This window comes from Pecten maximus, chromosome 10 (genome assembly GCF_902652985.1).
Source record: "Pecten maximus chromosome 10, xPecMax1.1, whole genome shotgun sequence".
Taxonomy (NCBI): Eukaryota; Metazoa; Mollusca; class Bivalvia; order Pectinida; family Pectinidae; genus Pecten; species Pecten maximus.
Window position 1 is genome coordinate 18,291,650 of NC_047024.1, and position 125,195 is coordinate 18,416,844.

General features: G+C 34.6%; 4 protein-coding genes, 2 long non-coding RNA genes and 15 other non-coding genes across 22 annotated transcripts; 15 read left to right on the plus strand and 6 right to left on the minus strand.

The window, feature by feature from the left end:
* Positions 1 to 4,581: 4,581 nt before the first annotated feature.
* On the minus strand, positions 4,582 to 9,840 carry LOC117336431. Its single transcript, XR_004534619.1, has 5 exons — positions 8,912 to 9,840; positions 6,119 to 8,761; positions 5,765 to 5,912; positions 5,366 to 5,655; positions 4,582 to 4,911 (listed from the first exon to the last, which is right to left on the minus strand). It is a non-coding gene; the product is annotated as an uncharacterized LOC117336431 (long non-coding RNA).
* A 3,838-nt stretch (positions 9,841 to 13,678) lies between these two features.
* LOC117336559 lies at positions 13,679 to 14,697 on the minus strand. Its single transcript, XM_033897169.1, has 2 exons — positions 14,555 to 14,697; positions 13,679 to 13,968 (listed from the first exon to the last, which is right to left on the minus strand). Exons 1-2 carry the CDS (start codon positions 14,649 to 14,651, stop codon positions 13,679 to 13,681), a joined length of 387 nt encoding a protein of 128 aa, XP_033753060.1. The 5' UTR covers positions 14,652 to 14,697.
* Positions 14,698 to 22,732: 8,035 nt separating this feature from the next.
* LOC117336432 lies at positions 22,733 to 24,156 on the minus strand. The gene is made up of 2 exons (XR_004534620.1): positions 23,188 to 24,156; positions 22,733 to 22,885 (listed from the first exon to the last, which is right to left on the minus strand). It is a non-coding gene; the product is annotated as an uncharacterized LOC117336432 (long non-coding RNA).
* A 10,257-nt stretch (positions 24,157 to 34,413) lies between these two features.
* On the minus strand, positions 34,414 to 45,558 carry LOC117336433 (NXPE family member 3-like). Of its 2 annotated transcripts, none has more exons than XM_033896946.1 (5): positions 45,302 to 45,558; positions 44,908 to 45,052; positions 40,865 to 41,653; positions 37,731 to 37,777; positions 34,414 to 35,946 (listed from the first exon to the last, which is right to left on the minus strand). In XM_033896946.1, the coding sequence occupies exons 2-5, from the start codon at positions 44,931 to 44,933 to the stop codon at positions 35,156 to 35,158; spliced, it is 1,653 nt and encodes a 550-aa protein (XP_033752837.1). In that variant the 5' UTR covers positions 44,934 to 45,052; positions 45,302 to 45,558; the 3' UTR covers positions 34,414 to 35,155. The 2 variants fall into 2 exon arrangements, with proteins under 2 accessions (XP_033752837.1, XP_033752836.1); XM_033896945.1 differs by having other exon boundaries at positions 44,904 to 45,052; positions 45,302 to 45,557.
* Positions 45,559 to 54,850: 9,292 nt separating this feature from the next.
* Positions 54,851 to 75,611, minus strand: LOC117336434. The gene is made up of 9 exons (XM_033896947.1): positions 75,283 to 75,611; positions 67,713 to 70,493; positions 66,775 to 66,969; positions 64,992 to 65,192; positions 64,298 to 64,462; positions 62,819 to 63,165; positions 62,138 to 62,234; positions 58,425 to 58,504; positions 54,851 to 57,762 (listed from the first exon to the last, which is right to left on the minus strand). Exons 1-9 carry the CDS (start codon positions 75,479 to 75,481, stop codon positions 57,685 to 57,687), a joined length of 4,143 nt encoding a protein of 1,380 aa, XP_033752838.1. The 5' UTR covers positions 75,482 to 75,611; the 3' UTR covers positions 54,851 to 57,684.
* Positions 75,612 to 80,093: 4,482 nt separating this feature from the next.
* Trnav-aac lies at positions 80,094 to 80,166 on the plus strand. The gene has a single exon. It is a non-coding gene; the product is annotated as a tRNA-Val (tRNA).
* Positions 80,167 to 80,534: 368 nt separating this feature from the next.
* Positions 80,535 to 80,607, plus strand: Trnav-cac. Its single transcript has one exon. It is a non-coding gene; the product is annotated as a tRNA-Val (tRNA).
* A 5,255-nt stretch (positions 80,608 to 85,862) lies between these two features.
* Positions 85,863 to 85,935, plus strand: Trnav-uac. Its single transcript has one exon. It is a non-coding gene; the product is annotated as a tRNA-Val (tRNA).
* Positions 85,936 to 86,844: 909 nt separating this feature from the next.
* Positions 86,845 to 86,917, plus strand: Trnav-cac. The gene has a single exon. It is a non-coding gene; the product is annotated as a tRNA-Val (tRNA).
* A 1,988-nt stretch (positions 86,918 to 88,905) lies between these two features.
* On the plus strand, positions 88,906 to 88,978 carry Trnav-uac. The gene has a single exon. It is a non-coding gene; the product is annotated as a tRNA-Val (tRNA).
* Positions 88,979 to 89,489: 511 nt separating this feature from the next.
* On the plus strand, positions 89,490 to 89,562 carry Trnav-aac. The gene has a single exon. It is a non-coding gene; the product is annotated as a tRNA-Val (tRNA).
* A 2,840-nt stretch (positions 89,563 to 92,402) lies between these two features.
* Trnav-cac lies at positions 92,403 to 92,475 on the plus strand. The gene has a single exon. It is a non-coding gene; the product is annotated as a tRNA-Val (tRNA).
* A 286-nt stretch (positions 92,476 to 92,761) lies between these two features.
* Positions 92,762 to 92,834, plus strand: Trnav-cac. The gene has a single exon. It is a non-coding gene; the product is annotated as a tRNA-Val (tRNA).
* A 754-nt stretch (positions 92,835 to 93,588) lies between these two features.
* On the plus strand, positions 93,589 to 93,661 carry Trnav-uac. The gene has a single exon. It is a non-coding gene; the product is annotated as a tRNA-Val (tRNA).
* A 476-nt stretch (positions 93,662 to 94,137) lies between these two features.
* Positions 94,138 to 94,210, plus strand: Trnav-cac. The gene has a single exon. It is a non-coding gene; the product is annotated as a tRNA-Val (tRNA).
* A 286-nt stretch (positions 94,211 to 94,496) lies between these two features.
* Trnav-cac lies at positions 94,497 to 94,569 on the plus strand. Its single transcript has one exon. It is a non-coding gene; the product is annotated as a tRNA-Val (tRNA).
* A 755-nt stretch (positions 94,570 to 95,324) lies between these two features.
* Positions 95,325 to 95,397, plus strand: Trnav-uac. Its single transcript has one exon. It is a non-coding gene; the product is annotated as a tRNA-Val (tRNA).
* A 476-nt stretch (positions 95,398 to 95,873) lies between these two features.
* Positions 95,874 to 95,946, plus strand: Trnav-aac. The gene has a single exon. It is a non-coding gene; the product is annotated as a tRNA-Val (tRNA).
* Positions 95,947 to 96,982: 1,036 nt separating this feature from the next.
* On the plus strand, positions 96,983 to 97,055 carry Trnav-cac. The gene has a single exon. It is a non-coding gene; the product is annotated as a tRNA-Val (tRNA).
* A 981-nt stretch (positions 97,056 to 98,036) lies between these two features.
* On the plus strand, positions 98,037 to 98,109 carry Trnav-uac. Its single transcript has one exon. It is a non-coding gene; the product is annotated as a tRNA-Val (tRNA).
* Positions 98,110 to 100,356: 2,247 nt separating this feature from the next.
* On the minus strand, positions 100,357 to 121,577 carry LOC117336867 (excitatory amino acid transporter 1-like). The gene is made up of 11 exons (XM_033897595.1): positions 121,230 to 121,577; positions 118,387 to 118,461; positions 111,464 to 111,586; positions 110,063 to 110,147; positions 109,206 to 109,248; positions 108,661 to 108,787; positions 108,405 to 108,531; positions 107,416 to 107,649; positions 106,438 to 106,632; positions 104,078 to 104,212; positions 100,357 to 100,828 (listed from the first exon to the last, which is right to left on the minus strand). The coding sequence occupies exons 1-11, from the start codon at positions 121,369 to 121,371 to the stop codon at positions 100,582 to 100,584; spliced, it is 1,533 nt and encodes a 510-aa protein (XP_033753486.1). The 5' UTR covers positions 121,372 to 121,577; the 3' UTR covers positions 100,357 to 100,581.
* Positions 121,578 to 125,195: the final 3,618 nt, after the last annotated feature.

The following is a 125,195-nucleotide window of genomic DNA, read 5'->3' on the forward strand; positions in this document are numbered from 1 at the left end:
CTCTTTATTCCTTTAAATATTATTTAAGATAGGCAAGATGTAATCAACATTTCTTCAGATACAATTGATGGATGATCGGCTGACCATTTCGCCAAGATCTATTTTAACAGTGTTGTGAATGAAAATCGACAGACGAGTCCTTGAATAAAAAAAAGTGTTCAAGAATACACTCAACGGTAGACAAAAGCAGCCACAAGACTGCTCACCAACGTCTCGTTCGCCTGAATTATCTGATGCGTGATGTTGATTTCATGTGAAATGGACATCGCCTTTACGTGTACACAAATACAGTTCGCCTGCTTGACTCGATGTAGCAGGAGATCGTTCTTATTATTGTGACAGCAGGCTTGTCAGCGTCTGGGGTTCGGAGGGATACAACATGTTCCGTGATGTTATCGCTAGCCTTCGATCAGTAGCGATTTGTAGCAATGTCATACTTCCTCCATCTCTACCATGCATTCATCAATGTACATGTATTACTTCAGCAAAGCGGCCTCTCGATTCTTCTCGAAACAGAAAGAAACTCAAGGGGATTTAAATAACGCTTGACATGGATTTCAACTAGTTGGAGCACAGTACATGTTTACGTATGACGTCATTCTTCGGAGTATACAGCAATTTCCTTACTGCACATGAGTTATATTATCCAAATGACAAACTGTGCATTGTCTAAAATCGCCTTAACATAAAAAAAATAATTTTTTACATGTAAACGTTGTCGGTTATACATGATAGACTTACGATTTCAAAGCAATAGACAAGTCTTTCAGGCTTAAACTTTCAAATAATATCACGTAAAATATTGAAAAGGCAAAAATTTAATACCCCTCTTTGTCACAGGCCAAGCTCTTTATTTATGTTTATTAGACTGTACTTTCGTTACATAGACTCTACTCTGAGCACGTGATCTCAAATATAAAATAAATGCATTGACTAACATATTAATGCTTGAACACCTCGTCCAGAACCTGAACTCCATATACATTGACCTTCTTATTTCCATGCACAGGAATATGTGTCAGCGAATCATAGATACATAGATTTTATTTTGACACAAGAAGGAAATAATATTCCTTTGGCAGTCAGCTCTGTAATAAATACTATATTTAAACTGAAACATTCACAGTTCGATTTTTTTTCTTTAAAACAATATTTCTGTGGTTGATTTTTCCAATGTTCGTCAAACTTACATTCAAATGCCTCGATAGTGTTTGCATTTACTACATTCGACGGGAGAATGTTCCATACATCAACAGTTCTCTGTGTAAACGAGTATTTTTCTAACATTTAATCTTGGAAGTTTTTTTATAGATCTTGAGGCCATGCCCCCGTGTTGAAGAACCACCCTGGTTTTAAAAATATCTTACACTTTACAATCATATTTCCCAGATAGTACTTTGTAGACCTCTATCATGTCGCCACGTGATCTCCTATATATGCTAGTGTTGGTAGATTCGGTTTTTGTAATCTTGTGAAATATGGTAAGTCCTTCAGCTCAGGTACTTGATTTTTTGCGCGACGTTGGACATTTTCTATTCTTTTGATGTGTTTTTTCGAGATGAGGGTTCCGAACTTGACTCGCATACTCGATAGGTGATCTAACCAAAGATGTGTACAACAACTTAAAACCATCAAGACTCATTATTCTGTTGTTCTCCGTAGAATTCCCATTATCGAGTTAGCTTTATTAACATTTTCACATATATGTTTATCAAATGATAATTTATTGTTTATTGTGACGCCGATATCTTTTTCGAAGTTCACAAATTCTAGTACTCCTGCATCTCCCAAAAGGGTGTAATTTATTTGATTTATATTTGAATTCCCCAACGCGCATCAATTTGCACTTTTCTGGATGAAAACTGAGTTGGCAGACTTCGGACACTTTTGTAGAGCAAATATGTGTTGTGGATACGTGGATAACTATTGTATCATACTGCTCAAATCAAAGTAATGATAAAAAAAAAACGGGCTAGGTAGCGTACCTCCGCGCACCTATTTCATTCTCAATTCGTGAAATAACGGTGACAATATGTTTAGCAATCGTCAACACTGGCATTTGTCTTGCAGTTTGAACGACGAAGCAATCATTTCTCCGACACCAATGAATGTAACGTCTACCTGTGATTATTTAATCTGAGAAATAAAGGACATTGTGTCTGTATTTATGTCTGGAGCCGGTCAAATGGCTTTTTCTAAAAGTGATACTTTTTTTTCCAAAACACATTTCAATGGTGAGAAAAGAAGGCCAGATATCGACAATGATCCTTTGCATTTTGGACAAAGACGGTTTAGGTTTATTTTGTTTTGGTTTTATTTTGTTTCACGTCCTATTAACAGCCAGGGTCATTTAAGGACGTGCCGGGTTTTGGAGGTGGAGGAAAGCCGGAGTACCCGGAGAAAAACCACCGGCTTACGGTCAGTACCTGGCAACTGCCCCACGTAGGTTTCGAACTCGCAACCCAGCGGTGGAGGGCTAGTGATAAAGTGTCTGGACACCTTGACCACTCGGCCAGCGCGGGCTTATATGGACAAAGACGGTATGATAACGAAAGCATATATACATATATATGTAACAGCAAGTATTCGTCATACTCATTTTTAAAATGTCAGATTGCATAAATAAAGGAGCCAAGAAAAGTGTGTTTGTTATACTTTATTGGAACTTGAAGTAACATGAATGCTAAAGATCCAATATGTCTATTTATAGATCTGTTTTATAGTTTTTAAGAATAATCTAATTTCATCTAATTTCATGATTTAGTTAATTTTAAGTCAGTTTCCTTTTAATCTGCATCATACTTCATATTATACATTACGTTAAACTTGTTCAGAATCAAAGAAAATGTAGTATTTTGATTAAATTCATCAAAGCAGTTCAACCGACATTGTGGATTATTGTTCAGTAACATGTGTTCCAAGGGAGAAAACTCTCGCAAAAATATTTCCTGCTCATTTCAGTTGACAAGGGAAAGCACTATAAACGCAGAATAACGTTTTCATTAAAAACAATTTCGTAGATTGATGTTTCATCTCCAAGAAACAGTAATTATGGCCGATTGAAAATAGTAATAGGCTGTTACATATTTTATACACCAAAAGTTACTAACTGTAACGCTAATGTTACCCTCCAAAAGTTAGATTTTTGAAGTCTGAAGTTGCTATCTTTCAAATTTAAATTGTCGTACTCATTAATAACATCCGGAAGAATTTCTCTTGTTCACCGCCTCCATATTTGGTAAGTAAGTTTTTGTATGATAGTTATTGGTGTTGATACACAGTGTTTGACAATTTATGCATTTTGAGATAAGCAGTTTATGCGCTGTTGGTGGTGAAGCATATTTGAATTTTGAGAAAAAGTACTGTTTTCGGCATAGCCGTATGATATTCTTTTGGCCCCGGATAAGACCCGACAGGTGGCGTTACTGGTCAAGATGAAGTATGTGATTGGTCAATTTAGTGGTAAATGCAAAATGCAGATATGCAGTTAAAAACGAAACAAAGTTAAGATTGAATGCAAGCTGAATAAGTGGATGTATCTTTTCAAATGACTCATTAATGAAATTATATTCCTGATTCAAATGTAGTCTTATTATTACCAAAAATGATTCAAACTGATACAATTAAGTTATCCGGGCTAAAACGCATTAGTTCGTTAATTTATTTCACCAGAAGTTTTACATTATAACCACCAGCATTAAATCTAGGCCGTTTATCTTTTTTTAAAGATTTTCTTGTTTTAATTTTCTCAGAAAAAATATGGCTTTTCAAATTTCATTGTGTATATTCTTCAATTTTGTTGACTCAAAATATATTATTATAATATACCAATACGTAATATGTTTAATCAATATAAAAACAAAACAAAAATAAAGTTTGGTACTAAGTATCAATCGAATGTAAAAAGATGGGAGCTCATCATCGACACTTTAAGGTGTACACCTTAGTTTCACAATGTGCTCCATCTACAATCATTTCATCGCTGTCTGGTAATTTTATGGGACATTTATCTACAAATTGACCAGGAATATATGGTCCCATATATACGTCCTATTTACAGTGTGTATTTCGTATTACGTTACTTTACACTGTTTTTTGTTGTTGTTGTTTTGTATGGTATATGGTACACACCAAACGGAACACTTCAGATGTACATGTAACCGAAACACTTGCTTACGGCTGCCAATCGCGAGCCAATGTACGTAGTTACGTACAAAATGAAGAGGAGTTCCGATGGGTATGTTTATATATAGTTTTGTTTTTATCGTGGACACCTTCGAGGAGTTCATAATGGACGTGGCATTTTGATGTAAACCCGGCCACATGGCATTCTAATACTTGTCACGTGACCAGATCACGTTTGTGACATTCGGACACACATTGGACATGCAACAAATTGTTGGTGTAGGTGATCATGTTCTCTTTCAAAATTAATGAATGGCAGATATCTGTGTAATCTGAATATTTCTGTTTTATCAACCGTTTATAAATGTTATATGGGCAAAATTACATTAAAAAAAAATCTGTGGATAAATTAAAACCGATATAGACGTATACAAAAATATAACTGAAACAGTCGAGTCAGGTTAGGACATTTTATTATACCACGTGTAAATGGTTACCATAGAAACGTTACAGAACATATATACATAGTAGCTGACCAATATAGAACAGTTTTAGTCCGCTGGTCATCAGCGTACAATGTTCCTCTCTGCAAAGTACCAATTTTACAATGTAAAACTGACCAAAGTTATGCAACAACATAGATATCACAAGGTCAAGAAAAGCATCAACTACAAGCAAAATCGCGGTTGCGACAATAAGGGCGTTATCACACAAATCGATGACGTCACCTCGACCACCACTGTTCCATCATCGACATTCTTCTCATCGTCAAATACTGCAAGGAATCTGCAAGAAAATGGTTTACAATTTGAAATAATGGATTGAACGCAATACTATTCTCAATTATTAATTAAGATTTGAGTAAACTTTTAATTACCTACCAAATGATGAGCACGGTATGATTTTGCGAGTAACAGATTAGTTAGTCGGTTGATGGGGATCGTAAGGGTTACTCCCTATCGGAGGAGGGATTTTGTGTGCTTGTTTGTTTTTGTTTAACGTCCTATTAACAGCCAGGATCATTTAAGGACGTGCCTGGTTTTTGAGGTGGAGGAAAGCCTGAGTACCCGGAGAAAAACCACCGGCCTACGGTCAGTACCTGGCAACTGCCCCACGTAGGATTTCGAACTCACAACCCAGAGGTTGAGCGCTAGTGATAAAGTGTCGAGACAACTTAACCACCCGGCCACCACGGCCCTATTCGGATGAGGGACAAAGGGTTGGTTGACAGGGTACATACCTAGTGAGGCAATGGGTACCAGTCATTGATTTGACGCTGGATGCACAGCGGGAATAGAACCATGTGGTCCTCCTCGAACTGATCGCAGTATTTCCTAGCCCAGTACAGCTCATCCCGGGGAAGTTCTTTTGTCAGGTCGACGGACAGCTCCAGTCCGAGGCTGAACAACTTCATTGCATTGGATCGCTCCTCGAAATTGGTCACATTCTTGATACGGGGACTGAAGCGCTTCCATGATGTTCGCTTGGCCTGACATGGAGAAGTTCCACAGAAACGGCAGAGGGAACGGCCTGTAGAAACAGATAATGTGTGTTATAACACGCCGAATGAATCTGACCGTTATTGTACTATGAACGAAAATAACCAGGTGAAGTGGCGAGGAATATCAATATCACTTACGAGTTCTCCATGCTTGGAACATGGAAACCATGGCTGCCTATCTGTCCTTGGCGCGGTTTCCAATCGACGGTGCATACACATACGTGTAAACCAACATCAGTGTTATGATCCCACACAGAAGGGTACAGAATACCTCATTTCCGATTCTCTAAAACAAATAAGGATATAATCAAACTCGATGATTCTACAAAGCTTGTCGATGTTACTGGTAGTAGGAATACTTAAAACTTCGATAAGGAAATATGTCTATAAATGTCATACGAAACACTTTAGCGCAATTTCAAGCCATATATTTATTTCAAGTTAAAATGCGTTTAAAATTACATCTTTATCTAAATTGAACGCAATACTTACCCACATCAAGTCGACTTGCGTTGGGACATGCTTTCTCAACTTCTCTTGCGGTGATATAATACAACAATCTTTTGGTATGTCCTGGCTCGGGCTCCACGCTACACAAATAAAGTGACAAAGGTGAAATGTTGTGACACCACTAAGGGTGCCATAAATGCATCTAGGCACCGTGATGTACATGTATAATCAATGAGGAAACAAAAATCACAGAAAATGTCCAAACTTACCACGTAAGGTCCTGATAAGCAGCAGGGCTTTGCTGCATGGCGTTCAGAATCACCACAAATATCAAGAAAATCTTGATATCCATTTGTGATAATCCAAAACTTAAGAAAAGAAGTAGAGGAGAGGAGTTGGGGAGAGACTAATCATCTCCGCCTTTGCCTATATTTCTAAGCAGCTTAGCAACAGGAACGTGACGTCACAAATGACCTTTCGTCATCACTCTCATGACGTCATACGATTGTCTCCGTGCAGAGTCGAGAAGAGCCTCTATGCTAGCCTACGGATGCGTGTATAATTCTGATTCAGTCGTTGTGTTAATTAATCAAAGACATAATCAATTTCCTTTTCATTGAGTAGAGAGTAAAAGCTAGGCCACCTTACTAGCTGGGGTTAGCCGGAGTTTCGTTTTAGCCTAATGACTCCTAGACACTGAGAGGTCGCTAGTTCGATCCCCAGCGCGGGCAGGATTCTAAATCTTTATTTTTATATGTCACTTCAGTTACAACATCCATACATACGGCATGTAACAATAGTTATTATGGGTTTGATTTAGATAGCAAAGTAAATATATTTACGAGATTAACTACGTTACTGTCAGCATACACATTCAGTCGACGTTTGTCTAGATGTCCCCTGAAAATGATGACGTAACGCACCAAGTTTAAATGGAATTTCCCTGCAGGTACATTAAACAAACACATGAAGTCTGATTCAAATTATAATGTCGGTGTCACAAGGGCTGGACACAAGCTCCGACCCTCTTCCACATGTATATATACTGTATGTGTTAGATGAATCTGACAAAAATTATAAAAGCAGTGACACAGGTATTAATCCTCTTCCACATATATACTTGTTTAATGAAGTCTGATGCACATTATGATCTCGATGACACATGGTCCGGACGAACGCATAGATCCCTTGTCACATGTATATACAAGTTTGATTAAGTCTAATACAAATTATAATGTCGATGATACAGGGGCTGGAAACAGGTATATATCCCTGTTCACGCATATATGTATTTACGTGATGAAGTTTGATACAAAATATGACGTCGGGGCACAGGGACTGGACACAGCTATCGATCCTCTTCAACCCATATATACTCGTTAATGAAGTCCGATATACTGTCACGGCACAGGGGCTGGACATCCACAATGATTCTCTCAAAAGTGTTTACAAGTACTCTATTCGGGAGAAAAATCGATGTGTGTTTCCCGGTCCTGTGCCCCCGACATAATGCTATCAGACTTCATTAAACAAGTATATATACATTTGGGAGAGGATCGAATCAAGAGTCCAGCCCGTGTTCTCGACATCATATTTTGTATCAGGCTTCATCATACAAATATATACATGTATATGTGGGAGAGGATCGATGCGCATGTCCAGCCCCTGTGTCAACGACATCATATTTTGTAAACATATAAATGAGTTCGTGTCTCTGCCCTATATACGAATAGCTGCCATGCTTTCTGAAATTGTCTTTCGACTCTAAACTTTCTAGTGGTTTCACTTTCGTTTTGTATGATCTACATAACTTCAAAGGTCAAAGGTCAGATGGATTCATTTCACTTTCTTGTCTGGTATGTACTTCTAAAACTCTCTAGTGGTTTCACTTTCGTTTTGTATGATCACCTAACTTCAAAGATCAAAGGTCAGAGGGATTCGTTTCCCTGCCCTGTCTGGTATCATGTAAATCTAAAACTCTAGTGGTTTCACTTTCGTTTTGTATGATCTACCTAATTTTTAAGGTCAAAGTTCAAAGGGATTCATTTCCTGTTCGTGTCTGGTATGCACTTTTAAAATTATCTAGTGATTTCACTTTCGTTTTGTATGATCTACCTAACTTTAAAGGTCAAAAGTCAGAGGAGTTAATTTCCCTTTCGTGTCTGGTATCATGTAAATCTAATGATAGGAGAGTTCATAGTCAATCTCAGGTGCATGTGGATCAGAGAAGATACAGCTGCCGAATGTTACCGTAAGTAGGATCTGTAGTCTTCACATCTGACGTCATCAAATAAAACGAGGAACACATTTGACATTTAAGAGATTTTATTTATCAATATATGTATATATTGTTTCCTGTATTATTTTATTCTTTGTTTTGTATGTCACAATTACATCAAATAAAAGTTCACTGTTAAAACAATCGTTAACCTGACATTAACCATCACTAATTTCAAGTGAGAAACATTGAAATAAAACAGTACACACTACTTCTGCCACAATCCCAGTTGTCGGGTACTGTTGTTCAGGTTTCGTCGATAACACACACGCGCGGCGGAGGAAACTTGATATCCAAATATTGTAACAAAAGCATTTTTCTATATTTCTTTTCTGGTAAATCGACAGGGCTTGGTAGTCGGTGCTATGGACATAAGTTGACGTTTTACTCGGTGTTCATATCTTCACCTAAAACAAACACATAAGATGATATGAATAGGTAATTATGTATGATACGGTGTAACAGAGGATACAAAATATTTGTTAGAGTTGTTAGATTAAATTAACTTCATTTCAAATTAAACATATTGTTTGGTCGTCCAATAAGACAAAACATACGTATTTGTTCCTGAATTCCTTTCTGTGATCTTCTCTTTTTGGGGCTCCCTGACTTACGCGAGGTGCTCGCGCGAATCTTTGGATTTGTATCGTTGGTATTCATCTCCTTCCATAACGACCCTCCTTCATCACCACGCACCTTAACAGACAACCTCGTTTTCACAACTTCTTTCTTTAACAGCACTCGCACCTTCTTCATCAGCAGGGATTTTTGTACACTTTCCTAGTTTTTCCAGCATCTTGAACACCCACAACCTCCTATTGTTGTGTGTGTACCAGACTCCTCTTACTTTGAAGACCTTGATGGTCGGTATATCTTCGATTTCGCACTGCCCTCGCAATAAATCGTCCAAGGTTTCTCCGATTGGCTTACCATGATGCTTAGATCTCCTGTTAAAAACATTACTGATGGTTTCCTGGGTATATCGTATACTACTCGGCAGTAGATGCATATTTTACTGATTGGGATGAGCAAAATACAAATATATAATATCTACATATCTATTTTTATCGTTCCAGTAAACACACGTATTTGATTTGCCAAGTAGAATAACGTCATTACTGATAAATAACAATATAAATGGTTTAGTTATCTTATGACTGTTCTAAATTAACATTTTATCTTTTGAGCGATAGCCTGGGTAATTTGTGATAGGTTTCCCATGCAAATCTTTCTTTTGTCTAAATGTTGTCATTGTTAGGTTTCTTGTAATGTTGAAAGGACTTTTAACAAATAAAACCTAACCAAATCACACATACATCCGCCATGCTTACTGCAGTTACCTATATATGCAGAAAATCTCTGTAGGTTTCACTTTCGTTTTCTTATGTCGGAGGCTAGAGAGGAGCATTTCGAGGTAACGGCTTATCGCTTCTCTTCCGTGCCAGGTATCATAATCAATCTATCTATAGAAGAGTTCAAAGTCAATATCATGCACAATGTATATCTGGGTCAGAGTTGATTTAAGTTATCTATATATGTATAAATATATAATTAAAAGCCAATAGTGTCCTTAAACTTTGATGGATATACATAAAATTAAATAAAAACACAAGCCAGAAAATCACAGGCGCTTTCCCTTACTTTCACTGCATATAACATAGTAACACAAATGACGAAGGAAAACAACTATATGACTCGTGCCCTGATATATAAAATTATATATAGATATATATAAGAATACGAAATCTGTCTTACATGTATGTGAAGGTTAATGTACAAAAAATAACAGAAAAACAAGAATTTGCGCTAGGCTTTTTCAGTCCGTCTGAAGAAGCCTCAGCGGACAGAAAACCCAATCGGTAAAGCCTTATATATATATATATATAAGAAGAGTCTCATTTATATATATTATATATATATATATCTGAAGAGTCACCTAGACGTGACGAAAGCGCTAGCTGCTGTGTCGTGTTTTTATTCTTTTTAAATATATAATACATGTAGAATAAAGTTGAAATGTCCATGTGACGGTAAATAATAATAAAATAAAAAGCCAAACACAGATCTGCTGTCTCCCTAGTACATATATATATATATAAATAACGACGGTATAATCAAATATAGGTCCTGGATCCTAACAAACAGATGTTTGTTGAATGCGTATTACTAGAAATAAATATATGTCAAGTAGTAATAACGACAGTACAGACAAGTAAATTGTCGAATTTTCGAGGCAATCTGCCCCTTTATCAAGACACAGGTAAATTACATACGATCACATATAGACATAGATCATGGAACAGTTACACAAATATTTGGGTATAAACAACAATAAATATCGTTATGTTGTAAAAACGATCCCCTCGGCCGATAATTAATTCGCCGAGGGCCTATTATGATTAATTAGAAAACATCTTAAGTGGTGTACAGATGGTAAAAGTAAATGAATAAATAAATAAATAGATAAATCAATAAATAATATAACTAAAAGGTTTAACAAAATAACATCGCGAGTTGATAAATATATTTATATATCTATTTTCCTTCATTATTCTTATCTTTGTTTATCATGTCACAATTTCATCAAATATCAGTTCAAAGAAAATGTAATTACCTGACGTTGATTATCACTAATTTCATATGAGGAACATAAACAACAATATGCAATTTACAAACATTACAATCAAAACTCGACATTTCGGAATTCATAATTATAGGTAAATATGATTTCATACAAACATATCATCACTGTATATATATTATTGATATGTATGAATACACAATGACAATTAAAATATTCACACCAGGTTTTTCGTAAAATAAAACCATGGGGTTAATTCATAATCAGGCCCAATTTATAGATTATAAGACTCTTTCATATGTGTATATGTAGAATAGGGATTTCCCACCCGAGGGGTCACAAAATGTGGTGAAATCCGAGGCTTGCCGAGGGTTTTACCACATTTTCTGATCCCGAGTCTTTTTCTCTCATATCACTACTGAATTTCTGGCGAAAGTTTCCCTCAGCCATCCATTTTCCTCAATTTTTTAATTTCTTTATATTACTTTTTTTCTGAAAATATAATGTTACCCTCCAAAAGTTAGATTTTTGAAGTCTGAAGTTGCTATCTTTCAAATTTAAATTGTCGTACTCATTAATAACATCCGGAAGAATTTCTCTTGTTCACCGCCTCCATATTTGGTAAGTAAGTTTTTGTATGATAGTTATTGGTGTTGATACACAGTGTTTGACAATTTATGCATTTTGAGATAAGCAGTTTATGCGCTGTTGGTGGTGAAGCATATTTGAATTTTGAGAAAAAGTACTGTTTTCGGCATAGCCGTACACTATTCTTTTGGCCCCGGATAAGACCCGACAGGTGGCGTTACTGGTCAAGATGAAGTATGTGATTGGTCAATTTAGTGGTAAATGCAAAATGCAGATATGCAGTTAAAAACGAAACAAAGTTAAGATTGAATGCAAGCTGAATAAGTGGATGTATCTTTTCAAATGACTCATTAATGAAATTATATTCCTGATTCAAATGTAGTCTTATTATTACCAAACATTATTCAAACTGATACAATTAAGTTATCCGGGCTAAAACACATTAGTTCGTTAATTTATTTCACCAGAAGTTTTACGTTATAACCTCCAGCATTAAATCTATGCCGTTTATCTTTTTTTAAAGATTTTCTTGTTTTAATTTTCCCAGAAAAAATATGGCTTTTCAAATTTCATTGTGTATATTCTTCAATTTTGTTGACTCAAAATATATTATTATAATATACCAATACGTAATATGTTTAATCAATATAAAAACAAAACAAAAATAAAGTTTGGTACTAAGTATCAATCGAATGTAAAAAGATGGGAGCTCATCATCGACACTTTAAGGTGTACACCTTAGTTTCACAATGTGCTCCATCTACAATCATTTCAGCGCTGTCTGGTAATTTTATGGGACATTTATCTACAAATTGACCAGGAATATATGGTCCCATATATACGTCCTATTTACAGTGTGCATTTCGTATTACGTTACTTTGCACTGTTTTGGGGTTGTATTTTTTGCATGGTACATGGTGCACACCAAACGGAACATCTCAGATGTACATGTAACCGAAACACCTCGCTTACGGCTGCCAATCGCGAGTCAATGTTGTTACGTACAAAATGAAGAGGAGTTCCGATGGGTATGTTTATAGTTTTTTGGGTTTTTTTTTTATCATGGTCACCTTCGAGGAGTTCATAATGGACGTAGCATTTTGATGTACGCGTGGCCAGATGGCATTCTAATACTTGTCACGTGACAAGATCACGTTTGTGACATTCGGACACACATTGGACATGCAACAAATTGTTGGTGTAGGTGATCATGTTCTCTTTCAAAATTAATGAATGGCAGATATCTGTGTAATCTGCATATTTCTGTTTTATCAACCGTTTATAAATCTTATATGGGCAAAATTACATTAAAAAAAATCTGTGGATAAATTTAAACCGATATAGACGTTTACAAAAATATAACTGAAACAGTCGAGTAAGGTTAGGACATTTTATCATACCACGTGTGAATGGTCACCATAGAAACGTTACAGCACATATATATATAGTAACTGACCAATACAGAACAGTTTTAATCGGCTGGTCATCTGCGTACAATGTTCCTCTGTGCAAACTACCAATTTTACAAAGTAAAACTGACCAAAGTTATGAAACAACATAAATATCACACGGTCAAGAAAAGCATCAAGTAAAAGCAAAATTGCGGTTGCGACCATTAGGGCGTTATCACACAAATCGATGACGTCACCACGACCACCACTGTTCCATCATCGACATTCTTCTCATCGTCAAATACTGCAAGGAATCTGCAAGGAAATGGTTTACAAATTGAAATAATGGATTGAACGTAATACTTATTTTGAATTATTAATTCAGATTTGAATAAACTTTTAATTACCTACCTAGCGATGGGCACGATATGATTTTTCGAGTAACAGATTAGTTAGTCGGGTGACGGAGTTCGTAAGGGGACTCCCTATCGGAGGAGGGATTTTGTTTGTTTGTTTTTGTTTAACGTCCCATTAACAGCCATGGTCATTTAAGGACGTGCCTTGTTTTTGAGGTGGAGGAAAGCCTGAGTACCCAGAGAAAAACCACCGACCTACGGTCAGTACCTGGCAACTGCCCCACTTGGGTTTCGAACTCGCCACCCAGAGGTTGAGCGTTAGTGATAAAGTGTCGGGACAACTTAACCACCCGGTCACCACGGCCCTATTCGGATGAGGGACAAAGGGTTGGTGGACAGGGTACATACCTAGTAAGGCACTGGGTACCAGTCATTGATTTGACGCTGGATGCACAGCGGGAATAGAACCATGTGGTCCTCCTCGAACTGATCGCAGTATTTCCTAGCCCAGTACAGCTCATCCCGGGGAAGTTCTTTTGTCAGGTCGACAGACAGCTCCAGTCCGAGGCTGAACAACTTCATAGCATTGGATCGCTCCTCGAAATCGATCACATTCTTGATACGGGGTCTGAAGCGCTTCCATGATGTTCGCTTGGCCTGACATGGAGAAGTTCCGCAGAAACGGCAGAGGGAACGGTCTGTAGAGACAGATAATGTGTGTTCTCTTTATGGTAATGACCAACTTCAACAAGTTGAAGATAATGTCATGAGAGAGAGAGAGAAGAGATGCAGTCGTTTCATAGAAAGCCAAAAAAGGATGTGTATATAGGTATTACTTAATTTTGGGGGATATATACTGACAGGAGGGCAGTGTTAAGGATTCAGCTGTTGGACAGGAGGATATGATATCTGGTGGGACCTCGTTCCACTCGGATATTGTGCGTGGAAAAAATGATTGTTTTGCAGTGTGGTAGTTGAAATAATTTGTGATGGGTATGCCTTGATTGCCTGTTTGTTGGTGTAAGTCTGTTGTATTGACTGATGGTTACTTGGTTGTTGGTAATTTTGTGCATCAGACAGAGTCTGGAGTCTCTACGTCTGTCAGCCAGGGGTAGCTATTTGAGTTGTTGCAGCAGAGTTATAACACATTTTCAAAAAATACAAATGTGACAACAAATAATCTATCGTAAAGTATTACACAGCGAATGGATCTAACCGTTATTGGAAGTTATGAACGAACTTGAATAACCGGGTGAAGAGGTGATGAATATCAATATCACTTACGAGTTCTCCATGCTTGGAACATGGAAACCATGGCTGCCCATCTCCCCTTGGCGCGGTTTCCAATCGACGGTGCATACACATACGTGTAAGCCAACATCAGCGATACAATCCCACACAGAAGGGTACAGAATACCTCATTTCCGATTCTCTAAAACAAATAAAGATATAATCAAACTCGATGATTCTACAAAGCTTGTCGATGTTCCTGGTAGTGGGAATACTTAAAACTTCGATAAGGAAATATGTCTATAACATACGAAACACTTCTAAGCGCAATTTCAAGCCATATATTTTATTCAAGTTAAAATGCGCTTTAACATCAATCTTTATCTTAACTGAATGCAATACTTACCCGTATCAGGTCGGTTTGCGTTGGGCATGCTTTCTCAACTTCTCTTGCTGTGATATAATGCAACAATCTTTTGGTATATCCTGGCTCGGGCTCCACGCTACACAAATAAAGTGACAAAGGTGAAATGTTTTGACACAACTAAGGGTGCCATAAATGCATCTAGGCACCGTGATGTACATGTATAATCAATGAGGAAACAAAAATCACAGAAAATGTCCAAACTTACCACGTAAGGTCCCGATAAGCAACAGGGCCTTGTTGCATGGCGTTCAGAATTACCACAAAAATCAAGAAAATCTTGATATCCATTGTGATAATCCAGAAATTAAGATGAAAAAGTAGATACTTGGGGAGAGACTAATCATCTCCGCCTTTGCCTATATTGCTAAGCAGCTTAGCAACAGGAACGTGACGTCACAAATGACCTTTCGTCATCACTCTCATGACGTCATACGAGTGTCTCCGTGCAGAGTCGAGAAGAGCCTCTATGCTAGCCTACGGATGCGTGTATATTTTTGATGCCCTCTTTGTTACCTTTTATTGGCTTTCTTTTTAATGGAATAAATCGTTGTGTTATTTAATCAAAGACATAATCAATTTCCTTTTCATTGAGTAGAGAGTAAAAGGCCACCTTACTAGCTGGGGTTAGCCGGAGTTTCGTTTTAGCCTAATGACTCCTAGACACTGAGAGGTCGCTAGTTCGATCCCCAGCGCGGGCAGGATTCTAAATCTTTATTTTTATATGTCACTTCAGTTACAACATCCATGTTTACGGCATGTAACAATAGTTATTATGGGTTTGATTTAGATAGCAAAGTAAATATATTTACGAGATTAACTACATTACTGTCAGCATACACATTAAGTCGACGTTTGTCTAGATGTCCCCTGAAAATGATGACGTAACACACAAAGATTAAATGGAATTTCCCTTAGCCAGAACCAACATATGAGGCCTGATTGAAATGATAATGTCAATGGCACAGGGGCTGGACACAAGCTTCGACCCTCTTCCACATGTATATATACTTGTTATATGAATCTGATCCAAATTATAATGTCAGTGACACAGTGGCTGGACACTTAGTCTCTTCCTCTTCCACATATATACTTGTTTAATGAAGTCTGGTGCACAATATGATGTCGATGGCACAGGGGTTGGGCGTACGCATAGATCCCTTGTCACACATGTATTTACAATGTACAAGTTTGATAATGTCCAATACATTATAATGTCAATGACACAGGGGCTGAAAACAGGTATATATCCCTGTTCACGCATATATGTATTTACGTGATGAAGTCTGATACGAAATATGACGTCGGGGAACAAGGACTGGACACAGCTATCGATCATCTTTAACCTATATATTCTCGTTAAGTCTGATATAATGTCACGGCACAGGGGCTGGACTACCACAATGATTCTTTCAAACGTGTTTACAAGTACTCTATTCGGGAGAGAATCGATGTGTGTTTCCCGGTCCTGTGTCCCCGACATACAATGTAATACTATCAGACTTAATTAAACAAGTATATATACATTTGGGAGAGGATCGAATCAAGAGTCCAGCCCCCGTGTTCTCGACATCATATTTTGTATCAGGCTTCCGACACGGTGCTACCGACATCGTGTGCGAGGAGATCGATGCGCATGTCCAGCCCCTGTGCCATCGACATCATATTTTGTTAACATATAAATGAGTTCGTGTCTCTGCCCTATATACGAACAGCTGCCATGCTTTCTGAAATTGTCTTTAGACTCTAAACTTTTTAGTGGTTTCACTTTCGTTCTGTATGATCACATAACTTCAAAGATCAAAGGGCAGAGGGATTCGTTCCCCTGCACTGTCTGGTATCATGTAAATCTAAAACTCTTGTGGATTCACTTTCGTTTTGTATGATCTACCTAAGTTCTAAGGTCAAAGTTCAGAGGGATTAATTTCCCTTTCGTGTCTGGTATGTACTTCTAAAATTATCTAGTGATTTCACTTTCGTTTTGTACGATCTACCTAACTTTAAAGGTCAAAGTTCAGAGGGATTCATTTCCCTTTCGTGTCTGGTATGTACTTCTAAACTTATCTAGTGATTTCATTTTCGTTTTGTATGATCTACCTAACTTTAAAGGTCAAAGTTCAGAGGGATTCATTTCCCTTTCGTGTCTGGTATGTACTTCTAAAATTATCTAGTGATTTCACTTTCGTTTTGTATGATCTACCTAACTTTAAAGGTCAAAAGTCAGAGCGGTTAATTTCCCTTTCGTGTCTGGTATCATGTAAATCTAATGATAGGAGAGTACATAGTCAATCTCAGGTACATGTGGATCAGAGAAGATACAGCTGCTGATTGCTACCGTAAGTAGGATCTATAGTCTTCACATTTGATACGTTAAATCACACCAGGGTGTATACGTCATCAAATAAAACATGAGGAACATATTTGACATTTATGAGATTTTATTTATCAATATATGTATATATAGTTTCCTGTATTATTTTATTCTTTGTTTTGTATGTCACAATTACATCAAATAAAATTTCACTGTAAAAACAACTGTATTACTTGATATTAACCATCACTAATTTTAAGTGAGAAACATTGAAATCAAACAGTACACACTACTTCTGCCACAATCCCAGTTGTCGGGTACTGTTGTTCAGGTTTCGTCGATAACACACACGCGCGGCGGAGGAAACTTGATATCCAAATATTGTAACAAAATCATTTTTCTATATTTCTTTCCTGGTAATTCGACAGGGCTTGGTAGTCGGTGCTATGGACGTAAGTTGACGTTTTACTCGGTGTTCATATCTTCACCTGAAACAAACACATAAGATGATATGAATAGGTAATTATGTATGATACGGTGTAACAGAGGATACAAAATATCAGAGTTGTTAGATTAAATTAACTTCATTTCAAATTAAACATATTGTTTGGTCGTCCAATAAGACAAAACATACGTATTTGTTCCTGAATTCGTTTCTGTGATTTGTTGGGGCGCCCTGACTTAGGCGGGGTGCGCGGAATCTTTGGATTTGTATCGTTGGTATTCATCTCCTTCCAAAACGACCCTCCTTCATCACCACGCACCTTAACAGACAACCTCGTTTTCACAACTTCTTTTCTTTTAACAGCACTCGCATCTTCTTCATCAACAGGGATTTTTGTACACTCTCCTAGTTTTTCCCGCGTCTTGAACAACCATAACCTCCTGTTGTTTTTTGTGTACCAGACTCCTCTTTCTTTGAAGACCTTGATGGTCGGTATATCTTCGATTTCGCACTGCCCTTGCAATAAATCGTCCAAGGTTTCTCCGATTGGCTTACCATGATGCTTAGATCTCCTGTTAAAAACATTACTGATGGTTTCCTGCGTATATCGTATACTACTCGGCAGAAGATGCATATTTTACTGATTGGGATGAGCAAAATACAAATATATAATATCTACATATCTATTTTTATCGTTCCAGTAAACACACGTATTTGATTTGCCAATTTGAATAACGTCATTACTGATAAATAACAATATAAATTGTTTAGTTATCTTATGACTGTTCTAAATTAACATTTTATCTTTTGAGCGATAGCCTGGGTAATTCGTGATAGGTTTCCCATGCAAATCTTTCTTTTGTCTAAATGTTGTCATTGTTAGGTTTCTTGTAATGTTGAAAGGACTTTTAACAAATAAAACCTAACCAAATCACACATACATCCGCCATGCTTACTGCAGTTACCTATATATGCAGAAAATCTCTGTAGGTTTCACTTTCGTTTTCTTATCTCGGAGGCTAGAGAGGAGCATTTCGAGGTAACGGCTTATCGCTTCTCTTCCGTGCCAGGTATCATAATCAATCTATCTATAGAAGAGTTCAAAGTCAATATTATGCACAATGTATATCTGGGTCAGAGTTGATTTAAGTTATCTATATATGTATAAATATATAATTAAAAGTAAATAGTGTCCTTGTGATGGATATATCTAAAATTAGATAAAAACACAAGCCAGAAAATCACAGGCGCTTTCGCTTACTTTCACGGCATACAACATAGTAACCCAAATGGCGAAGGAAGACAACTTGATGACTCGTGCCGTGACCGGGCCTCGAACTCGCAATATACGGCACCCAATCGCATAGCCAGAAATACCCGCAGCTTATATAAGAATACGAAATCTGTCCTATGTGAAGGTTAATGTACAAGAAATAACAAAAAAGCAAGAATTTGCGCTAGGCCTTTCTGCCCTCTCAGGATTTTTTAGTCCGTCTGAAAAAGCCTGAGCGGACAGAAAACCCAAGTGGCAAAGTCGTATATATATAACAAAATATATATAAATAACGACGGTATAATCCAATATACAGTGTAGGTACTGGGTCCTAACAAACAAATGTTGGATGCGTATTACTAGAAATAGATAATTGTCAAGTAGTAATAACGACAGTACAGACAAGTAAATTGTCGAATTGTTGAGGCAATCTGCCCCTTTATCAAGACACAGGTAAATTACATACGTTCACATATAGACATAGAACATGGAACAGTTACACAAATATATAGTGGGTATAAACAACAATAAGTATCATTATGTTGTAAAAACGATCCCCTCGGACGATAATTAATTCGCCGAGGGCCGATTATGATTAATTAGAAAACATCTTAATTGATGTACAGATCGAAAAAGTAAATGAATAAATAAATAAATAGATAAATCAATAAATAATATAACTAAAAGTTTAAACAAAATAGCCTTAACTGTAGAGTAAAAAACCAGGCCTCTGTGCTGACGCAAACGGAACTATTTGATCGGTCGTGATGTTTAACTTTTTCTTTTTATAAACTTTTTTCATTTATGGCTTTTATTCAACTTTCTATCATTGCCAGGTAATTGTTCGTGTTTGCATGTTTTTAATAGCAAATGACAAACTTGTAGGGTAGGCCAGTCTGTACTACAGTAACTGTTACAGTAGGCCTGTAGGCAGGAGTAACGGAGTTATATTTTCGCTCAAATGAAATGTCTAATCGTTTAACCGTGTAGCCCTATTGGTTTATTGCTGATATGATATATATTTATCTAAGAATGTATGTATTTTTTTAGTTAAGTTCAACGTTTCAAAACCGACACCGACGATAAAGACTGTCGGATGTAAACACAAGCAGACGACGTTATAAGAGTTGTCCCCCTTGAACGCAGATTACTCCGCACACGTGGAATGCTATGTAAGATAGATTTATCTTACATACAATAATGTAGCTATCTTACATAAGCAAACTCTATCCAACATGGCGAGATATGAGAGAGAAATGGTGTAATTAGAAGCCACGGCATTTAATCACTCCGGTATAACATACCGGTAGTCGTCTTTGATGATCGCCGCCGCCATTGAAATCAGCGGTCGGCGAGTAAAATACCGAGTACGTAATGGTATCTACATGTTATCCTTACGTTATACACGTGACCACCCTACATCACCTGATATAATTGATATGGTAATTATAGAGGTCACGACGACAGGTCATTTTTGGTATAATTACACTAACATTTCGATATGCTTGGCAGTGTTTATAGATAAATTATAAGAACACCACATGGTGATCACGTGATGTGTTTTGCGTAAGCAACAAATAGAGTTATTTTTCGACCGGTAGATCTAGTCCAGCTCTGGGTGACGAAAGGGGGAAAATGTTATAAATTATTTTGAATAATTAAGAATATTGCTGGCGATTTCATTTACATTGTTTCACCTTTGAAAGATTCCGAAAAAAAGACGGACTCGTCAATAAGCCTTACTCGCCTTACAGGATAAATGACTTCGAAAATAAGCCTGGGATTCTTTACCAGATAACACAATAATCCGCGGCTTATTATCGAGATTTTAGGGTATCATGGGTGTCTGAGCAATAGTTTACAGCTGTTTCATGCCTCGTCAGTCAACAGTCAAAACTGTTTTCACGAGGTGTTGGTTCTGACCAGGTGAACTGTTTCCCAGAGGCCAAAGGCAGAGGGAAACAGTTCATATGGTCAGTACCAACACCGAGTGAAAACTGTTTTGACTGCAGTGACTGATGAGGCACGAAACAACTGTTTTGTTATCTGACCATTGAAGTGAATAAATTACAAAAAAAAAAAAACAAGAACATGCAGCAAAGCTGCTGGATAGATTCATTAAAAAACCTTCAAAGACATGTAAATCATGTAGTTGTTTTTTGTATCACTAATGACTAATCTCATGAGATAGTTACCATTCACAATTTTAGTGTCCTACGTATACTCTGACTTCTTTAACCCCTTAACTCCCAGGATTTTTTGGTTCATCATGATTTTCCACCCTTTTGCGTCAACATTTTTGGTAAACAACCCATATATATTTAGAAACTTGCGAATATAACCTTTTCAAATTTAGTAACAAAATTGGTGTTTTTGCATTATTGACGTTACCATGGTAACCAAAATTTATGATTTTATGAAAAAAGTTACTTATTTCATATGTTTATACATTTTAAGCCACTGAGAGTGAATTTAGTGCTAGTTTATAAAATTAATGATATATCAGACTCTTCAGGAAGGAGGATGAACACAAATAAAAGTAGTATTTTCTTTTTATTTGCAGTTGTTGTCATAGTTACTGACTGAAATTAAAAGCAGTGATTATTGTTAAAAAGTTTTTATTTCCGTTTTATCTGCCTAGACTTCATTGTAAGAAATTTGATTTTGTATTACAGGTATAATGGTTTAGTCAGCAGTCTATCTATATAGTGAATCTTGTAAAGAGGACCTATCCAGGTTTTATGGCAAAACTTCTATTTTTTTTATTTATAACGTTACCATGGCAACCAGAAGTGAAAATACGTAAAAATGCGATATTTTACTTGGAAAAACATGCGCATGTACTCCCATCTGAATAAAAATGTAAAATGTAAAACAGTTTGCAGCTTAGATTGTTGTACGATTATAAATGTTAATTATAAATCATATTCATAAGTAGGTTGTTGTTTTCATGGTTTTAACATTAATAATCAATCTTTCGAAAGCTATATTCAGTTATATTTATTCCTTTCCTATTTTATGGTTTTAGTCAACAACTAACATGTGCCTTCTAATCATGATATTTTATCAATGTGCATTTTACCATTATGTACATTTTGTACATTGCAGAAAATGTAAAATTGCAATTCCTCTCTTCAACATGTAGAATCTATGTACATTCTGTATCCATTTTTGGTTGCCATGGCTACCAATTTAGCAGGTGACCATTTTGATGTTTCAGGTCTTCTTCACTTGTTGTATTTGTTATAGTTTCTCAATACTTATCATAATTAGCCACTTGTTCACAGATATAGGATGATAAACAAAAAGGTCATAATAACTAGCATCTGGTACTACTAGTATACTAAAAACAGATTTACAGATAAAAATAAAAATTATTGAAGGCATGCAAATCAAATGGTTATAACCATCTTTGCTCATCATTCTGTGTGTGTATGTCTTCCTGGTTGAGAAATCCTAGACTTAATTCATAGACAATAGACATGAAGAAATATAGACAAGTGAAGAAAAGGAACATAGTTATTGATGAAAATTTCAGTTTGAATAATCCAGTTTGGCAGACAAACAAGTTGATTGATATAAACACTTGAACTTTGTTGGTTACATGTTTATTATGGATTATAAAGAATTCTGAACTATATTTAATACATGGCCAGGCAAGCCATATTTGGTATAAATGATATATTGATGTACCATGTTTTTGAAAATAATAATTTACTTAAGATCAAAATTACATGATTCAACTTGGAAGCAGCTGAAAAACTACACCAACACAAATATTAAGTTATGTAATTTTAATCAATGACACAGAACAGTTGGAGATGGTAGCTAAGGGAAACTATGCCTAAATCTGCTCTCTCTGGTGGCAGGGGATGGTATTTATCCTCTAGTATTGGTCACACCACATGAATAAAGTCCTAAAGCTGATGTACCTGAAATTTGAAATGGGAGAAAATCAATATCATAAGCATCCAGATACATGTGTATACACTAATAAAATATCTTATTTGCAAGGCATTACAGATTTATTCTAAAGAATATGGTAATATATAATGCTCACTTCAAAATTTCAAATGAAACAGTCAATAATGAAGTATAGGAAATGAGCTCACATACATATAGAAAAGCAGAAAATAATGATTAATTTAAACAAAACCAAATATCCTCAGAAGCTATAAGATAATAAACATTTCAATTGTAGTGAATTTGTAATTAGATAAATCTATTAGCTTACCTTTGATGTCATATATTAGGCAGAATCATCCATAAGCCAATGTTCACATTAAATTTTGTACACCAAGCTAGCTAGTAAAATTGAGACAGCTCCAGACCTTACAAGTAAGGGGAATACCTGAAACACAAAATAAACTTTATTCAAATGTTGTTGATTGCTTGTTTCACATGGTCCTGTTTAAAAAATACAAAAACAAAAAAAAAACAAAAAAAAAACTTGAGATATCATTAATGTGGAATATTTTAAAAAGCCTTGAAATGAACTTTTAGAAAGTTAAACAAACATGCCCATTCCACCAACCAAATCTGCATTTCAAATACTCATAACATTGTTCTGAAAATCCAAATAAGCACACCAATGAGTTTCTTCTTGCCCTACTGCCAGACATTAGACATTTTGATGGTAAGATCATTATGTCTCAGAAAGGACATCTCTCTATCTAAGTGTCTTATGTTTGGTGTTTAGGTCAGATGAAACTCGGGTTACTCTCAAACAGAGAAATACACGTTATAACCCTGCTTCAGTGTCCCACTCCTCACTAATAATAACTTTGAAAACTTGTAATTACTTATTTTTTCTGTCTTGTGTGCATCCTTAGAGGATTAATCATAATAAAGCATACAATGATAATTACTAGCTAACCAGCATTATATCTGCCAACACAAGTATCTGCCTATCTTTGATTTATTCAAATTATTTGCATTCAACAATGTTCACAGCCTTTACTGGCATAGAATACTTACTGAAACATGTACAACTACACATATCTCTACACCTGTATACATGTATACATGCATCAGTCTATTTCACATAAAAAAAGTCTGACACAACATATAATGCTTGAAAAGCTGGGGTGTGTCACATGTTGATCCTCATCTATTTGTAGTAAGCACAGTAACAATAAAAACACTTTATATATATGGGGGTATGGATATGAGCCCTAACATGAATATATATATATAAGAATCCAACCTACCGGTATATCAGCACATCATGATCCAAACATTGTAGAATTCACAACCAGCTAAACTCAAGAACAGCTATTTTGGTATTTTCAGTAATCCTCTATCACCTCTTTTATCAACCATACCATGTGACTTTTTTCTGAATTTATATACCACTGTTGCAAAACTGAAATTCTATGAATAGGTCTCACTTTTTCATCTCCCATGTATTTTTCATTATGTGAAATGCAATAAAAGCAAATTCATCTAATTTTAGTTGATACATGCATGTACAGAAATGTGGCAAAAACATCAAGAACGTTTTACTATTTGTACATACAAACATATTTAATATACTGATGTAAAGTAAAAATTTAATTAGAAATTAAATTCATAGAGATAAATATTGATACATGTAATTCTGATACTGTAATGATGAAATTTATTGTAACCCCCCCCCCCCCCCCCCTCCCCCCCCCCCCCCCCCCCCCCCCCCAACAAAGAAAGAAAGAAGAAGAAGAAGAAGAAGAAGAAGAAGAAGAAGAAGAAGAAGAAGAAGAAAATAAAGATAAATGAAACAAGAACTAAATCGTTGTTTTTAATGTGAATATTGTTTTAACTGGTCATATTTCATTTGGAGCCAATATACAAATGTAGGCCTATCTTGTAACACAATAAATGAAATTAAAGCAATAATACATGCAGATACTCATGTAAACATATGACATGAATATATATTAGTAAAAATACATATAAGATATGGCTTGTACTTTTTGTATTCTCGTGTCTATAGAACTTCACTTTATGTACTTACCTTATCTACGTTATCAACTTATGTTCATCTGTAGGCCTATCTGAACATGATTGTTTGCCTGTTTGTGTCCATATACAGGGTACGTCCACAGCTCTTCATAATGCCCAGTGTCACCTCACAGTTTGTTAGTTGAGTTGACAGTGCATGGTCACTGCATATTGTTTTGGTGATGACTTGTATCGGTAATATGTTCGGTCCGCGAAAACAATCGGCACCAGGCACATGTCTATCCCACCATTTAGAAACCGAAAGTGATCATCTAGGAAATACCCGATTACTATAAATAGATTTTGCTGTCGTCGGCTTTATTTTTATTTATTCATTTTTTTATTATTATTTGTATTCAAAATATGTGCTACCACAAAAGTGCCACAAAAGTGATGTTTCCTGATGAAACCAAGACCATATATTGCGTTATGAAAACAGCAGAAACTAAAAGTTGTCGATCGTATTCGCGCAGGTGCTTGCGTTATCGACTCGCTCTTGCACGACGTCAAGTTACTGCGGTGTTTCGTTAAAATAATACGGACTTATGGAAACTTTTAATCATTTATTTGGTACGTTATGACTGATAGAATTGTGTATTTTGGTCAGTGTTTTCTTGGCTTTAATTGTATATGGAATGATTACTATTTTTTGTGCAAAAAAATCATTAAAATTTGTCGATGTGTGCTGCGTACGGTATAGAACCATACATCACATGTACAATGTACTTTATTGACAAAAAACATCACTTTTTGCAGGATTCCTGTAAAATAGTGGAATATACATAATATTGAGAGTATTGACTACCACTATTGTGAATTACAGGCATTATTTCTCGCTATATTTTAAGTAATGTGAGATACAAAATCGAATCCGCGCTTGGACGATTACGCCGGCTGAAACACGACGTCAACAATTCAAAATAGTCGAAAAAAAAGTTGGCTTGTTTTTTCAACTCATAAAATGTATCAGAAAAGTCTGTCAAATGAAATTTTACAAAGAACAAATGTTGTTGGATATTTTCTCCCGTTTTACTAGGTATATTCGGTATCTCAATAGGTAAACAAATAAGGGAGATACGACCATTTCCCTAACACCGACGTGCTATTGGCGTAGTTTGGCGTAGTTGGGAGTTAAGGGGTTAAAGCCACATAGACTCCCGAACAACCTAAAATTCTAGTTTCACAGATGCATTAATGGCAATCCAAGATGCTCATTCACGCTCTACCAACATTAAAATGACCACTGGCCTGGATGCTTGACCGAGGGAGTCCTTGAGACATCAGAGTATAAAAATAACTCGCCGCATTTATATTTATAGCGAGATTTGTCACGGAGCCGAGACCCAGGCTATAACAATGTGGACTGCACATAAACTACACACATGGCTGTTGTTTACATATAGAGCATACATAAACTTTGCCTAATAATGCTTTCATTTAAACATATTAACAGAATATTCGCGTAATACCCAGGTAACCGAACAAAATAAACAATCATAGTTAACATTTAAATCATTTATTCTATAATGTAGCAATATGCATACAACACATTGTTAAAATCTTAGATCAGTGAAGTTGACAATGTTCAAAAGCTAACCAGCAATCAAATAGACGTCGGGAAAATTCGGAATTCGGGTCTATTCCTTTTTCTTCTCTCGTTAAGTTCCAACGAATCATTTCCTTTCCTAAGAAAATACTTAGGTTTTGCCGATTCCACACACTTTTGTGTCTTTTTTTGGTAGAATCTGTCTGCGTTTTTGCAGTTCCACGCTGGCGGCGTTCCACCATTTTGTATGGACTGTAAAACCCGCCGTTGCATTGTGGGGCTAATTTTCAGAGAAACTTGGTCCAGCAGCCACAGTTTTTATTTTTGGGGAATTCCCTGTATACTTTCATAAATACACATTTTCTTTCAGTTTCTGATTCACGATAATCTGTTAGGTATGCATCAAGTCCGAAAACTGTAAAAAGCTCAAAATGTAAACATTGATATATGTTTCTTCGTGAGTATGTGGCTTTAAGTGTATGTCCCTACTGTAAATACAATTACTTTTTTTTTGTTGAATCTGCAAATTACAAGTATTAACATTTTTAACTTTGCAAGCATATAAGTGTTATAGTTTAAAGATAAAAATATTAATTTCAAATGATACAAAATTACTCTTTTGATTCATTATCCTTTTAAAATGGTTAATCAATAGTGAAAGTAGTCAATCATCAAATTATCTCTCTTTAGAAGTATTTAAGTTCTAAACTGTGTATTACCTTCATTTACTAATTATCAAGGATTCTTGCATGGTGTGGTTCATGGAAAGCAATTATCACAAGTAGATATAAATAATTCCTCCTTTCCTCACAAACTAATTTCATCAACACAACCACACAAGCCTTTGAATCAATCCATTTAATTAAAACTATCGAAAATTCATTTCAAAAATAATAAAACTTTCACTAGCTAAATTTATAACCATCCATCAAAACTATATATTTAAGAATGGACTAGTATAAAGGCAAATTTTCATTAGCAACAATATTTATCAATATTACATATATCTCTTAACAGCATATGCACAAATCCATTTGATAAGGTACCATCACTATCTGCATACAGAAATCAAGTCCAAATAGCTACATGTACACCCACTGGCAAAAAAAAAGGGTATAAAGGTATAATCCATCATAACTATTGACAGAATGGATTAAAGCAAATTTCTATTAGAAACAACTGGATATTCATCTAAACAAATTGTTGATGTCTGTAGCAATCTTTATAAAAATACTATGTGAGTTTATAATTACATCAGTCAACTTTTGTAAACGCGAGATTGAGGAAGTTGTCAATTCTTCAATTGATGCAACCCTACAGTACGTATTATAAACTCAACATTCAAATCTTCTGGTTGCTGATAGAAATTGAAGTTATTTGCTCTAGAATATACCCGATTTGAATTATATATCCATTCTCCAATACACCAAAATGCAACAAAACAACAGTCAAGAACTTGTTGTCTGTTAACTCCAGTAGTAATATTCTGTGATGCACACATGAGAATTTTCAATGTAAAAAGAATTGTCAGTGTTAGAAATTTTAATCAATAATTGTATCTGACAAAGAATAACAAAGAGTCTGGATTAACATTTTTCTCCGCACTTTCTTGCTAGTTATTATTTCATTAAATAGTCTAGGTTCCTATATTCAAATTACCGCAACTGAGCCTTCCGAACAGTGTATGTAAACATAAATATGATTGGTTCAGTATCACTTCATTCAATAAACTTTATCAATGAACATTTAAGTCAGCACAAATAGTCTTCTATCTTATCTGAATAGTACATTATATCATTATTTAAAGATGTAAGTGGCATAAGAAGACCAACATTAGCTATTATAAACACTTATAAACGAACTTACCTTTCAAATTGTTGCAAAACAAACTCTCTCCTCTCTATCGCCGAGTGTGTGCTTCCACTTGGCAACCATATGCATGACACCTTGTCGATTTCTCGCCTAATCTCTAACCAACTCCAACTGTCCGACAGATATTTCTACTAAAATACTTTAGAACTTCAACTACGCATTTGCTTTTATTATAAAATATCTATTGCATGAGAATTCTCTCGATTTTAGCACTTGAAATCAGTTTATTTATTTTATTCATAAAACCCACGAGATCTCGAAAAACGCGATTTCGGGTTTACAGTTACTTCCGTTTCAGAGGGGCAAAAACAGATTAAAAGCCTCTCGACAAAGACCGGCCTCCGGCCGATCTTTGCCGAGCGCGCTTTGCGCGCTGAGGCTTTAAAAAAACCCAAAAAACAGTCTGAAATTCAAAATTTAATAACTCACAGAACCCTTGATGATATTCCTGGTAATAGCTGAGTCTCTGTTCTCTATGTACAGTCGACCGATGTTTACAAACATGTCGCCGAAAAGTAGTGTAGTCACTGTCATTTGTACGCTTGTAATTAGGCGCGTTCGATTGGGCAGCGCGTGATCGGGCAACAGTTCATAGGTAGCATTCACTGTAAATCATGTGGCCGGGCAACAGTTTATGGGTAGCATGTTGTATAATTAATCTTTTTGGAAAACAGTCAAATTTGGTTAATATCCATTTATATAGTGAGTCAGATAACAATAGAGAATATTTGAAACGAGCTCTAGTACTGGTAATCGGCCGATGTTCTATTGCACGAGGGCACTATAACATCGGTTGATTTCCAGTACTGAAATCAGAGACTTATATACTAAATTAGTATATAGGTCTCTGCTGAAATGAAATAATTTTAAGAATATCCAAGCATTAAATAAAGAGTGAATCATGCTCTGTTTACTGTTTATTTCATTCGAATCGATAAGGATGAGTAACACATTCTGATATACTACCTTGTCCGACTTTCTGACAAGATCCCAGTTGTCGGGTTTTGCTGCTAAGTTGAACACATTACACGAGGATTGAGATTTTGAATTTCATCCTGATGGTATCTTGTCTCCGTTGTATCATGTGTCCTCCATAACGACATCCCACTAAGATACCTCCGTGCACTGTGGAAATGTTCTTCCCTCAAAATTCAGTCGACGGTTACTCTTGCACCATATATTCTGGTAAATCCTTACAAATGGAACATTTGAATAGTGTATATCAGTTACACAACATTTCTTTACGAAACGATTGTACAGCAAAGTGTTGCGACTGAGTGAAGTCGATATGGGTGGGGCCATTGCTCTGATAATACAGGGCCATTCAGAACGTCATGTAGTCCAGCATGTGCTGTACCTGAGACTAATAGAATCTTTCGGCAAACCTCGTGTTTAGGAATTTAACAATCTTCATCCTCGGGTTGAGATCCTCCTATCTCATCCCAAAAAGGGGTGAACGATTATTCTTCTCTTACCCTTTTTTCCAATTGAAGTGTGAACAAAATCCAAACGTATGTAAACAACAACACATGACAGTTGTGATAAGGCTGCAGCAGACGATTTACACCTTACAATGTTGATTTTATACAAAATATAGTTCCGATTGGCTTGTCAAAAAGAACACCAAACACTCAGTTAACTCTGATAATTAATACTTATTTTGATTTCTTTTGTGAATAACATTGATATTTAACATTCAAACGTTCCGGGTCAGGTCAAAGTGGCGTCACCCTATCGAGAACAAGAGCACGTTCAAAGAGCACGTGTACCTTGTCTTTTCCCTAGGGTGAATATAAGAAAATCTTACCCCGGTAAAACTGCGGATATCCATGTCCAGAGTGAGAAAAAACAGTATCCTGTCTAGTGGGGCGTATAAGAGACACTGGGATATTCGATGACCGTCCCTGGAGCGGACGTCCGCGCATTACGGCGCGACGTCAAGATAGAGGCATAGCTAGGTCTCTCGCACCTCTGAAACTGATTTCAGGTGACAATGGAGACGACAAGACAAGTTGTCGGCACTCATGGTCGTCCAGTGTGTCCAAGAACGGTTAAAATCGGTTGCAGGAGTTTCATTTAAGGCCACGACGTCCCTATGTTGGCCCGCCACTTACGCAGAGGGGACGCCAACATCGAATGCAGTGGATGCTTGCACATGTGACTAAACATTTTAAATGTATATTTACACTCTATCCCAGATTCTGAGACATTTCATATATCAATTGAAGTAAATTTAACTTACAAAATCAGTGAAGAAGAGTTCAATGGTTTAGAATAAAATCGGCCATGTATGTGTATCATACACTGTATGTGTTTTAAAACTGTACTGCGGCTTGTTACATAATTATACCAGTGATTAACGGGAGACAACCTCTACAAAAATATGAAATTCTTGCAACCTTATATGTAAATAGAATTTTCTGGAATCTTCTTGAGAGATATGTCATAAAATTTTGTTTAAAAGTGTTTATTAACATGTGGTTATATTACAAGATGTGTGTTAGAGAATACTAGAAAAGAGATGGTTGGATAATGTGCTTTAAAGATTTGGCAATATAGTATAAATAACGGGAGAGACAAACTGTTATTCAGAACTGCTTTACAATGATCAATGATAGCTACAAGAATTATGTTTGATTATTAACTGCCTGGTACTAAGAACTGGTTTAAAACTGTTAAGAGGGCTTTGCTAATTCTGTTGGATTATTAATTCCCCGAACTGTGAACTGTGGGATTTATAAACTGGAGGAACGGATAGGAAAGGATTATTCAAGGACAGCTGTTACATTTTTTGTATAAGAAAAGTAATTCACAGTGTTGATTTAATACACCACTTTGTACATCACTTGATTTTCATTGTGTATTATTTCTGTAATTTGTTTAGTTTTGTTTATATCATTAAATTGTGTTTTGAACTGAGCTGCTGGGTTTCATCTTTCTGTTATCATCACGTAACAGGTTAAGTATATACAATCGTTTTGATAAATAGGTAGATAAATACATCTATACTGTAGAATTGTATGTAAGCAACTTACACTTGCCAAAACATCTTGCATACTAGTATAAACTATACTACAGATCAAAGCGCAAATTAGTAAACATGCGAGGGCCCGTATCACATCGTAGAAGGGTTTGGTTTGGAAGATCATTTAAGGACGGCCTCCCGTGCGTGGGACATGCATGCATATGTTGAGTGCGTATGTGTGTTTTTGGAGGCTGCGGTATGTTCGTGTTAAGTCTCCTTGTGATAGGCCGGAACTTTTGCCGATTTATAGTGCTACCCCACCGAAGCATACCGCCGAAGACACCCAGCAGGACACCCCACCCGGTCACATTATACTGACAACGGGCGAACCAGTCGTCCCACTCCTTGTATGCTGAGCGCCAAGCAGGAGCAGCAAATACCATTTTAAAGACTCTGGTATGTCTCGGCTAGGAGACAGAACCCAAAGCCTTCCTCACAGGGTCGTAGGAGGGGATCTCGCCCACCCTTGTGAGATCCAGACCCTCGAATGCATCCGCATTGATGGATTGTACATCACAAGATATATCATATATTCGCACCCATTAAAGTATATACAATGCGAACCAGGTATTCATACCATTCTATAGACGATTTGTCACTATAGTCATGTCAGGTATCGGACCGACCATCACTGCGCCATTGAAATTATCTTAAGAATTGTGGATGTGGCGCAGAGATATATATGCTGTGTTATTTAGGTATTGAACTGCTTTAATTTGGCTGTTTTGTGCTGATAAGGCAAACTGGACAAAGGCAAATTTAATGAGGCGCGCTATGTTAAAGTTTTTGTTACAGTTCGGTGCATGAAAACTCCCTCAGTCTCTCCTCGGTATTATCATTTCGCTGCTCATGTTTTTATTGAGCGCCATTGTAGATCTTCAGCCATATCTTTTAGTTAACTACGTTCCGTCTGTAATGCTGTCATCTCCTTTTATACATAGAATTTCAAACCACACTGTATACTTATATATTTATATCTGACTGGCTTTGCTGTATTTTTTACATGTCGTCAGGTTCATGGGGCTGCGGTGGCCAAGTGGTAAAGGTATCCTGAAACTTTATCACTAGCCTTCCACCTCTGGGTTGCGAGTTCGAAACCTACGTGGGGCAGTTGCCAGGTACTAACCGTAGGCCGGTGGTTTTTCTCCGGGTACCACCTCCAAACCTGGCACGTCCTTAAATGACCCTGGCTGTTAATAGGACATTAAACAAAATAAACCAAACTAAAGGTCGTCAGAAAAATCATTCCTGGTCTGTTCATTGTTTTTACAGTGTTCGTCGCATGAAGTTCCCGAATCTGCCGTTCAAGGTCACCAGCTTTAATCTATGATGAGCTGAATGTAACTGCACATTGTCATTTTTCTTCACTTCATTTTCAACGATGGACAGCCATGCATCCATTTTATACATCAATAAAGAGGTGTTGTGAAGCGTGATTATATGAGATATAACTTCACGAAAGGTTTGAGATACAGGTACAGACATAGTTGGTAGCTGAACAAGACTTTCTTTGTTAGAGAAATGTATCAGGATGCCAAAACATGATATGAGAAGAAATCAAAATCAGACATTCGAGAAAACAAAAAACAAAAAAAAAGCAATCACGTCCACCTTTATTTTTTGGTGTGAATTGTCCCGAAGTGGTGTATTCCAACATACCGTGATGCATGTAGAGTAAAACTACAAGTATTTCTGATATAAAGTAAGCTCTTCAGACGGTAATAAAGATGCACCTGTGATGTTGCTAGGGTGAATGTAGAAGGAAAATGTAACAAAAGCAATGTTAAAAAGGTCATATGATAGAGTTTGTTGAACACTGAGAAAAGAAGCGATATCTAACGATTAGTGTATAATGGATGAGCAAATTAACGTTAAAATGAGACCCGGTGCTTGAAACCGGCACTTTGAGCTGAGTGATACATGTATTTTATAAAATTATATATCAAGAAGGCAGGTATAATTGATCTGAATATTTTATTTTCATTCCTCAGTACAAAAAAGATTTCCAAAACATCTCAAGAGTCAAAGTTTAGTGAATGGAATAAGGGAGGTAGCTCGCATATGAATTTCACGGAAAGTATCACTATTATTTCATTCTATGTGGTTATCGGAATTTCCAGGTTTTTTTATCGTAAAAGAAATTTTCTTTATCAATATTAATAACATAAAACATGAATTATACATAATTAGTGATGTAGCCAAAATGTATGGTTGTTTACGTGTATATCAACCCAGGAAACAAACAAACAAATACATATTATTTAAAAATTATTGTTGACAGTAAGTCAAATAACCGGGGAACCGGGACAATATTTTCTCACAATTCATATTCCTAGAAGTCACTTTTCCACGGGTTCTTTCACTGTACTGTCAGGCACGTAGCTTCTCTATCCAAGGCTTGTGATTACGTTGTAGATCTAAGGTGAAACATAATCAGAAGCCTTGGCTAGCGAAGAAGGCATTTGCACAGTGTGTGTATTAGGTCAAGTAAAGGTAACATTCGATAATTGTTCGTAATACTTTAACTCTTTTTAGTCGTCAAATGTACTTTTGAATTTTTACGTGTATTTGTTGACTTATCAAAATAATGTCGTCAGGTTATGTACTGACCTGTAAATGACAAATCAAGATACATATATACTTAGTATATGATTTGATATTATGCGTGTAAAACAATTCATTTTGGTTTTAAGGTTTTGTATGATAGATATGACAAAGATTATCAGAATACGACCAATAGCACCATTTAAAGTCAAAATGTATTTTTGACCGGGGTGATCTCCCTCTTGGTCGTCACACAGGACGCTTTCCTGTCTGTCGCTCGCCGAATCTACACGTTTTTTCTTTACATCAATAACCCTCCTGCCACGCCCCTAGTACATACCTTGTTTATATACATATGTACAGTGTAGTTACTTATTCTGTTATATTATTAGAAGGCCGTGACTCGATGGACTTAAAAATAAATGCTATTAACATATATTGTTAAGTACATTTTGAACGTACGATATAATTATGACAAACAATAAACTCAATAATTAAAAACTAAATTTAATAACAAAAACAGTCCCGCAACAAACTCTTTTAAACCAATACTGTCCATAAGATAATTAAATTAATTCAATTTAAACATAAAGGATGCCATGTTATTCATATATTTCATGAGAACCAGCAAGTGTATCCATATATTTTCACAACATTTAAAACTCGGAAATTTTACATCAGCATTATGCATTTTTCTTCACATTTGCGTATTGGTTTTTTTTTTTTTTTTTTTTTTTTTTTACTTTGTTGAATTATAGTTATTTTATATCGGTATATTAGGAATAGCTTTAAAAGCATGATAGCAACAAGTTTCTTCGATGGAGTTTTCTCAGTTTCGAAATCGTTGGTTTATTGATAGGATTTAAGACGAAGACAACCAGTAACAATATCGAGACAGTAAAAATGTTTGAATCAAACATGTCAATGACTAGGACGACCTCAAATAAACGTCTTAATGACTAAGATGCATCATGCAACAACAATTACTGAAAATAAACTAAGATCACTACAAACAAGCGTTTCAATGACCAGGATAACTTAAACTAAACTATCATCATCTAGTTTTATATGACTACTATTGTAGCGAAGCGTTTCAATTACTAGAATAACTTAAACTAAAATATATACAGTCCTCATCTAGTTTTATGACTAATTTATTGAAGCGTTTCAATTACAAGGATAACTTAAGCTAAACTATCGCTATCTAGTTATATGACTACTATTTTAGCAAGGGTTTCAATGACTTGGACATAAATACGACATAAGAACTTGGGTCAAATCCATCTGGACTTCTTCTGAAGGATGGACGTCGATATTTTCCGACCCCGCAGTCATATCCCACCAGTCGAGATAAACGAGTTTGTCGTGAAGTCCCTTTAATTCGTCATACCAAATTTGGCTGTAACATCTGCGGATATAATCCAGCGGTTCTATGACGCTTTTGTAGGTAATTGAATGTGGTCCCTGGATAAACACAACTGTATCTGGGGCCCTCTTCCAGAGCCTTAATAAAGCTTCGCGGGCGTCTCTAACCATAGCTTTGTATACCTCCAGTGTCGCTTTGGCTAGATGGTAGTAAAAGTGAATGACCACCACTATCGGACGGTCATTGCTTATTTCGTCCAGCCAGCTACCTACTGACCGCATGGTATCAAGACCTTGGAAATCCTTAACAAACAAGGGCGCGTTATGCGGCGCCCACATCAATTCTAAGTTTAAATCTGTGTTCTCAGCCTCGAGGAGTTCGTGCCAGTGATCTCCCTTTGTATATTTTGTTGTTTTGTACTCTGAACTTGACAAGGTGGCAAGTTGTATGAATGTCCCCCTACTATTAGAATCTCCTAACACAACAAATCGTTTATTCTTAAAACATGACGAATAACTTCCGGAGCGGAACTTTGGTGTACAATGTAGACTGATCCACTGGTTATGGAGGTAGTACCCAGCCGGTGTCGAATCTTCCCACGTGTCCACTCGCGCGCGATCATAGCACGTGATGGGTGGGGATTGAAGGCTAGACACCGAACCTGGAAATAAAAACAAATATTTTTTTTATTAAATTTTCTTCACTGCTGGCGGAACTGCCATACATCTACAAGATAAAATATTGAATTGCGAACAATACAAATTTTGAAAGTAAAAAAAAATACAGAAAACAAAAGATCCAAGAAAGAACTTGGCGCCAACCACTGAATGGACTTTGATGGTTCTATGTAAGACTGATCTTTTCTCTCTACCTTCGCCTTAACTATCTGATATCAAGAAATGAAACCAAAGGCATGTCTAAGAAGAAATTTCTGAGAAAAAGCGATAAAATTCACCTGAAAAATCCAAGATGGCCGCCTGTCGGCCGGTTTATTTTCCCGATCAGACTCAGAATTTCATTAGGGACTGAGGAAAACCTACACATTATGACGCTTAAAAAATCTCCCTTCGGTACTGCTCAAAAAAGCAAAAAACAAAAACAAAACGAAAACGATAAAGAAAGTTTAACTGTTAAAATCAAAGATTGCTGTCTGTCGGACATTTTTTTCCTGATCAAATTAAAAATCAAACGAGCACAACTATGGATCAAGGCAATCCTAATGTGAAGTTTGAAAAATATCCCTCCACTACTTTTCTAGAAATAGCTACAACAAGGATTATTTACGGACGGACGATGGACGGACGACGGCCGGACGACGGCCGGACTACGGACGGACCACGGACCCAGGGCGATTTGAATAGTAGAACATATTTTAGAATTTCCTTAAAAGCCAAAAAAAAATCTATCAATGTAAATCAGCTTTAAATCAACTGGATATTAAGGTCAATAGTAGCTCCGACCGAGAACAAAAGGAAATTGATAGGACACAGACAATGGACTTCCAAAGAATGCACGATTTCGCATAGTATACATATATGTCACCTGTCATTATGGCCTCAATCTTTACTATATAATTATACAGGTCAGTTCTGACCAAGGCCAGAGTGGACAGAGTGGACACCCATTAAGTCATGATCGACAATAAAACCACATCGTTGAACATCAGACAAGGTCAACAACCATTAAATTTCCTTAGTGCAGATTGGTAGAAGACAAGGGGAGATATTTTTTCTAAGACCAATTTGGTCTGACTATGTGCTTCAAATACGGAATTAATCCTATGGGTCTTCAACTTCAACTTCACCTGATATTCAAAATTACTCACATTTGGTTTTTCAGCTTCTATTGAATACAATTTACATTCAGATATACACAAACAGGTTTTGCATTTTAATTTCTATTAAACGATCAATTTATATTCAATATAGACATACTTTGGGGACCAGAGTTGACATTAGATAAATGAGAAACTTGACATGATGACATGACGTCATAATCAAAGTTATCAAACATGTAGAACAATTTAATACTTTACCAGCTATGTATAATACAATCGTAGTGTGCGATTCAAAATATATGGACTTAATCAAACCGAGGACTTGAAAAAAAACTTTGTTTTGTCTACAGTTTAAAGGAAAATGGCAATTTAAGCATAAAGTCAGTCTAATTATTTGTAAATCTTCAATTTACTGTAAAATAAATTTGAAAAAGTCTCATCTAGTTGATTAGAAAGTATTGATTTCGTATTGATTTCGTATCGATTTCGTATTGATTACGTATTGATTACGTATTGATTTCGTATCGATTTCGTACTGACTACGTATTGATTACGTATCGATTTCGTATTGATTTCGTATTGATTTCGTATTGATTTCGAATTGATTTCGAATTGATTTCGAATTGATTTTGTATTGTTTACGTATCGATTACGTATCGATTACTCACCTTCGTTGACTCTGATCTTTATTGGCGGAAACCGGATATGACGTACACTGCAACATCAAACACATATACGAACTTTAAATAACATGATGATATACTGAGCGTAAAATCGTCACATACAAATATTATTTCTGGAAACATCTTTAGATCACCTAGATATAACATGTTTATAAAGTTATTAAATTGATTGTCAAAATAACAATTCATCTTTCTATGATATTTGTCCTCTCGGGATAAGCACTGATTTCATATTGTATATCATGAGTGATGTTTTGTATCCAATGGGTCTGAATCACCGAATATCGTTTTGTAATATACTCAGGGCAATAATTTATGCAATAATGCAAAATAAACGCGAGCGTGGTTTATAAGTATTTTTGTTTAAGATATTGCATTTTGTTTAGAGTATAGCGAATCTTATTTCATTGACTTCAACCTGAAATATCAAAATAGGAAAATCTAAGAGGATTATTACATGTTTTTTTAACACCGCAAGTCTGTTGCAATATTCGTATCAGCACAACCCCTTCCCCATACTCCCAATCTGATTAAATCTAGATGGTCATTCTCACTACGTCCATGTAACGTAGTGAGAATGACCATCTAGATTTAAATTAGATTGCCATACCACAATCTACATGTTATGTTCTCGTTAAATAACAACAAATGTTTGCCTAAATTCCATTGTTCACAAATGCTCCCATATTAGCATCATCGAGAAGACGAAGAAGAACCCTGTCGCTCAGGATGTTAAAATCTGCTGTTAGCAACAGGGACTTGACACGAATTTCGACCTATTACTTATATATGTATTATAGAAACCATACGTATGCACCGTGAGTTATCAAGTCCCTCTGACATTTTTTGTTTTGTTTTTGTTTTTACAGTTGACCGTGGTTGATTCGTTGAATTACAAGGCACCTATGCCCCATATTCATACATATGGACTCGTCTGTAACTAGCATGGCTAGCTCGGGTCAACACGACATGTCATTGTGATAAGCCGACATCACCATTAGTCGCCTGGGGGATAATATAAACTGCTGTCACTTGCAGACAACGTTGCAACCTGATCTCCTGTCGCTCCTGTCCATTTTCGTCGTATCATATCGGACACCACATACACGTGTGGTTTTTTTTGTCATATCTTGTTTAGTTAGCTGATGAGAATCTGTTTAGTTTAATGCATGTGCTGCAAATATGGATTATATTTCCCGTTTCCCCATGATATTTTGTATGCTCATGATATTAAGAGCGAAAAACTGTACTTTCAGGTTCTTATCAATTTGTACGTGCATCCCAATGGCTTATGTCTGATTGACCAAACAGTTTATTTAAACAGGCAGAGGAATTGAAAATAATATAAATGATTTATTAGCGAAAATAAGAAAAATATACATTGTATATACATTTTGAAGCCATTACATATACGCGAGGAATGGACAAAAATACGCGAGGGATGGACAAAAATATGGGAAATACATGAATTTAATAGTATGATAGAACTGGGTCAAACGGCTGTTTTGTCCTTCTTGCACTCGTCCGTGATGCTAGGGAAAGTGTTGGAAAGAGTCTCAGATGATAAATAATAAAAGGGGAGGTGATTTAAAGTCCCGGAATACGTAGCACTTGGCACGTTTTCGTGTTTCAGAAAGTTTCTGAGAGAAAAAATTCTCTCGATTATGATGAAATGAAGTTATCACTAAAACATATAATTTTGAGTGGTGTCTGTTTTAAACACTTGGAGAGAATATAGAGAGGAATGAAAATAATGACAGTACCACTAAATATCTGAATGTTGCCTCGAAAAAAAAAAACATGGTAATTTGCATCATCGCCATGAACAAAAACAGAAAATACCTCGTGGCAGACCAAAGCTGAGGGGAGGGGAAGTAAAATGAAAAACGGAACTGGAAATAATTCCAGGAAAGTCAAGAATACGAATAGAGGATGAGAGGATAATAGAGGTAAGGATTTTTAAGCGGAAATGACGTTAAAATCGGAAACAGAAAAATGTTAGTTTATGTAACGTGTTACATAGCAACACGATTGTTTAATGGGGGTATGTCAGAGAAAAATGTGTTATTCTAAGCTTTAATTAAAATGTTGTTGTTCAGCATACTTTTCTTGTTTCTTTTATCGTGAAATATTCAGTACGTTAAGTTATCCATGACACTGTATGATAATATGACACAACGGTCGTTATTTGGTCTATTTTAAGAATTCAAGAATTCCGACTTGTAACGGAAACGTCTTAAAGATCCTGAATGTATTACAGGTTGATTAATGGAACAGCTAGCTGTGAGGTTTTCATGGATAACTGATGGAACAGCTACCTGTGAGGGTATCACGGATAACTAATGGAACAGCTACCTGTGCGGTATATTACGAATAACTAATGGAGCAGATACCTGTGAGGGCATCACAGATAATTAATGGAACAGCTACCTGTGAGGGTATCACGGATAACTGATGGAACAGCTACCTGTGATGGTATCACGGATAACTGACAGACATCTACCTGTAAGGGTATCACGGATAACTAATGGAACAGCTACTTGTGAGGGTATTTCGGATAACTGATGGAACAGCTACCTGTGATGGTATCACGGATAACTGATGGAACAGCTACCTGTGATGGTATCACGGATAACTGATGGAACAGCTATGTGTGAGGGTATCACAGATAACTAATGGAACAGCTACTTGTGAGGGTATCACGGATAACTGATGGAACAGCTACCTGTGAGGGTATCACGGATAACTGTTCGAACAGCTACCTGTACGGTTATCCAGTAACCGGTTATATCTTAATGACAGAGGAGGTATTGCTACCATTAAAGGAAGAAATATATACGTAATACTGATTTTCTAGAGGATGAAGGCAAATGATAATCATTAAAAAAAATTATGCTGATTCTGTTACAGATCTGGCTGACCTCACATAGATTTGAAAGTACTTTTTTATTCATAAACGTATACGTATGCCGTTTATGATATAACTAGTCTAGAAGAAAGGTCATGCTCATTTGCCATGAACATCTCAGTTAATTATTCAATAAAATTATCCTAACAAAATTGATATTTTTGTGTGCGTTTTGAACGGAAGTTGAACGTATTGAGAGGTGTATACTTACTCCGACACAAATAACATATCATTAGTCAAGTAGTTTGATTCATCCGTGCACTTGATTTTTTTCATGTCGTTACAATCCACATATTTCGACTTCGGCCTACAACAGAACCACGGAATACCATAATTTATTTCCGTCAAATTGCACCCAGAGTTGTCATAACAGTTTGCTAGTCCGTCAAATAATGGACTACACTTTGAAGCTACTTTATGCTTGCCATCTGAGCTGATGAACTGCGAACTCATTGCATAGAGTAATCCGTGTGTTTCTGTAGTGTTCACAAACAATGTCACGTGTTCCTTTGTGTTACCCAGAGAAACTATAATTTCCGGTGACCCTGCCCAAGGCAAGGTCAGCACTCCAGTATATGTTCCGTTACCATGGTCAATGGTGTAGCCATTGACGTTAGATTTGGTGGACTTCTCCCTTAACCAAATCCTGACGTAGTCTCCCCCTGTCGTCATAGGAGCCCCACTTCTGTCATATAACATTATTTGCACCTTAAGGGTGTCTCCGACACGGAACTGGCGCAATTGGATTTCGATTTTTGAGTTATTTATAGAGAAGTGACGGTCTCCGTCAGACACAGACAGCTTGGTGTATGTTTGATATCGTTGTAAAGCGTTTCTGGGAATGTGAAAACTGGACTCTTTATTTGAATGAGGAATTCGTAAAACATCCGGCACTTTATTGGCATGTTGGAAGGGATGTTGTCCCGTTATATCGAATATTCGTAAACCTCCTACAGTTGTCTCGAATTTGGATATCTCTTCAATGGTTGCGTATTGATACCTGAAAAGATAATGGATTGGAGGCATTAACAAAACGTGTGTGTCGAACATAAAAAGGACGAAACATTCAACATTCCAAATAGAAAGTTTGTGAGGGTTTTGTAAACATTCTTTTGAGAGTAGTGATGACTGATAGGTGATCAGTATATACATTATTGCCAGTTTTGGAATATCTACTTTTCATAAAATACAAATGAATAATCTATTATCAGTAGACTAAATTAAAAAGCTACGATCTCACACAGTAATGTAAATAATGTTAATTAATCTATAAATTACACAAAGACAAAAAAAATACATAATGCTAAGGTTCTTGTCAAAAATTCATCTGAAATATTTACAGTTTAGCGCTCATAGTTAACAAAGGTATATTAATCTCCACGTGAGGTCTATGTGTAAATACATATTTGTTTAGAAGTAGCCGTCGTCAAAAGTATTGTTTTCTTAAGAAGTATTGCCAAGGTTTCATGCCCATACAATCCTGTGTAATGCTTGTATTTTTAACCATAACGTAAAGCTTAAATCCCAAAGTCCTAATTGAAGGATGTGATTTTTATGTTTTTTATTTATTGAAAAGAATAACTGATTATGCGTACGCGTCATTGAAAAATGAACTAAATGCATCATTCCATCATTTGGAGTCCTTCCTGTTTCGCTGCATTATGTGATGAATTGGCAGTGACAGGTTTACCTATATGTAATAAATTTCATTTCCTTCACAGATAAAGATGTATGAAGACAAAATGTAAGTAATATCTCTGATGGTGCATTTCTTTTTGCCAATGTCAAGGATACATTTTATTATAGTCAAACGATTTTACATTGTTTAGCTTAATTTCTCGATAATCCATCTATGTAGAATGTGGAATATGCAAGCAATGAAGTTAACAAAACACCATTGACCATTCATATTATTTCATATCATTTCACATACAGATATTAATTTAAAGCAAAAAGGGAATCCATGGCATATGAAAAAATGAAATTTAAGGACACGTCTAATAGAAACACAAGAAATCATCTGGGCAAAAACCAAAAAAAAAGACCAGAAATTATGAGCAACGTTATGAAATACCATTCTACACAACAAAAGATTGTAATATCCAATGGTTTGTTTCAATACAGAATGAAATAAAAAATTTATATCTTAAATTGACAAGTAAAGCTCAAAATATAAATTCCACTTCTTCAATTACCAGAAAGAAACTAGAACACATTTATTTGAAACTGTGTAAAAAGTAGGATCAGCCTGGCGAAACATTGATGTTTGGTTTATAGAAACAGCGTAATCAGATTTCAAGACCTTTTCATTTTGGATTATTAGCTATTTAGTAAAACATAAAATTCTTGTACATTGAATAAAGAAAGAAAACAGAAAGCACAAAAACCTCTGTGAAATTGCAAGAATGAGTGTTGGGTTTTATTGGTGAAATATGCATAGATTATGCATTCTTGAATTAAAACAAGAAAAAAACCTAGCAGGAGATTACGTCATTGACAGATCATGATCTATCATGACAAAGCATTGTCAACAGTGTTCCTTAATCATTTAACACAGCATTTAAAATCAGGTTCCAGTTAAAGCATTGATTCGTCACAGTTTAATCGAGTAAAACGTCATTATTTAGACATCCGTAACTGGCCTGAAACACGTTTATTTGCCAATAAATAATACCAAAAAAAACACTTAAAAATAAGATAAATGCATGAATTTCCGACTACAAGTCATGCATCAGATTGTTTTTCCCCCTCAATTAGGTTTTTGGTTTATTTTCTTTAACATACTATTAACAGCCTGGGTCATTTAAAGACGTGTCTAGTTTTTGAGGTAGAGGAAAGCCGGAGTACCTGGAGAAAAACCACCGGCCTACGGTCAGTACTAGGCATCTGCCCCACGTAGGTTTCGAATTAGCGACCCAGTGGTGGAGGGCTAGTGATAAAGTGTCGGGACACCTTAACCACTCCATCAGTGATGTTTGTTTCAGGATAAAGAAATTTAGTAGTAAACTGTGGTTATGTTTTTTATTGTAATCACATAACTATCTAGATAGTTAATTCTTCTAAAGAAATCCGACTACTGGACGTCAATCAAGTTAAATTCACCAAAGTTACAAATATATGTAAATTATATATCCAGTTAGTACCGATTGTGTTTAATGGTTTTATTTGATAACATGAATTAAAATAAGATAGTTCTTTAAAAAAAACATAATACTACATGCTATGTTTGACATTTTTGTATTTGAATTTTTGGCCGTTTTTAAACATTTTTGTGTTTATTTTTTGGCCGATAACGTGTGTTGCTTAGATAGTTAAATCTGTGTAGGATTTAATCTGATGTGTTTATTTACGAACACAATATTCGATATGCTGAGATATTCCATCTGCCAAAGAAATAATAAAATTAGTGGAAGAAAGGGGCAATATTAAAAGTTCACTGACAATACTGTCATGTAGGATGGTTTAATTAATGTAGTAAAATGTATAATCAAAAATCGAATGACATTTGTGTGAACTTCACCAATGATATTTCTCGATGAAATGACAGCATGATTGATGTGATGTTAATATCAGGATTACGAGAGTATGTACCACACAAGGAAATGTTTTTGTTTTACTTTACATACCATGTTTTCATTTTCGGACAGTTACACAAGTGTCCATAATATATGCATTTTTCATTCGGTATGACAATTGTCACGTGGGTGTACGACCTGTCATTCTTTGTTTCATGTGCCTTATGTTTTTGTTTAGGTCTGTTAAGCACATGTTAAGCTACGACAGAAGTTTTGTATAGTTTGCATTATTTCTCTAAATCCTTAAATTCATCCTATACATGAAAAATAATATTCCGTCAAGCTTACAAAATGTATATACTAAATATATGTAACATCATAGAGTGTCATGTTTTTTTTTTATATCAGTCTAACAAGCTGACAATACTTAAGAAAATTGTGACGTAGCCACAGGCTATCTGCTGTGTATATCAACGTTTAGTATATCTGTCTGTAAGTACGACATATTAACGACACATTTTTCAAATACTATCATTCATTGTTACAGTTTTGGTAAAACAAACATATAATTGTAAAAATACGTGCTGATATGGAGGCTGTATAACATTCATAATTTTAATATTATCAACCAATAACAGCAATATTTCATCTTTCGTTTTTTTTGTATTTTGTAAATATCAACGGTCAATTTATAAATCAAATGCATATGTAAAAATAAGTAAATCAAGTACTTACATACACCATAAAAGTCCAACCCCACAGCATACCAATATTGCCGATAAGGCTCGTTTATTCCTGAATCTCATCCCCTTTGTTTTAGTAGGTACGGCATCCATGCGGAATAGATGTTAAGTCCACACGTTTTAATCATCACGAATTAAACACTACAATGGTAAAAAAGGAAAAATGTAATTAAAACATCCGTCTTTAAAAGGTCAACAAGTGCAGTTTCTACAGTCATGATTGGAGCTTTGAAAGACCAAGAAAGCTGAACAACAGCATTATTTCCCAGAATAAAATTATTTCTATAAATAGTCACCAATCAGCTTCCAGTACAACGTTATATCGCGAGTATAAACGTGGTGTTAACGTTTTAACCTAAATTTCAAAAGATAAATAAAGAGCTATCTTACCTGATTAGCAGATGTACAATGCCATTGTAACTTGAGTAGGTTCTGACTACCTCTAACTTGCTGTACAGACGAGTGGAGATGATGCGTACGTGCGGACTTCGCCCAGAGTATGTGTCGATTCTGCCGCAGGCGACAATACAATGTAAAGGCAGGGCAGGTTATACGTAATATAGTTGTCATTGTTTGTCACATTATATACGCATGTATGTCATTATCGAAATTAGCTTGATTAGAGTGACAGCCCACACATTGTGTAAAATTATCTTTAAGTATTAGCAAGAATATACCCACTCGACAAATGTAATGTATTTAAAGAGGCATTCCTTCGTTAGAATAAAAATTTAAAAAAAGTATGTCGTCAAAATTAAACTTACTGAAAAAATGTGTTTTATCAAAGTAGTAAAAGTCATAATCTTTATGATATTAAGGCACTTTTAATCTGATGGGAAACCAACATTCTTCCAGTAATAAGTCCTGAAAATTCTTAATTCCAGTCGCAGTATCACTAATTACCGCAAGGCCACGGTATTTATATACGATACGTCTTTTTCCTGTACATTTCGGTGTTTATTTCATTACCTGTAAACATAAACACTCATATAATCATCGTTCGGATAAAGATTTCTCCAATAGAAATAGTGGATATTTATGATGGCTTGAACGAAGGAATGCCCCTTTAACTGATCAGGCATTCATCCATTAGGATATATTATTACGATATATATATGGATTGAATAGATAGCCGTATTTTTTGTTTTACGGAAATATGCAAAGAATACAACATACAGATTTACATTGAGATTGCTAAAAAGGAAACGCGAACAAGACCGGATGTTCCGGAATCGTCATATCACCAAGCATTAAACACGCCTGACTTCTGATCGCATTAGGAAATAGAGAATATTTCAAATGGGATGATGATGTTGATTAAAGACTTCCCAATGATCTTCATCAATGTACATCTCTCAAAAATGTGTTGTTAATTTCTCCGTAAGCAGTCGACATCTGTCAATCAATCGTAATTAAGGAACAAGCCCTTTAATATCGAATTAACACCGGGTAAGGTGATGTTGTTATCTAGAAATGGAAAATTAAAAATGTGGAAATTTGAAATTATCACGCATATCATACAGCCCAGTTGCACGGTAACTCTGTTGGTTATGCTCTAAGTAAAGATCGTGGTAAGCGGCTGATATTGAAGAGTCTGACGTGTTCTTGATTTCAGGATCTGCAGGATATATCCAGCTGAAATGGTCATATGTTTTGTCATTTCAAAATAACACATCGTCAATATATCTATAGGAAAAAATTCGAGAACTTTGCAGGGACTTTGTTACCTGTTCTGATAAGCACTTCACAAATGATTTCATATTCGGTGTATTTTCTATGAGCTTTAGTTGTATGTAATAATTTGTCATTCTAATGCTAGTCATGACCGGAATGACAAGAAATATGCTATCAGATGGCTAGAGGAAATAGATTAGACATCATTAGCGAATTAAACTTCATTTATGTATATAGAAGGTATAACCTCATACACGTTAAAATAAATTGTTGTTGTTTTTGTTGTTGATGCCAATATATGTTGTATCATATACTTTAGGCTATATCGCATTCACTAATTGCTGTCAAGCCAGGTCGTGTGAAAAATGATTTTCAGGTAAGAATGAGGTCTAGCCAGCTAATAACACAGGTAATGCAGATTTTGTGCAGTACGGTAGATGATGAATCGATATAAAACAATACCCTGCCTCGGGCAGGTCACGTGCTGTCTCGCCTGTTAGTTTAAAGATGTGTAAGCTTCGTAAAAAGATTTCGTTCATTTTCATGTCAATATCGAGTCTTTAATATGGACAGAAAGAAAAATAATCGCCAGCGGAATCGGCTAAATTTTGAAATCTGATGAATATAGATGCACTGCAAATGCTTCTTTCAGAGTAGTTTCAGAAGCGGGATCAGTTGTTATATTTTCATTAGGACTGTCAACGTCACTTTTACTTAAATCTCTAGACATTATTTGATAATCTGCTTTGAATTAGCTTTAAAGATAACATTAACGATCATTAATGATTCGCCTATCACATTATTTGTATTAGATCAGGATGTGAAGACTAGAACTCTCAACACGTTATACTAACTAGACTCATCACTGTACAGGTAAGTATACATACAACACTCACCTGAGGGGATGACAGCAACTTACTATTGATCAACTTACTCAGGTATAGTATGCAAATACACTCTTATATATCTAATACTTATTGCAATATGTCATTTTCCGTGTTTTTGGTGGTTTTTTTTAATTTTAACTATAACTAAGTGAAACAAAGGTATCATTTACAGCGAATGAAATTGCCTGCTTGTCAGATTTCGCAAAAATTACATTTATTATTTTCCTTTACTTCACATGTTTTACATAATCATAATGTTTAGCATCAAAATATTTTTAAATTATGAATCCCATCCATGTATATGCATTGATCTAAAATTCAGAACACAAATTCTGAAGGTCATAGTTTGTTTTCAAAAATAATCATATTGTTCATTTGTATTCAGTGGTTCTAAAACTATACAATTTGTGAAAATAAATCATGGTCTTAAATTCACTCAAAAGCCTCTTTTCTGTATTTAAGTATAATATAAGCATTACATAGTCTGCCCTTGGCTAAGGCATCTACACCAAAAATAGGATTCATATCAGAATTTATATTAGCTGAAGCAGTTTGTCACTGAAGAAAATTTTCATTAAGAAGGAGCCTTTCCATCAATGAAACCATTAATTACCACACAAATATAACACGTATTCTTTATACAATTTTAAAAACAGATTCTTTCCGTGGTGGTCTTCGTATCTTCAGCCTTTCTTGACATTTTAGAAGTTGATATACATTTTTCTGTGATTAAAGTACTATTATTTTAAAACTGCAACAAATTCATTAATTACTGATGGATTATCTCTATCAGGTATTTGCATGTATTTGTATTATAGTAATGACAAGCATCAGTCCCTTATTACTCGTAAATATATAGGAGTGATATATTTATATAAAAAAAAACATCGAAATTATCAAATAAACATAATGGAAATTACCAAATAAACATAATTGAAATTATCAAATAAACATAATTGAAATTATCAAATAAACATATAAGCAATACATATTGCATATTCCAACATAGGCATAAATGATGTTTTATTCATTTTAAAAGACGTTTTCCTGAGGCTAGTTTTTTTTAACATATTTACCCTTTTAAACTCTTTCTCGTATACTAATTTAAATGACTTATTCATTATTTAACGTCTTCAGTATATATAATTTCAATGATTTGATCGTTCCCAAATTATAAAGAGAAGGCTTGCATAGGCTTTGCCCGATTTGATTCTGGTGTAGACTATCTTAAATGATCATGTACTGGTAATAAACGTATTTCATCTTATAATTCACAAGAAGTAGCAGCTGTTTCAAGGTATATATAATCGCTTATATTTTTTTTACAAATAAAAGTCTAAGTTGAACAACTTCAATGAAATGAAGTGGCATTACCAACCATTAAAAAGTACTGACTATTGCATATAAACTATATTACGGCGTACGTGCTCATATTTATTGTGTCAGAACAGCAAGTTATATCTTCAGACAGACAGACATCAGTATTTGTCATAAAATGTGTATCAATCAATATCTTATACGGTATATGATAGTGACTTGGCGTTCAAGCACGATTGATTTCAGGGAAATGAGCAAAAACGTTCAGATAGTTTCCTAGAATGACAAGAATCAATGTTTTTTTTATACTGAAATAGTGCATTGGGCGGAACTGAAGAAATATCAACAAAGTGATAATTGCTGTTTCTCACTAACTTGTGAAAAGACCTATTGGACATTTCAAAATCTCTTGAACGGTAACAGATAGAATCATTGTATATATTGTAAAATGTAGGCCACAGTATGAAGATGTTATTGCAAAAACCCAATTCATGACGTCATACCTTAAATATATAAGGCTTTAACTCGAAAATCGCTGATTTTACAGCTTTCTAGCAATGATATTAATTGCCAATATTCTACACATAACTTGTTATTGCAAAAATAGCCTTTTCTTTGAAAAAGTCTGTACGGACATGCTAAGGTATGTCATAAGGATGAATGCTATGACTTCACTTTTTTATGGCGTTTCCGCTAGCACGGTAGGACTTTTTAATACACGTATTTCCTTCGTTTTTTTAATGCCAACATTATCTTTAACTTATGGTTCCCTAATTGAGATTATATTTATTTATGGCAAAAAAAAAATAACATTCACATTGTTGTTGTTTTAAAGTCCCATTCAATTATTCGGATCTATCACTTCGCTGTTCTTCAGTCCAGGAAAGTCACGAATGGGGTTACGAGACATACATGCAAATTGTGAACTTTTTCACCTCAAGGTCATGTATGTTCCTAATTTTGCGTATGTTGCATTGAAAATACCAGGTGTAACTCTATTAAGTTGAAATAGGAGTCCAATATGAATTCAAACTAGGTCAAGATATAACCACTGTCAATAAGACGAGACAAACGCAAACAAATAATGTTGCATTCAATAGCGTATTTGCTCTCACCTCAGTACTTACAAGATGTCCTAAATCCGTTTGTTTACAGCCAAAATAACAACCCCTATTCCCTCAGACAAACAGGTATATTTAATCAACCAATTTGCAGAACTAACCACTTTTTTATAGTTTCTTTCCTCTAATGTGTCGCACTATTAACACTTCTGATAATAACTTCTTAACTCCCCTACAGCTTTTTAACACCAACTGAATAAAGATGTAATTATTGAAATTGAATCAACACATTTTTCTTAAAACAGAAGGGGATAGAAGATAGAAGAGCTAATGTTATTCTTTGTCAAATCAGAAATTCTTGTAGTAATTTAAATTTTGATTTATTCAATGGCCATCTTACACACAATCCATCTTGTGCCTGTTTTTTTAATATTAAACCGTCTCACATTATTTTTTATTTCTTATTTTTATAAGTGTCCAATGTATGACACCATTGGACGTTCTCTATTTAATTATATTAGCAGTTATAGAAATCCTTACCATATTGACACCAAGATTTTTCTTCGAGGCTGTCTGACTATGACCTATTCTATGATGTGCAACTATTTACTGGCGAAACGAGACGTTTTAATCTCTATATGATCTAATCAGCCATGATCTCATCTTTCTTGATTTTGTTTTGTATGATAAAATGTACACTTCACAATGTACCAGTATAGGTTCTTTTCTACTCTGATAACTTTTCTGTAAATTCTATTCTTATAAGGATATTTTGAGAGCCTCTCGTTGAGCATGTTTGTTTGGTACTTTATCTCATCACTTTTGTTATACAACATATATTTTATCAATTTAAGTACATATATAAACTGGCTTTCGTTTTTCAGTTATATTGTAAAAGAAAATTAACAGTATGGACAGCTATGACAAGTGCAATATATGCACATTGACTTTTGGTCAATGTCTTTCAATTTCTGAGTGGCATCTAGTTTATATGATATGTTCATAATAATCAAATAGTTGTAATTATAGTATGTGTGTATGATGTGTGAATGTAAATGTAATTAAGATATACGAATGAGTAATCTCCCTTTGACTGTTATATTTTATAATTTTCCTTTCAATATCTGTAATATACAAATATCAATCTATTACTTTAGCCACCATAGGAGAGAATTTCTATAGACTTTGCCTGCTATTTGATCCTGTTGACTTTGAACATCTTTGTCAATAAAATTTGTTGAACTAAAATGAAGATATACCTTTCATCATTTATGTGACTTTTTCCACGAACAAAACTATTTGAAGTACGAATGTAATTACCATGCATTTCTATTAACGAATGTTCCTTTTTCGTGTGATTCAACAAAATATCACTAATTCTGAGGTATTTCTTTGTAGCTAAGTTTTTCGTTGATCATGAACGGTATATTACATCAGTATCACTATTCTACTCAGTAATGTGTTATTACGGTAGGAATGATTTCGTTTCAAGTATTATTGTCTTCTAGGACATATGGTCATTCGACATTCAGACGTGCTAAATGGACACTCAAACAACAGCTGTGTCAATTTGATAACGCTAAATATCAACAATATCTACATGTCCTTGTTTAAATTTGTATTACAATATATATTATCCTACAAATGCTTTATCTAAACGAAACATACACAGTTTCATCCTATTTCCTTTGCAACCAAACCCATGTTTGAAGAGATGGTGTTCGTTGAATTTGCTCGAATTTTCTCTCTTTCTCAATCACTGTACTTCCTCCTCCTTCACTGTTCTTCAATATGTTATATTAATGCATTACACTGCCGTCACATCGCCGATTGCATGAAGAAAAAGACGGGTTGATGTATGTACTTTGGATCCTTAATGTACATGCTAAATATATTTTATCTATTTGTCTATCTGTCAATAAATGTTGTTTAAACCAGTATGTAGTGCTAAGTTAACGAGGAAAACAGCATGTTGAAATTAACAGACAAAATGCTATATTCACCTTAACATTGAAGATATTCAACAACATTCAGAAGATATCGTGTCAAGCTTTCCAGTTCATCAAAGCTTAACTTCTAGTTTTTGGTGATAAGTTTGAGAAGACGTATGGACAGGTACTTCCCACAATATAAATACTTGAATTTTAATCTGAGGATTTCGACATATTTGACAGATTTATTATATCTGTAAATGATAAAATGTGTTTAAAAAAACGCAACATTGAACACATTTCATGGGATGATCTGTGTATATCATTGCGCGAGGTTGTAGTATTAGTATTCTATTGAAACACTTCTTTGTAACATTCTCCTTAGGAAATATTATATTCAAATAACGAGTGTATTTGTTTGAACGGACGACGCATACTCTTACTCATTTCTTTTGGAAAATGTTTAGTTTAGTTTAACTATTAGATTGATTTGTAGTATATCACTTCACTTTTAGTATCGGCGTATTTCATCATAATGTACTGTCAACCTGTTAAAGAGTGTCGTCTTGACTAAATAAACAAACACTACAGCACAGCAGTTCTTGTTTGTGTGAACCATGGCAAAAAAACTCAGATTTGCTACTCCAGGCTGGGTTGGCTCAATAAATCAATGAAATCTGAATCATTTTCTACCTACAGTGCATAGGATGTTATCCTAACTTTAAGTCTATACAAAACTCATCATACACATTATTCGCGAGAAAAGGCGAAAACTTTCTATCGAACATATGACTACCTCAGAATAAAACAGTTAATAGATATAGGCAAATATAAGAAGTGTGTTTTCGAGATAAGAAAATATATAATCTAGATAACTCTTTTGGAAGAGACACCAGTGGATTTTCGAGTATACCTATGTCATCTGGTATAATCTGAACAAAGGAAGATAACTGCTGTTGTGCTAGCAATCCTAATGACGTAATGGCAGCCCACTTTTGTCAGTAAATTACATTTTCATGTATCTTCTACGTCTATCTAGGTTTTTTCAGGTCCGCTATAAAAAACACTAAACTGAAGAATAGTCTTTCATGCATAAACATTAATAGAAAATAAAAAAATTGTAAGATTTTGCCGGATCAAAACTAAAACACACACTCCGTACGATTTTTATTCTCAAACTATGTTATACTATTTCAAACGTATTCTGATGAGTATGATATATGCAATACCAGGAACGTATTGCGGTTAATCAGACGATGCCAATGGGGTATCAGGACGAATAGATATGTTGTGATCAATTTTAAAATCTGTACAATATCTCTGACTAATATATTATCCTATATGACATTTACCATAGCCTAACTATACACATTCTCAGATCCACACAAATGGAACGTCAGTAACATTTGTGCGTACCTTGTAATTTACTATTTAGTACCAGGGAATGTGGCACTTCAAAAAATCTTCATTTTATGTCGTAACCCTACATTTGTATGTTGCAACGATAGGCAGTCTACTCTTTCACTAGGGTGTAGTACAATGCAAATGCACTATACATATCCCTGTTAATAACGAGCGTTTTGTGAATGGTATTCGCTAAATAAATTAAATACACATTATCTATGAAATCACTGGAAACTACCAACTGTGCAACGCTAGAAGCTTACTCAAATCTTTATCATCAACGTGTTTAAAGATCACCTAAGGATTAATGTGTGGATTTTAATTTGCCTAATGTTAACTTTCTATTTCTAGAGAGTAACACACCTGCTTCTCCTACATTTGGCGTTTACCTGTCCCAGTTGATTCTATATTCAAGTTCTTAGTTTAACTAAGATTGATATTTTAGGAAATTTTGCAACAACGAGCATATTCAAATAATGTGGTAAATATTCAAGACTATTACGACAGGTTTTATTCCCGATATCATCAGGCTACATTGCAAATACCAAATTAGTAGTTTATTTGAGGAATTCTTCTTCTATGGAGACACAATCGGGGAAAACCTGCTGGACAATTTTTTATAACAAATGTTATTCACTTTCCTCAGGAAACCAAATGGAAAGAATCTCTTACTGAAAGACAAGAGTAAAGCATATATTCGGACATCCACACGAACCTGACGTTACATCTGCTATATAGATTAGGAGAAAAACACCCAGCCTATACTTGGAAACTAGCCGAAATGATTAAACTCTCATATCTCCATGTTAAAGAAATACTTGTATGTAAATTGTGGCAGTAACGTAATAGCTCACTTTATTATTCAGTGTTGTTAACTACAGGAAACTAGAGATTCGCTACAAGACAATGTCATCAATGTCCTGGGAAATGGAAAATATGTCATGTTTGCCGACGAAACTGGTTTGTCAAAGGTGATCCTGGGAAGCCGGCATACTATTGAAATAGACGTTGATGTGTGGGAACAATTCATGTTGCTGAATTCCATCAGTATCGCCAAAATGACCAAATGTTTATTTGAAAGTCTATAATATATAAATAAATTATAAATAAACGAAATAGATTTATTAGGTTGTCGCAATACTTAAGCGATGGTTTCCTTTCATGTCAATCATTAAATTTTAAATTTATTGTTTCCTGTTACCATCTTCATGCAATTAAAAGAAATAAACAATATCTATCTATCTATCTATCTATGTAATTGTGCGATGTGAAGTCGGGCGAGTTTGATGCCTGTTGATTTGCCTTACGGTTCCGTTGTCACCAATTTAGTTTTCATTTTGATAATGTGACTTACCCCGGATTCCTAAATTTGAATGGCAAATGTCGTCTATGAAGAAGTCGCTTACTTTTCTGAAGCACATGGTCTTTGTCTTATTATCCTTGTAGTCACATGAAACTGAATACGCTTACACTTGCGGAACACCATATATATTTTCCTTGTCATCCCTTAATCTTTTTCAGAAGTCACCATTTAGCAGAAGTCGCATCCTCTTCCGGAACGGAGATGAATAAACTTTTTGTAACCAGAAGAAAATAAAATACATATTGTACAGCCTAATAAAGCTGATCAACAATGTCATGAAAACAAAACTCAAATGCAATTCATTTGATAACAATATCCGTATATTTTTTATTTTCTGTTAAAACATTTACAACTACAACATATTACTTCATATTAATCGGATACCAAGTTTAAGGTTTGCAGCACATTGAATTGTATCATTGATCAATACTCATGATTAAAATGCCATCCTAATTTTAAATCATAGCCAAACATTCATATTTGTTTCTTGTTCATGGAGAAAATATTAATTATTATCAATATTTTTCGTTTTGGAATATTAGTGGCGAGTTACTTCCCTTTATCGGTAATATTTTCCCACTATTCATGTGTATGCTGCCTACATTCTTTGTGGATTATATCACAAATATGAAGATCTGAATTTGCCTTGTGAATGCTGCTTAAACTGCTTGAATATTTGTTTACATCATATTGTAAAGCCTGCTTATAATGATGGGACTAGGTTTGAATACACTTAATTAATAAACAAACCAACCAACGTCATATTAAAGCGATAATGCAGAAGACTATATTTCATTATTGAAATAACAATAATGAAATAATTGAAAAACAATTTATCAAAAAGAACAATGGCAAAAAAATGAGATTGACATCATAATGGAAAAAAAATCAGATCCAAGCTGCACGATATTCGAAATACTGTAAACGTACATATTTTTGCGGTTATCGTTTTAACGGTTTTATTGGAAGTGATTAGATCATAGGAGTTCACTATTTTGTTGTTAAATCTCGAAAATTGGAGCACGCTAAAAATATGTACGATTTCAGCTAATACCTAAATGAGGCAAGAGAATAGCATTGTTTATTTCTAAACAAAGAAAAGGATTGTTTATTTCAAAACAACGAATAGCATTGTTTATTTCTAAACAAAGAATAGCATTGCTTTATTTCAAAACAAAGAATAACATTGTATATTTCAAAACAATGAATAGTATTGTTCATATCTAAACAAATTATAGCATTTTTGATTTTCAAACAAAGAATAGCACTGTTTCTTTTAAAATAAAGAATAGCAAAGAATAGCATTATTTATTTCAAAACAAAGAATAGTATTGTTTATTTTAAAACAAAGAATAGCATTGTATATTTCAAAACAAAGAATAGCATTGTTTCTTTCAAAACAATACTGCTAGTTTAATGGTTAACATACCAGCAATAAATTACATCATATGTCACATTTCATGTTGTCATAAAAAACAACTAATATTGTAGTATACACGTATTCAACTCCGCAAAGACGAGTTACACGTGCTACATGCAAGAAGTAATCAGAGTCACAAGCATTCAGTTGATACCTGCTCTCAGATATGTTAAATGTCGTATTGTACGGGCAGTGAAGGAAAATGTTGCTTTAAAATATTCGTCATTAAAGTAAAACGCATTCAAAATACAAATCATCACAAATGTATGTTTTAGAATATAGAACTTTTCGTTGCATCTGTCTTGCTTGGAATACAGTATTTTCGTTTGCAAAAATAGAACTATTTGTTATTGGAATCAAATTCTCTGAATACAATATAAATTTCAGTTGGCAAAACCCCACCCCCACCCCCCAAAAAAATGGGGAAATATGCGTTTAAAAGACTACAGTTAAACATTCATAATTTAAAATTTAATCATCCGCGAGGAAACTAATCAAGTACAAGATACATACATAGACAAATATATCATTATTGATAATGTTGAAATATATTAGAAATATGATACATTTATATGAATGAGAGCACTGGTCTTTCTTTCATTGGCACTACACGTCCGCGTAGGAGATGAGTCATGTGGTGAACCAATATTTCCACAGGTGTATGTATGCCTGTTAATGACGAAATGTTCAGGACTTTCTACACAGAGATTATCGAACGATATGTTCAGACACACATTGGTAATGGTCACACGGAAAGACATGTATGAAATCAAATTAAGTCTACACCTTATATCCTATAAATGTGCATTGTAAAATAAACATTTTTCATTTCACATTTACCAATGAATGATGCCTTCCATTCGCAATATTTAAAATATTTTTATCAAATGTAAAAAAAAGTGATGGGTAAAGAAAAAAAATTCCGCTGCTACATATATTTGCTGATATCATAAAAGTAATTAATTCTCAAATATTGACTTTAATTATAAGTGATCCTCAGGATTGTTTTGATGTAATTGGGATATGGTGTTGAAATTACATTCCTTTTCCCCCCATATTTTATTCAGTGATGTCGTTATGAAGTGATTAATGTATACAATAAATAAAAAAAGAACATTGTCCATTGCATACCATGCATACTTAAATGTAGATATATATATAACCAGACTTCTCCCAAACTTAATCAGTAGTAAAGCATATGTTATTCCATGGAAATCTTTGAAAACGTCCCCATGTTAATCTGACGGAAATTGACATTTCATATCTGATGTTCTGTCAATATCCGACATTATTATTTCATTCCTACTTCTTATCACGCGATAGCAATGTGGCGATAATCTTCCTCTGCTAATCTCATCGAACACTGCGATGTGTCACGAATTACAAAAGATCTTTATCCAAACATCATCTTATTCGAAAACATTTATTTTACGTCTAAAACAGTTCGTGTTTCAAAAGAAGAAGTTGGAAAGCACGATGATGCAATACATACATGATACGATTTGTATACCAGTACAGTCCAGCCAGTGACATACTGCTTAGTTCGTTATAGCGAAATTGTTGTCTCTTTTTATCATACTTAAAACTTCTATGAAAAAAATGTTGACGTCACCGATAAAACTTGTGGTTGTGAAAAATTACCACAAGTAACAACTGTGACTGTGACGTCACTTTACTTAAGTATATTTCTATTTATGTCATAAAATAAGATGATGTTCATTTCACAACGACAGCGGTCTGTAATGTCCCGTCTGGTGCCATGCTGGTATTCGGAATACATCGATAAATAGATACCTACAACATACAAATAAATAAGACAAAATAAACAAATGACAATAGCGCTCAGAACCAAAACCAAAATGAAGGTAGGAGAAAAGAACAAATTCCAATACACATCACCACGTTCCTCTAACAGATACATAAATAAAAGGGTTGACAATAATTAGTGATGGCGTATTTGATCTATGACTAGGGCAGATTGACAGTCTGTGTGATAGACGTAGTAGAAACCTATAGTCTACTCCGACAGAACTTGGATGATAAATGTCACCATGGTCAATATTTCAATAGTTATCGGTGATAATACATTATAGAATGCTGAAAGGTTAGCAGTCATCATGAACAGAACATATTTACCACAGGAAAAAACGAAGAAATTTCAAAATGTATTTTAATTATACAAATATCTATATCACTTCAATCTAATATCAACTGATGATGTTTTGGTTTGGAAAAATTGTCTGTTGAATAATAAATCATAACACTATTTCAGCCTTAAATTTACTTCTAGCTTATTTACTGACCAAAGTGTAAATAAACATTATACTTAAAACGTTTCACTAATATCGTTATGAACAGTGAAATTTCAGTATTTGCTTTGACAAGACTATTAGTTGTAAAATATTTGAATTTTATCTAATAAATGTATTATCTTCATCAGGAATGGTAGGACTCACCTCGTCAATACAACCAACAAAACTCTTGAATTTCTTTCCCCATCCAAGTTTAATTCCACAGTGAGATCTAGCTATTCCACCTGGAATTATAAAATATGATACAAATCAAGCAAATTTGACTACTAAAACAGTTCACTATTGTTTGGTAATATGGTGTACTGGATTGATGATAGTGTTACCTGTATATGCACAAAAAATATCACTGTACATGTATTTCATGATATGTGTCTTTTCTTGCACGAAATTTAATACGAGATCTTATTACCATCTAACTGTCAAAGGTTACCATCTAACTGTCAAAGGTTTTGTCTTCCGTGATAACAAACACCTTTAACGCACGTGTCTTATATACTAGTTCTAAATAGTATGTTACTATTTAAAATACAATATAATATTGTGTTTATTCCGTATCTTACAGACTTCTCTAAATGATTAATTATGACCGGAAAAATGATAAAAATAGCAATACTTGTAATATCCATATATACATTTGTATCGTCTATTTTGACAGATCAATATTATAGTATTTTGTTCCGTGTTTCAATTGGTGTTAGACGGCAAAATAAATCTTTTTCCGTTGGTGAATTATCGTTTTCTTTTATTTCCTTTTTTTCTGGTTAATCGTTTGATTATCTTAAGAATTTACAAATATTTTCTTTCTACATTACTAGACTAATTACAATTTACAGATGAAATTTATTAAGAAGTCAATATCTTCAAAACATACACATAAAGCCAAATCTAAAAACTGCCTAAAGAGCATTTTTCTCTTCTGAGACAAATTTAATATTAATATTGATACGTTTATATTTTATATATCATTGATACGTTTAAACTGCTGTGATAGAATGTAAGTGTTGCCTGAGGCGATGTGTCCTGGCCGAACTGACCAGGTAATCGCCAGTTGACAAGCCATATATTGTATACACGATGCGACTGTCAGCTGTGTGATGGTCAGGTTTTGTGTGCAGTTACCGCTGGACATACCTGGGACAGTTGCATACATGAAATTATGATTTATGATGCTATCTCGCCAACACTTGAGCCCCACAAACGTGTATGCGTCAGGAGAGACGCGTGACCGTCTTTTTCGCCCTGTGTTCTACCTACTGTACGAGCTATGAAAAGTTGTCAATGAATAGTTCTGATTTTATATACACGTTGTATTTAATTTGCTTTAAAGTGTTTTAGGTATTTTTCGTTTTAATTACTTGATATTTAACTTGATATTTCAGAACCAGCTTTTTGAAGCCGTATTCTATATAAAAATTGCTGCCTTTTATAAAATACATGCCATTATTCTTGGAGAATATTTGACCAGGGATATTAACATCACATATCTACGTCTCTGATTAAACGATAGAATCATACTAATATACATGAATAAATAATTCATAATTATGAGTATCTGTTTGATTCGTATATAAGCATCAAAATCTAAAAAGACATTTGACATTAAAACAAAATCCAAACGCATCAATTACATGCATTGTTTGTCTCTTATAAGAATAATATTAATTAATTAACAAGGTTTTAAATAAATTATATCACAAACAAAACATATTTTTATGTATAATGCATTTACCTGAAATAAAAACACAAATATACATTGATCAAATTAAATCAAGTTTCGTTTGATGTAGCTGTACTTTTTCTTTTTTATATTATATATGCCGCGTTTAATATTTCAATGACATCAAAATGAAGAAATAAAGAATGTCTGAATCGACTGTAAAAGAACAATAAAAATGGTATGACACAAAACCATATCAGACCTCATTATCATACCGAGGTCAGGTATTAATTACTAGACACCCACCGATAACATATCTATTGTTATATAAATCTGCGCATGTATATATACTACTTATATATCTACATTGTCTGTTTTATGATGATGAAGACCGATTCTAAAGAGGGACAATACATTACTCCATTGTTATTGTATGATGTTTATCATTTTCACGCGGAGCTTCTTTATTATATATATTATTATACATATGATAAATATAGGATCTTGCACGATATTCAATTCACGTGAAGATGTATCTTTCTTTATATAAAAATTAAAATGACACAAGCACAATATGATCAATGACCCTATGATGTCATTTATTCATGAAGTGTGTATTGGGATTTATGTAGAAAATTGAAACACAGTATGATGAATGCCACTTGCTACACAGGCATTTAATGACAATTGTCATCTTGATGCATCGCGTATTCGAGAAAAAAATAAATGAAAATGAATAAAAAAAATTAGCAATTTCGTCGTGTATTTTAAACAGTTTAATAATTCATCGGCAGTTGTTATTCTTGGATAGTCCGTCATAAATAACAGACGAATATAAATCCCATTATCGATAATATGCGTAGGCAAGTACATACTATATAAGGCGTTTATAAATGGAAACTAGATATAACAAAAATGTCAAATGCGTAAATGTTTCCCTCAAATACTTCACATGTCTAATTTGTCTTCGTATATTTGCATAAAGTATGCAATACATCTTTACAGCGATTTCATTGTGTGAATATAAACGCAATGTGTTTGTGTAGAACAGAGGTTCAAATATTTAAAATATAAACAAGTAATAGAACTACATTGTTATACGTACGATTCCAAAAGCTATACATGTAAAATGCACCATCTTTTATCGATATTGATATTAATAACAAAATGTCTTAAATGGTGATTTTAATTAGAAATTATTTGGTAGTATGCTCTTAGCGTATTTTTTTTCTGCATTAAAAGACAATATCAATTCATATCATCATCTACTGTTTTGTACATTTGAAATACACGGACATATGTATGTTTATACGCCGAATATAAATTTAGCAAAATGTGAAATATATTTTGGGAAATATACTACAATGAATGAAAAAGAGTTTGTATATTATATGACGTTAGGTAGATGCATTTGATACAAGAAATACACACCAGTAAGAGAACCATAACATTGTATATCTAAATACATCACTTCAGATTTTATTGTATCCAACTTTCCGTATCATAATTGTATTATTTTACTGGTGACCGTACACTCCGATATTACTGACCTCATTTATATAATTAGGTCATTTGAACTTAAAGGTAAATCATTATCACAACATGTATCTGTGTCTACATGTAAATATTTAAACTAGTGACCATTAATAAGTAATCACATTATGATAATGAATTTTGTTTGGATAATTTAAAGTATCTGACTTCCCCTTTGGGTATCAAATACTTTTTTGTGATCTAGTATTTAGTTTTCAGTATTTTCAAATCCTACGTTTTTATGAACGAATGTTTAGTTAATTTTCTGAACAAATATCTAGTTTATTTGTGAACTAATATTTGGTTTATTTTGTGAACTAATAGCATTTTTGTGGACTTATATGTAACTAAATTAGGGAACTAATATTTAGTTTATTTTGTAAACTAATATCAAGTTTGTTCTGTGAAATAGTTTTAAGTTTGCCCTTTGAACTAATATCTAGTTTGCTTGTGAACTAATATCTAGTTTGTCCTGTAAATAGTATTTAATTTTCTTTGTGAATTAATATTCAGTTTATTTTGTATTGTAAACTAATATTTAGTTTATTTTGTCAACTGATATCAAGTTTGTCTTGTGGAATAGTATTTAGTTTGCCTTGTGAAGTAAATTCTATTTTGCTCTGTAAAATAATATTTCGTTTTCTTTGTGAACTAATATTTAGATTACCTGATACGTCGATATCACGCACGTTGATACCGGATTGACCCTCAAGTCGTCCATCACGTATAGTGACCGTTACCTCTCGCCAGTCCGCGGGATCAACCTACATATACAAAATATATTTGAACAATAGTATATTATTGCCATTGAATGGATATCATTTCAGTTAGTTTAAGGAACTGGTGTTGAGCACAATTTTCATGCTTGAGTATTCGAATAGTTCCGTGAAATACGGGCTCTGAGCTCAGATGTTCCGGCGGTTTTAGAAGTGGAGAAAAGCTTGAATATCCCGAGAAAACCACCGGCCTACGATCAGTACCGGGCAACTGCCCCGTGTTGGTTTCAAACTCGCGACCAAGAGGTGGAGGGCTAGTGATGAAGTTTCGGGACACCTTGACCACTCGGCCACCGCGGGCCCCCGAATCTAGGTCAAATCCACCAAAATTACATTATCAATTTAGAGTTATATAGATATCAAATCAGACATTCTGATCTATGTATACTTTTACATAAGATATGTATAGATGTGGCAGACAAACTGTCGTTGTGGGCTATTTGAACTGTGCCTGGAACCATGCTCTATCTATAGCGCTAGGTCTTCAACATTTTGTCAGGCAATACAATGATGAAGAAGATAAACAAAGTTTTTGTTATTTTCTGTTTTTGAAAGTTTCAATATTAACTCACCGATGACGGAACCCACGATGTCTGGAATGCGCCTGTGTTAGTTTTCACGGAAAATGAATTTCCAGACGGTTTCGTGCCCACAACTAAAGTAGGGACTTCCTCACAGTCCCCATTGTACAATAATGCTTCGGTCCCAATTTTAAGGTCCATTTGCTTGTATCTGATTCTCATAAAAACACTTTTACCGAAATCCATGTTTGCAAATTTAGGCATGGAGATGACGGATGTACCGTCAAAACAGGCAGCACCATTGGATAGCGTCACGTTTTCAGTCCTTATAAAGGTATTGCTTCCAGAATAGTCCTTGAAGTCGGTGTCGAATGGGAGGAAAACTTCCGGTTTACACACTGAAATAGATTTGTTGTTTGGTTAATGATGCACTTCTTTATATAATTATATAATTAATATATACTGATTATCATGATTGTCATGCAGAGCATAAGCTAGATATATGTTCTGCATGCTGTAAATAGGTTGCTAAGGATGCACGCCTCTGTTGTTTCAATTACATTCAATTCTCCTTTTGTAAGAGTTATTTTGTCATATTTTGTTCTGAATAATCTGAATAACGTGTCAAAAATATAGACGCCTGTAGTGTATAGAATCAAGACTTTTAATAAATTACCATTTCGGCGGCCATTTCAAAAATGTGTATATCTTTTACTTCCTAAAAAGCCCAAAAAATTGGACCTTTTTCGACTCTAGATTGATCACTCAAATAATCAGTGTATGGCCATTTTTAATTTCAACAAGTTCATATTTGCTGTACATCTTTGTGCTGTGTTATATATGAAAATAATATCAACAATCCGGGAATTATACAATTTTGATATATTCTACTTTTCTAGTTTTATTTAAGCATTTTGGTTTCCTGATCCTGAAATGGTAACAATATTACAATTAATATTCAAATATTGAAAATGGGACGAAAAAGAAGCACAAAGACTGACTGTTTTAGATATATTAACTTGTTTTCTTTTGATTTGCTAAAAACATTAAAAGTTTAATAGCAAATATTTTTATATAAAGTATTAATCTGCAAAAAAAAAAAATGAAAAAATGAGTATTTTGCCATTTAAAATTCGTGGTTGGGGTAACTCATTTTGTTATTCGAAGTTAAATGAACAGGGTAAAGAAACTTAACTTCAATAATTTAAAAGAAAATACTATTTTTGGCAGTTCTACAAGCATCCATACATATCTGACAACAAATATGGAGAATATTATGTGACTTTGTCCTGTAAAAGGTCAAAACAGCAAAATTCACTGCCATGTCATTAACTCATACATTTTCAAACATGTATATAAAAAAGTTTAGTACAGATATTTTTAACATCACAGAAGTGCAACATCTTTTAGTAATCATGCTTTCACTGAACAAAAATTGAAATAGGTCTTCGAATTTAGTCAATTATAGGAAAGAATCAAAGAAGTTGTTACAAATGTACATAGGCAGTGTGTTACAATATTACTATGTACCTCCTTTGAAAGAGTAAGTTGGGTTGCCCATATGCGCTGGTATACAGTCACATATTTCCCCTTTGTAAATCTGTCCGACGCTACACTTCTCAGACACCCAGCCCGCAGCCACGTGTTTCTCAAATGTCGTTACATCCGTGGATACCGGTCTTTTGTTACAGTTCACTGTTAAACAAAGACATACTTATTAGCAGGAACATATACATTGTATATTATACAAATATATCATGGGCGTCTGTGCAAAAGTCCAGAATATGTTGGACTTTTGCACAGACACCCATGATAAACTTGTTCTATTACATAATCACTAAACACTTAATTATTGAAATCTCTAATTTTCTGTAGGCCTTGAAGTAGCCATGACTGACGTCTGACAGATTTGACATCTGAGTGACTTAGACGCTTGAGAGGTAAGCACTAAATTCCGAAACGTCAGGCGGTGTTCAATAGTTCGCACGTAGCCGTGCAATATTCATTGTCATCATGCAATAGTTCTTATACGTACAGTTAAGGAAAATCAAGCGCATTATGTAATGAAACAGGATATATGACAAAGTCGTAACAATGCTTCCAGTGAAAATCACTTTTGTTCCAAAACTCATTCTTGGACAGGTGTATACAGCAAAACATATACCTAACCTTAACACATTCTCAAAAATAACTTGATATGATTATTTTTTGCAAAAACAATTACCTTGCCACATAAACTGTGACGGGCTGCTAACTGGACATCGGTCAGCACACACTGAGCTGTAGACACATCCCTCACCCTGGACAAATGTCCGTCCGTCCGGACAGCACCTGATGACCGAATGACCGGCTTGGCACTGCCAATAAGCGACACAGTTTGTCGAATGTGAGTACTGGTACCTGTCCTTCAGTTTTTTGCAGTAGTCTGTATAATACAGAATTAATGAATATATAATGTAATATGTAATTTATTCTACAGATAGTACAAAATAATTTTTTTAAATAGTCACAATCATACTATATGAATATATCGTACACAAAAATGATTTAATTTCAATTTTCTTTAAAAGTAAAAAAGGGGAAATTATTGGTTTAAACCGTGGCAAAATAACTAAAGGGATATAAAAATATCGATGTATCTTTTTATCTATGAAAGAAAAAATAATGTACAATCTGCTATCATCATTATGGATAAACATGATAATAAGAAATTCCGTTTGATTTCAGGCAAAGTCAAAGTGTGTTATTAATGCAAAAATAGTCTTGTCCTAAGCATGTGTAAACCCTGATTTTTCTGTAAGACTGCGTACCAAATAAAAGTACGATTTACTTCTCTACACTTTTCTAGTGTTAAGTCAATTTTCTGTTCCCTGAACATTATTTTTGTGTATTTTGTGGGTTATTGGACTGTAACATAGTTATTCGAAGTTCTCACATATAGGGACCACAGAACCAAATCAAAAATAGATTGCGGGTTTCCCCGTTTGGGCAGAAGTTTTGATAGGAATGTGAATGCATCGGGGCCTACTGTTTGGATATTCAGGTGATAGAAGTTTCAAAAGTTTTATATGTGGGCTGGACAATACATAAAGATGTAAAAAATATAGAACAAAATAATTGTTTTTCTAGCCTGTTTTTGTCAGGGGGTGTATATTAAGTGTGCAATTTGTTGTAAATTTAGGTTAATTTTTGGTGCTGAATTCAAGATGGTGGCACCCATATAAAAAAAGTTCAAATTGGTAGAATTTTTAAATATTCTATTTGCAGGATTGCGAGATAACAATATTCAAAATTAGGTATAATGGGACAGTGTTGAAAACTCCATTTAAGCAGGACAGTGCTAAACGTTAACATTATCGTCTATGGGAAATCATTTGGTTCCGTGGTACCTATATGTAAGCTAGACCTTGTGTATAAGTATAGACCCAAACACAAAAAATGCCTAGCTTGGACACAGAAGTATGCCGTTATTGTAACTATATCGCATTAACCCACACATTGTGTGATCTCATAGCGACACGTCGCCGTAGGAACAATGTCAGGCAATATGTTGATACTAACACTATTAACGCCCCCCAAGGACACATCCCAGCACAACAAGGTCAAACCAATGGAGTTGTCCAACGTGTTGGCTTTATTGGCAAAAAAACTATAACTATTATGTTGTTGGGGGAGTTATTATGACGTATATGTTGTTATAGTGATCAAATGACAATGATCTGATGATAAAAAAATCCCCTAAAATAAATATACCACAAAGAAATATAACCGTGAATATTGTCACCAAACAACACATGATAGAACTTATTATGGGAACACTAATATAGACGAACAAAAGTTGTGAAATACCACCAAAATGTTAAATATGCCTTTAATAATAACACAATAATAATTATTGATGAATAATTAATAAATTCCTTAAATACATAATTTATCATTGATGACTTCCAGGACAATAACAAATATAAAGATATTAGATATGATATAAGCTACATGGTGTTTCTTACCATGTTCGCAATTGACGTCTTTAGAGGGCTTGCAAGTAACATCAATGTTACTCCAGAACTGGCCGTAAGGACAATCTTGGACTCGAGGCTTGAAGAGACCAGTCCTATCCGGGTAACAAACTACGAACTGGTCACATCGAGAAGGGTGTCGTATATAACCAAGTCCGCCATCCATTGTACATCCCAGACAAACATCTGAATGAAACAAGAGAACTAAATGGTTACAAAACGATTAACCTTGGGACAAGGATGGGCGTCTTAAAATATTAGAACCTATCCTCGCCTCGATAGGAATCTCAAAATATAGACAGTAAAACAAATTCTCTTCTTCATTTACTTTAATCAACATTTCAATCGCTCACAAATATTGAGCAATAATTTTTAAGCAAACATAATTCATTCATAAAATTTATTGAATAAATCACCTACATTATTATGAAGAATTATTACGAAAAAAAAAGGTTTTTCAAACGTAATGATTAATATTCAGGAAGAAAACTATCGATGTTCTACTTGATGGGGATGGATGTCAATTTTAACATTATTGCATCTAACCTGTCGACCTTTGAAGCAACCGCTGTGTGCAAATAGAATAAGTTAAGCTCTGCACGACCTTCTATATCCGAAGGTAATTTTCCTCATTGTATTTTGCTGCTTATATCTTAATGAATTATCATAGATAATAAAAATACGTGTTGTTTTCAAAAGACAATAGCAGTATATATTTAAATTCAGTAATTAGTGAGCATTCTATCTTGAAATGTCGCCTAACAAAATTAATTATATAAATAAAAGGCATAAAAAAAATCTAATGAAAATATTTTTGATAAATGTACTTTAAACCATTTCACGAGTGTTATGAGAAAAAAAACGTTCAGTAAGGATAAATACATATAAAGAAGCTCCGGGTTATAGGCTGATTTAAATATCATCTTTACCTGCTGTCAGGGTGCGGTCTGGGTTGGAATGGAAAGTTGACAGTTCCAATCCGGTCTGACTGACAAAACGTCCTCCCGCTGATGCAGTAGGAGCTGCAGACTCTTTCTGAGAAACTGAATCCTTAGCAGCCTTTGCTATAGCGGTTTCCGCTGCGGATATTGTCAGTATCTGATTTATGGAAGTCTCAATGGCGGACTGCTCGTTTGTAATTCTGGGTACAATTTTAGGTACGCTTTGAAAATTTCCAACACCAAATCCAGACAGATTGCTTGTTTTCTTGGAGTTTATAGGTGATTTGGATCCAAGAGAGTCCAACCGCCTGACTGGTAGTTGTGGGGACTTTTTGAGAGAACCGTCGAACAAAACATTTGTAGTACCACCAGAAACGGCAGCTGAATCAGCAAGACTGTTGAAGTGCAATATTCCGGATCCACCTGAAAGCCCGTCCATTCTTTCTCTAACGTTTGAACTACCGTCCAATAACCCAATACCTACAATTCCTCGGTTAACTACACTAATATCCGTCAAGCCTTTGCTTCCTCCTCTTCCCGTTTCCATTCCGAGAGTGTCTAATAAATTCCCTGCGGCGATCGCTTTTGAAAGTCCATCAACTGCAAATCCTTCTCTTCGTGCACCCTCTGCTAGTAAGCCAGCGTTGATTATTCCTCCGATGGAAGTGTCGCTACTGGTGATGTCCACACTGACCTTTCGACCGGTAGTATGTCCTGTGTTTAGGGGATCATGAGTGTTCAAAACTATCGTCTCAGTCACAAGTCGCGGTGTTGGATTTGCTGGGCTCTCTAAAATTCTTCTATCGGCAAGTAACATAGCGTTATTCATCTTTGAAGGATCGGTAGGTATACTATGCTCGAATGAGGACAATGCCATGTTGGCAGGAGTTCCAGTCTGTATTTGATTTTCGTTTAAACCCATAGAGCCACCATTAACGTTATTAGCTAATACATTCCCCACGTTGGACCCAGATTCCAGCATACTATTCGCCATATTCAAAGCGAGAAGCTGATCGATTAGCGATTCTGTCGTTCCAGGGGTTTGACCGTTAAGTAATCCACTAGAAGAACCAGTATTGGAATTAGACCACACATCTTGTAGTGCATTTGTAGTATCCATGTTGTTTTCAGTAGGGACAGTATTGCCACCAAATCCACTAACTGGTTCTCCATTTCTCATCAAAGCAGAAAATTCCTCGGCTCTCGGAAGAAAAGATAAATCAATGCCAGCTCCATTTCCAGCAACCCCGCCAGAATTTTGACTTGATTCGGAGATATCCTTGTTTGCCATCGATCCAACTAAATTAAATACACTACTTTGATCAAAAGAGTTTGCTCCTTGTATTGGATTGAAACCAGGGTCTTGTGAATTTAAGTTGAGGCTAAAATCTCCACCTGGTAAATTTTGGAATGAGTTCTCACCAAGATTGCCACTTACTAGATTGGTGTCGCCACCTAGTAATGAAGCTGAGGAAATAGATCCATCATTGCTTAAATTTGGATCAAATCCAATTGATTCTGAATGGATATTAAGAGCATTTCCACCACTTGGGTTCCCAACTGTTGCGAGCGGATCATTGAACGTTCCACCGTTATTCAGACTTCCGCTCAGAGCGCCACCTCCGTTTAAATTGGAATTTGTTTCCAGATGAGCAATTGTTGGAAAAGGACCCGTTATACTTCCATCATTGTTCAAACCCAAACTCCCGTCATTGACCAAATTTGCTTGAATGTTGCCACCTCCGTTGACGTTTTGACCTCCTACTCCATTTGAACTAAGAGGATCAATTAAATTGGCCCCGTTGATCACTGAATTTGGAATTCTTCTGCTGTTTGGAGCAGGATTAACACCTACCACTGTAGAGAGTCCGTCCAGTCTTCGACCATCTAAGCCAATGCTTCCGGTAGAACCTAGAGTTGTATCTACCCCAATGCTGTTCTGAAAGTTTCCATTACCATTTATAGACGAAGGGCCACCTGCGCCAAATCCTGTCTCCGCAAAAGGACCCATCATGTTATTCCCACCCATTGAAGTTGTACCTCCGTTTCCGAAAAGACCGCTTGTGGAGCCGGAACCACTGTGTGAATTTCCAGGAAGCCATTGAGACCTATCAAGACTGCTCCTAGTATCTCCTAACATAGATTGTCTCCCAACATTTTCAGGAAATCTCTTATTGTTCATACCTAATGAATTTTGTTCCTGGCGAATTCGCACTGTATTTTCCGTTCCTAAGTTATTTTTCATGTTAAAGTTACTGTTCTGGTTATTTCCTAGTCCAGACCTGTGTTGACCATCCTGTTTCCCTCGTGTTTTCGCTATCTTTAAATTTCTTTTTCCGTAAGGTTGCGAATGTCTTGTATGATGATTATTGTGGTTTCCCTGTCGTGGTTTTGCAACCCTTACATTCCTTTTCCCGTTAAGTTGTGAATGTCTTATATGAACTATATGCTTTCCTTTCAATGAAATGTCACTATTTACTTTATTTCGTTGCATTAACTGATTTTGCTGTAGATTATTTTGATGTTTCAGTCTGTGCTGTCTGAGCAGTAATGCATTTCGTTGGTTGGAATTCTCTTTATTACGGTGACCCTTCATGAAATTAGCGAGTTGATATGTATTATGATTAATGGTATGATGTAAATCGGCGCCGGATGTGGCTGTCATGTCCACGTGACCACGTACATCCGGGAGCAGATGAAGGTCTCTCGGACCTTTACTAAATGAGGACCTAACTCCATACATTCGTACACCAGGATGGTAGCCATACCCTACAAACAAAAATAATGTCAATGTATTATCATGATATTCTCCAAAGACGTAAGCAAAAATATTTGTTTATGTTCGCAATGTTCCATTATCATTAGGTAATACAAAATGAGGTTCGACAATATTGACTGGAAAACGAAAAACATAGACTTTTCTAATAACAATAATATACTTAAAAAAAATTGGTTTTTTTTTTTTGGTAATTAAAAAAAACAAATGTATGTGCATGCCTTATTCTAGAGAAAGATACATTGAGTCTATAAATATATACAAAATTGTACAAAGCTACACAGGATAACGTAGATACAGTAAGAGCAGTGTAATTAAACTGTATCATACACATTCTAACACGTGTTTTGTTCTTCCATTACTCGTCATGGTTTGGTTTTTTTTGGTCTTTTTTTCTTTTCTTGTTATTGTTTATGCAGTTATTAGAAGCGAAAGATAAAGGCATTGGTGTTAAAAGAGTCTGTACGGTCTAGTAATGTAAAGTTCACGCTCATACATCTTTTCTGAAATAAAAATGCATCCAAATCTAAAAAGCATATGGTGTCTGTCAAATCAGATGTCTTGTTGATTACATTATCCCAACCTACTGCAATCATGGTCAAAGTTAGCTTGTTACAATTAGTTTCATACAAGTGCAATGGACTTTCAAACGCGCCGCTCTAACTATTGAGCGAAACATATCCCTTCAAAGTCAGAAATCTATGACTTCAAACCCCGAATATCATGATTTTAGGCCTTTGGTTTTGTGAGAAGAAGTTGTTTTAATGTTTAAACTCCTGAAAGCAAGAAATCGGCGATAAACATATGTTTAAATAAAATCTAGCAAACGACTCCCTCTGCTTAAATGTATTTATTTCCGAAAATCACTTTAATTTGATTTCTAGCGCACTGCCACCAAACAATAGAGAAATCTTTCGTCCGATCACCGGCTTCTCAGCTCGCCTAACTACAAATCAGGCTAAAGGCATATCTCCCTTGCCAGAATCTAAAGCACAGTCATTGACGTTATATAATTAACCGAGGAGTACCGAACGGATACACATTTCCTTTGATACTTTGAATTCAACGTCTTGAATACCTGGTTTTTGGGTTGTGGGTTGTTTTGTTTTTTTGTTTTTTTTCAACAATTCGTTTTAGTCAAATTCTACTTTAGAATATTTATGTCAATATAGTCTTAATCTCTTAATCTGTAGTTTTTGGAAAGGAAAGGTTAAAGAACATTTTTGTTATACCCTACCAATACAATATTAAACTGAGCAGACTTTCTTTGTTATTTAAATGGATTTCGGGCAAATTAATTTGACCTCTAAGAACAAGAACTTTTGTATGGTCGAGTGGCACCGCGGTATCGAACTAACCTTTCATCTAGAGCACATGGTCTTCAATCGCACGTGAAATGTATACGTGTATGAGGTAACATACCAGATCACGTAAGACTTCTCGTGCGTGAATTCCGAAGGCCAACAAGAGAGATGAATTTAAGCTGTTAAAACTTGTTTTAACAATTGTTGCTAAATTATGTTTATAATTAATTTTTAAATTGTTTTATAGGTGAGTAACATGCAATATGAAAAAGTGTTTGCAACGATGAAAAATAAAATGTGTATGATTATACTAATTATACCGTGCATAATAACATTTCATTAGCATGTAATAACCATATCATTAACATATCATTTATATATTATCAGTATCCACATATCTCGCCAGAAGGAATCTACCTTCAGTGCCACTTGGCAGGTAGCTTGTCTATATAGATCAAGGTCCAATACATGATGTACTTTTTATACGATATCATTGACCGTCCTTATTCCAGTTCATACGGGCTGAGCTTGGCTTATAGTCGTGACAATCACCAATATCCAATGCAAAGGAATAGGTAAAACCGAATGTCACCTGGCCGAGAAATTGCTGATTTGCGGACAACTGACTAATCTAGGTCAGTCGTGGTCATCAAGCTGTCGGACGTTAGTCAAATACACCAATATACTGAGAGAGCATCAGGTCAATAGACATATGTCCAGGCATTGGAAAAACGAATTATTTATGGCCAATGGTATATCTTACTCATTGACAATCTAACCAGTTAGCTATGTTTTTTGTTTTACCTTTAACTCTTTTTTTCTCTTATTCTTATTTCTGTGTAGTAAAATTTACTTTTAGGATATTCAGATTTTTCGTCATGGCAGGATTGGTCTTGTTTTGGGGTTCGGTGATTTGTTATCCTGGGATGCTGTACACAACTGGCTCAGTGGTTAGCCTTCCGGTTACAGCTCAAACGGTTGGGATACTTTTATCGAAATCTTCATAACTTGAAGTTTTCAGATAATGTTTTGTCCTGTCAAAAGCATAAATTGGTTCGTGGTGAGAGCTACAGTATCTGTGTTATAACAGTGGAATAGCCCGAGTTTCCTCTGGCCCTGACACCAGACATTGTGTCAGGGCCAGAGGAAACTCGGGCTAAACAGTGGAGGTACTAGTGCGGTGTTCCTTTTTTTGATTGTATATCTATGTATTGAAATTCATGTTGTTTTAGTTCACATAATCACTCCCTTTTATTTCTTTTAGAAGTACATATGTAATACCAATAGTACACTCCATATTATAGAGGACAATTAAGTTGAGAAGTTACATGAAAGGAAATCCTAGTATGTTTCTAGAGCATCTATTACACTGAAAGAGTTTCAAAATTATGAATCGAACATGTTTTCAGCAGATATGGTGATATGGATGTTGTTGGGTTTTCTGTTTTGTTTTTGTTTTTGTTTTTGTTTTTTTGTTTTTAACACGATTTCTGACAGTATACTTTACACTACTTTATCCAATATATAATACGATGATGACGTCATACATGCACTGACGACTTTCTGAACAGCCAAGAAAAGGAGTTCTATAAAAGTGGTATTGAGGCCCATAAACACCGCTGGCAAAAGTGTATAGATACTGAAGGGGATTATGTTGAAAAATAATACAAAAGGTCCGGCAAAATTCAATCAGCCCTCTTACATACTTGCTCATGGAGCAAAATAGCCATGCCTATTGAACTGTTATTCATATCTTAGGTCAATGTTTTGCATTTGCTGTGGCTTTTTTTTTTAATTGAACTACAGTTTCAATATTTGAAGCTTATAAAGCTGAGACGAATTGTTTTATTTGCGTTTAAATATAAACATGTATGTTTAAATATATATATATATTAGATACTGCAAAACATCAGATGTTTCATGTCAATACTAAAATCTATGGTCTTAGTACATTTCGAACTGTAGAAAATGTGTATTTGAGCACGAGTACGTTTTCATGAACACGGGTCCACGTGTTTCATTCCGACTCTATAAACTATAATCTATGTACATTTCAGATTTCATTCTGACTCTATAAACTATAATCTATGTACGTTTCTGATTTCATTTCGATACTATAGACTATACTCTATGTACATTTCAGATTTCATTTCTATACTATAAACTATTATCTATGTACATTTCAGATCTTATTTCTACACTATAAACTATTATCTATGTACATTTCAGATCTTATTTCTACACTATTAACTATACTATATGTACATTTCAGATCTCATTTCTACACTATTAACTATACTATATGTACATTTCAGATTTTAGTTCGATACCATAAACTATATTCCATGTACATATCAGATTTCACTTCGACACTTTAAACTATATTCTATGTACATTTAAGATTTCATTTCGATACGCTAAACGCTCCATGTATATTTTAGCACTATAGATAGTGTGTGCCTGTCTAAATTTTACAAAAATATATATAACTCAATACTATACCTAGGTCTCAGCATTAAACAAGCTATGTACTTTTCGAAACTGTACAGAGGAAATCATTTAAAACACTTTATATGTTTAATTACATAAAACATTGAATCATTTTAAACAGAATCGGGATTCAGTTGACCAGGCATACATTTCATAATATATTTAGACTTTCACTTACAATCTTTTCGGTACCTTTCAAATAAACATATGCAACATTATTTTTTTTTTTTTTTTTTATTTTCGTTATGATTTCTAATGTCATTAATTGGTTGATTTTATATTTTGCGGATTTGGTTAGGACCGCAAATAAAACGAAAATAAAATCCTAATAGATGTAACACTTAGAAGTAAACGGATTGTGATGTAGTTTATCTCTCACTTTCTTCACACTTAAATATGCCAATTTTGTGTCTTTGTACAATTTTGAGTAATCATTCTTGGTTACGAAATATTTACGTACCATTGGGGAACCCGGACACATGATATGCATAGCAAAGACTTGTTGAATTAAGTTTACCAGACGTGTTTTAAAAATCACGCTAAATCTTAATACATCAATTGGGTAACTACATATATAATGAATCGTTAACAACATACAACGCCTGGCTGTAGGGACATATTCTTATGTAAAGAGGTAATATACTTTTAACACATTCTTCCACATAATTAATCAAGGCATTTGTCACTGTTGGATGAAGAACTACGTATATTCATATATATATACATTTAGTATACATTTAGTCAAATTAAATGGCAAGTCATTCCTAAGGAGATTATTTAAAGCTGTTAGTAATTTTTTTAGGGGGATAAATATCGGTTGTGACGAAATCAATAATTCCCAGTAGATTTTAATGGAATTGGAATGAAAATTGGACGGTATAACATTGTACAAGTGATGAATTATTTCAGATCATGATGCAATTATGACATAAAATGGTTTTGATTCTTGCTTGATTTTTCAATATCGTGTAAAATAGGAAATACATACCAGACCTTCCAGGTACAGGGATACAGGAACATCTCCTGTGAACGAATACCCATCCCTGAGGACAACACTTTACTTCCCAAGTGTCCGGACCTGTCTGTTGCAGATAGTCCTTTCCGACATTGCTTCCGAGAGGCTGTTTATCCGGACAGAAAATGGAAGCATACAGAGTAACTATGGGCAACACTTGCGCCACCGTCATCGTTATGGCGTTACGTGATAATCCACATAGAAAATCCCATGTTAAATTTGGTGTGAGGGTATGATTTCACAATTCTCAACACCAAAGTGAGTCCATGTTGTGTATTCCTGAATGGACGTGTATCCTCAAACACGACAACTAGTAATGTGACGTTTTTTGGCACTCGCGCGCTATAAAGTAATCCGTCATGTGCGCTGTCCGCCGCTTTCGGGATGACAGCTGACAATGTCAATACACAGCTCTACAGTTTTATTTGCATAACTTCCCGGACGTGAAGTCAAGCAGGATATCTGTGATTTTTTAGTTCCGTTTGAGGTAAAATGAGAAAAAATATATTCCTACATATAAGGAAAAATGTCTTTAAAACAAAATACATGTATTTCGAAGTAACAAAACGAAGCAATAAACTCATTTGAAGTTATTTGTTTCACTAACAAAGTGTCCATATAAGAAAGTAATCGGTATTAATAGGTTTAAATATACTTATATATTTTGTCTAATTAGGTGTCAATAAATTCTATCATTAATTAAACACATCCGTACATAGCGTACTTTATTTCATATACAAATAAATGGATTTCCTCAGGACTAACGACCTTTAGATAATGTTGGTAAAGATGCCACAGAGCCGAAAGCTAGTACACTGTATGCCACGAAAATGTATCAAATAGCGCCCACGGTATTAAAACTATCTTATTAACGCCAACAAATGAAAACAAGAAATATCTTTAAAAAAGATAAACGGCATTGTTTTAATGCTGGTGGTTATAATGTAAAACTGCTGGTGAAAAAAATTACAAACTAATTAATAAATGCGTTTTAACCCGGAAAACAAAATTATGTCAGTTTGAATCAGTTTTGGTGATACAGTAGTAAGACTGCATTTGAATCAGGAATATAATTTCATTGATATGTCATTTGAATAGATACATCCACTTATTCAGTTTGCATTCAATCTTAACTTTGTTTCGTCTTTAACTGCATATCTGCATTTTGTATTTACCGCTACATTGACCAATCACATACTTCATCTTGACCAGTAACGCCACCTTTCGCGTCATATCCGGGGCCAAAAGAAAATGATACGGCTATGCCGAAACAAAATAAAAAGAATGTCCTTAAAACGATATTTTTAAAGTTTAAGAAACCAGAGTAACAGGTAATGTTGACCATTGATTGACAGACGAAGCGATATCCATGTAGGGAAAATTTGTACATGTATATTTCATATGTGTAATATAACAGTTTACTACCTCCTCCTTTATAACTTCATCTCTACACATGTGGAATGACCTGGATGAATCTACTAGATCATCTCCTTCCTTGGCAATTTTTAAAAAAAAAGTATATCCAGGTCTGATGAAGAAAAATACCCAACATTTTATAATTTTGGTGACAGAAAGACAAATATTATCCATACTAAATTACGACATAGATGCAGTGCTTTGAATTATGATTTGTTCCGTGTAAATCTCATAAATAGTCCAGATTGTAGTTGTGGAAATCGTTGCGAGAGTGCCTATCATTATTTCTTTGAATGTGAAAATTATGTAAATTGCAGAGGCATTTTATTTGACAATTTAAGAAACTTAAATATTAATATAACATTGAATGCTTTATTGTATGGTAACAATCTGTATGCCGATAATGTAAATCTAAATATTTTCAGACATGTGCATTATTTTATAAAGTCCAGCAAAAGATTTTAAGATAAACATTCGTACATATATATACATGTATATAATGTGTTATATTTCATTAATATTGTCTAGGCCAATAAATATTATATTGTATTTAGGAGAGGGCGTCAATACGTTGACATAACTTGTGCCTTATCCTTTTGTTCACTTAATTGACAATAAAATATGTTTAAACCTAACAGTTTAAGATAATAAGGGAGACTGTTTATATTGACGAATCGGTCGTGAGGATTTATTTAAATAAATAGCAGACCCAGTCGTCGAAATGTAAGTATGTACTTTCATTTAGATATGTTAAATGGCTAAGTCGTTTACGTCGATGAGCACAGGTGCACACGCGTTCCTAGTTCGAATTCCGAAGTGGTTTTTCCTTTACAATAAACTAGTTACTTTTTGTTGGTGCGTTGTTCGTGTGTGCATTTTCGCTTGTGGGTTTTTTTTTTTTCGTTGCATCTTTTTGTCTTCCTCTTTTTATTTTTCCTTCCTTCTTTTATTCCAATTTTACATTTAATGTTACGTCATCCTTGCTGCCAAATTGAAATACTCAAGTACATGTGTACGGCATAAACAACGTTTAACGAAATACTCTAACAACCGAGAATATTCTAATTTTCAACTGTTAATAATCAAAATATGTAAATACGTTTTATAACCTTAAATAATTAATATTATTTAACATATCTAAATGAAAGTACATACTTAAATTTCGATGACTGGGTTTGTTATTTCTTTTTATTCTTAGTTTACCTGTTTGTATTGGCATTTTAAGTGTGTGACACAGGGGCTGCTCGGTAAGCTGAATATATACTACAATATTTATTTATTACGATATATTTAAAGACCCGCTACTGTTCACTGTTGTCTTTCCAAATGTCTTGTATATATTGTAAATATTATACAAGCTAGGATTCCATTTATTCTTGTAAAAAACGGGCGTTCATTTATACTTGTACGGCACAAACGTCAATTTATCGCTTGTACAACACGGACGTCCATTTCTTATTGAACAAGACTGGCCTCCTGTTCTTGCTGTAAAACACGGGCGTCCATTTATTTTTGCACAGCACGAACGCCAATGTATTCTTGTGCAATACGGGCCTTCATTTCTTGTGCAATACGGGCTTTCATTTCTTGTGCAATACGGGCCTTCATTTCTTGTGGTATAACACGGCCCTTCATTTCTTGTGGTATAACACGGCCCTTCATTTCTTGTGGTATAACACGGCCCTTCATTTCTTGTGGTATAACACGGCCCTTCATTTCTTGTGGTATAACACGGCCCTTCATTTCTTGTGGTATAACACGGCCCTTCATTTCTTGTGGTATAACACGGCCCTTCATTTCTTGTAAAACAAAGGCGCTCGTTGATTGTAGTACAGCACGGGTGTGTATTTATCCTTGTACACGACGGACATCGATTTATTTTTGTTCAAGACAGGCGTCAAATTAATTGCTATACAACACGGCGGTCCATTCATTTTTTAACAACACTGGCGCCCATTTTTTGCTGTTCAACACGGACGTCCATTTATCGCTTGTACAAAACGGACTTGCATTTCTTATTGAACAAGACTGGCCTCCTGTTCTTGCTGTAAAACACGGGCGCCAATTAATTATTGTATAACACGGGCGCCAATTAATTATTGTATAACACGGGCGCCAATTCATTATTGTATAACACGGGCGCCAGTTAATTATTGCATAATACGGGCGCCAATTAATTATTGTATAACACGGGGCGCCAATGAATTATTGTATAACACGAGCGCCAATTAATTATTGTATAACACGGGCGCCAATTAATTATTGTATAACACGGGCGCCAACTAATTATTGTATAAAACGGGCGCCAACTAATTATTGTATAACACGGGCGCCAATTCATTATTGTATAACACGGGCGCCAATTTATTATTGTATAAAACGGGCGCCAATTAATTATTGTATAACACGGGCGCCCATTTATCCTTGTACAATACGGGCATCGATTTATATTGCTATACAACACGGACGTACATTTATTGTTGAATAAAAAGAGCGTCCATGGAATAAATGGCGTCCCAAATGTTGTTGATGTCGTCAACATGGCGTCCCAAATGTTGTTGATGTCGTCAACATGGAGTCCCAAATGTGGTTGATGTCGTCAACATGGCGTCCCAAATGTTGTTGATGTCGTCAACATGGCGTCCCAAATGTTGTTGATGTCGTCAACATGGCGTCCCAAATGTTGTTGATGTCGTCAACATGGCGTCCCAAATGTTGTTGATGTCGTCAACGTAGCGTCTCTTCATCAATATGAGTGTCAACAAATACAGTCAATTTATATATATGTATTGAGGATACTAAAATACTTATATTTATATACTGTACATTGACTGTGGATCCAAGATATTATAGTCATTTGTAATTGTATGGAATCAGATAAAAATCGCTGAAGGAAAGAAGGCGCTATAGAAAAATAGAACTAAAATGGTGACCATGACCTTGACCCAAAACTGTGAAACTTAGACTTGTCCGAGATACTATATATAGTCTTCTATCAGTGTGTGAAGTTTCATCAACATCTCTCAAGGAATGGACCCGCTAGAGTCCTGACAAACTTTGGCATTTATCTACGTGCATTCATCCTACACATCTGATACCCCCACCCCTCAGAACTCTTATACCATATCTTGAGAAGTCAACACGAAGACTTCAAGATATATAGAACGACAGAAATGTTCCAACTTGAATATCTCGTTAAATGTCCAATGGCCTTTGTCATTGTACTGATTAATGCTACAAATTGAACGTATATCAAGGTGCTTCATATACATGTACACTGTATGTATGTATATATAGCGGCACCGACGATAGGCCTACAATGTACCTCTCGGCCCGCTCCGACAAATGTCAGGCTCGTTATGTATGAAGGTTCCGTGGTGTAGTGGTTATCACGTCTGCTTAACACGCAGAAGGTCACGAGTTCGAAACTCGTCGGAACCTGATATACTTTTTTTTATTACAATCTATTGAACACAAAAAGTGAAACATGTTTTCTACTTTCTTTTTTTATTAATTTTAAATATAATGTAGAATTAATTTTATTTTGTTTTTTTTATCTAACATGAGTCAAAAACGCTGAACTGTACATATTTTCTTATAGAAATATGACTCAATACTCGGTACTTTGGCATAAATCCAATATAATGCAAATATAGAGTGTCATTCACAAATGCTTTTAAAAATGCCTTTTCCCGATACAATACGTCTTTGGACATAAAAATGTCTGGATTAACGTAATTGGAAATTATTATTTATAACGTTAATCATTAAAATTACTTTGAAAATTTCAAAACTGTTCTTTATAAATCGGTTTCGTGGTGTAGTGGTTATCACGTCTACTTCACACGCAGAAGGTCGCGAGTTCGAACCTCGCTGAAACCTTTGTTTATTTTTATAAATGCCAATATGTATATACATTTTATAATTCATGAAAGTTCATAACCGAAATATACTTATTTAGATTTTTGGGAAACTGATTAAGATAAGACTCTGATAAATTACAATTGAAAGTAATACTAATTACAAAGTAAACTGCCATGTATAGGTATTAGCCTGTAGTGAGTAGTGTTCAGCCAGGTGTCTACACACATGAAAAATCTGGGAGAGGAAATTTGCTGGTTTTTATCTAAAATGTAGGGTCATTAACATTATAAACTGTTGAAAATGCTGTGTAAGTGTTGGATTAGCATCCTGTTCGGTATTATTCTGGAAAAATTCGGGAATTATCCGGGAAAATGAACTTTTGTTGTGATTTGAAAATCTTACTCTGAGGACTTGAACTCACCAATATGGCTGCACTGGACAATACAGGTATGTCTACATCCAAAGTTTTAGCAGAGTGTAGGGAAACATTATTTAGTGAAACTGATGTCAGTACTGAAACCACAACAATGAAAAACACGATCAATTCTATTTTTGAAATGTTTACTGAAGTGAAATCAAGACTGTCTAAAATTGAGGAAAATACCAGCACTCTCGAGGAGATTAACACAAAACTCGGCAACCTAACTGTGAGGGTAGAAAGATCAGAAACAGATATCAGTTGTATGAAAAATAAGATAAGGGACATGGAAAGTGACATACAGGGTAACAGTGATATCATGGATCGGGTAAAGGCTGCAAATGATACAGTCGGCAGAAACGTTACAAACATGAAGAAAAGCATTGACAAATTGGAAAAAAATGAAAATGAAGTCCTAGATGAAGTTGATGAATTGCACGAAATGATAGAGGAAATGAAAGATAGGGCTACTGATGCACAGTGCAGGAGCATGAAGTATAATCTGATATTTTCAGGTATTCCAGAGAAAATTTGGGACCAAAATCAGAGTCTAGATGATGATGAAATAACATTGAAAAATTTCATTGAAAGTAAACTCAAAATTGTAAACGCCCATGACATTGCTATGGCCAACGTCCATAGAATCGGCCAACGCGACAGGCGTACCGGTACACGGCCAAGATCAATCATAGCAAAGTTTATTTACTACAAGGATTTACTGAGAGTCAAGCGGAGTGCTAAAGAACTAAAAGGGTCACATTTTGGTATAAACGAACAGTTTCCAAAGGAAATTGAAGACAAAAGGAAAATTTTATATCCGGTAGCGAAAGAAGCTAGGAAAAACGGGAAAAAAACTGTGTTGAACAGAGATCAGCTGTACATAGATGGTGTACTATATAAGGGCCCGAATGTTCAGCCCATGGCCAGTCAGCATACGCCCACTCAACAACCGCGCTCGAAACGTAGACGGGTGATTTCAAATCAGCACGAATAGGGACGCGCCGGAGGGCAAAATATAGACACTAGCTTGGTTTCAAACGAGCCGATTAATACATATGGTGGTGGTGGAAAAAGTAACTATAATGCATGTACAATACAAATACTGTCGTTAAATGTTTGTGGCTTAGTGAGAAAAGCTCAATATCCTGAGTTTCGTGAATTTGTAAATAGTTTTGATATTTTATGTCTCTGTGAATCCAAAACTGATGATTTAGATGTCATTGATTTGCCATGTTTTAAAACTGTAATGAAAAATAGGGCAAAGTTTAAAAAAGTGAAGTCGGGTGGTATAGTTATAGCATATAAATATGACTTGGAAGATTATGTCTATGAAGTACAAAGTGATAGTCAATACGTAAGCTGGTTTAGGTTAGATGGCGCGAAGTTACAAAGTGATGATGATTTTTTATTTGGAATGGTTTATGTCCCACCCGAGAATTCTACATACTGTATTGGTGATCCATATTTGGAAATTGAAACTGAATACTTGAGGTTATCAGCTAATTACAAAAATGTGTGTTTGTTAGGAGATTTTAATGCAAGAACTGCGAGCTCTGTAGATTTTATTGATTACAATGAAATAGACGATAGAGATCAATTAACAACTGAAATCCTAAATGAAGTTACATACATGAATGTATTTGAAAATTCCGGTTTTGCTAAGAACAGAAAAAGTCAGGACTTACACAAAAATAATTTTGGGAACCGACTATTGGATTTTTGTAAATATAATGACATTTTTATCTGTAATGGTAGAGTTGGTCGTGATAGAGATATAGGTAAGTACACCTGTAAAAGTTCTAGCGTTGTCGATTATGTCATATGTTCCTCTGAGCTCCTAAAACGCATACGTGACTTTGATGTTTTAGATTTTAGCCCTCTTATGTCAGATGCACATTGTCCCCTAACTCTTACTATAGGTGGTATGGCCAATACAGTTACCAATGATAACATTAATACACATGATACAACAGATTATACTGAACGTATTAAAAACTGGGAGACTGAGAAAATCCAACATTTTATTGAGAATATAAACGATGACAAAATTCAGAATATTATTGATACAATTAACCAATGCAGTAATACGAACGACCTAGATGTCAATACACTTATGGCAGACTGTAGTGATGTGCTTGTAAGTGCTGCTAAGTCAACTTTTGGTATATACAAATATAACCATACTAATATATGTAAAAAGCCAAAATCAAATTCTAAACCCTGGTTTGACGGTGAATGTAAGGCGGCCAGGAAGTTATTCCGACGCCATAAAGGTATGTACAGACGTCACAAAAATGATTATTTCTTCAATAAATATAAAGAATCAGAAAAATCTTACAAACATACAATGGATAAAAGTATTAATAAATTCAGAAGAGACCTCCGTCGTAAGTTGAAAGATATGAAAAGTAGTAATGCACGGGATTACTGGAAACTACTTAAAAGTTCTAATAGTACACATAAAAACAAAAAAGGTAACATATCGATTGACACGCTTTTTAATTTCTTTAAAACCTTAAATGTTGGAGTAGATGATAACATGTTTGATAATAATGATATTGATATGGGTCCTGTAAATAATGTATTAAATAGTAATATAACCAGAGAGGAGGTGGAACATGCTATTAAGCTACTGAAAAACAATAAGGCTTGCTCGGATGATCTCATCATTAATGAATATATTAAATATTCGCTCTCTAAAATGATTGATCTCTATGTTATATTATTTGATGTTATTTTTAGCACAGGGAAAATCCCTGAAAGCTGGCTTCGAGGCTCTATTGTACCTATTTATAAAAATAAGGGTTCTCCCTCAGACCCTAAAAATTATAGGCCGATTACTATTGTAAGTTGCATCGGCAAACTATTCACAAGTATTTTAAATGCAAGACTATTAAAGTATTCCGACGAAGTTAATCTAATATGTGAAAACCAAGCTGGATTTCGCAAGAAGTATTCAACTATAGACAATATTTTTGTGCTGTATTCCCTAATTAGTCTTACTAATATGATGAAAAAGAAGCTGTACTGTATTTTCATTGATTTTGAAAAGGCCTTTGACAAAGTTTGGAGAAATGGTCTGTGGAACAAAATGTTGTTAAATCATATAAATGGCAAAATGTATACAATTATTTACAATATGTATCAAGGTATTAAATCTAACATATCATTTAATGGTCAGAATTCTGCATTCTTCGCATGCAATAATGGATTGAGGCAAGGGGAAAACTTGTCTCCTTTTTTATTTAGTTTATATTTGAATGACCTTGAGGAGTTTATGACTAGAAATAATGTTACCGGTTTACAGTGCCTGACAAACCAACTTGAAGTTGATTTACATATGTATATTAAACTATTTATTTTGTTGTATGCTGACGATACAATCTTATTTTCTGACACCCCAGAAGACCTGCAAATGCAGCTAAATGTTTTTAGTGAATATTGTAAAATATGGAGACTGAAAGTTAACAGTGAGAAAACAAAATGTATGATATTCAGTAAAGGTCGTCTAAATAACAGATTACAATTCAAATTTGATACTGAAGACATAGAAATTGTCCAAAGTTTTTCATACCTGGGCACTGTTTTTTCACGCACAGGTTCTTTTAATGAAGCTAAAAATTACAATGTTAAAAAAGCAACAATTGCTATGTATGATGTTTTAAAGAAAGGAAGGTTATATAACTTATCTGTTCAGTGTATATATGATCTGTATGATAAAATTGTAAAACCTATATTGTTATACGGATGTGAGATTTGGGGTTTTACAAATCTACAAGTCATTGAGAGAGCGCACTTAAAGTTTTGTAAGTTATTATTAGGGGTCAAACGAAGTACACCAACGTCTATGGTTTATGGTGAACTTGGAGCTTATCCTTTGAATATCTCAGTTAAGACGAGAATGTTGACCTATTGGTCTCAATTGATTAATTCAAAAGAAAACAAACTAAATGTAATAACTTATAAACTGTTATGTCTAAACCAATACCGTAATAATAATGTTCCCTATATACGTTATATACAACAATTATTAGATGAATGTGGTATTAGCTATGTGTGGAATATCCAGTATATCCAGGAATTAGATACTTCTTGGATAAAGTCATATGTAAAACAAACACTCCATGATCAGTTTATACAGCAGTGGGAAAATGATGTATTTAATTCTTCTAAGTCTGGTTGTTACAGAATTTTTAAAAACAAATTTGGTTTTGAATGCTATCTAGACGTTCTTACAGATAAAGAAAGAAATACTTTTTGTAAGTTCAGAACTACAAATCATAGACTGATTATTGAAACTGGAAGGTGGAATAATATTGAACGCCACGAAAGAATATGTACTTTTTGTAATAGTCAACAAATAGGAGATGAATTCCATTATCTGCTAGAATGCCAGTCATTAGCTGCGCATAGAAAATTATATCTAAATAAATATTATTATACAAGGCCGAACATATTAAAATTTAGAGATCTTATGAACTCAAACCACGTAAATACATTGAAAAAACTCTGTAAATTCATTAGTATTATCTTTAGCAATGTGTCCTCCATAGCATGATGTTACACATCATGTTCATCTTGACTTGATCTTTTTTTTTTTTTTTTTTTTTTTTTCGTTTTGATGATTTGAAATTATATAAAATGGTATCATGCGTAACGATATGGTTAAATATCAGATGTTTTGATAAACTAATTGATACAGTCTGCGTGTGCATACTTTATACACTGGCTGAACAACTGTATATAACTTTTGTATTGTGTAAATATGTTTTCTCTGTACTGTTATGTATGGTTAAAGAGAAATAAATTGAATTGAAATTGAATTGTAGGTAGCAGACAACTGAGTCTAATACCCGGTTCTGTGGTGTAGTGGTTATCACGTCTGCTTTACACGCAGAAGGTCGCGAGTTCGAACCTCGCCAGAACCTCAGTTAACTTTTTAATCTAAAATTTCAATTTATTTTTTTATTTTCTTATGAAAACCGGTTTCATTATTTTCGACTGGGAAAAGACAGTCGCATAGCATAGTTTAATTTTCGTGTTATTTGAAACATGCCAAAACGAACGCGTTATGAAGCGAAACCTTATTTGAATGTAAACAAAAATAATAAAAACCACCACATCAAGTTATATATGTAAGAAAGGGAAAGAAACAATCTCAACATAAATTTCAACTCTCTAAGGAAAAAAATAACCCGACGTAAAAACATAACAGTAATTGAAATCAATACCCGTCGTGGGTAATACATGTATGGTAACAGACGTTAACACCTATACAGCAATCCCGCGTGGTAAATACGATATATTTAGGCGTTTATTTCACTTGTCAGAACTCATACATCAAAGATATTTTGACGATGATAATATTTGAAGAAAAAATTCGGGCGACTCGAACAAATGCCTGCGTAGGGTGTTCAACACAACTCGGCGAGCCTGACAAATGTCTGCATTTTTATTACTTATATCGATATCACGTCTGCTTCACACGCAGAGGTCGCGAGTTCGAAACTCGTCGGAACCTCAGAAAAATTATATTTATTATTTCTTTCTTTTTTTTTTCTTTTTTTTTTCTAACATGAGTGAATAAAACTTGTACTGTACATATTTTTGATAGAAATGTGACTCAATACTCGGAAAAGTGTCATATATTAAATGAAACATAAAATATAAAGTGCCATTTGAAAATGCCTATAAAAACGTCTTTTCCCGATACAATACGTCTTAGGACATTAAAAGGTCTGGATTAAAGTAACTGGAAATCGTTTTATATACCTGGATTTTTTTATAACGTTAATGAAATAAATTAGTTTTAAAGTTTGAAGAAAAGATGTTCAATCGGTTTCGTGGTGTAGTGGTTATCACGTCTGCTTCACACGCAGAAGGTCGCGAGTTCGAACCTCGCCGAAACCTCTGTTTATTTTTATCAATGTGTAGAATTTATCTATTTTATTTGAATATAACACATACACTCGCACATGAAATCATAATTACATCACATGTATTATATCATCATCATCATCATTTTCATGGTATACATTCACTTACACGCGCTAATTCATGATTTTTTCACATAGTGACCAAAACCACTATTGTCATCACACCTATACGTACATAATTATGTCATCATCGCCATTCTCAACCTCATCATCATCATCATCCATACTCGATATATCACCATTTTTATGATATACATTCAGATACACGCACTTATTAATAATCTCACATTGTGGCCAAAATCACTATAATCATATATATATATATAATTAGCTCGTCGTCGTCGTCGTCGTCGTCGTCGTCATCATCATCATCATCATCATCATCATCATCATCATCATCATCATCATCATCATCATCATCATCATCACTCTTGATACATACAAGCATCCATATCATACTACATTTTGCATTTCCTTTCATACGTATTCAAGTAATCATATCTGAATAGTTGTGTAGTATAGAAGTAGATATATACACACATCATTATGACTGACATTTACATATCTATGTTTGTATTCGTTTATTCTTTTAGAGAAAGAAATATATGTATATACGTATATGTTTCTATCAATGTACAGTGAAGTAAAATCCAAACAAAAAATAGTAATGTGTAGTTTATTTTTATTAAAGGAGGGGGACACATGATACAGACAAGCACAAGACAGGCAGACACCACAGACAGACAACTACAAGGACAGACAGATTGACAAAATATAAATACATACAAGACATCTATTACGACAAACAGCAAGACAAACAAAAGGACAGACAGACACCCGACGGACAACTATAAAGACATCCAAACACAAACAGATAATCGGAAGGACTGACAGATTGATTAACAGACAAGCACAAGACAGACACTTCAGACAAAAAAAGGCATTCGGAAGAAAAATATAATTGATAATCGATTTGAAAACGCTTTTAAGAAATATTTCCTGAAAATATATGATAAAATTTTATAAATGTCATTGGCTTTTTGCAAACAGTCAGAGTTTGAGACGAAACATATATTCAATGTTATAAATACTTACAAAAGTAAAACCTTTTTCCATTTTTCTCACCCTTTGTTAAAACATTTAAGAGAAGCTTCGCCCTTCCCAATTGCTGTATACTTTTTGAAATTGTGGTTTTTTCTTATTGAATTGATAAGAGCATTTAAATTTAGGGTAGCGTTCAGACATCTGGTTTTATAGATATAATGTTTAATGATGATGTTAATCTCATTATCAACTTTATTATAGACATTTCTATCTGATGGGAGTCCAAAAATAAAATATTGTTTATTTATAGTAAAAGAAATTGCATTTAGAAGTATTTCTAGACTCTGCAATAAATCCTGTACTTTTTGACAATCCCAAAAAATGTGTGTTATGGTTTCGGACTTTGTTGTCAAAATATAGTGTAAAATTCTGTATTGGAACCACTGAAGTTTTGAATCATTGGTTATTTTGAAAAGAAGTGAAAATATATTTCCACCGACACAATAATCAAAATAATAATTATCAGCCCATTTGTTTCTGCCAGTAGGGATTTCATCATTCTTAAACAAGACTTTATATGTTTTGTTCCCTTTGCCCTGTTAATGGTGTATCCATTTTATAATTAATGTTAGTTTATAACCGAGATAGACTAACTTGGTTTTCTGGATTAAGACCAAAATTTGATGATTTACCTTTGATAGCAATACTAATTACAAAGAAGACAATCATATATAGGTATTGCACAAGTAGGCAGTAGAACTGTGATAGGTATGAATTTTCGCTCATTCGCCATCGTGTTTTCGCTCCTTCGCTCCTTCGCGTTTAGGTCGAAGGAGCAAAGGAGCGATATTGGAAATTTGGCGATAGCGGAAACACCATAGATAGGCCGTATGTAGCAGACAACGGAGTGAAACATCCGGTTCTGTGGTGTAGTGGTTATCACGTCTGCTTTACACGCAGAAGGTCGCGAGTTCGAACCTCGCCAGAACCTCAGTTTTTAATCCAAAATCTCTGTTTCTTTTTTTTCTTATTAAAGCCGGTTTGGTTGTTTTCGATTTGGAAGAGAGAGTCGATTAATATTAATTCTTATATTTTCGTGTTATTTGTAACATCCCAAAACGAATGCGTTATAAAGGGAACATTTACTTGAATGTAAACAAAAATAATAAAAACCACCACATCAAGTTATATATGTAAGAAAAGTAAAGTAATAATCTCAACATAAATTTCAACTCTCTAAGGAAAAAAATAAACCCGACGTAAAAACACAACAGTAATTGAAATCAATACCCGCCGTGGGTAATACATGTATGGTAACAGACGTTAACACCTATACACCAATCCCGCGTGGTAAATACGATATATTTAGGCCATTATTCCGTTGTCAGAACTCATAACATCAGATATATTGTGACGAAGGTAGTATTTGAAGAAATAACTCTGGCGACTCGAACAATAAGCCCGGGCGACCGTAAAACATGTCTAGATATATAACATATCAAGGTTCCGTGGTGTAGTGGTTATCACGTCTGCTTAACACGCAGAAGGTCACGAGTTCGAAACTCGTCGGAACCTGAAACTGATTTTTATTGTAATTTTATCTTTTTAACATTAAAATTATCAAGTTTGAAATGTTTTACTGTACATTAACAAGAAATATCTTTAAAAAAGATAAACGGCATAGTTGAAATGCTGGTGTTTATAATATAAAACTGCTGGTGAAATAAATGAACGAACTAATGTGTTTCAGCACAGATAACAAAATGATAACAGTTTGAATCATTTTGGTGATAATACCATGCGCGTAGCCAAGTTATTTTGTATGTGTATGCATAAAAATGAAATGAGGGGTGTATGAGTACCGTATTATGATATAAAGTTAAGTGTTTGGACAATTTAAGTCCGTCATTTACATGTAACGATGTCCGAATAGTTACGTTGTCCTGTTTTCTTGAAACGACGAGCCTTGTTCAGCATTTAGAATGATAGTTTGTGTTGACTTTACCTTATTTTGCACGCTTGGAACACGTTTACATAATGTCCGAATATGTGTTCAATAATCATACGTACATAACCATAGTCCATTGGGCAAAGCAAACCTTTCCTGTGGGAAGGGCTATAAAGGAAAGAAATCAAGACCAAAAACCTGAGATCAACCTTGTATTTAAGTCGCGTTGCCGTAACACGACGTTTTGGGATGATCATTGCGACAATGGGTGATGTTTTATGACGGTGTGTGTAGGTAAAATACATTTATATATAAAAATACAGTTGTAGTTATAAAAATTCCAGTAAAGTCGAATTGAATTTAATATAAATGAATCTTTCAACTGTACCGGTGGTCATAACATAGCACGACATGTGTTCTAGAGTTAAGTTAAAAGTTGGAATTATAACGATTATCATTATACTCAGATACGGGTTGATTGACGAGGATTAATGTCCTTGTTCCGGTTGTAGCCGAGCCTAGGACACTCTCTCAGATAGGGGTCAGAGTTCAGAAGCTTAACTACCAGGGAACCTGTGTTCATGCTTTTTTTTAAGTTTCATAAAATTTTATTCAATATTTACAGATAAAAACGTCATTCAATAATTGAAAAGTAATATGGAATCAACATTGTAATTATTATCAATACATAACTCCTTTAAAAAAACCAAAAACATTTTAAATAAATAAATAAAGCACAAAACCATCGATGTAATTATAAAAGAAACAGATCGGATACCAGTTTACCCTCTTGGATGGAGCCCTGTGTTCATGCAAGCCAGGAAAAACACACTTGGTCTCGTTTGGAGACGTTCATCCCACTATTTAGCAGCCTTCATATATAAGGCAAAACATTCGTGACAGCGTTGGTGTGCAAACCTTATAATTTAAAGATACATGAATTTACTTATTTCATTGAAGATCAGACAAAGGGTACATATATAATATCAAAATCTGTACATTTGAAAATTAGATTTCTGTGTCTATCTGCTTTCAGAAAGCTGTGTTTCATTATATTCAATAGCATTCCTAAGCATACGTATAATAACGTTCACCTAACGTTTGAAAGCAAAACGATTTCCTTAAAATTATTGATTCATTTTTGCATCTTACCAACTGTCATGTAGTGAGGAAAATTCCAATAGTGAATTTTGTACTCTATGCGCATATATAACTCCGGACCTGTTCTTTTGGTTAGTGTTTTATAATTCATTTTTAAGATTAACAGTAACAAACAGGTAAATCACACTTCACCCTGGTTTCCGGTTGTAAGTATTCCTTTATAGGAATGGCACCAAAGGGAGGATGGGGGTCTAGATCAGACCCCAGAAAAAAATTAAATGTTACTATGCCCAAATTTTTAATCATATTTAAATGAGCAATTTAAATATGTAAATGAGATATTATCTCCAATTTTCATTATTCGCTCATTCACTATATGTACGTTTAACAATAGATGATATAGGCGCTTAATTGAGAAAGTATCAGATAATTTTTTCTACAAGTTTCATGCAATTTGTGCCGAAATACACACACACATATTTGAAAAAAAAAAGTTTTTCTCGTTGTGTATAATTGTTATAATGGAATGAATTAAATTATAATTCTATGTTGTATTGTGTTTCGGCATATTATCATGATAACATATCTTACATAAGATAATACATTTTAAGGGATAGGAGATCTAACAATGCTATATAGTTTACATTCAGCACGTTTCTGAATATTGCTGTTAGATTGTCTGAAATGTGTAAAAGAGCTTTCAGATACCCCTTTTTCCTCGTGGAATCAATTGAAATCCACTTTTACCTGAAATGGTTTTACATGTACGTCTAACTGCAAAAAAGCAAATACGTGTACTTGAGACATATTTAAAAAAATAATCTGTTTAGTATAAAAAAATAATCTGAATTATATAAAATAAATATGTATTGTAAAAGGGAATGGGAGGAGAGATAAACAGAAGAAAATCAGGAGAATTTAGAAAATAATTTGCTCTATTTTGAAGGTACAATACCAAATAGACTGATTGATCAAGACAAGAGAGGTGGAGGACGGCAAACCGGAATCAAGTTAATAATCATTACAAAAAAAATCTTATTGAATTATTCTTTTTTTTTCTTTTAATTTGCGTTTCCTATGTTTAGGACTTAACATTTTTGTATCAAAGCTCATTTTAAATTTATCTTTTGTCGTCTGTATAGTAAAGACAATAATAATACACATTATCAACACAAAATAATAGAAAGAGAGAGGAAGGGAGAAAGTCAAAATTTGTTTGAGTTCATTACGTAAATCTAATTCAGCGATACATAACGCCTTAGGACATGTAAACAGGTTTAGAATGGAGTAGCTGGCAATGAAATCGCCTTACTTCTTTATAATACAAAAATAGTTTGAAAACTGTTTGCAATTTTTTGTTAATATCGGTTTCGTGGTGTAGTGGTTATCACGTCTGCTTCACACGCAGAAGGTCGCGAGTTCGAACCTCGCCGTAACCTCTGTTTATTTTTTATAAATACCAACGTATATTCATTTTATATTCATGATAATTCATAACTAATCCAAAATTTCTTTTTTATATATATATTCTTACGAAAGCCGGACTGGAAAAAATGAAAGTTGCATAGTATTTTTCAATTTTCTTGATATTTGTAACATGTCAAAACAAACGCATTATAAAGCGAAACATTATTTGATTATAAACAAAAATCATAAAAATCACATCAATGTTTATATATAAGAAAGGGGCGGAAATAATCTCAGCATACATAAGTTGTTAGTATCGGTTTCGTGGTGTAGTGGTTATCACGTCTGCTTCACACGCAGAAGGTCGCGAGTTCGAGCCTCGCCGAAACCTGAATTATTTTTATGCTTGCAATTTTATAATTAATGATAGTTTTTTTAGCCGAGAAACACTAGCATACATTTTTGGGAATTGTTTTATGATGTTACAGCACCGACAGCAAATTCACTGCATGTCACGAAAATGTATAAATTGCAACAGTATCAAAACTATCGAATTAACGCCATGAAAGACCAGTCGATATTTGTGTAATACTGGCAAATCAGTGGTTTCGTAGGTGAGAATAAGATCTTTATTTTCCCTACAAATAACATTTACAGGAAAATTTAATGTAGATCTTTTTTGTTGGTGTGTTGTTTATTTGTGCATTTTCTATTTGTGGGTTTCCGTTGTATCTATTTTTCTTATATTGAATTACTCGAGTATGACACCGACAACGTTTAACATGATACTCTAACAACCAAGAATGGTTTTTAAATGTACAGTACAAACATCCCGATCAACAACTTGGATTACTTTGAATAAGATATTTAATCCCCCGGTATCATTTTCTCTGAAGAAAGGCGTATCAGTCAGATTTTGGTTTTAAAACGAACTTAATACTAAGTAATATATCTTAAATGGCTAAAGTACGACGAAAGTCTGGCATTAGACACCATATAAACAAAAAACACAGTCTTTGGCCACTTGGAAGAAAACGCAAAAAAAAAAAATAACAACAAAAATCGATAGTTGTGCGAATGTAAAGCTCAAGTAGGCAATATAACTCTGATTGGGTGTACCCAGTGGACTAATAAGTCTAATATCCGGTTCTGTGGTGTAGTGGTTATCACGTCTGCTTTACACGCAGAAGGTCGCGAGTTCGAACCTCGCCAGAACCTCAGTTTATTTTTAATCCAGAGTTTCTTTTTATTTTCTTATTAAAGCCGGTTGATTCACATAATATTAATTGTTAAATTTTCGTGTTATTTGTAACATCCCAAAACAAACGCGTTATGAAGCGAAACATTATTAATTTTGATTCTAAACAAAAATAATAAAAACCACCACATCAATTTATATATGTAAGGAAAGAAATTATCTCAGCATAAATTTCAACTCTCTAAGGAAAAAATAACCTCGACGTATAATTAAAACCCGCCGTGGGTAATATATGTATGGTAACAGAACAGAGGTTAAAACGGACCTATACACCAATCCCGCCTGGTGAATTAGATATATCTAGATCATTATTTCGCTGTCAGAACTCATAACACCAGAGATATTGTGACGAAGGTAGTATTTGAAGAAATAACTCTGGCGACTCGAAAATTAGCCCGGGCGAGCGTAAAACATGTCTAGATATCCGACATATCAAGGTTCCGTGGTGTAGTGGTTATCACGTCTGCTTCACACGCAGAAGGTCGCGAGTTCGAACCTCGCCGTAACCTCTGTTTATTTTTTATAAATACCAACGTATATTCATTTTATATTCATGATAATTCATAACTAATCCAAAATTTCTTTTTTATATATATATTCTTACGAAAGCCGGACTGGAAAAAATGAAAGTTGCATAGTATTTTTCAATTTTCTTGATATTTGTAACATGTCAAAACAAACGCATTATAAAGCGAAACATTATTTGATTATAAACAAAAATCATAAAAATCACATCAATGTTTATATATAAGAAAGGGGCGGAAATAATCTCAGCATACATAAGTTGTTAGTATCGGTTTCGTGGTGTAGTGGTTATCACGTCTGCTTCACACGCAGAAGGTCGCGAGTTCGAGCCTCGCCGAAACCTGAATTATTTTTATGCTTGCAATTTTATAATTAATGATAGTTTTTTTAGCCGAGAAACACTAGCATACATTTTTGGGAATTGTTTTATGATGTTACAGCACCGACAGCAAATTCACTGCATGTCACGAAAATGTATAAATTGCAACAGTATCAAAACTATCGAATTAACGCCATGAAAGACCAGTCGATATTTGTGTAATACTGGCAAATCAGTGGTTTCGTAGGTGAGAATAAGATCTTTATTTTCCCTACAAATAACATTTACAGGAAAATTTAATGTAGATCTTTTTTGTTGGTGTGTTGTTTATTTGTGCATTTTCTATTTGTGGGTTTCCGTTGTATCTATTTTTCTTATATTGAATTACTCGAGTATGACACCGACAACGTTTAACATGATACTCTAACAACCAAGAATGGTTTTTAAATGTACAGTACAAACATCCCGATCAACAACTTGGATTACTTTGAATAAGATATTTAATCCCCCGGTATCATTTTCTCTGAAGAAAGGCGTATCAGTCAGATTTTGGTTTTAAAACGAACTTAATACTAAGTAATATATCTTAAATGGCTAAAGTACGACGAAAGTCTGGCATTAGACACCATATAAACAAAAAACACAGTCTTTGGCCACTTGGAAGAAAACGCAAAAAAAAAAAAATAACAACAAAAATCGATAGTTGTGCGAATGTAAAGCTCAAGTAGGCAATATAACTCTGATTGGGTGTACCCAGTGGACTAATAAGTCTAATATCCGGTTCTGTGGTGTAGTGGTTATCACGTCTGCTTTACACGCAGAAGGTCGCGAGTTCGAACCTCGCCAGAACCTCAGTTTATTTTTAATCCAGAGTTTCTTTTTATTTTCTTATTAAAGCCGGTTGATTCACATAATATTAATTGTTAAATTTTCGTGTTATTTGTAACATCCCAAAACAAACGCGTTATGAAGCGAAACATTATTAATTTTGATTCTAAACAAAAATAATAAAAACCACCACATCAATTTATATATGTAAGGAAAGAAATTATCTCAGCATAAATTTCAACTCTCTAAGGAAAAAATAACCTCGACGTATAATTAAAACCCGCCGTGGGTAATATATGTATGGTAACAGAACAGAGGTTAAAACGGACCTATACACCAATCCCGCCTGGTGAATTAGATATATCTAGATCATTATTTCGCTGTCAGAACTCATAACACCAGAGATATTGTGACGAAGGTAGTATTTGAAGAAATAACTCTGGCGACTCGAAAATTAGCCCGGGCGAGCGTAAAACATGTCTAGATATCCGACATATCAAGGTTCCGTGGTGTAGTGGTTATCACGTCTGCTTAACACGCAGAAGGTCACGAGTTCGAAACTCGTCGGAACCTGAAATTGATTTTTATTGTAATTTTATCTTTTTAACATGAAAATTATGAAGTTTAAAATGTTTTACTGTACAATAACAAGAAATATCTTTAAAAAAGATAAACGGCATAGTAGCCAAGTTATTTTGTATGTGTATGCAGAGAAATGAAATGAGGGGTGAATGAGTACCGTATTATGATATAATTTAAGTTTGTCATTTAACGATGTCCGAATAGTTACGTTGTTCTGTTTTCTTGAAACGTCGAGCCTTGTACAGCATTTAGAATGATAATTTGTGTTTACTTTACCTTATTTTGCACGCTTGGAACAGGTTTACATAATGTCCGAATATGTGTTCAATAACCATGCGTACATAACCATAGTCCATTGGGCAAAGCAATGCCTTTCCTGTGGGAAGGGCTGTAAAAGAAAGAAATCAAGACCAAAAACCTGAGATCAACCTTGTACATGTATTTAAGTCGCGTTACCGTAACACGACGTTTTGGGATGATCATTGCGACAATGGGTGATGTTTTCATGACGGCATGTGTAGGTAAAATACATTTATATATAAAAATACAGTTGTAGTTATAAAAGTTCCTGTAAAGTCGAATTGAATTGAATATAAATGAATCGTTCAACTGTACCGGTGGTCATAACATAGCACGACATAATAGAACATAATAGAATGAGTTAAATTATAATTCTATGTGGTATTGTGTTTCGGCATATTATCGTGATAATCCACTTATTCAGCTTGCATTCAATCTGGTTCGAACGTCGCCAGAACCTAAGTTCAATTTTAATCCAAAATTTCAATTTATTTTTCAATTTTCCTACGAAAGCCGGATTTTTTGTTTGTTTTTTTTTTTTTCGATTGGGAATAGACAGTCGCGAAATATTGTTAAATTTTCGTGTTATTTGTAACATGCCAACACAAACGCGTTATGAAGCGAAACATTATTTGATTGTAAACAAAAATAATAAAAATCACAACATCAATGTTTATATATAAGAAAGAGAAGGAAATAATGTCAGCATAAATTAGATATCACTATCGGTTTCGTGGTGTAGTGGTTATCACGTCTGCTTCACACGCAGAAGGTCGCGAGTTCGAGCCTCGCCGAAACCTGAATTTTTTTTTTTATGCTTGCAATCATATAATGAGTTTATAATTAGTAATTAGTTAATTAGTTTTTTAGCCGAGAAACACTAACACACATTTTTGGAAATTGTTTAAAGATGTTACGGCACTGACAGCAAATTCACTGCATGTCACGAAAATGCATAAATTTGCACCCACAGTATCGAAGTTATCGAATTAACCGACAGGTGGCGTTACTGGTCAAGATGAAGTATGTGATTGGTCAATGTAGCGGTAAATGCAAAATACAGACATGCAGTTAAAGACGAAACAAAATTAAGATTGCATGCAACCAGCATTAATACTATGCCGTTTATCTTTTTTTATTATTTCTCTTTATATTTTTCCTTCCCTTTTTTATTCCAATTATGCATCTCATTTTTGCCGCCATCCTTGCTGGAATATTGAATTACTCGTGTGTGACACAGACAACGGTTAACGTGACAGTCTAACAACCAAAAATATTTTGTTTTAAAGGCACATTGAGTGTGTGACATAGGGGCTATTCTCAGTAAGTTTCATATACTAAAATATAAATTCATTACGATGTTGTTGTTGTTTTAAAGATCCGACACAGTTCCAGCCAATTACTCTACAACGTACACATGTACGTCATGTACTCGATGCACCGAAATATATATAAACATCCCTATCAACAAGTTGGATTATTTTGAATAAGATCATTAATCACCCTGTATCATTTTCTCTGAAGAAAGGCGTATCAGTCAGATTTTGTTTTTAAAACGAACTAATGAATACTAAGAAAAGTAATATATCTTAAATGGCAAAAGCACGACTAAAGTCTGGCATTAGACACCATATAAACAAAAAACACAGTCTTTGGCCACTTGGAAGACAACGCAAAAAAAATAATAATAACAACAAAAATCGATAGTTGTGCGAATGTAAAGCTCAAGTAGGCAATATAACTGATTGGCTGTAGGTAGCGGACTACGGACTCTAATATCCGGTTCTGTGGTGTAGTGGTTATCACGTCTGCTTTACACGCAGAAGGCCGCGAGTTCGAACCTCGCCAGAACCTCATATTTTTTTTCATTCAAATTAGGTGTATTTTAGTCTGAAATTTGACAGGTGTGATAATATTTTCCAATTGCAGAAATATGATTTTATCGTAAAAAATAGCATTACAAATCTTTATAGTTTAACAAGATCCAAAAACTATCAATAGCAACTTTGTGAAAACAACAAGACATTTAATTTCCGTCGTGAAAACAGCACAGTATTTTTAATTCAACATGCAAAGAATAATTATTCTTTCTTGTGATCTTGTTCTCTGACCGAATATTTTGTATTTGAACTAGGTGTTATTTCATTCTGGGAGCGGTTATATAATTTATCAACTATTCGTAGTAATCAGAAACTATACCATACGTTTGCTGGGATCATTCTATCATTGGAAAAAAATGACCCAAAACTTGAACTGTTTAGATATATAATCAAAATATTTAACTCCTATGTATAAATAATGTATAGAATCAATATCAAAAGATGAAAAGAGAATAAAATGTTAAATGTTAGTGTGTTGCTTTTATTCAGACATGAAAGCATATATATATATATACTGTACACATGTAGATATAGTAGGTGTTGTATATTTATTTTATATACTTATAAATAAATATGGTGGCTGATTTCGTCCCTGTTGTCGCATTGTGGCCCCGCCATGCGAAGAGCGACAATGCGTCATGCGATAAAAGTCACCCGCAAACGCGACAAAAACACCTGGCAAATGCGACAGGGGAGACAGACTTTTTATGCCGTAATGTCGCGTATTTTGGTTACATGACGCAATGTCGCAATGTCGCATTGTCGCTCTCCGCTTGGCGAGGGGCGTCATTGTAACAGTGTTACATGGCCGAAATCAGCCACTAAATAAATATGTCTTCATAGACATATATATCTGTCAAGTTTGTTTTGTCTTTTTCATGTTTTTGATAGTTTTGTGTACAGCAATGTATATATGCCGATTTCCTTCATTTTCTCTTTCATATTTAAATTCCTCATTCGATCGTGTCACTTAATACGTGTCACAAATAATGAGAAGAATACACACAAAAACACAAACGTACAATTACTATTTTTTTTTATTAAAACAAGAAAATGAAATATTTTTTATCATTTGTACATTTTTATATTAATTCTGGGATTTCGAAATAGCATATTACATATAAACTTTTTCAACTCCACTATGCCATGGCTGATTACAATGGGATCGATTTTTATCTTAATCGTGACCATTTATTTACATCTCTGTCGCAGTATATTTCGGAACCTCGCGAAACAGTACAAACACTTGTGTTCTTATGAAATTAACAATACATGACATACGTTTGTGCGCGTGAGGGCATTAAAGGGACATTCCTTCGTTCGCACATCAGAAATATGCACAATTTCTATTGATGAAATCTATGTCCAAAAGATGAGTGTTTGTGCCTATATGTAACGAAATGAACGCCGAAATGTACAAGAAAAAGGCGTATCGTATACAAACATCCTACATGTATGTCTTTGCGGTAATTAGTGATACTTCGGGTCGAATTAAGAATTTACATGACTTAATGCTTGAAGAACTGTGGTTTATCTTGAGGGAAAAACGGCATTATCATGTAAAGATTATAACTTTTATTACTGTACTTAGGAAAAAATACATATTTTTAAGTAAGTTTAAATTTGACGACCTAAACTTGATTCAAACGAAGGAATGCCCCTATAAGAGTAACATGCAATGTAGTTAGTAAACGGTGGAAAACGATATAATGATTTCTTTTACCAAGTATACATATGTTTATACAAATGTATATAAATAAAAGGTTAGCATCACTGCCGATCTATTCCCTATCAAAAAGTCTAAGATCGTCTTGGGCCGCTATATCAAAATCATGCTATAACAGATCTTAATTACTAATGTACTTTTATTATTTAAGGATTAACATCAATTATTTTTTCTGTTATACAGTCATAACAGAAAAAACAGGAGTGTACTCTAAATAAACCGCGAAGCGGTTTATGAAGAGAGTACACTCCAGTTTTTTATGTTATGACTGTATAACAGAAAAAATAATTAATGTTAATTCTTATAATTTAATTTCGTCTTATACACACCAAGATATTTCACTTTCTTTGGCGAACTCTTTTCTGTGATAAATTATTACGCAAAGTCATCAGCCAATCAAAAATGACGTTACATTTCGCAACGTCAAAAATTTTGTTATGGAGGTATAACAAAATTATTTCAGCCAATGAAAATGCGTGTTTCATACAAAATTAAATTATTATGGCATAACGGGACAATGCTCATCAACACATGCTAGAAAATCTCTTTCGGTTAATGACGTCATAAATAATAATGAATGTACTGTCCCACAACCTGAAAGTAAACGGACATTAGAATATTCTTATAAAATTATATATTTGATAAGATACAAAATAAAATGTATACTAATACAAAATATTTATATACACCTATTGTCCAAAAGACAAGAGACAAAATATTTCAGATCTTTGTGGTCAGTTCGTTATAACCGTTGTTATCGTTACACATTTTCATATCGTCAGCATCTGCTTTTGGCAGACCGGAAGCGGAAAGAGTAGATTGTTGACGTGACATGGGGCCTTGGTATCCCTCGCTTAGGGTCACGCTAGCTCGCGGCTGGTAGGGCAGGCTTGACCGACATGCTCTGTGAGTTCCCACTGACCCTAGCGCCTGGACAATCAAATTCGTAAGAGTGCGCAAACGATCCCTGAAAAAGTACAAACATTTGTTCCGATCAATAACAGTACAGGAAGCCACTGACCATCACTGCAGCAGTGGTCAGTCTCAGGTAGCGGTCACCGACTCTGATATTCACTTTTGTTTTTACATTTTTTACAAGTAAAAAATATAATATTTTCACGTGTTACAACATCCTAAATGGCTTTGTTTACTTATAAACAGTAACACTCCATCACAAAAACAATTTACTGGTAGCGGTTTGACATATTACACGGACAAAAGAGAATGTGCCTTTTTATTGTCCACCTGCGGCCGCTGGTCATTTTTCCCATTTAGAACATTTCTTATGACCGCCTACATATATTTTAACTTATTCTAAAAGTTTATAAAACATTTTTGACCTCATAATAGGAAAAACGTTAACGTATACTTCAAATACGTATCACAGTAGGTAAATGATAATTAGTTTGATTCCCTGTTTCCTTGATCTAGCAACATTTAAGAACTGAGTATGAATATGCTACATGTATTTTAACGACATACTGTCACTAGGAAATATACCGATACTTGTTAATCTAAATTCTAGTATTGAAATTAAGTGCACAAAATCATGTCTCCCTTTCTCATATTAAAATCTTAGCTATGTGTAGTGACCTGGTATCCATGGCAACAAATATTTCACACACGTGCCCAAATATTCCATGACAGTTTCATTGAAATTTGTGCAGAGATATATGGTGAGTAGAGTCAAATCAACAGTTTTCTGAGAGTTACCGATGCAAACAGATGACAAAAGATGTTTTGGAAAATAGTATTTGGGATTGCTCAAAACTATTGTACACCCATTTTTAGCTTAAACAAAGAAAATTAAATAATAACTTATACGAAATTTCAAAATCTGTTTTTATTTCCATTCAAGCCGTCGCTAGAAACGCACATGCGCAGTGAGATTTAATGTTGAAAAAGAACATTACTTCAAAATTCGTCTACTATAGGCGACGAAGATATTTTGAAGCAATGAATCGCTGAATTCACCCCACAAGGATGTTGAATGAGCACGGACATACGGACGAGCAAATTCAAGTACATTTGTACACATCCACTAACGTCGTCACAAGGGGTATTCAAACGTAGGACGATGCATACATACTTACAATTTCTAAAGTGAAAATGGAACTTTGACCATTTTTGGAAAAAAAACAACAGTTTTTCTGACTTGTATTCTAACAATGAAATATAGGCAAATGGAAAGTTATTCATAAAATAATTTTGGGATTTATGCAATGAAGTTATGATGTCATGAAGCGTTCTTTGTTTTTATTTTTTACTTATTTACAAATACAGTGGAAATACTTATACTTATGTATAAGACGCACACTACGTACGATATAAGTTCTCATAGTGCATTGTGTTATGACTGTCACCAAATTCCTGATCTAAAAACTGACATATACAGACATATTTGGGAACTTGTATCAAGTAATGAATGCCGGTCGTATATTTCAAGACAAATCATAGAAAAATTGCTGGGAAACGATTGTTTTATCTTCCGTTACATTTACAAAACATTTCGAAAAATACATCGCACCATGTTTATAGAACATCAACCTCTTCACCATATCTCGTGGAAAACATAAATAGATGTTTTTTTTCATGGAATAAGAAGTTTTTCGTTATTTACTTGGACGATATAAGATATCATTAATTGTTTGACACGCTCAGTGACTTTTATCGCCATTTCCACTGTAGGCGTACCATGGTGTGATTCCTGTGGTAGGCCACACAATCACCGGTAATAATATTCTAATAAAAGAATCGATCCCGTCTGAGCAACCGGAGATCGTGAACATAATTTCCAATCGAGTTAGCAGACGAAATCACGAACATTGCGGAATAAATAACACATCATGTGTATTTTTTTATTTTTTTTTCTACAAATACAATTTTGTTCAAAAACAATTTAGCATTTTAATATTTCTAGAAACAAAAATAATCAACATAACACGAAAATACGGTCAGAAGAACCATGGAACTATAATATTCAAGTTATGAAAGAAGACATTAACAATTTTGTTAAGAAATAATACAATTTTAAATGTTTCGCCTGGCAAAGAAAGCGTTGTATGTCAAATAAAGAGATAGCCTCTAACATTAATTCCAAAATTCGTTCTTTTTCAGTATAAATGTTTTCTCGAAATATCTAAAGAGCAAGTATGGGATTTTTTCCAATATTGTTACCTGGTATCAATCATTTTATTTTCTAAAACAATTTTTATTCGTGGAGAAGTTTTATAAAGTGTTAATCTCCCTTTAAAGTGGGAACTCTGCCTTTGGGTACGATACATGTATCAGGAAAATGGTACATGTAATGCGTATCTTTAAAAAAATATATGTATTTTTAGACAACTTTTATTATTGTGTCATTTCCTTAAGTTTTTTCAACATTGTAAAGACAACCTCCTCTTTCCATCTACTACAAAAAATATTACATATCATATCACCTTGATAAGCTTTGTTTCAGATTATGAAATGAAATAGGTACTACCTTTTGAAATAAAAATGGTATTGGTGATTAAGACAGCAGAGGCTATACATTACGTGACAAAAATTGACAGCGATGTCGTATTTCTAAGGTCAAAATAGGTCACAACTTTTCTTCTTTTCGTTTGCTTAATACATCACTGTAATGTACTTGCGCAATATTTATGATTTACGCACATACATTTTCTGCCATTCATATCCAAAAAGCAACATGACTTTTTGTTCTCTTTTAACACAGAGAAAGAAATACAGAGATTTTCCAATTTTATTTGATACGGCCAATGCTTCTAAATCCTACAACACACCATACCAAAGTTTTTTTCGGTATAGCCGTATAATTTTCTTTTGGCCCCGGATATGACGCGACAGGTGACGTTACTGGTCAAGATGAAGTATGTGATTTGTCAATGTAGTGGTAAATGCAAAATGTAGAAATGCAGTTAAAGATGAAACAAAATTAAGATTGAATGCAAGCTGAATAAGTGGATGTATCTATTCAAATGACACATTAATAAAATCATATTCCTGATTCAAATGCTGTCTTATTATCACCAAAAATGATTCAAACTGATATATTGTTGTTATCCGTGCTGAAACTGCGCATTTATTAATTAGTTCCTTAATTTATTTCACCAGCAGTTCATCTTTTTTAAAGATATTTCTTGTTTCTTCTATATTTTCAAAAAAGTTAAAACATTTTATTTTATCAAGCTACATGAATTGTCTTCGTACTTACAAAAGCCACTCGAGCGTGAACAGCAGAGTGGCTGTCTCCGCTGGTAAGCCAAGCGCGGTCAGTAATATGATGACAGTGACCAGGCTAGCCCCAGTCACAGACGGGATGGCCAGGGACGAACACGTGGTCAAAACACTGTGGATAAAACGCGGGAAAATACATTTTAGCCTCAATCTGGATCAGGTGGTTCCGTCAAAATTTGCCAAACGTTCTCGTTTGACTTATAGCATGAGACCCAATAAGACATGTTGGATATATTTCTAACGATGGAATAACTTGTTTTCATTCTATTCACTTGAATTAAAGACTTGTTCTTCTGAGGTTTCAGTCACGTTGAAATCTCGATTCGATCTTGCATAAAAAGTTTTTGTGATGTATAACCAAAAAAAAATGGCAATTTTATAGCAAGATTGTATCTGAAAAATGTATCAAAATTTTTGTTGTCAATTCTAAGAACATTCATACATATCTGATTATACACTTTTTAGACATTGCTTTGATTTGTTGTGTGTATGGTATAAACAGCAGAATTGACGTAAAATCACATATTATGTCAAATTCTAATATTTGATTAACAAGCCCTGCAGGTAGGGCGTAAGAATTGTACCTGCTACCCCCATTGCATGATCGTAAGAGGCGACTAAATTTGGGATCTTATCTTTTCTTTTCTTTCTGAACAACTTTCTTCTTCCTAATGTCTCCCTTGACAATGCCTCACTTTTGGACTTTAGTTGAGCGTTCGCCCCTGTTAGGAAGGCTTTGGGTTCTGTCCCCTAGCCGAGATATACCAGCGTCTTTGAAAATGGTAGTTGCTACTCCTGCTTATCGCTCCGCATATTAGGAGTGGGACGACTGGTTCGCCCGTTATCAGTATAATGTGACCGGGTGGGGTGTGCTGCTGGGTGTCTTCGGCAGTATGCTTCAGTGAGGTAGCACTATAGATCGGCAAAAGTTCCGACCTATCACAAGGAGCACTAACACGAACATACCACAGCCTCCCAAAACACGCGTACGCACTCACCACACGCATGCGTATCGTGCGCATGGGAGGCCGTCCTTAAATGACCTTGTCTGTTAAACAAAATAAACCAAACCATTGATCAACAATAGCTGAAAAATGAGCACACAGACATATGATTTTCTTTTCATTTCTTATACCTCTGTATTCTCGCCTTTAAAATGAGGTGTAACATTTTAAAAGTTTGTCGTCAGAAAATATTGACTTTTCATCACAGCAGATTCTTAAATTAAAGTTTCAACGGTTAGATAGAATGTTTGCTTTATGTTTATTCAATGGTGCATAAATTATTATTTGTATTGAGTACAATAGGTAATGATATGCCTACTAACATGCACTATTCGTGAATATATATTCCTAAATTCTTCCAAATGTTCGCAAAAATATAAATACAATATTTGAGGGGTTCGTTGAAACTACAAAAAAACATCAAGATATATATAGTACTCAAGCGCGAAAAAGACTGCTTCTGTCGAAAACAGTAGGTCTGACAGAACCCTTCACAAAATGGTATCGTTAACACACGCGAACGAATTAGGCTTCTTTACATTTTCATCTGGTTTGAAAGTATTATTTATGTAAGGATTTTTGATACACAACCATTGAATATTTAAACGTGACGTTTCGATGACTAAACTAATTGCGAAACAAGTTATATCAACTTATATAAATCACACTTGTTGGCCCGGATGGAAGCGCGCGACGGGTCTTACTGTGGGAGGAAACCGGAGTATCCGGGAGAAATCCACGTGGTCGGGCAGGTGACCCCATGTTGATGTTTCAATGACTAGTAACGGTACAATGTATATACACTATCACCTCAAACAGACAAAAGACCAGGGCACCATGTGTACAAAAAGATGTAAAACGTGTACGAGTTGTCTTCGAAATTCTCCTAAAAAGAAACATCTTCAAAGAATTGGACATGGAGAGCAATTTGTTGAAGCGGCAGATGAAAGAATCCATCTGGGTACGTCGCAGTGGGCCAATATTAAATCGAGATAAGGGGGCACATAAGCTCTTTCATATACCAGGTATTAGGCAAATAGTAGCAATATCGAGTTATTTCGGTCCAATTACAATACTGCAGCACACAACAGCATAGCCAAAATCGACATCGATCTTCGAATTTCGAGGACAACCGTACAAATTGTTCACCTTTTGTGAACAGATCATTTGTCTGATGAAGTGTTCTTACCGTACAAGTTATCTAAACGTCACGAAGAAATATTGGTTGTGTAACAAAATCCTTATATAGAAGAATGTTTTAGAATATACATTGTACATGAAATGATATTTATATTACATGTCTTATCCAACTCAAGCTGGAGAGGATTCTTACCAAACAAGGATTATCTTGCTAGCGTCAGTTTCGATCTCAGTGAGTTGCATGAGAAATATACACGTGGATGCAATGTAGATGCTACTTCCGCAGCGCCCCAGTGTGGCGGAAAGGGGAACTACAAATCTGGTCACTCGCCTGTCCACTCTGTTGACATCTTCGAGAGCTTTCAGTGACTCGGGAATGGCTATCGCTCTGAGGAAACAAAATGTTCCTTATTTTCTTCTCAAATTCACAAAGTACGTTTTCACGTGTGAATTGTGAATTAAATTAAACAAAAAGCAGAGAATTATCATCAATGTTAACGACAAAATTTAGCAATAAATGCGAAACTGGAAAATATGAGATATACAACAAAGAGAAATGTTATAATCAAGAAAATAAAAATTGACAATCCATCTGACGCAGTTTTGTTTACAAATGTTTGTTCAGTTCACTGTCGTCCTGAACACAATAAAAAAGGGCTGATTGCAGTGAAGCCTGAACTTAATGAATTAGAAATCTTCAGATATTAAGATTTTTTTCTATGAATTTATCAGATTATTTTAATGAAAAACATCCTGGCACATTATCAGCATGTAACTAATATCAAGTACCATTCTCGGGAGGTTTGCAATAACAGTTAAAATCAAGTGAAACCATCTCTCCGGAAATTGGTTGTTTAGAATCAGATTGCTTTTCGATGATTTCGGTTTTCGAGAATGTTTTACTACAAAATGGTATATTTCCTCGGAATCTATGAAATAAACCACTTTTTCTCCATTAATGTTGTAATCAAGGTTTTTTCGTACTTAGATTTCATTTTTTTTCATGGATATCGAAAATGAAAATATCTTGAAAATAACGAAATTTGCAGGTAAGTTCTCTCGTCCATAGACTTGTGATTTAGATTTGTGACCAATACATGATGCATAATTGTCAAAATTCCATTCAGTATACTTGTATATAAGTTTTAAATGTAGATAAAAGGAAACTTACGAACTGGAGGTGGCAAAGCCTATCATGAGGACATTGATGACACTGAACATAAAGCGGAAAGGCTGCTTCCTTGTGAGGAGGGTATAGGCTAGGGGTACAAATATGACACTGCATATGAGGAGGGAGGCGATCACTGTGGCGGCGTACACTCCGAGCCGGCGGAAGTCTTCCTGTATATTGTCCGTACTCGCTATAGTTTTAGCAATTAAACTTGCCACGCCGAAGGGTGTCGTCCTAAAAATGTAAAGTCAGTATTTTGGTATTCTATTCTTAATATAAAGTTTAAATTATACGATAAAACAATAATAAGATGATACCCAGGAGCGCATGCGCTGAAATTAATTTAATTGGCCTTAAACAGACGGCCAAGAAGCGAATGTACGCTTTTAAATGGCCGTTAACTGCTATTGCTATTATTTTAATGTAAACGTTTAAAATGGAGGTACAAAATATACAGTAAGTTAAAATTCATAGAAATTAAAGGGGCATTCCTTCGTTCGAACATCAGAAACATGCACAATTTCTGTTGATGAAATTATGTCCGAACGATGATTATATGGGTGTTTTTGCCTACATGTAATGAAGTAAACACCGAAAAGTACAGGAAAAAGGCATATCGTATACAAATACCGTGTCTTTGCGGTAATTAGTGATACTGCGGGTCGAATTAAGAATTTTCAAGAACGTTGGTTTATCTTGAGGGTAAAACTGACAAATTAATATAAAGATCTTTTATTACTTTGACAAAATACATATTTTCCAGTTAGTTTAATTTTGACGACCTAAACTTTATTTAAAGCTTATACTAAATTGCAGAAGATTGTGTAGAAATCCTAAATCGTCCAGTTTCGTTGTTGGAATTCGTTTCAGTAAGATGATGGTTGAGTCAAAGATCTACATTTTCTTTTGTTGTGTTTTTCTAAGCTCAAGGTAATTGCGAAAATTACAATTCATTCATGTCTACTTTCGACATACGGATTCGCACAAACCGTATAATCCATTTGAGTATCTGCATGATGACATCAGTAGCGGAAGTGAAGAAATTTCCGAACGCCATGCCGGCCTCGCGTACTGCCCCTGTCGCCACACCGAACAGCATACTAGCTATAATAAGACCTGAAATGTAATTTATATTTTATTACATATTTTTCTTAAAGAAATGCGTATATATCCGTAAAAATACACGACATGAATTCGTATTTTAAGCGGCCAATCAAAACGTGCCATACTGTCGCGTGAACGTACCGAGGATGTTGGAAGATCCAGCAGAGCCAATATATTTCCCGCTGATTTCTTTAAACTCTCGAGAAACTACCGTCCCATTCATCGTCATATTCTTAAGGACAGTCTCGATGTTGTACTTCGTCTGAGTCTAAAAATAGTTCATCAATCAATAGATTTCAAGAAGATAAGAGGGATTAAATGTAGTATAAATCTTAATAATAAACATTCTTTAACGAGAAGCATAATTTATTGAAAATGTTAATTTGTAATTTTCAATATGATGAAAGATGTTAATGTTGCCATTACTATAGTCAATATAAAGATGGATGACACAATGCGTACCTCTTAATCCTAGGTTTAAAATAACAATCATTATTTACACTGACTATTGTTTCTGACATATATTTGCCATATTATACCAATTAAAAATACTATTTTTTTAAAATTTGCTTTCTTTCCAATTTTCTTCGGCAATGAAATTGATTTTATTTTAGAATTAATTAATTCATTAACACTCCTTTCCAAATAATTTCTTAATTGTTATGTATTATAATTCTTTATGTTACCTGTTGAAATGTTGCTTGTATCAGGTTGTTAGGAATAAGATTCCTAAAACAGAGATTATATAACCGTAACAGTTGATCTAGGTATTGGCTGACCAGTCAATGCAATATTCCAAATAGATATTATATATAATAATATTATTATATGACGTCATAGGCATATTGTTCATCTGGCAACTTTACAACAAGATAACACATCTGTATTGCATTTTTGCATGTAAAATATAGAAATTTATCAAACAAATAAAACTTATATTTTCACTGCAGCGATGAGCAGTGAAAATATAAGATTTTGCAGTGAAAACATAAGTTTTGCAGTGAAAATATAAGTTTTGCTGTGAATTTATAAGTTTTTCGTTTTTGACAAATCAGAGCGAACCTTTGTATTCACCTTATTGAACTCTGCCGATCTTTCCAACCGAAGTGAAGATAGATACGATGTATATTGGTTATTTTGCTGTATTTCTGAAATATTCAGACTATCTTTTGAAAAAATACTCACTTGATGCTATCTATTCATACACAGATTATCCGATAACAGCAGAAAACACTTAAATTGCGATGATCAGTCCTTTCAAAATGACGTCAATTTGACGTGGAGTAACGTTATAAAGAGATGACGTCATGAATTATGTTTTTGTTTTTTTAAGTTTATAAAATGCAATAAAAAATAATTGAATAGATCTAATTTCCCGTTAAATATAGCATAAATTTCACTCGTATGACAGAATATTTCGATATTTTTACAATCGCGATTCGCACTCGTGAAAACATCGATATTTTGTCATACTCGTGAATATATGTTATATTAAACGGGAAACCATTCAATATCCTCTCAATTTTTATTTCTAATCTCCTACCTCAGCAGATCTGCAAATATATCCTGCGTTTCCATGGTGACAGAATCTAACTTCCTGTTTGATCCGGAATTCGACACACCGACACCTGTAAAACTATTACAATTTACTCAAAACTTATAAAAACTAAACTGATATTATAAGAAACCATAATAATCATTAACTCCGGACGCAGACATAGAAGATTGACATTATGATCACTGAAAATCAAAATCAAAACATAGTTTGCTTACAGCAAATATGACCATGTTACTGTGCAAATCATCATTTTAGCGCCAGTTTTTAACGTGAAGGTACTACTGAAGTTAATCAGTAACAAAAGCAGTAAGAACACGTATTGTTTCTGCGTCTACTCTGCTCATGCAACCCTATTGTTCTCTTGCACGGCATTCTCAATCGGACATCTTGTGTATTTGCGACGTGGTATATCGAACTGCGAACTTAGGAAAAACAACTTTTTCAACTTATGACGTCATCTATCGATCCCCTCCCCCCAAAAAAATCAATCAATAAATAAATAAACAAACAAATAAATAAAAATGTAAATGCATTTAAAAAAACATTGCCCCGTGTAGATTGTAAAGCTACCTGAACAATCAAAGATCATCCCTAGATACTGTCCTTTGACCGTTGCTTAACTCTCTAAGGTATTACGATTTAGCTCCCTTTAACCAGAATAATAATATTAAACGTATTTCAAATATGGCCAACTATGGTCACAGATAAAGACTACATATCGAGGTATAAATACCATTTACAGTTTAACAGGAAATTATCGAACGTTTTTAATTCCATGTCCTATCCGTTCTTCCAGTATTCGTCTAATTTGATCTCCTACATTCTGTGTTCAACTTTGTACCGCAAGTAACTTCTCTATTATCAAGATTGAATTTAATCTCATTAATACCCCTCCCTGATACCCTCTAAAGGCGTAATACATCTAACAGTATATCACTGAAATATATGTCTACTATCAAACCTGATACTTATAGCATGTCCCATTAAGGTTTAAACGATATACTACCAGTTATCCCGATATTCTTCTCTTTATTTCCTAACAACCATTCCAACATACAGAAGAAAAATTGTGCACGTTTCTGATGTCCGAACGAAGGAATGCCCCTTTAAATATGAATTTTGTAATAAATCTAGATACAGCAAGTGTTGATATGTTATAAAACTACATTATACAACTGTTTCGTCCTTTTAAGACTCGTCAGTGACGCAAGAGACTAAAAGTGTTATGACAATTTTCGTTCATGCATTCCATAACATTACGTTTTTTAACATTATCAGCCTGATCGCCAGCTAATGAAAACCTAGTACACTGTACACGTGTACCTGTAAACTCGTATCTATAGCAACCGACATTATCATTTGATGTGTTTCTGACATGCGCATTACCTGGCCTGATGATGACAGCCATGATACAGCCAACAAGAGCTCCAATAAAGTTTGTAAAGATGAGATAGGCGATACACACCATACTTATTTTCCCGTTAGACTTCGGGTCCATGGTGGCTGTTCCTAAAAAACAATAATAATAAATAAATGAAAATAATAAACAATGTGAAATTAGGAGAAAACTGCTGATGAGCATGAATTTATCAAAACACGTGCATGTTATTGTACTTGAAGAAAAACAAAATAATCAATTTGGCTTATTTCGAAAATAAGGAGCATTTAAGCATCAATCTGTTTTTGATGTGGTATTTGCGGACGAGTTAAGTCCCAGATTTTTCGAGACAAACGTCATATTGCGCGCATCAAACATTTTCGCTCTGTGGCTTCCATGCTACTTAATTGTACAAATATAGTCGAAAGCTGCTATAATGGTCATACTCACATAACAAAACTGTTTATAAAGACCACCTATATGTAATATAACCTGCTTATAAAGACCACCTCTATGTAACAAAACCTGTTTATAATGACCACCTCTATATCACAAGCCTGTATGTAAAAACATATCTTTATTAACAAAACCTGTCCACGAAGACCATCTTTCTGTAACAAAACCTGTCTATGAAGACCACCTCTATGTAACAAAACCTGTCTGTAAAGACCACCAATATATAACAACACCTGTCTATAAAGACCACCTCTGTATGAAAAACCGGAGTATACAGGTAATCTTTTTCTAACAAAACCTGTCTAAAAAGACCACATATTTTGGTAACCAAGGTAGAAATCATGTGTAGAACCCTTATAAAAGTTACTTAGTATTTGCTTAAAAATATCACTTTTATTTTGATAAGCAGATTTTGCTTACTTTGACATTTTCCACAATCTTGTACTCTTTTCATGTAATCGTCCGTTTTGAACTTATCTATCCCACTTTTTACTACTTGATATGCCGAGTTTAAAAAATGGGAAGGAATGAAATTAAATAAAATGTTCTGAATCGTGTATAAGGTGAAAAATATTACATAAAGACATTTAATTAGGACGGAGCTGTCGTCGACTGTCATTTAATTATCTGTAGGTCATCACAGATTTGTGTCAGAAAACAAACAAACAAACAAAACAAAAAAACTCTATTACCCTTACAGTAGAAATAACACCATGGTGCTATAGGAGCAAATACGTATAACATTCGTTTGTGACACTTTCTCTGGTTTCGTGACAGACTGACGCAATGAGATATTTGATAATATTTATTTTCTCTAGTAGCAGGCGACCTCGTGATAAGAGGAGACAACTCTATCTTTACCTTTAGTATAATGTGACTTAATTTGTAGGAATATTCTGCATCTCTGGCAGTGAACACATTGCTTCTCACAAAAATTCATAAAATGTCACCGACGGTATAGAAATATAATCATATAATTGATACTGAAAAAAATCATTGATGATGATGATGATGATGATGATGATGATGATGTACGGTGTACGATACAACATCTTCAAGATTGAATTATTTTTCCACTTTGAGATTTGAAAAACAAAGAGAAAATCAAAAACTTTTGAATGGCGGTTGCAATTGTATATAGCGTAAAAACGATAATGTTTGGCTTTGTATAAAAATACCTGACAACCTTTTCTTGTTTTGAATATATCATAATTTCTCTTTGTCGAGGGGGTGAAGTGTGTCTATATACCAAGAATTTTTATTTTTGTTTTGAGGTCAAATTACATCTACGCTGTATGCGTTTAGCATTGTATAATAAATGCATCTTTCGTGCTTATTTTTAAATGTCACCATGTATATATGGATGTATATCCATAATTGAAGAACACATCATCTTCTCTTAATTGCGCTCCTGTCTTTCAACAGTCGATAACGACAGCACATTGGAGTTAACCAATCGATTTTGTTTCTACACTTGCGGGTTTTTTGTTTCATCGTCTTATCTTGAAGTAGCTGATGGCTACATCGACGAACAACAGGCGGGGAATTGTACTGTCCGCGCTATCCAGAATGTTTGGGGTAAAGTGTCCTGCCCTAGACCCCGTGACGACAGCAGAGGACGATTTGTGACAGGTGTTTTAACGTTACAAGTCGACTTCTTATCACACTGATTTTCCAAGCGATCCAATGAATGATTCATTTAAATACGACTTCTTTTAGCGAAGGTCGATAGTGACGGGACAATTTGTTCATTTTAATGTGCAGATTGGTAAACATTTCAATATAAAGCCGTATATAAAGAGTATAATTTCATACATTATTCATTTACGTAACTCAAAATGAACTTATTTCATTGACTAAATTTATTATTGATATAAATGAGATAATCAATTTACAATACTGATGTCCATCTAGTTTTATGATGTATCGTTGTTATCCATTTGTTAATGTTCATATTCTCTGCACTGTACTGTTTATGAGAATAAACAATTGTTATCGTCATTGTCATCGTCATCGTCATCGTCATTGTCATCGTCATCGTCATTGTCATCGTCATCGTCATCATCATTGTCATCGTCATCGTCATTGTCATTGTCATCGTCATTGTCAATCATTATATTTTTTTATCTCGTATCTGATATGAAGTGTCACAACATTTAAAAGAATGTTAAATTCTTCCTGTTTAATATGAACTTTAAAATATAGCACAAACAATTTTTATAAATATTCGAAATGAACATAAAGAAATTCTATGTCCCATAGCTAATGTGTATCACCGTTCGGAACAGGGTAAACAATATGATTGTTCACGTGCTAGATTGAAGATAGCAAACAGTAATTACGATTGTAAACCCGTGTGCAGTAAGTACAGGAAACACGACAAAAAATACCGATACAGCCAGCACAACAACCGAAATTAAAAAATAACACTACAGTGCAATATGATCACCTTCAGATAGTAAAACGATTTCCTGTTTTATCTGATAGGTGATATGAGTATTTTCTCGGGTAACAGGGGGCAGACGAGTTCAAAGGGAAGTTGTGAAATCAATTTCATTCCGTAATTGTGCAATTTTGTTAACAAATTGGTTAAGTGACATATTGTCAATGTTGCGGTGATCAAGGGCTTTGTTTAAACTGAGAACTCCTGACATCCATTTTAATGCAGTAGGTTAGTTTAGTTTAAACATATTTTATTGACATAAAATGACAAAGGGATTGGTCGGTAAGTTTTGCCAACTTATTGATGACCTTTCCCGCATAAATGACATATGATAATATACAGTGGTCACATGATGATATGTACAAATATTCAACAATATGATAAACAAAAGATGATTTATGAATTGTCTTTCTTAAAAAATAAAAAAAAGGTTATATTTTATTAGGGATGGAAAAAGAGAGAGAGAATGAGAGACAGGCAGGAGGAGAGAGAGAGGGGGGGTGACAATAGTTTTGTATAGCTTGCAACAAGTAAAATTAATGAACTGAGATTGTGTTTCCGATCCTTCCCGACACAGACGACACTTGTTACACTATTCACTTTCCAATCTTTCAGCTGTTTCAAATGTTCATCACATCCCGTGCGTAAGTGGCTTTCTCCTGGTTCCGTCCGCTCTTCCAGTTAACTACGTTTCTCAAGTGCCGTTTGGATCCGGAAGGACCAGAAATACAACCTACATTTTTAGATGGATTCAATTGATCCATTGTTGTCCTTACACTATATATAAAGTACGGATAGATAGGACACTTTTGAAGCAAGTTTATGAACTAATAAGATTAAGAAAAGGAGAGGAAAAAGGGAGGGGGAGTAAGAAACGGCAGCTAGTCGAATCTACCCGACCTTCTCAGGAAGTTTTGCACAGCTTTGGCGATTTTTACATTGTCATTTGGTGAAATATTAGGATCACCTTTACAAAGAACATCGATGTTGGCAGGACCGTACCATGATATTTCAGTAATAAGTGTTCTTCTTAAATTGGCATACAAAGGACAGATAAGGAAAAAATGATAGCAATCTTCACAGGGATGCCCACATTGACACTCGGGTGAATCTACGAGATTAGCTCTAAAAAGATCATAGTTTAGTGTGCAGTAGGTTGGAATAGTTTCCCTTTCTCGTCTTCTTTCGTTCTATCGACTCTCCTATTTCTCCTTTTCATTTCTCCATATCCCTCTCACGCGAATTCTCACCCAACAATAAATATCTTTGACTATGTTTTTTTCACCAATCTGTTTGTCGATGGACAATAAGACAATACAATCAATATACAAAACAAAAAAAAAGAAAAGAAGAAGATAGAAGAAGAAAAACAAAAAAGGAAAATGAACTGAAAAGAAAATAAGTAAAAGGAAAAAATTAAACCAAGCGCCCCTCTCTCTCTCTCTCTCTCTCTCTCTCTCTCTCTCTCTCTCTCTCTCTCTCTCTCTCTCTCTCTCTCTCTCTCTCTCTCTCTCTCTCTCTCTCTCCATCCCTTTTACCCTCTTCATTAAAATTAATCATGAGGCGACAATTACAAACCTCCCATTGCACCATTGTTATAGCATAGCACTGATAAGTATATTAAGATGTAATTACGGTCGTTTTGACCTCATTTAATATACATACGTGCATGCATGTAAAACTATGTATGGAATGCTCCATTAAGCACGTCTATGTAAACTGACGTAACTTAACGAGCGTCATTAGTGACACAAAAGAGTTCCATTCCAGTCACGTCACAAAGCGATATAGATGTTGTAGTACACATGCTTATAGACTATGTTCAAGTTAAAGAGGCTTGCCCGCAGAGAGATCAGAAAAATTGGCTAATAGAAAAATATTTTTTACACATGACAGATTGTTGGAATTGTTGAGTTTTTCATTTTATTTTCCTTATAAAACGCTGAAAAGTGATATTAAAACCTCATTTTTTAATATTATTTATTTAATCGCAACCCGCAATAAGTCCCCGCTATAAAGTGGAGTCTAATTTGATTGACACATCAAAGAAACAAGCACGTGCACAGTGCCGCACAGTGATAACTTCAAAGGCAGCGGCGATTTACAAAGAAGATTTGCCGTTATATTCCATACATTTCCCTCTCAGGTTGAGTTTTAAAACGTCTTTTAAATACACATTCTGTAATTGTTTTCAAGAAATAAAGTCGGAAAGCCTCTAATTTTGTCACATAGAAACGTGTACTGAAGTTTATTTAGTGATCGGAGATGTGCCGTTTACCGGTCCGTCTGCGGGTAAGCCTCTTTAATAGAACATTTTTTGTATAGCATTGGGTCTGCATCTAACGATTTGCTTTTCACATTTGGGACGATCTATGATAAGTCTGGATAAATAATATCCCAGATGTGATTAGACATAATTTGTCAGTATCAAAATTAATATTCATAAAGGCGCCGCTGCACACTAATGGAAAACATTAATTTCTCACAGACAAGATTTTTATATAATTTCTGTTTTATGTATTAATACAGTATTTGGACGACTACTGTCTGCTTTTGGATATCAAGACGGGCACGTGTAAAAATAAAATAGGACAAAAAGGGGACTAGAAGATGAACGAGTATAGTTGATCTCCTTGATGAATTCCCTTGACGAATTCCTTCAGTGAAAGCAAAGCTATAAATGACGAAATAAGTTCAAATATTATTGTGTAGACATATTTTCCAGAACTCTATAGACGTGTTCCGCTTTCTACTACATACCTCTGTCATCATTCTAGAACTAATAAGTATAATAGTTTTCTCTATACTTTACTGTTAAACAGTTTATCTAATTTTCGATTTCTTATTGTTCAGCTTCCATTTAATAGAAATATGTTGTTTTCAATATATATACTTGTACTTGCATGTATGTGGGAGTATTTTTTGCGGTAGTATCATCGGGTTTTTAATGGATACTAATATCCAATCCTTATCCATTAAGAAACAAATGAGTTTACGGTTCCAAATTATAGACTACACAGTACTCGAAAAAAGTAATCAATGATTAAATCGTTTTGTTCTTTTAAATTTGTTATAACATGTCGATATAATTTCGTGTTGTCTCGTGTGGTATTGAACATTTATTGACATATCATAACAAAAAAGGTCATAGCTTTATGTTCCTTTTTACCATCACATTACTTTCCTGGACAGTTTAAACTTGGAAACAAGATCTTTTCCTTCTCTATCTAATTTTAAATCCGCTATTTCACATCCTGTAAATTGCCAAAATGCACATTCTTACTGCAATTTTTGGGAAATAAAGTTAAATATTTTGCATATGAGTTGAGGTATACTTGTAGTTCTTTAAACTGTGGTCTTTTCAGAGTCAATCTAACTGAAATTTCTGTGTGTTCTTGTGGAAATCCCTGTTAAAATGTCTATCATTTCTTTTTTACATGTTCTCATTATATTATACGAAGACATGCCCTTTTCTCTAACTTAAAAAAATTAAATCTTGAGGTTGTCAATGAGTAAGGCTAACTGATCAAAGGAAATGAATATCTGCCTGTAGTTGTAAAAGCAAACATTTTAGAAGTGTGCAAAATGATTTAAAATCCACCCAAAGGTTTCGGAAAATATGACATGATGTACATCTTTTTTGCCTTTTTTTATAAAGATTGTTTTCATTGTGATCTTTCTGTTTCTCAATTTATATATTATTTACTGTGGAGAGGCGTAAGAACTTGTGCCTAATCCTCTATGCTTTTGAATCGAATAAAAATTAAATCAAAACAAATTATTTCTCATGGAAGTCACAAATATTAGATTAAATAGCTCGTGACATATTTTTGTTTTATATTCTATATTTAGATACCGGCATGTATTTTAGAGTAAATGTTTGCAGTAGATAATCGGATTTTTTTTTTTTTTTTTTTTTTGTTGTCTTCTTTTTTCATGGATACTAATATTCACATTAATTAACATAATATATACTTACTATTCTTTCTTATGGAAAGTCACTAATATTAGATTATTTTTTTTATTATTTACCTGCGACGACGGATGCAATTATAAGAGGTACTATCATCATCGTCAGCATCCTCAGGTACAGTTCACCAAGTATCCCTGAAATCAATATTTCATATCTTAATATCGTACAAACAAAACACAAAAATCACAGGAAGACATGTTCTGAAACATGTCCAATTTGCGCTGCAAACTTATAAGTCTTGGTACTAAACTTTTGGTATAAGAAATATCTATGCCTATAAGCAAGTAATTGAAACTTGATTTTGTAGCCCCAATATCATACACTCTTTTAATGACTTTGTTAGTTAACTTGAATATTTTTTTAATTATTATTAAATCTTAATGTAAAGTGTTCATTACTGGCCTATTTCATCCGGGCATATTAAATAGTAGAATTGTAATCGGAGTGCTTACACTTTAGCGGAGAATGCGACCAGTACGGGACAGTCATAGTGTTAGATTGTTTTTGCTATTTATTAATTTTTGTGGGGGATGAATTTCGTTTGAATTTAGGTAACATCCCTTTATTATGCATCAACAGCATTCCAAGGTCTTCCAGAGTTTTTGAGACTGATAGAGTTTTTATACGATTTTTTTATCCTGAATACGAAGGGTATATTTACGCGCCTAAGAGTGCCAATATTTACTGGTAAAAAAACTGATGTGTAGTTACAGTGTACCATGCTTGTGTTATATGTAGATATAGAAAAAAATACGACTGCCCGTCGTATCGGCAACAGGCTATCGGTATGTACTGTATAGATAATTATGTTGGGGTTGTTGATGTTGTTTTGAAAGCTTGTTTATTTTGACCACGATGTTCATTAGTCGCAGTTGAGCGATATCACAGATCGTCGGCACAGGGGCTTGGTTTTCGAAATTTCGAGTAACATGTAACATATTACAACAGCTAACAGCCCAACGCTTTAAATTCGGAATTCATTCTGAAACCATATAAAATCGGGGATTTTGATGTCATGAAAACCGAATTTATTACAGTGTGGTTGTTAGCTGATGTTATATGTTATTCAAAATCCTGAAACCGAGCCCCTGTGATCGTCGGGTCACCTGTGAACTATACACAACCTTATTTAGATTCAGATTCTTTATCAAGCGAAAGCCCTTAGGCTTATAGGTCAGTGTTTTGAATTTCTTTTTTACCTTTGGCCTCACGGCCAAATCAGTAAATTAAACATGATATCAAAACAGCAGGCCCGTCGCATACCATCCAGAGCAATTAGGGTAAAATGTCTTGCCCAAGGAAACATTTCTCTGTTTACAGAGGAAAACACAAAATTACAAGGTTATGGTATGGTGTTCCGTTAGGACCCCAATATCGCTCCTTCGCCATCGTGTTTTCGCTTCTTCGCCATCGTATTTTCGCTCCTTCGCCATCATGTTTTCGCTCCTTCGCTTCTTCGCTCTTTCTCTCCTTCACTCTTTCGCCATCGTGTTTTCGCTCCTTTGCTTCTTCGCTCTTTCGCTCCTTCGCTCTTTCGCCATCGTGTTTTCGCTCCTTCGCTCCTTCGCGTTTAGGTCGAAGAAGCGAAGGAGCGATGTTGGAAATTTGGCCCTAACGGAACACCATACACAGAAGCGTCGAACCACACACCTCGGACCTTCACTCTGAGATAACTATTCTGGTAAAGAGAAAAACATCGGAAGTAATATAATCCCAACGCCGGACTGTTGTTCGCCAACTCCCAAGCTGTAATCAACAATAGCGACAAAGGGATATGGGAGTGATATGTATATCGTTGCTGGTATATTTCCGAATATCCTATTGCATTGTGAATAGCCACATGGAACATCGAATATACCGATCTTTAACACTATAATATTGGTTTGAATAGACGCCCGCAAGTAGATTCAAAAACCAAAATAAATTGCTGCTAACAGGAGACGAAATAACCATTCGGCCCGTCTACTAGTTTTTCTCGATCTCGCTTCAAAAACAAAATTTCTACAAATACTATTCCCCTTCTACATCATAAAAATACACGCGTGATTTTAAATGTCCCCGCAATAATTATCCGCGTGCAATTTTTTCGGCAAAGTATGGGACCAATTTTTTTTCCAACGCACCGACTGTTATTCAATGCTATGATTTATATATATGCACGATTTCAGTTGATATGTACGTATATTAAGTACATCATTGTATCTTACGCGTGCACTGAATAATAGAATATACACATCTACATCAAATCACAGTACGTCTTAAACAAATATAGCCTAATCCAAGGTTTAAAAAAGGCTGTTTTATAAACAAGAGTCAGTTAAGTTTCGGTAACCTTTCTCCTTTAGCATAAACAATGGCGTCGGCAACCGAGGAGAAGACATTGTCGTTAAAACATTTAGACAAAATAGTGGGATGACGCTAATTACGGCGACTACGGTATTAAAATCAAAGAGAGATGTTATCATTTGTAATATCAAAATCGGTATGGGTGCACAAATATTCTAAAATTGAATACCACATTTAAGACAAAATACAATAACGTTTTAAACAAACTCAGTCACAATTTGTTTTAGTTAAATCTCATTCTTACGGGAAACTGATCTTAAATGAACAAATCTGAGGTAACAAGTGCCCGGATGAATTATACACGAAAGTACTCCGCATAACCTACATGTACATACATATTACACAAGTAAATACACACTCGCAAATTAAATGATTTTGAAGTATTGTTTAACTATCACAAAATTTTAATCTTTGCTACAATTATGATAATACATGTATCTTCTCGAACGAGAAAAGGGTAGTTTTGTTTATGTTTTGTTTTATTTTATTTTATTTTATTTTTATTTATTTTTTTTTATTTTTTTTTTCAAAATCATATATATGGAAACAGACTTACCTAGCCACATAAGGTCGTCATCCGAAGGTTTTGTCTCCCGAACTCCGAACCCGATCGCGAACCCCACCGCCACCCCTAGAAGGGTGGTCACCACTAAAAGGTTGTCCTTGACCACTTCACCACACTTTTTGAGCTTGCCCATTTTTCTCTGGCCTCAGATCTTCGCTGTGTGTGTTACTGTCACTTGTGCTAATAGTCCCAAAGGAAAACTGTAAATATCCAATGTCCTGTGTCCACTACATCCAAAATGTGCGCTTTTAATATTTATGCATATTAAGCTGAATATGACTCATCCATTAACACACAGAGCAGGCGTTCATATGTTTATGGATATGTGTTTTAGTTATGTCCTTGTAGAGAGCCGGCCGTACGCTATCCCAGCGAGGTAGGGTCATACAATTATTCAATGTGTAAACGGATACCCTCGCTCTAAATAACTAGAGATGTTCATTTCGCGTTACCAAAATTGGCCTGAAAATGTAAAAATTGATTTGATCCATGTAAATTGCGGAGAATGTTGTTGTTTTTAAGGTCAGCCCAGTTTGTATAGCGTATTTATATGTATTTAGACGTTGTTACCATACCAAGGCCGCATAGCAGAAAATGATACAGGGCTGTCTACGATAATTTAGGCTAATTTGAATAATCTATATTTAATCACGGACCGCAGTATCTAAGGCCAGATAGCGCACACATGTGTCGGCATTCATGATTACAGAACGTAAGCTGAGTTTGTTTTCATAAATGTTGAGCACGTAACTGTGTCAAAGAAACTTTACAATCTTAAGATTACGAAAGTATAAGATGCTTTCAATACACATGATACGGATCCTCAACTTGGGACGACGGGCGGACATCGAGAGTAATACCATATTATGACACTTTTCCTCGTGTTTTACCGATAAATTTATTTTTTGCATAATCAGTTTCTCTTTCAAATGTTTAGTAAAACTATCTATTCATAACATTTGTGTGCTTGAGATATTTTATGACAAATTTTTAGCTGTCAAATGGCAACATGTCTAATAGTATTTTAACATTCCTTTTATTGTAGTTACATGTGTATTTCATCATTACGCATGGTACAATCATAATCATAAGTTTCTAATTTCGCTTTCATGCCACACAGGACGCCATTCCTTATTTACATGTAGATCAGTGGAAATATACCTCTCAAAGTACCTATACTTAACTATAATTAGAAAGAAAGGAATAAAGAGACGAACGCAATAGTACTTAGGATATCTGACAAATTGTTTTTATAGATAAGTTAACATTATACTGTTTTTGATGGTAAAAGCCTCTCTTTCGTACATGTATCGTGTTTTTGAGAAATTCACAGAGGACATTCCTATCCGTCTCGGAATCGTTCTTAGGTAGCCAGCCATCAATTAGTCTAGTCACCGTGCGCTAGATTCCCCCAAAAATCAAACTTAAAACAGACAAAACTAACTTCAAGGTTCTATTTAGATTTCAGTCTGTTTAGTCTCTTGGCGCAGTGGAGAGTGTTTTTGCCTTCGAGCCACTAAGACAGCCGGGGATGTGATTCCCATACCGGATGTTAAAGGATAATTTCCCGGTCTTTGTGGGTTTTCTTTGAGGTCACCCGGATTCCTCGGTCTTGCCTTGCTTAACGCGACTGTACTGTTCTATCTGGTTAGAGACGAACAACAGTGATTAAAATTTAGTGCTTTATAATGTTCATATTTTACAAAAAAAATGTGTCTGCAACACTCGCGATTATGCATACTTGTTCATAGTAGTATTTCTCGTTTGTAAAATGCTAAGTTATGAATGTAATGTAGCCATGGAGAAATTTAATAATTTATTCCATCAAACTGCGTCTTGGAAAAGCAATGCTATCTGTTGGTACTTTATGGCGGAGTTAAAATTATTTATTTCAGTCGGGAACGTCATATATCTCGGTAAAGCTTACAGTTTCAGCGATTTTAATCAGGGCTTAAGATTAAGACGATATTCGCCAATTGATTATACATGTAGCACACACGATTTTATAGAGGATTTGCTTTATTATCGATGACAGGAGTAAAAATTCCTTTTCCAATCCAAGGGGAATAACTCGTCAATGCATGTGTGTATCAATAATTAACTTGCATAGAAAGGATGTGATTTATGAATTTCTGATTTATTGATTCATTCATTCATTCAATCAATCAATCACTCATTCATTCATTCATTATGTTTAACGGCTAGCCGACAGCTATGGTCATTTTGGGCAAACCAATAGCTGGGGGATATGGAATTTTTCAAACAATTGGGGTGTATTGAATTATCTTTAAACTGTTGATGTTAAAATCACGTGGTCAAGGCCCCTATATACATATAAAAAGGTGGTTAAAATAGTGGAGATAAACTTTAAAAAAAAAACGGAAAACAGATGGTCAAAATGGTTGAATGATGATAACGATGCGCGAAAAAAGAATACGGAGTTGTATCTTCGTAAAATGATCGATCTCTTTCAATTAGTCGAATATTCGATCAAATGCAATAGTGGAGAATGAAGTTCTCATATTTGTAACTTGTACCTTCGAATCTGCAGAAATGTTCTTTTTTTTTCATGGTGTGTTTACTTCTGATAAAGATATCACATTTGAAAATTTACCAGTAGTTCCTAATCCCAACCATTTTGAAATCCCCTTCGGTCCGTATCAAAGTACGTAAACTTTTAAAAACTATTAATATTAAGACGGTTTGCGGATATGATAACATATATCTGGTATAGTTTTTAAAGAATGCGCACATGAACTGTGTGTTCCAGTTCGTAACCTGATTAACAAATCGATTCGTGAGGGTATTTTTCCTGATTGGATTAAAAAGGCAAATCTAATCCCAATATTTAAGTCTTGTCTGAGAAACTGTGTTTCTAACTAAAAACCAGTGTCGTCATTGCCAATATTGTCCAAACTTTATGAAAAAAACTTGTTGATTAATATTTTTCATCTTTCATTTATCCTCTGATTTGCAACGAACAACATGGGTTTATGCCTAACACATCCACGGTTATCAATCTTACGTGTTTTTCAGATTTTGTAACTGATGCGTTTGACAAAAACAATTGATGTCCATTCTGTGTTTTGTTGGGTTTGTTTTTTGTTTAACGTTCTATTAACAGTCAGGGTCATTTAAGGATATGCCAGGTTTTGGAGGTGGAGGAAAGCCGAAGTACCCGGAGAAAAACCACCGGCCTACGGTCAGTACCTGGCAACTGCCCCACGTAGGTTTCGAACTCGCAACCCAGTGGTGGAGGGCTAGTGATAAAATGTCGGGACACCTTAACCACTCGGTCACCGCACCAATCTGTGTTACTTTTACATTGTTATGATGTCTTACCAATTTTAAATGGTTTATCGTAATATCTACCCACCCCCAAACCCCCACCCCGCCCCGCCCCTGATATTTTGTGTTAATTAATGCATATATATATATATATATATATTCGTCATAAAATAAATAGAGGTTACACAACGTATGGTTGTTGTATATGAAGTTTCATTCGAGTTAGTTATTCGACTTGTGGTTTAAACTGTTTGTTATTTAATAGTTGTGATGATTATTTTCCATACATTGGTAGTTCAATAACACCCAAATATTGTGGTAAAAAATCTGCTATCTTCTAACATCACAGGTAACCGGTAAATGAAACAGAGGCTCTCCATGAGTATAATAATTTGAGTGATTGACGCATGAGTGTATTTGTGAAATTTTATTAGTGGGATAACATAAAATAGACAGCTAAGTTGAGATCAGATAAGTTAAGTTCTAGTGCAGGATTTTTATAGTTCTCTATACAAGACTCCAAAATTAGATATTATTACATTACATCGATAACATCTATATGAAGACACAATATTGAATGAATACATTGGTATTTAATTTCAGTCCGATACACAACATGTATTTACATTATGTACATGGTTATTTGATAAATTGTACGATTGAAATTAC

What these genes read in the sequence shown, in the direction of transcription:
- LOC117336433 (XM_033896945.1), bottom strand. Translation starts at nt 45,004, where the DNA reads ATGGATGCCGTACCTACTAAAACAAAGGGGATGAGATTCAGGAATAAA. An exon ending in GATATGTTATTTGTGTCGGA is followed by an intron (nt 37,778 to 40,864) that starts GTAAGTATACAC and finishes TTGATGTTGCAG; the next exon opens with TGTACGTCATATCCGGTTTC. An exon ending in AAAGATCAGAGTCAACGAAG is followed by an intron (nt 35,947 to 37,730) that starts GTGAGTAATCGA and finishes TTTTATTTCCAG; the next exon opens with GTTCGGTGTCTAGCCTTCAA.
- LOC117336867 (XM_033897595.1), bottom strand. Translation starts at nt 121,371, where the DNA reads ATGGGCAAGCTCAAAAAGTGTGGTGAAGTGGTCAAGGACAACCTTTTA. An exon ending in AATTGCATCCGTCGTCGCAG is followed by an intron (nt 111,587 to 118,386) that starts GTAAATAATAAA and finishes ATTGTTTTTTAG; the next exon opens with GAACAGCCACCATGGACCCG. An exon ending in AGCAAGATAATCCTTGTTTG is followed by an intron (nt 104,213 to 106,437) that starts GTAAGAATCCTC and finishes TTTTATCCACAG; the next exon opens with TGTTTTGACCACGTGTTCGT.
- LOC117336434 (XM_033896947.1), bottom strand. Translation starts at nt 75,481, where the DNA reads ATGACGGTGGCGCAAGTGTTGCCCATAGTTACTCTGTATGCTTCCATT. An exon ending in AGACGTCAATTGCGAACATG is followed by an intron (nt 65,193 to 66,774) that starts GTAAGAAACACC and finishes TGTATTATACAG; the next exon opens with ACTACTGCAAAAAACTGAAG. An exon ending in TTGTTGGTTGTATTGACGAG is followed by an intron (nt 57,763 to 58,424) that starts GTGAGTCCTACC and finishes TGTATGTTGTAG; the next exon opens with GTATCTATTTATCGATGTAT.
- LOC117336559 (XM_033897169.1), bottom strand. Translation starts at nt 14,651, where the DNA reads ATGTTGGCTTACACGTATGTGTATGCACCGTCGATTGGAAACCGCGCC. An exon ending in GTTCCAAGCATGGAGAACTC is followed by an intron (nt 13,969 to 14,554) that starts GTAAGTGATATT and finishes CTGTCTCTACAG; the next exon opens with ACCGTTCCCTCTGCCGTTTC.